The sequence below is a fragment of the Rhinopithecus roxellana genome, chromosome 13, assembly GCF_007565055.1.
Source record: "Rhinopithecus roxellana isolate Shanxi Qingling chromosome 13, ASM756505v1, whole genome shotgun sequence".
NCBI lineage: Eukaryota > Metazoa > Chordata > Mammalia > Primates > Cercopithecidae > Rhinopithecus > Rhinopithecus roxellana.
The window spans coordinates 93,215,366-93,359,544 of NC_044561.1; the positions used below are offsets into that span (position 1 = coordinate 93,215,366).

The 144,179-nt window shown below is 40.7% G+C and overlaps 2 protein-coding genes across 2 annotated transcripts; both read right to left on the reverse strand.

Moving 5' to 3' along the window:
- Positions 1–286: 286 nt before the first annotated feature.
- SNAP25 (synaptosome associated protein 25) lies at positions 287–88,381 on the reverse strand. Its single transcript, XM_010355270.2, has 8 exons — positions 88,202–88,381; positions 31,956–32,090; positions 29,790–29,831; positions 22,337–22,385; positions 15,168–15,285; positions 11,121–11,246; positions 8,755–8,899; positions 287–1,574 (listed from the first exon to the last, which is right to left on the reverse strand). The coding sequence occupies exons 2-8, from the start codon at positions 32,025–32,027 to the stop codon at positions 1,506–1,508; spliced, it is 621 nt and encodes a 206-aa protein (XP_010353572.1). The 5' UTR covers positions 32,028–32,090; positions 88,202–88,381; the 3' UTR covers positions 287–1,505.
- On the reverse strand, positions 87,402–87,852 carry LOC104655784. The gene has a single exon (XM_010355291.2). The coding sequence runs from the start codon at positions 87,777–87,779 to the stop codon at positions 87,402–87,404; it is 378 nt and encodes a 125-aa protein (XP_010353593.1). The 5' UTR covers positions 87,780–87,852.
- Positions 88,382–144,179: the final 55,798 nt, after the last annotated feature.

Genomic DNA, 144,179 nt, shown 5'->3' on the forward strand with positions numbered 1-144,179 from the left:
TGGGTTCCATAGATATTTTTCCTATAATTTTTTTTTCTATGTCTTCTGGATAACTACATTTTCTTCCTTAGTCAACACTGAATTCACAAGGTAATTCTAGAGCAGGTTATGAGAACCAAGCCAAGTTGTCTGTTGCCACTGGAATCATGCTTAAATCTTATCTTTTCCCCCCCACTGTCCTCGGCACACAGAACTGATTTTTAGTAGCTGGGACAGGGTAGCCAGGCTTTCTCTTCTCATGTGAGTGCAAAATCAGGCGAGTCCATGAAGAAATTAAAGCAGATCATCTGGAGTCTATAATTTTTAATAATTTTAAACTAGCTACAAAATGTCAATCACTTCACAAACTGACAGAGGAGACAGGAGGAATTTAATATTACATGCTATAATGATATTTATCTCACAGTTTATATTTCATTCATTTATATTATTTTTTAAAAGGTTTCTTTATCAGCTACTAAACATCTCAGCAATTTGGTGTGCATAGCTCTAGATTAAGCAACAAAGAATTGTACTGATAACAAACCACAGGGGAAATGGTGGTTAGTAAGAGTCAGCCTTACAAAATTTACATCCACACTGTTTCACAGCAAGATTGCTTTCTCCAAAACGTAGCCATCAAAAGCAGCAAACAAACCCTATATTACATCCATTTGACATAATTTCAGCCAAACATAGATTTTGCTGGAAATGATTAAATGGTGAGTGTGTCAAATCCATCTTTTTTAAAATTCTTTTTTTTAAAAAAAGGATGATATGATTTAGAAGTCTCTATATATTGACAGGAAAAAAGTGACACTACTGCACTTTTGCTGGTATAACTTAATCTTGACAGTGTCTCAATACTGAGCATGCTTTGTTGTTCTGTTGTTGTTGCTGTTGTTTTATGTGTGTGTGTGTTGTCTCATCAGTATGCTACTGTCATGGAAAGTTTTTGTTTAAGTAGGAATCTAAAAATCTATTTAGTTCTCATGCATAAATGCATAAATCACATCACTTTTAGTGCAATGCCTGTTATGTAATTCCACATTGTCTAATCATGAAATCATAAAGACAGATAACAGCCATGAGGAACCGAAGATGGCACATTTTGAGAAATTCAGAGCCTGACACTCAAAGGACTGTGGCAGTAGCTCTGTGGAATGTCACAGTTTTACAAGAACAATACTGTGGATTGAAAGAATCAACAGCACATTGAGCATTCCTAAATTGTTGTTATTCAGCAAATGCCACTGAGGAGAGAAAAGGAAAAATGAAACTCAAGACATCAAGGAGTTAGAGCCACCAAATGACCACTATATACAACCTTTGGAAAGAAAGAGACCCAGAGAGAACAAAAGACACAAAGTATTGTTGGGAAGCTGACAGATGACACAGGACAACATTCACAATGGGGGTGGACTGATGTGTGTTATGTGTGCAGACCTACTAGATAATACCATGAGAAAAGCATGAAGGAGCTATCTTGCCCGATAGCATTCAGAGGAGAACACAGGTGGGCACATTTAACCACTTCCCAGCATCTTTGTTGCACGTTGGTTGGCCTCATCAATTCTGGTTTTGTTGGAATCAGCCTAGAAAAGGGGGGAAAGAAACAGAACTCAGGTTACCCCTTAAAAATCCATTCACCCTTCTGGGTCCAGGTCCAATACTTCCTCTTGGAGGAAACCACTAAAACCTCCTTGGTCAGCATGGGCCATCCTTTCTTTTGTCTTCCCAGAATGACAGCTATGGCTCTACTTGAACGTGATAGTAGAAGCTTATTTTTCATTTTCAATAATTTTCCCTACCAGAGAGCAGAGGCTTATATATGATTTATCTTTCTATCCTGGAAAGATACTCAATGACTTCTATGGTAGGCATTCACATCTGTTGGACCAAGTTGAATTACATTTCTTATACAGTAGGATTGAAACCATGGCTAATTTATTAGCAGCGTCCCTTTGAACAAATCACATCTTGGGGCTCAGCTTTCTCGTCTCCAACCTGGGTGATAAAAAATATTGCTAATGAGCATGAGCATGTACAGTGGACCCTTGGACCTCATGGGTTTGAACGGTGTGGATCCACTTTTACATGGATTTCTCTTTCTTTCTTTCTTTCTTTCTTTCTTTCTTTCTTTCTTTCTTTCTTTCTTTCTTTCTTTCTTTCTTTCTTTCTTTCTTTCTTTCTCTCTCTCTCTCTCTCTTTCTTTTTCTTTCTTTTTTTCTTTCTTTCTTTCTCTCTCTCTCTCTCTCTCTCTCTCTCTTTCCTTCTTTCTTTCTTTCTTTGACACAGGGTCTCGCTCTGATGCCCAGGCTGGAGAGCAGTGGTGTGATCATGGCTCACTGCACCCTCAACTGCCTGGGCTCAAGTGATCCTCCCATCTCAGCCTCCTAAATAGCTAACACCACAGGTGCATGCCACTATGTCTGGCTAATTTTTCTATTTTTTGTATAGATGAAGTCTCATTATGCTGCCCAGGCTGGTCTCAAACTCCTGGGCTCAACCAGTCCTCTCTCTTCAGCCTCCCAAAATGCTGAGGTTACAGGCATGTGCCATTGTGCCTGGCCAGAATTTTTTTCAATAAATATATTGGAAAATCCTTTGGAGATTTGCAACAATTAAGGCAAACTTGGAGATGAATGTGTTACTTAGAAATATTAGGAAAATTAAGAAAATATTAGCCACGTCATGAATGCATAAAATATATGTAGATACTAGTCTAGTCTATTATTTACTACCATAACATACACACAAATCTACTATGAAAAGTTAAAATTTATGAGACTTAAACAAACATAGACTACACATGGGACTATTTGCAGTTGAGAGAAATGTAAAGATGCAGTATTAAATCATAATTGTATAAAATTAACTGTAGTCCATACTGTACTACTCTAATAATGTCATAGCCACCTCCTGCTATTGTGGTGAACTCAAATGTTGTGAACATCCATTTAAAATGCTCTGTGATGCTAATCATCCTCACCATCTCTCCAGTAAATTGCATAGTGCAGTAAAAAGTGATCTCTTGCAGTTTCACATTTTTAAAAAAATCATGTTTAGCCCAATACGGTAAACCTTGAATAACATCATGGCATCCATACAGAGTGCCACCAGTGATGCTAGCAGTGCTACCAAAAAGCAAAAAAAGTCACAACATTTCAAGAAAAAGTTGAATTGCTTAATATGTTCTGAAGATTTCAGACCGATGATTCATCTTGTAAACAAATTGTATAAACTGATGGTATGAATAAATACAGTGTAGTATTATAAATGTATTTTATCTTCCTTATGATTTTCTTAATAACATTTTCTTTTATCCAGCTTACTTTATCATAAGAATACAGTAAATAATACATAAAACATAGATGTCAGTGGACTTTTTATGTCATTAAGGCTTCCGGTCAACAGTAGGCTATTAGTAGTTAAATTTTGGGGAGTCAAAAATTTTCAGCTGCATGGGGGTTGACATCCTAAATCCCCATGTTGTTCAAGGGTCAACTGTACTTTGTTCCACTCGTTAAACTTTGACAACATCAAGATTAACAACATCAACTATAAAGTGTGTACTATTATTAGCTCCCTTTTCCAAATGAGAAAAGCAGGCAGAAAGGATCTGGAAAATTTGTCTGAAGTCTTAGTACTAATAAATGGAGAAACCAGAGTCTGAATGCTAGCAACCTGGAGTCAGAATCTACACTATTCATCACTTACTATTCAATTTGTCAAGATCAAATGAGTTTATATACATAATGTGCTTGGAATAATGTTTTGCAAAATGAAGGGCTCATTAGTTTATCTTGCAATTATTGTTACTGTGTGAAAACTTGGGCTTGCTTCTGAGATGCTTAATAGTTTTTAAGTGCATTTCTGAAGACTCATTTCTATGAGCTTCATAACTGTCTTGTCTTTAACAGGTGCACATTTACCATGATTTTGTAACTGGCTGGCTTTAATCTCTTGGTTGATCTCTTTACTGCTTGGGTTACGTTTGTAGTATATGCAGCATGTAACCAAGGGCTGCTACCAGCATAAATCTTTAAACTCCAGAAAACGAATGATTCCCATCACCCCCGAGAAAAATGCATCAGCAAGCAGAGGTGAAGACAACGATTCTGTTGAGGCTGTTCTTTTGTCCTTCCCTGACTAATGCTGTCTATCCTTCTACAGCCTGGGAAGAAGAGGAGGAGGCTGCCAGGCAGTGTGGGGAATCTGAACTGATTTTCTCTCAACCAGTATCACTCAATGATTACCAACTTTGTACCTATTGCAGTGCTGTACTTCCCTATTTCTACTGAGCTGAGTCTTCTGTATTCAGTTCATATTGTGAATTCTCAGGACATTAGAATTATCCACGTTCAAATAGAAATTTGCAAAGTTAAAATAAACATGTTTCTACATTAATCATAACTTTGAATTACCTGGCAATGGTTCTCTGTCATCTGTTTGGATAATTGAGATTTGTCTTTTAAAATCGGCATTTACATAGTAAGATAGGGCACTGATTTTGATTGTTTTGAACTGCAGACTCATATTTTTGGCCTTAGGTTTCTCAACTGGAAAATGGATAATCTCTCCAATTTTACTTGGTTCTTAAGCCCTCCCTTTCCAGCTACAAATGGTATCAGAAATAATGACACTTCAGTGCAAAGGAAAATTACAGGATCAGAGCAATGTGAAATGTTCCTGTAGATTGAATTATTATGTTGCCAAGACTAAACACTTTGAAAAGCTCAAATGAGAAAAACAATTCATTTAAAAATGATGGCATTTCTGAGCACAAACATTCTAGGATCTCCTGTACAAGAATGCACTGAGGAGCCTTCACTTGGGGATATTTGAGGTTACTCTGGATATCATCAAAGGATGTGGGAGGAGCTTTGTATTTCTGTGTACCACGATGAGGGAGGAGCTGAAAAAGACTTATGTTCGATGAGCTTCTGTGATTTCCACCTAACTTACTTCTGAAGCATATGAAAATTCCACCCCATGCAGTATTTGACACAGAAAGTACTGCCCCTTTATTATATAAAAGAATTAGCTCCTTTTAGAAAAAAAAAGTCTGGAATCTCCTTGCAGATGTTTTCCTGGTATTTGGAGAATGCTCCTATGATCACCCTACTTATATGCTGTAGGACTTTATTTATGATGGCTGTCCCATTCCAGTTCTTATGTTTCAATTTAGAAAATTCTAAATTTGCTGGAGTGCAACATATGTTACATGTTTGTCCTTGTGAGAAGGCCAGGATGACCACCAGAGAGCCAGTAAAAGGTTAGAAGGAGCTGTTCAGCCCATCTTCTGAATACTCTGGGAATCTCAACTTCAGACCATGCCAGGTAACTTTTAGGACCCAGCTCAGACTTCCAGCCTGTTCTGATCCTAGGTCTGAATGGTTCTCTTACTATCCTTCAGGTGAGGCAACCAGGTCACAGAGCTGGTGAATGGCAAAACCCTATTAGAACTCAAAGTCTTAGCTCTCAAATGCTGTGTTTTCTCACTGACAGAAGAACGTGAGGACTGCTAAAGCATCAGCCTCACTGTATTCCAACGTGTGCCTGTCATCTACCACTGACAACTTTATTTTTATTTATATATTTGCTTATTAGAGATGGGATCTTGCTCTGTTGCCCAGGCTGGGGTGTGAGTGCAGTGGCACGATCATAGCTCACTGCAGCCTGGAATTCCTGGGCTCAAGGAATTCTCCCGCCTCAGCCTCTGGAGTAGCTGGGACTGCATGCCTAACTTACCACTGATAACTTTTAATCAAAGTTTGAACATTGCTAAGGTATTTCCTTAGCAACAGTTCCCATAAACCTTCTGATGTGGGTTTGCTTCCAATTCAGTAAGTTTTCTGAAAAAATTATGTTTTAGCCTTAGAAGGTATATCTATATATGGTTGTTTATTTATATATATGGTTATTTATATATAGTTATTTATTTATATATAAGATTAGTTATTATATATTTATATATTTATAAATATATTTACATATAAATATATATATTCATAAATATATACATAATATATATATTTATATATAAATACCCTTAAGTGGAAAATGAGATTTTTAAATAAAGTAATTTCTTGACAATTCATGAGGATGTATTGAAAATCTCATTGTTAAGGACTCCCAAAACTTCACTATTGATCCAAGTGATGAGAAAAGATCATGATTGATAGAGCTGGGTAAAGGTTGCTGTTGGAGTCAGGAGAGACTATGATAGAAACATCACAAGACTCTCCTTACCCCTACAGTGTGACTGTAATTACATCTTAGATATGCAGGACACTTCTGCATACTGTTTCCTGTTAGCAGAAATGAGAACTTCAATGAAAAGGTGGAAATCTATTAATAATTGTGCAGTTCATGCGACATGATCATTTGGGGCAATGCTGGGTTGAAGCGGGCTCTATTTAAATCATGTGTGGATTTTGATTCTGAAAAAAGGGGGCTATTTAAAGTGTTGACTGGAAACTAATGATTCAAAGGCAATTAGACCCTTCACCCACTTCAATGATTCCACACTCAAGGAATGATACAAATTGAAAGAGTCATCACCCATCCCACCTGCCTGGCTTCTGATTAAACCTTGTAACTGTATATGCCTCTGTCTTTATAGTACACTGGGCCTAGAAGAAAACCTTCTCCTTAAAGATGAGAACTAGAAATGCAAAGTGGCAGAATCAAGATGCCACTTGCCTTTCCAGGAACACATTTTCTTGCTTAAAGTTCAACTCTGTCAATAAGAGTTTGGCCCTTCTATTAGTAAAGACTCTCCTTCTGGAACCCTAATTGGCTTTGATGCATTATCTAGCTGCATCTGCAAGTAAAGTGGGTCCATTAATAGAAAACGAATACTTCCTGTTTTTTTTTCAAATCGTTTTTCTGTTGGAGGGCAGCTCAGCAATGATTTCTTAGTTCATTATTCTGGGCCGTAATGGGTTAGGTCAGCTTGTGTTGGCTCTAGTGAGTTTTGAAACTCTCAATATTATTCTAATATCTATTGATTTACACAGCATTAAAAGCTTTATCATGTGAAAGCCTTCTTAACAATGATAAGCATGCCATTACTTGCAAAAGTAAGCAAAGCACAAGTATTTTGCCAATCAGCACTAAAGTTTGCATAGCTCATATTGATCAGGTAAAATATGCAATCAGATATTTTTAACATGGAGTATGTACAACACAACAGGACAAAGTGTTCCCTTTATGCCTATTTATTCCTTTTTCAAGTCATTGGAGGCTACTTGCATACCAAGAAACTACTATTTAGATTTATGATTCTAAAAGTCTTAAAAGTATCCTTCTCTGCTCACCAAAATGAAATGAATTATGTTAAGAAAATTCAGGATATCAGACAAAGAACTTCAACATCTCCCAGGGAATAAACACACAACATAAGTTATCCACATGGAGTAGATTTTTTTTTTTTTTTTTTTTTTTTTAATTGAGACGGAGTCTTTGCTCTGTCGCCCAGGCTGGAGTGCAGTGGTGCGATCTCGGCTCACTGCAAGCTCCGCCTCCTGGGTTTACGCCATTCTCCTGCCTCAGCCTCCCGAGTAGCTGGGACTACAGACGCCCGCCACATCGCCCGGCTAATTTTTTGTATATTTAGTAGAGACGGGGTTTCACCGTGTTGGCCAGGATGGTCTCGATCTCCTGACCTCGTGATCCGCCCGTCTCGGCCTCCCAAAGTGCTGGGATTACAGGCTTGAGCCACCGCGCCCGGCCTCACATGGAGTAGATTATAGATGAACAATTATCATTAAATCTATAATGCCTCTATTTCTCCTTTTTAGCATTTGGACATAAGAGTTTGTAATCAATATTTAAGACCCTACTGATTGAGGAAAGGGCATGAAACATGGAAATATAAATTATGTTGGAGTTCTGTGTTGTAGAATATCAGGTTTTGGTGCCCTAGGTCTCTTTATAGGAACTTTCCAGTGTTTCTTTCTAATCTCTTCTAATTTTAAGCCCCCCCACACACCCCTTCCCAGTCTACTCCCTCCAGTCTTTCTTATGGCCCACGTTGACATGGTGGATCTTAGAGCCAAGTCTGATGTCCTTTGTAAACTCAATTTCATCATATAAAATTCCCTATTTTTAGTTCTGGGTATGTGAACTGTTAAACTGGAAATGGAACCTGGATATTTTTGAATCATCATTAAAGCTTTGGCATTTATAAAAACAAAGCTCATAATCATGTCCTGGCTAAACTGACCATTCTTCCCCCATTTTCTGATTCTATCCCTTCACCACCTCCACTTGACAAACTATTAATACTAACCATCCTTCAAGATTCAATTCAAAGTCAACTTACTCTGAGATTTTCCCGAACTTTGCCTCTTGAGATCTTTCCTTATCTAACCTTGTTTAGCATTTTATCTGTGGATCTCTTACTGAATTATATTTTGAGTGATAGAAAATTCGTCTGGAGGCTCGTTGCCTCCCATAGGCTGTGAATTTCTTTGCAGTAGGGGTGGTGTCTTTCTCATGTGTATGTGGCCCACAGTGCCTAGCATAATGCCTGGCTGACAGGAGCCTTTGAGAATATTTGCTGAATTAAATTTGACCCTCTTATTTTCACTCCAATTCTGTTGCTGAGTCCTATATTTTTCTCTTGGAAAATGAAAAACATTTCCAGCTATCAGTGAGCCTGAATCCAAGGTTGTGTTTTGAGGATCTTGTTATGCCCTTCACACTTCCTGATGGTCATTTCAGAAGTAACTCGCAGTAGCGACTTGCTGACTGCCATGTGCTCACCTTCTCCATGATCCTGTCGATCTGGCGATTCTGTGTATCGATCTCATTGCCCATATCCAGGGCCATGTGACGGAGGTTCCCGATGATGCCGCTCACCTGCTCCAGGTTTTCATCCATTTCATTTTCTCGGGCATCATTTGTTACCCTGGGATCCAAAGAGCAAGTTTTAAAAGACAGAGGGTGGAAAACATATTGAATACCAAGGACCCAAAGCATACTGGAAACCTGTAGTCCTCTGCATGTCAACTTTATCTACCTTTAATCTCCATCCAGTACAAAAACACATTTTAGCTTTCATACATTAAAAATAAAAAAAAAGTTTAAAATTGCATTTTGAACCCTTGAATTTCTATTCTTAAAGAAGGTATATTAAATAGATTAATTTATCTACTTTCTCACTCCTTCCATTATGTCGTTTCCCCTTCATGTGTTTATTTCAATTTTTATTATTTAAGAACGAAAACATTTTGTTTGAAAAGACTTTAGGTCAGAGCACGAAGATGGAATTAGACAGAAATGGTATTCTTATTTCTAGGAATATTCTTAATATTTCTAAACTCAAATTAAGTCTCAAAATTTCTAAGACTCAAATTAAGAATACAATAAAAAGCTTATTGTGCTAAGTCACAGTCTCTGTGCTCATCTCTTTTCACACTTGAGATTGACACCAATGGTAAGAGTAATGATAATTACAGTCTGCCCCTTAACCCTGCTTGCTCCCAGGAACTCCAAGGAGAGATACTTGTTCAAGATGATTTTTATTTGCTCATATGTTAATACCATAGGTTTCTTAGTGGCATGGTGCATAGGTGATTTCAGAGTCAAAAACTGTGACAAAAGAGTATTGTTTCAGGTTGAGTGAAGTAGGAATGGGAGGAAGGAGCTGACTCACAACACCCATTACATTTTTTCACAGTCCAACTTGAAAGTTAAGGAGGTACTTATTTCAGAATTTCCCTAGTATATATGGTATTGAGTTAAAATATATTCAGAAGGGTTAAAATCCTTCCCCCATGGTGACTCCCAATGTAGACTGGCTCATTACGGTTTCAAAGGCAGCCCAGGCCAGAGAAAATTAAAAAATTAAAGGAGAACTTTCTAGCTCTTTCCTGTAGGGAAGAAGTTTATTTAAATGATCATCAACAGCTAAGAGATACTTCTAGTTCGATGGTGCTTGGCCCTGAGTGCATATCAGAATCACCTGAGGAGATTTAATGGGCCACAGGTGCTTGTGTCTCACTTCAAGAGATTCTGGTTCCATTGGTGTGGATTGGGCCCAAATATTGCTATGAAAAGAAAAAAGTCTCCCCTGGTGATTCTAATGTACAGCCAGGCTTAAGAACCCTTGGTCTACTTTCCCCGGAAGCAAAGGGAGAGATGAGTTCTGAATTGGCTGATGTGTGTAACTTGAGTTGTTTTTTTTTTTTTTTTTTTTTTTAAGGAAATGCCCTGAGTCATAATTCGAACTTTTTAAAATAGATATTTAAGTTGTCTTTTGATTCTAGGTTTCAAAATAAATCATTAATAAGAAGCTAATTATTCTCTATTTTCACTCGAAATCCATTCTTGGACCTTCTTTGCTCTGTGCTCTCAGGAGCTGACCTCATGACTGTATCACCCAGTTTCTCTTACCCTCTGGCTTTCAGTAGGCTTTGGCTAATGGCCAATGAAACTGCAGGGCAAGAGGAGTGAGAGGTTAAGCATTTCTTTCCCTCTTTCACTCCCTGTTAGCTTTGGTAGTGGCTGTATTTCTCTACTGATAGTTCCTTGCCCACAGTCGTAACTATTGCTGGGTTCTGAAAATCATTCCTTTTCCTGTCCCCCAGGACTATGGTGGTAACAGCTTCCTGCTATTGCTAGCTCAGAAGTGTCTCACCATTCCTTGTTATTAGTCCTGCCCACCCCTCTGTAAGTAGTCTCTTTTATAAGCTCTATTCAATTAAACTCATGGAATGTGACTTGTGCCTACTGCCACATTGAGTCTGGATGTGGTCATGTGACTTGCTTTGTCTAATGAAACTGGCAAACACAAGTTAAGCAAGCAAAGGTTTGATAAGTGCACTGAGGCTTGCCCCCTTGGAACGCTGCTACCACCATGTAAGGAACCTGGGCTCTCTTGCTGAAGAGGCCACATGGAGAACAGACGTGCCCCACCAACAGCCCCAGCCAACCACCAGACAAGTGAATGGGGCCATCTTGGATCACCCCACCCGGGCAAGGTCCAGGGAAGGTTTAGAAAAGAACACTCAACTGGTATGTAGATTAATGAGCAATAAAATGGTTGTTTTTTAGAAAACCATTCAGTTTTGGGGTTGTTTGTACTTGACAATAGAGAACCGCTATAGCGCATGCTGCATGAGGCTCACCTGCGGATGAAGCCACCACTGATGGCCATCTGCTCCCGTTCGTCCACTACACGAGCAGGCTGGCTGGCCACCACTCCGTCCTGATTATTGCCCCAGGCTTTTTTGTAAGCATCACTTGATTTAAGCCTATGCAAAAGAGAGGGTGAGTGACAAGGCACAGGGGTAGAGGAGCAAGCTCTCAACAACTGTCACTTCTTCAAGTGAAGAATCGAACCAAGCGAATGAGTTTTAAGTCGAGGCATTAGAGAATACCGATATATCATAATCCAGACCCAAACAGTTGGCCACCACCATGCCTCAGCTACTCAACCTTTCACTTCCAATCGAGTCCATTGCAATGGACTGCAATCTTTGCCCACAAGGTTGTTCTTGTTTTGGTTTGTTTTGTGGTTTAGTTTGGATTTCGGACAAGGACTAAGGTAGCTGGAGGACATTTAGTTCTATTTTAGTGATGTGGTTATATCTGAAGACACAAAACACACAGAAAAACATACTGGCAGACAGACATAAAACAAGACTGCCAAGTAGAGTGTGCACATCACACCACAGCAACACATTGTCATCAAGAAAACATCCTCAACCAAGTTTTTACAAACCATCATGCAAAGATCCCTGTGAAATATATATATATTTTCCCAACACATGTGGAACTAACATTTCCAAATCTCCATGAAGGACATAAAGGATTGGTGGTTGGCCAAGAGTGATGGTCTTTGCGTTGCCTCTAGAGTGATTTGAATTAGATAATATATCGGTACTTCCAAACAGTCACCATACATCCAGAGTTGATGTACAAACCTTTGTCCACAGAGACAAAAAGTAAAAGAAGCATAGTGAAATGAATGCAGGAAAATAGAAGAGAGAACAAGCCATCTAGCACCGAAAAGGGAAACCCTTCTATGTCTTCTTCATGCACCAGCTACAGGCATGAGTAAAAAGTGAAGCATTCTCATTTAAGCCAAACTACTCCAGAAGTTGACCATTCTCGAAAAAGGCACTAGCAGGACAGTAATAGCCTTCATGAGGATTTGAAACGCAGGTTCGGTAGCTTCTTTGTTGGGCTGAGGGGCAGGGTGGAGAGTGCTTACAAACTCCTACTTTAAACTATCCTGGCGTTGTAATGGAGGAGAGTGGTTTAATGCTGGTATGGTCTCCATGGGCTATATTGCACTGAACTGCCTTGGAGAAAAACTTAAAATCCAGGCATACCTATTGTGCCCAATAGAAACATGTGCAGCATATTTTGGTGGGTGTTGTAATTAAAGGCAATCAAAGATGTTTTTAGGTTCTTTACATAGTAGAAACCACATGCTTTTTAGTCCAAAAACAAGAGACATTCTTTGGTCCCATTTTCACATTTTCTTGTGTAAGACACTAGAATTTAACATTTTATTTTCTTCTTTCACCAGAGGACCACAGCCATCTATTAAAACTGGCTCTAATACTTGCGGACTGGGGACCAAGCAACCCTAGAGACAACCTGGAAAATTGTACCAGTGGAATTTCAGCAACTCCCACAATCAAGCCGCAGGCCTTAGTGCAGTCAAAATTTATTACACCAGAGGGCCATGGACCCATTCAATGAAACAAGATCCCCAAACTAAATTTAATAGGGCTTAGAGTCTGGCTTTTTTAATTGTTATTTTTCCAACTCCCCATCTCCTCCCTCCTCAGATTAAAAGAAGTTATATGGACTTCGTGATGTTTTCTGCTATGTCAAATGTCTGCTATACCATCTTTGGCAAAGTCAAATGAGTGGGAAGTATGCGTTTCTGAAAGAAGGCAAACCACTGCACCCACAATGCTGCACATAGACTCACATCACTGCCGTACATCTACCATAGTCCCTTGAAACATGCCGAGACAGGGCGAAGCCCTCAGAGAGTCCAGGGCACCACCAGCCACTGCGTTGTGACACATGGTTTTTAAAGCATTATTTACACACAATAGGGAACACCTCAGTCAAGCTTTGAAGCTTAGTTTAGGGTCTCTTGTGCATTAAGGAAATTAGTGATCACTCAAATATGGAATTCGTAGGAGCCATCATTTCATTAGAACATTAGAATCCATCCCAGGGGAACCTGCCTCCACCCTTTCTTCACACACAGTTGATGAAGGGGGGAAAATGTATCTGTTGGAATTTATCACGAAATGGATGGAAATCTCACCTGGGGGCAAGTTGCCACGGAAAGGAATATACAGTCAAATCTTGACTAACTGGAATGCTTGGTAATGAAGTTTTTTTTTTTGATGAATTATATGACTTTCTTAATGAACAGTGGGGCCAAGGAGGAAAGTTTTGTTTCATGGGGGATGAGTGAATATCTTTGCTAGACTCCTGAGCCACTTTCCTGCCTGAAAGTCTTAAGGTAAAAGACCTGATTGAATCTTTCCTTGGTTATCATTTATATTGATTGCTTGATGGCCTTTTCTGTGAAGATCAACTCTTATTGTTTGGTCCTCATAGATGTGGAAGTTGCAGGAGGATGCAGACTAAGCAAGACAATTCAAACTACCCTGGAAGTAAAACCATTTTACATTTCTGATGTGAGGTTTTCTCTTTGTTTCTTTTTTGCTAAAAATGGAAGGGGGCAAGAGCATGCAGCTGAGGTTTCCAGTTAGCTAGATTCCAGTTAATCAGGCTTTACTGTAGATCATTCTTTAAAAAGCAAATTATTTTTATTTTTTTTTTTGCAATTTGAGCCCCTCCCCCTCCTAAATAGGAAGTGGGATATTTTAAATCAGCCTCAAAGTTTAAAGGATGTGAATGGTCATATAATCTGCTAAAAATGACGTCAATTTCTATTCTAAAAGCTAGGATCAGGAGAGCTTTTAGGAAAAAGTCTTCTTTTAAAAGGGGGATGTGGGAGGGGTGAGGGAGATTGGATAAGGAGTCTAATTTTCCAAATGCATGTTGGACAATCCACTCATGCATTTCTTTTTCCACCACTAGTCAAATGACATAATCTTCCAGAACCTCAGTATTAGGTTCCTTCCGTTGCAAACCTTTATAACCACATGTCACATTTCTGCTACATTCCAAAAAAGCGTTGCAGAAACTTGAGAACAGTTGAATGTTTTGTGATGTTGTGCATGCAAAGTCTACACATTTCAACATTTCAGCCAGTGTACGGGTAGATCTTCCAAGGAGAAAAATTTGGGAGGGATGGGTCCAATTTGAGTAAGGCTTGAACACTTCTTGCTGAAGAGCTCACTGCCTCTGTGTTGGGTACAGCAGCAGCATCTCTTGACCAAATTTGGCAACTGGTGGGCAGTAGAAAGGGAGAATCTCTGTCATATTCTCTAATTTATAGAATGCTTCCCTGGGCCAAATTACCTGTCTCTTTTATTTTGGAAAAAATCAAACCTTCACACACGCGTTTCTCATCTTCCAAACTTACCCACAGCCTTTTCTAAACCTGCAATTTTGACTCTTGGGGTTGGGGAAAAGGAAGTTCCCTGGGGGCCTCTTTCTTGAGGCTAGCCTCTGTCTCAAGGTACACTTTCTGGAAAATGTTGAAACGTTCATCAATAAAAGTTGCTGACAGTGAAGCTTTCACTGTAGTATGCCTGATTTTTAATGCATCAACAGTAACTCCTGCTAATATCATCTATGCTATGAGATGAATGCATTGGAGACGGTATTGATCTGTTCTGCATGCCACATGCTCATCCTGCCTATGAGCTTGGCAGGAATGAGCTTGTCAAGGCTTGGAGATGGGCCTTGGGAAACCAAAGCTTCAGGCAGGCAGGCAGCACCTACTTGTTACAGGGACACACACAAAGCCCGCAGAATTTTCCTAGGTCCGTCAAATTCTTTTCTGCTTCTTTCATGTCCTTATTGATTTGGTCCATCCCTTCCTCAATGCGTTCCAGTTGTTCTGATTAAACACAAGTATTTTATCCCCACAGAATGAAGCAGATGGAAAAGGACAAAGAAAAAAAAGACAAAACTTCAGACATTCACTTTGACATTAAAAAAGAAAAAAAAAAAAAGAAAGAAAGAAAACTGGACGCCACAGATTAGAGCTGGTACCCAGTACCTACTTGTTACAAGGACATATGAAAAGGCCACAGCATTTCCCTAAATCTTTTAAATTTTTCTCAGCCTCCTTCATGTCTTGGTTGATATGGTTCATGCCTTCTTCGACACGATCGAGTTGTTCTGGTTAGGACAAAGGGATGACAGTGTGGAATGAATTTTTTGGGGGTCTCCAACAGAACATGAGAAATGACTATGTGAAACAGAATTTGAAAGAGAGATATTACAATGCATTGTCCAAGAGGATGCATTGTTGAAGACTGCCACCGCTGCCCTACACAGGTATGGGTGGAAGGAAACAAACAAGATGCTCAAAATAGTTTGTAATTCAAACATGATGGGATGGGGTTGAAGGCCTGTTTGATTCCGAGTGTCCAGGAAAACAGCACAGCATATTCACTTACTCACGCACCAGTGAAACCCAGGAGGAAAAAACAAGATGTTAGTTTATGTTTTACGCATTCCAATTCAATGCTACTAGAGAAAGTATCTGCTTCAACTTTAAAATATCTCCATCTTTTGGTTTTTAAGCATCCTCAACCAGATAAGGGTAGAAAATAGAATCCATTTTCTTCTTTGGAGACAATAGCAGCAGCAGCAATCATAAGCAATGTATATGGCTCTCTTTTCTTCCCCTAGCAGTGGTTGTCTAGCCAGAGGGAGCCATGGTCTGCACTTGATTGTGCATATGTAATTCATAAAAGCTGTTAAAAAAAAAAAAAAAAAAGTAACATCCACACAGCAACATTGTAAGTCCTGGAACATTGCAATTCCTCTCTCATCCTATGACTTAATTTGTTATGAAGGTTTTGGAAGGCATTTCACTTCTCTGCCCCCTGATTTCCAAGTCTATAATGGGGGGCATGCTCCAAGCCCAGGCAGAGAGCAGGGAGAATGAATGTCTCTTTGGAAATAGGATGATGAATTGGAACATAGGACAGTATGATATCCCTGCTGCCAGCATAGCTGACCGTAGTATATCTCAGATATAGATCAATAGTCATCAGAATGAATCATACTTCTAGGTTGCCAGGGTTACATACACCAACTTATTAATTTTTTTGAATTGTGTCACCAAATTGAGATAACTACAAGTTCAATGAAAGGATTTTTAAAACAGCTTTTAAAAGACCATTAAAGGAAGGCAGCAATGGATGTCTCAGCTGTCTAATTACAAAACCTAATTACATTTCCATTCCTCTTTTCATCTGTATTTTCATTCATGCATGCATGCCTATGCCTCCTGGAATAAAGGCATGCCTAGAATACAACTGATAAGTACATTTCCAGCCTAAGGGCATATATCATCACTTAAACACAATTTCACATTAAGTTATACAGTGGAAATTGTGCGTCCAAAAAAACCAAGATACATTCACTAGTGACCCAAACTGCCAGATTGTGAATTTGGAAAATAAAAGCCTATTGTGTTTTCTTTTGTGAGGCTAAAGAACAGAATTCAGTTCATGAGGAATCTGCTATTTCTCCTACGCTTTTGAAATGACAGGTGAAAACAAAACTTCATTGTTTATCTAGCATTGAATACTTGGAGGAGATAATAAGGTAGTGCAGGAGAACTTTTGCTGAATAAATACAGGCACAGCAATGGCATTAAAAAAAAAAATCCTTAAAAGAGCTAAATATGGCCAGGCATGGTGGCTCACGCCTGTGATCCCAGCACTTTGGGAGGCCAAGGTGGGCAGATCACCAGAGGTCAGGAGTTTGAGACCAGCCTGGCTAACATGATAAAACCCTGTTTCTACTAAAAATACAAAAAAATTGCTGGGCGTGGTGGCGTGCGCCTGTAATCCCAGCTACTTGGGAGGCTGAGACAGGAGAATTGCTTGAACCTGGGAGATGGAGGTTGCACTGAGCTGAGATTGTGCCATTGCACCCCAGCTTGGGCAACAAGAGTGAAACTCCATCCCAAAAGTAAAAATTACAATTAAAAAATTTTTTTAAAAGGGTGAAATATATATATATATATATATATATATATATATATCTAAATCAAGATGTTTTTCTTTTCTAAGGATTTCACTCCAGTTTTCTTTTAAGAGTGCAATAAATTAGTCTGTAGATCAAGGTAAACTCAAGTGGAGGGACTGGGGCGGGGAGGGAAAGGAACTCCTCATCAGATGAAGAACCATTATATGTACAGACAATAGGGATGCCAAATTCCAATCAAGTAATTGCTAAGGGCCTCTGGGAGTGCAGGCTTGAGATGGATTGGAGGAGGCATCTGAGCTCAGAAGGAGAGATGCTGCCCCCAGCTAATGACAGCTGAAATAAGCATAGATTATGGCGTGGGGACACATATGTAGTTATCTGTCCTACTTGAGGAGTTTCTCCTAAGTTACAAAGCAAGTTGATAATTTTTTTTTTTTTTTTGGTCAAAATATTTACTCTCTGACAAGATAGCAGGGACCCATCCACTGTGCTTCCAGAGATTAGGAGGTAACATATATATGTGAATTGATGCACAGGTATTGAACCTATGAATTAGATAATTGATATCAAAAGGGAAAAACAAACAGGCAAGTCTAAATCCATATTTCAGAAAGCTGGGCTCTGCCATCAGTCACCAGCTTAATTTGGCAAAGGTTTGAATAAAAGAGAAAACTGAAGCTGAATTTGATTCAGAAAACTATTCAGAAAATAGTTGATTTAGGACACTATTTTATAACTACCAATATCAGTTGAATATATATTTACATATGAATTCTAAGTCAAACCTTTAATTTAAAAAATATTGTGGAATCATTTTGTTGCAGAAATTCTAGCAATAATATTAATTTTTAGAGTGTACTGAGTTATGTTTGTGGAGATGTTTGGCATATTGGGACTTCACAGCACTTCAGTGATTTCTGTGAAGATGCTTTTCAGGAAATGCTTAACAGCATCTCATTCTGGGATAGACAGCAGCATCTCTGAGGCTGATGCAACACATCATCCAGTGTTGACTGCTTTTGATCTCCCTAAGCTTGTTTTCTGACTGGTTTCTGTTTATTCTTGGGGGCTGGGAAGAAAATAACATTTTGAGTAGGGAGGGCATCTTCTAGGAGGTGACACTATATATTGGGGCCAGAGCTTGGGCTTTCTTTTGCCATGATGTTGGATCACCAGTTATTTGTGATAGATTCACCAATGACAGGATGCTCAATGATCAGTATTAATGTTTTCCATTAATATTTTTCTAATGACTGGTGAAAACAAAATTTCTACTAATCTCTCCTAAGTAAGCCAACTTGGGGCCCTTAGAATTCTCAATTTGGTAAAAATCAGTAGAAGAATAGAAAGCATTAATACTATTAATCTAGTGTGCAGCCTTCATGAGTATGTTCAGTTACAAGATGCTGCCTCTATGAATTTCATTTTTCTTAGCATTTATGAACATATAGAAATGTATTTAAATTTAAACAGCTATATGCGGCTATCATGACTAAGTCATTCATAACAGATATTGGTGAGCGAACTTTAGCTACAGAGATGGTTTTTAAAATGCCACCTTGTAGTGTCATGAACCTTTTAAGATAGGTAACTCTCTGGACAGGGATTTACATTGTCTTTCTTCTGTCAGACAGTAGTCAAATATTTCACTGTTGAGTTTGGAGTTGGTCCCAGGAGATTTTCCCAAAAGTCACATCTTCAGCATCAAAACAGACATACAACTCAGCAAAGACCAGCAAAAGGAACAAAAGATATGGAGGTAAAAGCCCACATTAGGGCCAAGGTCATTTGAGGACTTCTCTTGGTGACAGATTTTCTAGAGGAATAAAAGTTCCGGGGCTCAGTACATTTCCAGGGTTGGTTGTCATGCTCAGTGCTCCTTGGTGTCTCCTGATACCTGGGCATAAAGCAAGAATCCCATAGGAAATTTCCTAGTCAATCATTTAATGGGACAACCTGGAATGGCCTGGCCTGATCCAACAATGGTTGGGATGGTTCTTTAGAAGGATGGCTGTTTCTTGAGGCTCCCGTGCTGCTGTGAGGTAGAAATAGTCAACATTTTTGGTGCTCACGCATAAACAAAATTAGTAGAAGATAACTGAAGAGAAATTTCAAAGCAGTTACTGATCTAAACAAGTAAAGGCAAAATTAAAATGCACTTATAATGGCAATGAAGATAGCTGTTGACATGCTCATCTGTCAATCAGAAAGGTCTTTCTGGGTCCCTACTGCCTAATTAAAAAAAAAAAAAAAAGGTCCTAAGCTCCTATTATATTATACTATAAATGAAATGTGTACCATTTAAGACTGGCCAGAAACCACCCACTTTCGGGGGTGTTACAGTTGCATGTTTCTTATCAGTATCTATCTACTCACCACACATCTGGTTAAACCCAATCTATCCTTGTTTAACTGAGGAATTCAGCATTTACTGTGGTATGGCCATAATTGAAATGTCTTAGCCGAGAACATTAAGTGCCTCATGGGGAAATCTGTCAAACAGACATTCTATTCTGCTTTGTTTCTCAGAGAATAATACAAAGCTGATTCTGGAGATTATTTTTGCTAAAGAATGTATATTTTTGCATTTTTATGAAGATTTCAGCAAATTATCTCTAGATTTTCTTCAGCAAAGTACAATGCAATTTATCACTCTTGTAAGCCTGTTATTCGTGTTTTCTCTTTTTGATTCCAGGTTTGTATATATTATTTTCCATGTCTTTATGTCAGTGCTTTATTGTTCAGGAGAAAAAGGCTCTATCCTAAATCTTTCCTAAGTGTACCCTCCATTGCAATGTCTCTTTTTCCACCCCCATCAAGTTACAAATTATTAACTTAAAAAATAAATAAGGTGAAACTGCTAATTATTTGAGTGTATATGTTTAAATTTTGCACTGGAAATCAGGGACCACTCTTCTTTTGGGCACACGTTGTTTAGTTATTTTTTTTAAAAGCAAAGATTTGCTGCATCCTGAGTTTCAAAGCCTGGGACATTGTTACACAGATCCAGCCAACAAGTCACATAATAATAAAAAACCCATCTGGGGAGTTCTGAAGACTTCCATTACCATTGCAATACCTTCAACATGGAACTCTAGTAGACTTTGTTATTTGTGTACAACTTTTGACAATTTGTATCGTGAAAATCGAAGGAAAAACGTTGGGGTTTATATTCAACTTTTTTCAAACTTTTTCTCCATTTTTTTGAATCAATTGGTATATATTTATTGAAAAAGTTTAATACAAATAAATAATGTAAGACTAAAAGTCTTTATATGGCAGCCAGATGCCTCCAGCTGCACACCTAAGCAATCTGCCACAGTGTTTACATTGAGGCCAGGCTCTTCCTGGGATGCTTCAAGCCAATGGCTGAGCACAATGGGGCTACTGGCTACTGGTGCTAGAACATTTCTGCCCAACACAAGGCTCCTCTAATCAGCAGTCTTTGCTCTTGGGCTCCCCATCGACCTGGCTGAGGGCTTCTCAGAGCAGCACTGCAGTATGAAGGTCTTCCCACCCAGTTCTCCTTCCTTTGCCATCTACTTTTATAGGCGTCAGACTTGCTTCATAGTCTGAAGGCTGTCTCTGCCTGCTCCCGCCCCCTCTCCCCTTGACCTATCACAAACATTTCCCCAGTAAATCTCTTTTGCTTCTAATTGCTTCCTGGTATTTGCTCCCCAGGGGACTCCAAATGATGCATCTTCCTCCAGTTCCTTCCTGCTCCCACCCCAACTCCACAGAAGTCAGTAAATAAAGATTTACCTCATGTATTATATTGCTGGCAGAACAATTCTTTTATGGCTGTACCATAATTAATTGGGTTGATCTCCCCACCGACAGATATTTAAGTTGTTTCTAGTCTTACATTATTATGAGTAAGCCACATGCATTCTTATTCTTATAACTGTAAATGTATATCTGCACTGTAATATTCTAGGAATGGAGTGTCTTGGTCAAAGACAGATGCACTTTAAAATGTGAAGACAGTATCAAATTATTCTTCAAGACATTTGTATCAGGCTACAGTGCCCAGCTGTGGAATAAAAGTTTCTGTTTCCCAACATATTCACAACACTGGTTATTATCAAGTTTTAAAATTTATGCGTCTGCTCTAAAAAGTGGTATCTTGTCCTTATTGGTGATTAGAGCATGGTTTCATACATCTGTGATGACGTCTTATTGTACATCCATTTTTCCTTTAGGTTGCTGCCCTTTTCTTTGATATGCAAGGGCTCTCTGAATTTTAGGAGAAGTACCTTCTATCTGTTATCTGTTAGGCATACTCCTCCCCACAGCTTGAGATTTATGCTTAGAGTTTATTTATGGTTTCCTATGTTGTGAATACATTGTACATTTTTATCTCTGCCATTAAAAAAAAAAGTCAAAACATTTTCTAATGCTTTTGCAAAATATGAATAAAAAGAAAAAACTTGGCAGAAATCTGTTTATTATGATAAGAATTCAGAATGGAATCAGGTAACTGACTTGTGGCCAGAATTATGTACAATCTCACCATAGGGCTAGATACATTGAGACAAAGAAAAATGATGGTATTACCCTTTTTAGTTTCCACGTTAGGTATAGAGACGCTATATTAAAAGGCCGGCTCTCTGATTTTCCTTGCTTCTGGCATTTCTGTAATAATCTTTAAAACAGGCCAAATATTTCAATTGGTTCAATGTTCTACTTTCCAGATAATTCCCCTCAGGTTATATTCTGTGAAAAACAGCTCCCAGGTATTTAAGAAATACCCATAGTGATTTGGAAATCAAAACTACTAGATACTGAGTTGGGATGGTCAAAAGAAGTAGACAACATGATATGGCATACGCTCATTCTATCTATGTATTACTAGAAGAAAACCAAATTTATTGGGAAAGTTTAGGGGCAAGGATAATAAGAAAATTCTTACACTGTCCAAAATACCATCATTTAAAAAAAAAAAAAGAAAACATGGCTTTTGCCTTCAAAATTCTGTTACCCCAATGTATATAACAGAGATAGTAGTATCATTGATTCACTCATGAAGAAGGTCTCAATATTTCCATACATTTACCAATCTTTTCAACAGAGAAAGTAAAAAGCAAGATGAAAAATTTAGAACCCTCACATTCATGTACGTGTGTAACACATGTCAAAATGACCACCTGTGTATGCACAAATAATTTTAAAATGCACATTATTCAGAAGAGGAATTGTTCTTACTGAAGAAATCTGAACTTACCTCCTTGTTCATCCAACATAACCAAAGTCCTGATACCAGCATCTTTACTCTACATTCCAATAATGGTAGCAAAGTTGAAAAGGAGTTAGAGAGAGAAAAGAGAGAAAGAGAAATCAGTAAGGGGACAATGAGCCCTAGAAATGGAAAATGAAGAAGGACCAAAAGAAAAAAGGGAGGAAGTACGACAAGAGCCCTGAGGGGTTATGGAGGGGTAGAAGAATGGGCCACCTGTGGACTTGATCTACCAGTGATGCTTTAGGTAGAATGAGGAAATGGAGCACCATCTCCATGGGGTAGGCTACTGGGGTGAGGCCTGCATGAAATCGGAATACGCATACTTCATATTATACTGTAATTTTATGTTTGGAAATAAACATGTCTACAGTTTTTATAACACCAATCACAGAAAGCAAACCTTTGGAAATCTTCTAGTCTAAATTTTCTTCTTTGGCACCATCTATCAGAAAGTCTTCATCAGTGAAATTGGGGAGGGACCCCCTATGGGAAGATGTGCAAGAATCTTGGTGGTGGTGGTTGAGGTTTTTAGGTTTATCAGAAGAGAATATGGCTTCGCAAAGGTTGGGAAACACAGCTCAAAAGGAAACTCACTCTCCTATTTTCTCTCTCTATAGAGAGGGTCTGCAGTATTTAGAATGAGTTTGAGATGAGAAATAAGGGCTCTTAATTCTGAAATCTAACATTCTGCATAATAATCTAGCGTGAGAAAATAATTCCTTTACAAGCTTTACAGAAGATCTTTTGTGCAGGAGAAGTCTTTCAAAGGCACCCCTCATCTCCTTACTGTTCAAATAAACCAAATGCCACCTGAACCATGCGCAGGAAGGGAGTGGGAGTTGGTGGGCAGGAGAGAAGGAACAAAGATATCTGTATCACTAATACTTAAGAATCCTCATTTCTAGAAAGCCTAATCAGTTAATGCCTTCCATTGTACAGGGCGACTGTTAATGGGTATAAAATGGTATTGCTTACAGTTTGGATGAATTGGTTTTTCAAGTAAAGCTCATGGTACCTCCAGAAGAAATTCTAAGCTAGGACCTCTCTCATGGCGCTTATTTTCCACTGATGTACTTTGAACTAAGAAAGAAAGAGAGAGATGCTAGTGGAGGCCAACAAAGGGCTTTTAAAAAAATAGTATTTTAACAATTAAATTTCAATAGTGCTTCTGAAAAATAAAGTACTGAAAATGATTTCTGTGAGCTTTTAGAAACTAACCATTTTAGAGAATGTGTGCAGTTAAATCTCCAGGACACAAAAGCCTACCTTGCCTTTGAGCACACTTTGATAGGCTTTAGTGGCAAAGTCAGGATGTAGTGTGGACAGGGCTGGCCCAGGATGGCCTCAGGAGTCTTTGACAGCACAGACTCTGAAGCCAGACTCTGGGCTGGAAGGCTGGTGATTTCATTCCCTAACTGTGGGGCCTCAGGCAAGCGTCCTGATTGTTCTGTGCCTCCGAGGTTCTCTCCTTTGTAAGACAGCAATGACAATAGTTAATATCTCATTGAGGTGGTATGTGCATTAAACAAATTAATATGTGGAATGTGCCAGAGTGGAGTGTTTCTAAAATAAGTGTTTCTAAAATAAATATATTCAGAAAATGCATCTATAGCAGGCTATCTAGGCAAACTAAAAATATCATCATTATCAAGTGTCTGAAGCTTCTAGACCACTACTTTTCAAACTGGAATGTGCATATGAATCCTCTGCACATGAATCATCTTGTAAAATGTAGATTCTGATTCAGTAGGGCTAGGGTAGAGCCTGGGCTTTTCATTTCTAACAAGCTCCCTGACACTTGGAGCTGGTTCATGGACATACATTGAGTAGCAAGGTTCTAGACCACAAAAGACATTTCAAAATATTTTCTTTACATGGGTTGTAAATAGGTTTTTGTCTGTACTAGCCTGTGTTTTAATGATTTCTTTGCTCTTTTCTGCATTCTTTATCCATTTTTTGTGAGATGAAATTATAAAAGGCAGATGGCTATTCAGGCATAGGGATGTGACAATGCAGGTTCTGCTGAGGGCAGAGACATCACGGAGAGCACTTTCTCCTCGAGAGCCCAATCAAGCCACACATGAAATCTTTGCTCCATTCTACTGGGGACAGTGGATGGGGAAAAGGTGAGTAATTTTAGTTTGGTCAGTCCAGCTCTCATCTGCTTACACTTTCTTGGTATTCTATTATACCCATTTATTTTTATGTGGAGCCCTGGAAGTATAATTTCACATTTGTCCAATTTGGTGCTGAATGTTTTAACACTAGAATGATTCACAGAATTAATTTGAGGGAGCAAGAGTTTTTTAGGTTGCCCCAATTTGGGAGAACAGAAGCAGAGAGCACTGATGTGGGAGTCAGGAACACTGGGTGGTCCTCTTAGCTCAGCCAGCAACCAGTCATGAGACCATGGAAGAGACATCTGACCTTCCAGAATGTTTCTTCATGTTTAAGATAAGGATAGGGATGCCAAGTAAGATTGAGAAGATTGAGTGGTCCATAGGTTGGTTAATCACTCATAGGCTCCTTTTCTCCTTTCCCCCTTCCTTCCTTCCTTCCTTCCTTCCTTCCTTCCTTCCTTCCTTCCTTCCTTCCTTCCTTCCTTCCCTCCTTCCTTCCCTCCTTCCCTCCTTCCCTCCTTCCTTCCTTCTTTCCTTCCCTCCTTCCTTCCTTCTTTCCTTCCCTCCTTCCTTCCTTCTTTCCTTCCCTCCTTCCTTCCTTCTTTCCTTCCCTCCTTCCTTCCTTCTTTCCTTCCCTCCTTCCTTCCTTCTTTCCTTCCCTCCCTCCCTCCTTCCTTCCTTCCCTCCTTCTTTCCCTCCTTCCCTCCCTCCCTCCCTCCCTCCCTCCCTCCCTCCCTCCTTCCTTCCCTCCCTCCCTCCCTCCCTCCCTCCTTCCTTCGTTCCTTCCTTCCTTCCCTCCTTCCTTTCTTCCTTTCTTCCTTCCCTCCCTCCCTCCCTCCCTTCCCCCTCCCTCCCTTCCTCCCTCCTTCTTTCCTTCCTTCCTTCCTTCCTTCCTTCCTTCCTTCCTTCCTTCCTTCCTTCCTTCCTTCCTTCCTTCCTTTCTTCTTAGTGTTTATTGAGCCTTTACTCTGCCCTAGGCACTAAGGATAATGGGTAGATGAATAAATGACTTCTCAAATGTGTTCCTTTGTGTGTGAGACAATTTGGTCAGGTGGGCAGAACCAGGATCTGGGAGTCATTAGTTCTGAATTCTAGACTTATCTTCATAACGCTAGTGCTCTAAAGTGAGCTGTTCTGTGTCTCAGCTGTCAAATGGGGACAGTAACTCTTTCCTCATAATTTCTCACAGTAGTTATGAGGGTAAGATGAGCCTCAGAGGGTCCAGCCTCTCAAGGTTCACCTCTATGGGAAGCTGACATCTCCATGAGTTCAGGAAGCAAGACATTGAGTAGAATCTCAATCCAGTTAGAATGAGCTGCTTTGTTTCCTTAGATCCTTTTGTTTTTTTTGTGGAATTCTCAAAGAAAAATAATGATTGTAAGAGATGCTGGTGGTAGAGAAGTTAAGTGTGATGTGTAAGAATTTATACTCTGAAATCAGGTAAACATGGGTTTTAACTTCATCTCTGCCATTTATACCTGGGTGTCTCAAGCAAGCTACTTAACCACTGTGTACCTGAAGTTCCTCTACAGTAAAACAGAGATTAAAGTAGTAGTAGAAGGAAGCTAACAAGGATTAAATTAGATAATGCACATTTGATGATGATGACAATGATAGCTCCAAGCACAGTACCTGGCATATGTCACCTTGGTACATGTTAGAACTTGCGTTTGGCTCCGCTGTTTTGCTGACAACTTCTATCAAAATAACTAGGTTGCTTTTAGGGGGAGCTAGAAGCTTAAGGAGATGGGCAGGGATAGAGACATGATTTCAGGGAGGCAGAATATTACTTTCTCTTATTCCTTAAATAGTATTATGTTTTAGTAGCTAGGAGTGTGAGGAGGTGGTTCCATTTTTATCTTAGCTCAATTCTTAGTTTCTGTTTGAGATTGCTGGGAAAATCGCCTACCTAAAAACAGGGGAGTTGGAGATATGAAGGATTACTTTTTCTTTTCCATTTCTTTCTTTTCTCTTTTATTTATCTATTTTAATTTTTAAAAGAAATTTTCCAGATGAACTAAGACAATCTTTATAGAATGTTTCGAATCTTTCTTTTGCCATTCTGAGATGCTTTCCCCTAAGTCCAAAACATTTGAACTAAAACTAGAACACTCCAGGCACTCTCTCCAAAAGACCTTATATCTGCATGTCTGAAAAGGACCCCCCAACCTGAATTTTTTCATTTTTAGTGGGAAGTCTGGCATACACCGCTTTAGAATGCTTATTCTCTTCACATGGCCAAAGTGCCTTGAAAGATAAGTTGGCATAAAAAGAAGGATGCTAAAACATTCATGAAATATTAGTTGTGCAATAACCACTCCATGAAAGCTATGTGGTGCCTCTAAATTGGCCTGCCCTAAGGCTGTGGGGCTTTTCCTGGGCTTAGTTTACATAGCCCAAGGCATTGATGTGCAGACTCCATTTCCTGCATTTAGCATTAGCTGAGTTAACTTTTTTCCTGGAATTAAATATTCCCTCCTTGAGGATACCTTAATGAGCCTCTTACCAGAATCAGTTGTTCCCTCCCCTATGCACCTAAGGCAAATATGGCCTTGAATTTGCAGAGCTACTTACATATGTTTCCCAGCAAGATGGCAATTTACATCTTCCTTCCTTATTCTCAGAGTTAGGCATTCTGTGAATATTTGTTGAAATGCATTCACCAAAAGAGAGTTCCTAACTCCAGGCTGAGAACAAAGTGCTACATGATTTCTAACCTTTTCAACTATCTATGGCATTCATTTTTTCTGAACTTTCTCCACTCACCTCTGTGTAGTTTTACATTACCCTTGGAATGCTGATAATGATGACTATTGAAAAGCAAGGCCCCACTCCTAACCACAGCTACACCCTGGAGTCTATTAAGGATAGTGTAAAGTTGTATATTCCACTGAAAGTGAGATTGTTTGCCTTAGGGAGACTTCACAAGTTTAGTAACCTTTCCTGTCTTTGAGACTGAATTTCAATAAGGATTCAGCTCAATTCAAATTATATGGCACTGTCAAACCTTGGGATCATGAGTAAGATCCTGGTACTTCAATCCTCAGGTTTTCCAAATGATTTCTGCCCTTGATGAATATTTAATACAGATTCTCTTTAGAGAACACCCTTTTTGATTGAAAAGCAGAATATCATCTAAATAACCAATGTCCTAGACATCAGGATGTTTGACCACAAATATAAAATAACTCAGGAGGAAGTAAGAGCAAATCAATCTACTCTAATAACACTTCGCTCACAATTTCCTAAGCATGGAAAGTCTAATAACCTCCTCTCATTTATTAGAGGCAGGAGATAGCTTCCATTTCTTTTGCTCCTTGTTCTAAGATGTAGCTTCATGCTTGACTGAAAACTGCTTTAGGAGAAACAAAAATAAACGATTCAAGAATCCTACTTCAACCAATAAGCTTTTGAAAGATTTTCCCCTAGAATAAATTAGAGCAGATACTCATTTTTGAAGACTGGCCAACATGGTTTGCAGTTTAAGAAGATACATGAAAAAGTGGCCATGTCTCAGACTCTTGATGTATAAGGGATCAGTTCAAGGTGTGCGTTCTGATTCATTTGTTCTGCTCCTTTCCACGGTCTAGGCAGCATTTCAACGTTGCACAGGCAGGCAAATTAGTGATATTTCTGATATTTCAGAAACTTACATCAGATGTACACACACGTAAGCAAAAAAAGAAAAATGAGATCGGAGGCTATGGTTGAAAGTCATAAGGATGTATTACGATAATGTAATAATACACAATCAAATAAATATCTCAGTTGACTTCTGGGCTCCCTTCAGGTTAACATCAGAGCTCATGTAGGCATATCACTAAGATGTGCTTCTTTCATTTTTTTCCACCTGAAAACTTGAGAGAGAGTAAGTCCATGCAAAGAGCCTTGCCTGCACTCCTAGATTTAGAATATCTACCTCCTTCTTTGTCAAGTATTTCTGCATGAGCGGAAGCGTTCCCAGGACAGTGCAGATAAAACATTGCTGTTCGCTTAGACAGAACGCTGCTTCCCTGTGCTGAGGGCTTGCTTTGCTAGGGCTGCCTTCCCGTGTGGCCCATTTGTGCCACATTGCAGGCTCGAATTATCATTTTGCGGGATAACAGATTTTGTTATGTATGCCCTACTCTCCCACCCCCTGCCCCGCCCACTTCCGCAGCTTCCTAGGGAGTGCATGCTTGCCACCTCCTTCCCACTCCTCCAGTGGCAATTCACATTTAGCCATATCTCATTCCTAGGTGAGAAGCTAAAGTCACAGAAATAAGAGAAGTAAGACATTGCCTCCTAGAGTGTGAGAGGCGGCTGCCTTTCCTTTCACCCTTTGTAAAATTTATCTTTTCTTCCCTTTCATGTTGTTGCATGAGGGGAGTTGGCTCATTTAATCATTCTGCCAGAGAAAGCCCAAGATCTCTAAAAATGATAATCACACATGAATCTATACACTGATAAGTAGTTTCAAAGCACAGCTAAAACAGCATCTCACTGAATAAAAACTATTAGGCTTGTTTTATTAGGTTAAGATAAATATAGTCCAACCCATTCTTTTTCCACTTCATCTCTCCCTTCGGGCAAGTTCAATTAATCCATTTATTCTGCTGGCCGACTGCTGCACTACCAAATTGGAATGAGTGAGGTTTATGATTCCAAGTGCTCTTTTGATTCCATTATTACTGTCTGCCCCATTTTACCCATTTAAAAATAGTTTGGGATTCATTAATCCTGCCTCACAAATGGATGCTTAATCCAGACAGAAATATAAAAAAGCTTCTGTATTTATATTATTGGACTTGATATTTCCCTTTCTTAAAGGCCTTTCCTATGTTTTTCATAAATTTTAGTGCTTAACCTTAAATAGAACAATTTCTTAAAATGATATACCTATATGCATTATATATTTTTAAAAGTCATATATGTGGCTAAAGTTAGAACAGAATCTCAAGATTAGATGTAATTTATAGGCACCAAAATAATTACAAATAATATTTTATGTAGAGAATTCCTTTGTATATTAAAAATTGCTCTGATTTGCTTAAAGTGATACAATCTTTTGTGATTTCTTGAGAGCACTGACTTGGAAATTCTATTCTTCTCTGCTTCCCAGACTACAGAGGTGGCTTGGGCTGGGAAGGAGGGTGAAGGTGCCTTCATGGCTATCTGGCAACTTAAATACAGCATCTCCCTCATTCTGAGCCTTTCTGATAGGCTACATTCACACTGGAATCTACGGGATCATGGCCTAAGGAAACAATAGCAAGTAGGAAAGGATATATCAGCATAAGGGATTTGTTTCTTTATCTTAAAATACTGTCACTTCTTACCTCTTCAACCAGTTGCAGCATACGACGGGTGCTTTCCAGCGACTAAGATGAAACAAACAAACAAACATAAGCTTTATGAGTGCAGGATCCAGAGGTCTTGGAAAGTCAGAAATACTGTATTTACTTGAGAAACACAAAGGGTCTCTATCACATATTCTTTTCAGTTGGCAAGTGAAACACAAAATGTCATTACGTTTTCAAACTCTTTCCTATCAGGCTTTTTACATGATCAAATTCCCTAAAGCAATTACATTAAAGCTTATCTTCATAAAATCAAAACCATATGAAGCTGATCTTGATATCAAAGACAAAGTAATCTGGAGAAGATAAGTTTGCATGCTCAGAATGCATGAAAAATTATCTCAAATACTCAGAGGATTAATTTGGCCTCCCCGGGCCAGGAATATTAAATTTTAAACACGAACATAATTTTTCATGAATCGAGATGAATATAACATCAAGTTTCTTACAAAGCTCCTAGAAACACAATGGGAAGTTCTTATCAATACAAATTAAGTTGTCGCCATAGGGTGAAAAAAATCAAGCATGTTTGAAATGACTAGCCTATAGGAGACAGCTATACAAATTATCTTCATCCTTAGATAAGAAAAAAATGAGACAGAAAGTCTGAGCTCTGCAACGGTCCCCCGGGCACGGCATTGTCATTTTTTTTCTCAGTTCTTTTCAAACGACTAGAATCCAACAACCAGTATGATTTCTCAAAGCTTTGCTTTTAAGTGACAAACTTATTTTGAACAAGATTCTGCAGGAACCTGAAGGATGTTAACTTCCCTGGAAGACCTGTCAGCTGGCTGCTTTTTGAAACAGAATGGCTGCAAGCAGCAGTCTGCTGGTAAAGGTTTAACTACTGGCTCTCTGGGAAAAATATACGAACACATACATGTATTCAAGGTTATTATTTTACTGATATAAGGGATGAATAGCACAACATTTATAAATAATAATAAAACATACAATACTCTCTTTATTGTAAATTCCGCACAGCCAATTGATTCTCACAGAAAGCTTTTACTGATTTTTGCTGAACTCTTGTATCTGTAGCTAACCATGTGACGAACCAGAGTAGTTCTGACATGAATGTTGGTTGGATATTTTCATTTATGTTAATGAGTAAGAAGAAAATGAAATGATGAAGACATGTGTTGGAAATTTCTTCATTTGTGAATGACAAAAGGGATTTCTTTGCCTTAGAGAATCATAACTTTCAAACACTGGAAGATTTCCTCTTTTTGTGTTATTCATAGTATAATGGCTGCAGACATACATACTTCTAACTTTAATCTGCATTATTAATATTTTCTCCACTTTTTAAAGTCGAGGCAATCAGCAAAACAATAAGTCAAGTCCTGATCTGCAGTATTTGCAGATTCTTGGGTTATAATTACTTTTACTCTGTCTGATTTTTAAATTTTCAAATATTTTTAGAGATGGGAGTCTCTCTATGTTGCTCAGGCTGGTCATGAACTCTTGGCCTATGCGATCCTCCTGCCTCAGCCTCCCAAGTAGCTGAGATCACAAGTGGGAGCCACTGTGCTCAGCTCTGCCTGATTTTAAGCTACAACTTCATATTACTGATCATGAAGTTGGAAAGATACATGGTGACACATTATTATACCTTATTTCCACCCTACAGATACAATGGATGGATCTCAAGATCCTGGATAATAGTAAAATGTGGCAAAATAATTAGGAAGTGATGAGGTTTGAGTGTTTATTACTTTTGATTTTAATATAATCTATCTAATTGTCAGTTTATATGATTCAATTTTAATAATGGCTGCATTTGGCAACCAGCTTGCAAAGTTCCTGAAAATGTTAACAATCAGTTCTTAGAACTGAACCTTCTCCAGCATAGCACTGAATGTAAGGCACCCAAAGACATTGCTTTCTTTTCTTAGAGAACCTTGACTTCTCAAGAGTTCTAGAAATTGAGAGTTACGGCTAACACACTAATTTGTATACAGGTTTTGTAATCAACTCATTCTGGGCCACAGAAGGCTTAGGTGTATAGAAAATCAAAGTCATACTACTTTTTCTAAAAGAAATTGAGACATTGAAAGAAAGCCTTTCCTTACCTGAACCTGAAAAAGACAAACCACTCAGGCCTTCATCTTTTGCCTCCCTTCCTAGGTCTCCATTCCTTACCTCATCAGCCAACTGGTCAGCCCTTCGCTGCATCTCCTCCAGCTCGTTGCGCATGTCTGCGTCTTCGGCCATGGTAGCGGTGGGGAGTCGCTGGGCGTCTGGGCTGGGGGGTCAGTGACGGGTTTGGCTCTGGAACTGGAAAGAAGCAGATTTGTTCATGTAGGTGTGTGCAAAGACCAGAAAATCTAAGTGGCCCATATTCAGTCCACATGACTCAGTTTTCTGATCTGAAAGCCATGCTCAGACAGGGGTCAAGAGAATTGTGCTATTTCTCCGAAAGGTGCCACAAATACATACTTGCCAATTCTACCATGGAGATAGACACCTATCTACCTATGAAATATTTCTAAAGAGACAAACTACCCAAGGGTTGGGAATGATGAGGTTGGAGGGGTGTGGTTTGGGGTTAGTGCACTTTTATCGTCACATTTATTTATTTATTTAAATAGCTCTATTAAGGTATAACGATATACAGGCCACCCCACATATTTGAAGTGTACAACTTGAGAAGTTTTGACATATGTATACACCCAGGAAACCATGACTGCAATCAAAACAATAAATGTAGCCATTATTCCCCCAAATTTCCTACCCACCCAGTGGTCCCTGCCCTATCCCACATGTCTATGGCCAGAAAACTGCTGATCTACTTTCTTTTCTTTCTTTTTCTTTTCTTTCTTTCTTTCTTTCTTTTTTTTTTTTTTTTTTTTTTTTGTTTGTTTGTTTTTGAGACGGAGTCTCGCTCTGTCGCCCAGGCTGGAGTGCAGTGTCGCGATCTCAGTTCACTGCAAGCTCCGCCTCCCGGGTTCACGTCATTCTCCTGCCTCAGCCTCCCGAGTAGCCGGGTCTACAGGCGCCTGCCACCATGCCTGGCTGATTTTTTGTATTTTTAGTAGAGACGGGGTTTCACGTGTTAGCCAGTATGGTCTCGATCTCCTGACTTCGTGATCCACCCGCCTTGGCCTCCCAAAGTACTGGGATTACAGGCATGAGCCACCGCGCCCAGCCTGATCTACTTTCTGTCACAATACATTAGTTTGCATTTCCTACAATTTTATATAAATAAAAATCACTTAGTAGGTACTGCTTTTTGTCTGCCTTCTTTCACTTAGCATAATTATTTTGAGATTTATCTATTTGGCAGCATGTATTAATAGTTCATTCCATTTTTGTTGTTGAATACTGTTCCATTGTATTTAGAAGCATGTGGAAGCCAAAGGCAGAAAATCTTTCCTCTATTTCAGTTGTCATCAGAGGTTGCCAAAAGGGCTTGTGTGAGGGTGAGCTGCTATCATTCCAAAGAGGATGGGTCCTTGGCCCTGAAAGTCCATTTCTTGGCTACTCTCTTGAAATCCCACATGGTGCAAATGACGGGTACCAGGACTGAGTCCATTCCAGAGAGAGCCCTCCTTCCTCCTTCCTCCTCCAATATTTATTGAGCACCTGTAATATGCCAGGCAGTGTCAGGTACTAGAGATACAGTGATAGACAAGATAGCCAAATTCCCTGCCTTTACAGAATTCAGTCTAATTGGGAAGATGCAAGCAAAAGAGGGAATTAGATGATTCAGGGTGACTATAATTATATTAGGGGTCATGTCTGGTGTCATGGGTGCCCATGGGTTTGCAACAGGCCTCTCTGAGGAAGTCGTGTCCCCAGGCCATTGAAGGGAATGGGGTAAAGGGCCCAATGGGGTAGGTATCTGATAGGATGAAAAATTCTCTGCCAGTAGCACATTTGAAGAAGGCATGGGCTCTTGTCTTGTAGCTGAGATGGTCAACTGTGCACTTTATCCTCACTGTTGCATGGTAGAGCGTGATCTCTGGGAAACAGCTGTGCAGCCAGGAATTACATTTCTAGTTCCCATTGCAAGAAAGTGGTGTTTTGTGGCTAGAGACAGTCCACGAGTGGTAGTAGAACAATGTGTGTCCCTGTCAGTCTAAGGTAGTTCAGAAGCAGGTATTCTCCTCCCTCTCTTTCTCTTTCTGCCAGAAAAACAGAGTCTTAAAGAATGGCTAAGCCATGAGACCATGAGACAGAAAGAACTTGGGTCCTTCATATCCCTGCATGGAGGAAAGTGACTCCTGGCCTGTAACACCTGAACTCTCATGTGAGCAAACAATGTATTTCTATTATGCTATGGAAAATGTGAGGGTTGTTTTGTTATAGCAGCCTGTGTTACACTAACTAGTAAATGTCTGACAAAACTTAAAATGGAACAGAAACATTGCATATGAGCATGATTTCCTAACCAAAAAACATATTTGTGTTTGTCCTTCTATTGAAAACCGAAGCTGGGAAAGGAAATTAGATTTAGGGCCTTGGGACACTACCATGTTTATTATTAGTATTATTTGCGTGAGAATGACAATCACTTTTTGGAAAAATAAAAATGAAAATTCTGTATGAAAAAAATTCAGGAACATACTCAATGGGAGGCAAGGGAACAAAAGTTCCCAGAGGCAGGTCCTGGATCTGATCCTGGGGGAGCAGTCTCTGCCATCTCACCTCCCAGGTCCACGATTCTACTGCTTTCTCAACAAAGATGGAATTGTCTAGGCTTTTAATTTAGTACATATTAATATCACTTTCCCAATTTATTGCTCTTGTGAAAAAAAAATCATACTACTTAGGGCTCTTAGATAGGAGGAATCCTAAAATGAAACTTCTTTGGAGATAACAGGTTTCACAGGTCTCTACACAGTGACTGCTGGGCAAAGCATCAAATATGAAATCAGAGTAAAACAAGAAATAACAAAGCTTCAGGGTTGCCTCAGTCTACCACTGGCATTAAACAAATAATGCAGTAAGTTTATGTGAGGTTAGTTTTATGGGCAGTCATTTAATGACTGACAGAACATCTTACTATGAGCCTGCTAATTTTCAAATGTGTGTTCTGGCCACTAGAACATGTGCTCGTGAGATGATGTAGAGATGTGAACACTGTGTTTTACTTAAATACATGAGACTTTATTTGCATGTCTCCATTTTAGAAATTAGGATCTAGACAACAGACACTGGAAGGAATTTACGCCAAGTCACTCCTGAATCTTAAGATGCACAGAAATGAAACTCCACTATTCCCAAGTGACGGGGGATCTATCCTCCAGAGTAAAGCAGTGGACCTGTGGGGAAGTTGAGTAGACTGTGGACCATAGTTTAGTGGAGTGGGTGGATAAAGGCATTGGCGTCAGACAGATCTAGCTGAACTGTTGGCCCTGGTGTTCAGAAGCTGGGTGAGTCTGGGTAAGTTTATCGCCATCTCTGAGCTTTAGTTTTCTCAACAGGACAAACAATACCAATCTCATGGGGTTGTTGAGGGGAATAAATTACAGAAAAGTTCTGGCCAACCCTGTTTGTAAAAAAGGATGTAGAGTTTAATATTCAGAAAGCCTCGCCCACTCAGGACAGCCCCACACCCTTGGCGAAGAGTGGAACAAACCCGGTATTTGTTAACCAGCTTTCCTCTACTAACGGCTGGGCACGAGGCACGTTACTGTGGTGCTGAGCACCCGTGGAAGCTTGAAACCAGGGAAACCAGCAGAGTGCCTGAGCCTCCAGTCTCCAAGCAGCACCTCTCACAGGAGTACCACGAGGAGACAAACAAGAGTGCCTTCTGGCCCCGTGCTCCGTCTTTACATTTTGCTGCTGGGTTCTGTGTGTGTGTGTGTTGGGGGGGGGGGGGGGGGGGATGTCTAAATGTCTATCTTCAGCCAAAGCAAGCCATTGACATTTCCTTTTAACAGGCCAGTTTATTAGAAGGCAGGGGTCCACATGCTTTTAGACCTATAGTGCCATTGCTCTGTCCCAACTCCTTCAGGTCTATTTGCTGATGAATGTTTCTGTGCATGCTCTCTCTCTTCTCTCTCTCTCTCTCTCCCTCTCTCTCGCTCTTTCTTGCTGTCTCTCACACACATACTCAAGTTTCCTGTGTTTCCTTGGCAATCTCCTCTCAAAGTTATTATTCTCAGCATGTGAAGAACAGCTGTAGGGTGCCCTGGCTCCAAGCTGACAGCAGCCTATCTAGGTCTGGCTGATGGGCAGCTGGTGCCATGGCGGAGAAGCCATGTGGCAGATACCCTTGGTTTCATCACTTTCACGGTTCCCCCAGGACCTCCCACACCTTTGTCCTGCTCTAAAACCCGGAGATAATGTCTGCGATTTGGGAGGAGGGCTGATGAATCCAATGGATCTCAAACACACAGCATTTCAAAGCTGAAAAAGCAATTCCCCCTCTTCTAATAAGAACGGCTGGAGAGTGGGCGCTGAGTGCACCTCCAGATCTTCTGTTGGTATGTTTATTGCTAGTGTTTAATAAATTGTTCCTATAAACCCCAAGCTCATGCATGTTAGCATTCTAAAAGACAGCAGCTGAAGAGGCATAAGGATGTTTATTAATAGCAATTTCAGTAGCTGAAAGGATGTCAGTAGTGAAGTGGCATTTATGATCAAGGCAGCCTGTAATACATCCCTCATATTAGCACATTAAACTGCCATCTTGTGTGTTGCAGAGCAGGTAGAAAGAGGAAACTAGGAAGCAGAGGAAATTAGGAAGAAAAGCCACTCAAAACTATTCCCTGAGGCTCTAATGTAAGACAACCTCCCAGTCTATTAATAGCCTAACAGTATCTAATTAATTATCTCAAACCACCAGTGCTTATTAGCAAAGGGTCTGGCCCCTAGTAAGGGTTCAATTCATGCTAACTGACATGGATGAACTATTCTGACACCCCCAGGTAGCATTCAGTGTTCCCAAATCAGCACTTTTCAAGGTGTGGTCCAAGATAGAGCTTCTGAAACCTCCCCCAGAGTCAGAATAAACAGAAATCTTGTTAAAATGGATTGCTGGGCCCCACCCTCAGGGATTCTAATTCAGTTGGTCTGAAATGGGGTCACTGATTCTGCATTTCTTTCTTTCTTTCTTTTTTTTTTTTGAGACAGAGTTTTGCTTTGTCACCTTGGCTGGAGTGCAGTGGCGCGATCTCAGCTCATGCAACCGCCTCCCGTGTTCAAGCGTTTCTGCTACCTCAGACTCCCAAGTAGCTGGGGTTACAGGTGCATGCCACCACGCCCAGCTAATATTTTGTATTTTTAGTAGAGCTGGGGTTTCACCATGTTGGCCAGGCTGGTCTCAAACTCCTGACCTCGAGTGATTTGCTCACCTCGGCCTCCCAAAGTGCTGGGATTACAGGCGTGAGCCACTGCGCCCAGCTGGAGTCCTATAGTTATATAGAGTGGGAAACAAGGGGCAGGCTACATTAACCAGGGGCTTTGGAGAAGTTAGGGCCCACGGGCCAAATCCAGCTGTTTTTGTATTGGCCTTGAGCTGAGGATGGTTTTTACATTTTTAAAATGATTTCAAAGACTCAGAGAAGAAATTTTGTGACATGTGAAAATTACATGAAATTCAAATTTTAGGGTCCATAAATAACGTTTTACTGGAGCACACACATATCCATTTGTTTATCTGTTGTCAATGGCTCCTTTCACACTACAACAACAGAGTTGAGTGGAAAGACCATATGCCCCCAAAAGCTGAAAACAGTTACTACCCGGCTTTATGCAGAAAATATTTACAGATTCTTAGCCTAAAAAGAATTAAGCAAAAAATCTGAAACTTTTCAAAATTAATCTTAATATCCTCAGAGCATTATACATTTCCCATAGACACACACGGTATATTTTTTCTGTTCATATGTGTCTGTAAAATCCCCTTTTCATGGAGCTTCTAAGGTGGGTTTGGTGTTTTCTGGAACATATTTCATTTTTAATTTTTTAATTTTAAATTTTTAAGATGGAGTCTTGCTCTGTCGCCCAGGTGGGAGTGCGGTGGCACAATCTTGGCTCACTGCACCCTCCACCTCCCGGGTTCAAGTGCAACCTCAGCCTCCCAAGTAACTGGGAGTACAGGCATGCACACCATGGCTGGCTAATTTTGTATTTTTAGTAGAGACAGGGTTTCACCATGTTGGCCAGGCTGGTGTCGAACTCCTGATCTCAAGTGATCCACCTGCCTTGACCTCCCAAAATGCTGGGATTACAGGCGTGAGCCACTGCACCGAACTTCTGGAACATATTTTAAAACAATGCATGAAGTAAAATACAAGATATAGAAACAAATTTGCCTTTGATCGACTATTCCTACAGGGTTTTAGGATTGCAAATCAGATTTAATCTATATGATTGATTGCAACGTTATAGGGTGCCCTTGCGGCCCTCAGAACAATTTCTCACTTCTGCAACCAGCTGCGGACAAATGTTCCCAGTCCCAGTAGCAGTGGTGGAAGACAGAAACATCTGAGACAGATGGTTAACATCAGAAACGGAAACATCTGAGAGTCTGTCACCGTCAAGATACTTGCTTCAAGGTGGACAGGCTGCAGTTATTCTTTAGTGTCAAGGGTAATTTGAAAAGCTCTTTATTCTTTAATGCTACACATAAGTCTATCTGAAACCTTCATGACATGGCGGGCAAATGGACTCCACAGAAAACTGTTCTTCCCTGACAAGGGGCTTACTTAGTTAGGTGCCTGAGGGTAAAAATGCTTTCCTGCTGAAGACTCTGAACTGAAATATGAGTTTAGGGCCCAGGAGGAGAGGTGAGTGTGGATAGGGCAGTGTGTGCTTTTTGATATACAAGGTGAATAGAGACATGGCTATTATGCTGGGGACATGGGTCATTAGTCCAAGTGCCAAAGGACAGGAATGTCTCAGGAAAGGTGTAAGGAAAGTGTACCCTGAGTTAATATCTATTTATTTCGGTTCCTCTTTTAATAAATAAACCAAACTAACAAATATGTATAAATCAACACCCATCAGCTGAATTATCACAGAGAGCCGAAAACTACATCTTGATGTCTCACCACACTGTTCATCATTTGTATGAAGCTTCTGCAGGATAGATCCTTCTCTTCCTGCATACCCTGCCTATTTTCTGGTGGAGTTACACCTTCAAATTCAACAAAAGTTTATGAAAACTCACTATATTCAACAAAGCCTAAAGAAGAACAAAAGGATTTTATAAACCGAGCGGGACAACTCTCCTTATCTATTAATAATAATCATATTAACTAACAGTTACGGAGGGCTTGCTCTCTGTTGGGCATTATTTGAAGTGCTTTTCATATAATATATACATTTACACAAACTCTCAGTGACACACAGTGTGCATACTATTACTATCCCCACTTTGAGATTATGAAGCAGGCTTAGCGGTAACTATTAAGATTAGGCTAAATGTTAGATCAAGAGTTTGAGTCATTTAAAAAATATATTTTCAAGCATATTTATTCCCAAAGCAAAGTGTGTGGATATTTCATGTTTTAATTAAAAACTGGAGACTACTGGCCGGGCACGGTAGCTCACGCCTGTAATCCCAGCACTTTGGAAGGCTGAGGCGGGTGGATCACAAGGTTAAGAGATAGAGACCATTCTGGCCAACATGGTGAAACCCCGTTTCTACTAAAAATACAAAAATTAGCAGGGTGTGGTGGCGTGCACCTGTAGTCCCAGGTACTTGGGAGGCTAAGGCAGGAGAATCACTCAAACATGGGAGGCGGAGTTTGCAGTGAGCCGAGATTGCGCCACTGCACTCCAGCCTGGTGACAGAAGGAGACTCTGTCTCAAAAAAACAAAAAAACAAACAAAACACCTGGAGACTATTTTTAGTTTCATTTACATATTGGAAAACAACACAGAGTGATTTGACAGGTACACCTCAGTAAATTCCAGTTCTTACTATTGTTTATCATCTTTACCTATATTTTAAATCACTGATTCTTCCACACCCCCTACCCCCACCTTTATTCTTATTTATTTTCTCTTCCTAAGATGTGTTATTGTGTTGTTCCTTTTACATCTTCTTGAATTGACAAATGACCATTTGCTTGGCATTTTTCTTGTTTTGGGTGTAGTATACTTACTGCTATAAATTGTCCTTTATGTGTAACTGTCGCTGTATCTTACAGGTTTTGGCATATAGTATGTTCTCTGCTATTTATTTCTATATAGTTTTAAATTTCAGTTTTATTTTCCTCTCTAATGTAAGAATTATTTGAAAATGTGATGTTAAGATTTAAATATTAGAGGGTTTTTTTGTAATTTCAAATTTTATTTTCAGTATGTTGAAAGTGGTCTATACGATTTTTACTTTTGGGAATTTTTTGAGATTTCCTTTGTACCCTAACACATGGCCAATGGCTCTGAATGTTTAATTTGTGTCTGAAAAGAAAGTCCATTCTGTCTTTGACTCTTAACTACCCATCTATTGACATCAAATCAAGCAGAAAAAGAAGGTTTATGTTTTCAAGCTCTCGAAATTCCCTAAGTCAATTTGACCTATTGATTTTTGAAAGGGGTGTGTTCAGGTCTTCAACAGTGAGTTACCTCCATCAATTTCTTCTGTTTCAGTCCATTTTTACTCTTTACATTTGGCAGCTGTGTTGTCATCTGTTTATATGTCCATGGTTGCTACCTTTTCATAGTGCATTATTGCTTTTATCAGTATTGAAGATAAGTATTGCTACCATAACCCTGTTCCACTATGCTATTCATGTGGCACAACCTGGATCAAACTCAATCCAATCAAATATTCATTTCTCTTAGCCTTACGTCTCTCATCTTCATCAAACAAACCAAAACAACAGCAACAACATCAAACTAGTGCATCGAAGCATCTAAGTCACGGGTTAATGTGCTCTCATTTGGTTCACAGTAGTCACTCTTTTTTCTCCGGGTTTCTATTCTTGCCCTCCAGAAAGAGCCAGTACTTGGGTTTGTTTGGAGACTAATAATATCTTTTCCTGGCTGTAATGGCATGGAAATATGATTAAAAATGGGTTTAGCGCTATTATTTTCACTGGATGAAATTTCTTAAAGAGAATGAAACTGTAAGATGGAAAGTACTTATTCTAAAGGAATAGTTAAGCACAGTGACTGCTGCTGAGACAACTCCCTAAGTCCCCTCATTGAAGGGGTGAGTGAAACTGGTGGAGAGGTGATTCCTTCCATTTTCTGAATCATCAGAATTTGCCCCAGGTTTGAAGCAGCCTTTCCCTGTTAGACAAAATCAGCTGCATCTATTCTAACATTCTATGCCACATAACTATTAGTTGTCAAAACACTCTTCATAATAATAGTTATTTGTCAAGAACTTGCAATGTGATAGCAATCAAACTAAGAACTTTATATAAAACTAGGGGGATTATATAGAAATCCCCAAAACTTGGGTACTCTAAATCTGTTCCCCAGACCAGCATCAGCCTCACCTGGGAGCTTGTTAGAAGTTCCACCCCAGTCTTACCGGATTGGATAACTTACTGAACAACATATCAAGCACTAAGTTTGAGAAGTGCTGCCCCAAATCACATTTTCTCCATATTAGGCTGATAGGTGTGAGAGGCGGAGTTCCCACCTTGGGGGTGACTCTGTGCCTGTGCTCCACTCTTCACCACGCAATGTTATTTTAACCTTGCCAATTGGCATGTCCTACAGACTTCCAACATCATTTACTTCCCAAGCTGACTGAAAGCTCCGTGGGGCCATTGGTTCTGAGTCTCCTAATGGTGCCCTGCACTGGAGGGTGGACAAAATGACCGACTTCCATGAGATAAAGTCTTGTATTCAGAAAACAAAGAGAAGATAGTTATTAGAAAAAGCACACTGATGACGTTTGTCTCTCCCAAATAACAGGGTTTGTGAAGGCTTGTTGTATAAGACAGGAAGAAGAAACTGAGGATTTTGCGTACTGGAGACTCTGTGGATGGTACTGATAAATTATTCTTTTTCCCTTGCAAATAATTAAAGCTCATGTCTTAAGGCAAACTAAGGACCAGAGCAAAAAGCACTTTCAGCAGATAACATGTTGTAAGTTTCTGTTTACATTTCTATCACTAAGAATGGATACTTCTTAAATCTGCCGTGTTCATAGATGTAAATTTTCTAAAGTATCGAATGGACTTGGCGCCTTGTTACTATATTTTTGAATATTCCTGTGCATGAAATTCAATCTCCTCTTTTCATAGCAGGAAATACTGGTTTTAAACTATTTCTTAGTTAAATCAAAAGATTGTATTTCAAATATGATGAACACACGTCTTGTGAATGAATTGATATACCATCTTGCATCTATTTTACACCCATTTTCTGAATAACAGATGAGTCGCAATGGCTCACAATAGGGCCTCTTAGAAGCATGGTCCGAGATCTTGCATCAAAACCTTTTTTAGTTGCTTGCTAACATGCAGATTTCCAGTTACATTACCTGTGGAAAGCAATCTGTGGAGGTCGGGCTAGTATCTGCATTTTCAACAACCACCACAGGTCCTTCTTATGCCCCCCAGAATGGAAGGATCCATGGGTAGCGTGACTTAGGGATGAAGGTCTTTGCAACGATCCAGTGGGAAACTCTGGTAACCTCATGATAAACCATCCAAAGACACAAGAACACGGTTCCCCAGCACTGAGGAGGCCATCTTGATCTGAGGTGGGGGTCTCTTTCCCTTCCCACCATGCTCTTTTCAATATTTGATGCCATAGTATGTGTTAAACACCATTAATATGCTTCTTATAGGAGAATTTGGCTGAAGAACAATCTCAAGTCACAAGTACTTTAACCAGCCCACAGAACTGTCACCCTCTCCCACAGTGTCTCTGGGGAGAGGCACTAGCATTAAAGCCCAATTCCTTTCAAGCTTGGTTAATCTATTTCCCAGAACATTCCACCCCACACCATTCCTAAACGGGATTCTATATCTGTATGTCTGGATATAAATAGACACAGTCTTGATCTGGTTTCTTCTGAGAAGGGAAGTCTGGCTTCCCTGATATGCCCCTTCCCTGGGCTAGTCCAGGATGAATGACAGCATCGTGAAAAGCGGCCTCTGCTTGGGTTTTGTATTTTAGGGTGCTGGGTCTGGGGAGGCCTGGCATTTAAATGCAGCCAGCATTGGCATTTCTTAATTGTAACAGGGCATCCAGCCACAACCAACACTGATTATGCCTAAATCTCTCTTTTTCGAAAATGCCAATGTTTCTTTTGTCTGTTTTGCAAATGTGGCTAAATGGGTGTTTAGCCCTGTGGTTTGTATTATGCAACAGTTCCTGATTGTTTACTTAGGAGCCAAAGCACAGCGGCCTCACTGACCAGGAGAGAGAGAAGAGGGGCCCCAATCTTGTCTCATTGATTCTGTTCATAGTTAAACAAACCACAGTAACTGGTTCATTCATTTAACCAGTATTTACCGAGTGCTACTGTTAGTGCAGCCGCATCCAGCCCGAAGCTGGAGTGGGAGAACCGCCCCGAAGGGATGGTTCTAGGAGCTCTCGCAAGAAACCTTTGCATTTGGGTCTCTTCCTTCCCCTTCCTAGGACAGAACTGATGAAAATGTTTGTATTCCGAGGTACATAGCTTGGTTCTTGGGAGATAAGTAATCTTCTGTGGGGTTAACACTTGGCCACAATAAAAGAAAGCCTTGTTATACCCTAAACAAAATGATTCCTCTCAGGAGTGCGTGAACAGACAGAATCTAAGACCAAACAGAAAGACCCCACTACCACCATTCTCATGAAAACCAAACTATTTCTGTGCTGCTATGATCACACCAACACCTGGAAGGAAACTGGTGTGTATTGAGGCTTAGTAACAGTTTTGCTTTCAGCAGTTGATGTTATTGGGGACCTACTCAGTTCCCTTAGGGGTTCTTTGTGGTCATCTCTGTGCTTCTGTGCCTGTGATCCTCTTTGTAAGAGCACCCCAGGGTTGCTTTGCCTGATCCACTGAGAGTGGCAGCAAGTACCTGAGAGCTTTTGACCCACTGCTCCCCTCACACCCCACCCCCAGGGCAGGCCCCTAGTTAATAACTGACTGGCAGAGAAGTACAAAAAACTAGCTACTGTACTGCTTCCGTGCCTTAAGGTGAGACAAATCACAAGGTGTAATGTACACTCCAAAGATTCTCTCAGGATCATGCCAAAGCTGGGACCCTGCCGGCAAGGGCTCCATGGCTTGGCTTCCTTCTGTCCTCACTATCCTTCTCCAAACTCCCTTGCTGGTTTCTCCTGCCAGCACTGCCTTAATAAATCACTACCACATAAATCCCTAAGGATCTGCTTCTGCAGAATCCAACCGAAGACAACTTCCACTTGTTTATGAGCTATTTTTTTTTTTTTTATCACATATGGATAACTGGATGCCATGTACTTAGAGGAATCAACAAACCACTGAATCAGGAAAAGAGGGGAAAAGAACAGCAATTCTCTGTATTCTCAGCCTGACTGAACTTACTTGGATTTCAAGACTCCACATTCAAAATATCACAGAATGGCTAGAACTTGAGGATTACTGGGTGTCATTTGTCATAGGAGGAAAGGAAGCTCAGAAAGGTGGAGTAATTTGAAACTACAGAGTCATGCAGAGCCTGAATCTTTAAGTCCCAATCCAGGGCTCACCTTAAGGTATCCTTGAAATAGCAAACATCAAAATAGTGGAGAGGAAGGGACTTGTTGGTGCTAGTTGAGAATGTTTTTAGAATATATAAAAATAACAGGACTAAGGCCAATGTGCCTTTTTCCTACTGTTAATTTCAGACAATTGCTATTTTTATATTTCATGATATCATCCTTCCACAGCAAAACTAAAACTCTACTTTTTTCTGACTTAGATCTTCTCTGGTGGGTGCTAGTCTTGGTATAGAATGCTTTCTCTCCTGAATTAAAAGCAGGCATATGAGCTGTATGGTATTTATCAAAGAATCAGTGGTGTTTGTGTTGCTAAGCTCATTGTGTTTTGGCACTTTGTGTTCTTTTTTACTGCCTTCTGGAGAAAATATGAACAGTTTGGCAGGTAAATAATGCTGATCGACAGAATTTCTGTTTTCCTAGAAAAAGTACTTATGGTGAAGACAACTCTGGCCAGGGCCCCCATATCCTGAACTCTTTATCTTTGTGAATAGTTTTTCCAAAACCCTGGGCTTCTTATGTTTTCTTCACAATTTAGGCATAAATGCATACTACATGGTTAATTCACTAAGTCTTTTTAAAATAATTGATTTTAATGCACCTTTCAAACTTAGCCTCATTCTAAGTAATAATACCTATAAAATCAGAAATGTTATGGCTAATTATGCTTGTTTAATATACATTAAAGTAGATACACAATTACTAAAATGTATAATGCAAACTTCATCTATCATCCTCCTAAGCTAATTTCACCAGCCACTGAAGGTATATGTGCTATACTGGGGAATTCATTGCTATCGATAAGGGGATGGATCATACACCCACATTCTTGCCTATGTTTCTATATGTCTCACCCATGCAGAGGGTGCAAACATAGGCAAGGGAAGCTTGGCAAAGAGAAGTTCTGAATTTGAGCAAGGTCTAGGGTGTGGTGACTCAGGGAATAGAAGTGGAACATTTAGGGTGTGTGTAAGTACCTTTATCCTGGGGTCTGGAAGTCCACAGAACAAGTGATTTCCTGAATCACATGTTCATACTCATTCATTTGTAGTTACCTTAAAGCTGAGAGGAGAATAGTGTGGTCAAGGGCTTTGAAATCCCATTATACTAAAAATGATTGAGGGTATGAGGGTATTTATCTTGGAAAAAAGAAGACAGAGCATGACTCAGTAGCTACTGCAAGGAATAGATACTAGACTTGTTCAATGTTAGCCATTAAACTGTAATTTAACTTAAAATTCATTGACATGAATGTGTATTAGTTGTAATCTGTACCCAAGAGGTGGTTAGTTAACACTGACGGTACCCTAAGCAGGGATACAGACTTCTTGGATAGGCAGTTAGCATTTGAAAGAGTTATATCAGGAGCTCACATTCCTGAGATAGCTACTATTAGTGCTTCAACTCCCTTTGCCTGTGATCTACAGAAAGGTTTACTGTAGTGGTGGAATGAGTGTTCAAAATATAAAAATTGGCTAAAAATACTGTAAATGTACTAACATCCCACATAATATAAGCCAGGTGTGTGTGTGTGTGTGTGTGCGCGCACGCGCGTGTGCGTGTGTAGTGAGTCTGAGTATGCCATTAACCTAAGGCTTACATTTGCTCCTTGATTCTGTCATGGTTAGGGGAGTTTCTTGACCGGTTCTCACCGGTAGGGCTTGTTAAAACTCCGATTGCTGATGTAGTGATTCTGGGGTAAGGCCTAGCAATTTGCATTTCTAAGATTCTCATTTTCTGATGCTGCTGCTGGTGGTGGTTCATGGAATGCACTTTAAGAACTACTTTGTTTGTTTGTTTGTTTTAATCTGATCTGACTGCAAGGTCACCTGAATCCTGCCACTAGAATATTATGCAAGATGCTGACTGAAACGCCCAAGTGAACAGAAAATGGGTACTTCATTGTGTTGATAGAACAAGTTTTCCAACTATTGTGTCTGCTTCTTAAGAAATGTTTCAGTGAGGGAAGAATCCATTCTGAGGCCTTTTTCCTTAAATATAATATCTAGTTTCAATGTCATGAGGAAGGAGACCTACGAACTTCACCTACTTTAACTATGTCTACTAAAATAATTACAGAGAATTGCCAAATTGGCAGAGGAAAATTTGCAACAGACTCTAAGGAATAAAACCGTCAGCACTGGGAGGAAGTGACAGAATAACTTTCTAAGAGATTTGTTCAAAGGCTGGGTTAGGCTGACCAACCAGCTGATAGCCTTTGATGGACATGATTCATTTATAAGATGGGACACTGGATCAGGTGATGTGCAAATTATCTTCCAAACCTGAGGTCTCTGGCTCTATGAAGAAAGCCAAGGTGTATGTATAGTGTTGATGACACAAACCCAGGTCCCGTCATAACAATGGGTTCTGGCTGGGCACAGTGGCTCATGCCTATAATCCTAGCATTTTGGGAGGTCAAGGCAGAAGGATTGCTTGAGACCTGGGCAACATGGCAAGACCCATCTCTACAAAAAAACTTAGAAGTTAGCCAGCATGGAGGTGTGCACCTGCAGTCCCAGACACTTGGGGGGCTGAAGTGGGAGGATGGCTTGAGCCCAGGAGTTAGAGGCGGCAGTGAGCTATGATCATATCATAGCACACCAGCCTGGGCAAGAGAATGAGACTCTGTCTCAAAAAAAAAAAAAAAAAAAGTCCTGATTAGCTGGTACTTTAAAATGGTTCCTCAGAATCTAATTTCACCCACAAGACTGTCATAGAGATTAGAACGCTGATGGACCTAATTCTTTCTATCCTCCCATCCTTTTTGGAAAAGGTTTACCATGCTGGAAGAAACACCATCTGCTCCTCTGTATCACAGGATCCACTGTGGAAACAAGAAAGACATTTCCTAAGCCAGCAAACTCCCAGGAAGGAGCTGACTCACTTGTAAATTCTGCTTCCACGGAGGTGACAGAAACAAAAATGCCAACCTAATTGTTATTCCTCAGATTAATCTGATAATCTCATATCAAAAAATATGGGCATTCACCCTGGACTTCATCATTATTATCACCTCTGCGCATATATATATATACATATACATATATATATATATATATATATATATATATATATATATATATATTCTGCCATGCTCTGCCATTTATATCTGTATATCTATATCTTTCTGTATACATAGCCTTAGATAACAGTTCTGGTATGTCCCTCCTTGAAGAAACCAGGACGTATGAACACAATCCCACTCTGAAAAGACATTTTCTACTATACACCAACCTACTAAGTAGTTAAACTCCCTGGAAAAGTATTTGCTCTGGAAGTGAATTCACTGCAGGGTTTCTTTAAATAGCAAAGCTACTAGCTTATATTCTAGAATTTTATAGATCATTAAGTACTTGACACAGAGAGGGGTAACAAAAAATAGAAAAAAATCCCTGGCCGAAGTGTCAGGAGTCCCAGCTGATGGCAGAAGAGTTCCACGTGATGATAAAGTGTCCTTGAAGTGATTGTGGAAGTCAATGATGGCAGAAGACTGATTGGTAACATTGGATTTACCCAAATATCTAATTACTTAAGATAAGTAACTACTGTGACTGTAACTACCCTAGTGTGTAAATTTGACTTCTCCAGTTACTCAGTTTGGCATTCCCTGTCATTATTATGGAGTGGATTTAAAAGGCACTTCGATTAGACCTTGTGGGCAAAGGGCCTGGAGATTTTTGTAAGCCACACAGAGCGCATGTTCTGAGAACATTGGGGGAAGGAAGCATTTTGTGGTCAAAATGCTAAGATGTTGTTGCTGGATCAGTCTCCACTCAGGATGAGTTTTCTAGGTTCACTTCTATCACTAAGTCTGTGTTTGATCATGGATAGTTTTCAAGGTACCCTTTCAAAAAGTTAAAAACATGAGTCTCATAACAATATAGAAGGAGTATGTGATGAAGATTTATTAACTCATTAATGAGAGATTCAAAAAGATGGTAAAGCCGGTTCAAAGAGAACTCATACATAATACTGGAATAAGATTACTAACTGAAATACAAAGCTGGTTAGTATCTTACAGAGCAATAAAAGCGTCACCTTTGCAGTTGTTTTTTCTACCACACAGGAATCATTTAAATTTCCATGACACAAGAATCTCTGAGTTAACAAACATGTAACTTCACAGAGTCTGGACCCTGATCAAAAGTTAATAGTAAGTCAAAGAAAGAGAATGGGATAATCCTTGAGTGGGTCCATTAGATGACCAGTATGTCAAATGAAAGATGTGCATCCATCATTTTGCTTTATTTCCAAGTTATGGATAATTTTTCTTAATAATACAAACAGGTAAGGTTTTCCTTGGGCACTATGCTACGAAATTTGGTGGCAGCTAGCAGGTGAAATTTTTTTTTTTTTTTTTTTTTTTGAGACAGAGTCTCATTCTGTTGCCCAGGTTGGAGTACAGTGGCATGATCTTGGCTCACTGCAACCTCTGCCTCCTGGGTTTATGCAATTCTCCTGCCTCAGCCTCCTGAGTAGCTTGGGACTACAAGTGCATGCCACCAAGCTGGCTAATTTGTTTTGTTTTGTTTTGTTTTTGAGATAGAGTTTCGCTCTTGTTGCCCAGGCTGGAGTGCAATGGCGCAATCTCGGCTCACCACAACCTCTGCCCCCTGGGTTCACGCGATTCTCCTGCCTCAGCCTCCTGAGTAGCTGGAATTACAGATATGCACCACCACACCAGGCTAATTTTGCATTTTTAGTAGAGACGGGGTTTCTCCATGTTGGTTGGGCTGGTCTCGAACTCCCGACCTCAGGTGATCCGCCCGCCTCAGCCTCCCAAAGTGCTGGGATTACAGGCATGAGCCATTGCGTCTGGTCCATGTTGGCTAATCTTTGTACTTTTAGTAGAGACAGGGTTTCACCATGTTGGCCCGAATTGTCTCAAACTCCTGACCTCAAGGGATCCACCTGCCTCAACTTCCCAAAGTGTTGGTATTACAGGCATGAGCCACCGCACCTGGCCAGGTGAACATCTTTTTGCTTCAGAAGGCTAAATGAATATTTATTCTTTCTCCAAGTCTTCTCGGTGAAGAATTTTTTTTTTTCCTTTTTTAAATCATATGCCCATTGTTCTCAAATCTGGAGGGGCCCATTTAAATCTCCTGGGGAGCTTTAAAAAAATCTTGATGTCCCGATGACACTCCAGACCAATTCAATCAGAATCTGAGAAAGAATCCCAGGATGCAATATATTTAAAGCTCCCTAGTGACTTTAATGTGCAGCCAAGATTGGGAGCCAATGTACTATTTAGAATCAATATACATGTGTATGCAGGCATATACATACATTTATTTTTAAAGAATCAGATATACACATATTATCCTGTTTTTAATAGTTAATTACATTATGAAAATTTTCATATATGAGACATTGCTCAAATGACATTTTTAATGACTGCATGATGTTCCCTCACGTAACACATTAAGATTTATTTGGCTAATTTCCTATTACTAGATGTTTAGGGTTGTGTTGTTTCCTTTCTCCTCTTCCTTCCCCGTCCTTTCCCTTCCTTTCCATTCCCTTTCTTTTTGCCATTAGAAGTTAGGCTATGAACATATTTACACATGTTACAAATACACATATTACAAATCATGAACATACTTACACAAACATTGCATTTACATCTTGGATTATTTCCTTATAATAGATTCCCAGGAGTGGATTTACAGGTCAAAGAAAATAAATGTTTTAATGACAGCTGAGGTATATTACCAAAATGCTTTCTACAAAGACTCATCAGTGTATACTTTTAACTCGTGATTTCCTCAATATTTTATCAGTAAAGTATTTGCATATTCCAAAATCAGGTAAAAAGTCATTTTTTTTCTAGTTTTCTCTGTGGTCATACTTCATTCAACGTTTTAATCCAGCTAAAATCTGTTTTAGTGTACATACGGAGAGAATTAAAGCCCTAATTCTGTATTTTTCCAAACAGCTCATTTTTTAACATCATTTATTGAATAATTCATTCTTTCTCCATTAGTTTATGACTCAAAGAAGCTTAAAATAAAATATGTAGGTTAATTAATGGTACTCCATCATAGCGGATGGACTCGAAAGATGCACATGAAGAAGGTTTCAACTACTAACAAACTAGCTCCAGTACATTCTTGCCTAGATCTTAGTTATTATTATTTCTTAGAGATACCTAACTCTGATTTTAACTCTTACTCATTTATAGAACACTTAGGTGTTGAAAAACAACCCAAAGCTCATCCTCTCTAAGATGGCTTTAATCTGTCTGCAAGCAGCTTGTAGCTTTGCCAGTAACAGGTCTGCCTAAATCCATCTGTTCTACTTCACATGTTCTCCCTCTGAAACATTGTTTATACTCTTGCATTATCTATGAATAAAGGTTTTTTTTTTTACATAAGTTTGATTTATTACCAGTTCTGAATGTGATAGAATCGATTTTTGTAAGTTTTGTATTATGCATTTATTTCTAATTTTTTTGGTTTTGTTTTGTTTTTGTTTTTTTGAGATGGCGTCTCGCTCCAGGCTGGAGTGCAGTGGCGCGATCTTGGCTCACTGCAAGCTCAGCCTCTCAGGTTCACACCATTCTCCTGCCTCAGCCTCCCGAGTAGTTGGGATTACAGGTCCCCGCCAACAGGCTCAGCTAATTTTTGTATTTTTAGTAGAGACAGGGTTTCACCGTGTTAGCCAGGATGGTCTCGATCTCCTGACCTCGTGATCCGCCCGCCTTGGCCTCCCAAAGTACTGGGATTACAGGCGTGAGCCACCGCGCCCGGCTATTTCTATTCTTGTAATCATCATAGTCTCACTGTTCTGTGCTTAACAGCCCCATGTAAAATCAGTAAAAGAAGCCCAAAGTTATCACAGCCACATTAACAAAGGGAAAGGAGGCTAGAATTTTTAATTGTGTCCAAGAAAACAGAAAAATATTCAATAAATGGAGGACACAAATCTTCTAACTCACATGATTCCTGTGTTAAGTCACAGGAAAGGTAGATTTGCCTACCAATCGTTTTAATGAGTGGTACTTCATTAGTAACTGTAGTACTCACGTTGTACTCTTTATTAGCTTTCTTGGGCCCCAAACCCTACATTTTGCATCTCCTATTGCCAGGTAGTGTACAGACCACAGTGAATTCCCACCCCAGAACCCTTAGTTGGCAGAAGAAATAATGTGTGTGTGTATGTGTGTGTGTGTGTGTGTGTGTGTGTGTGTGTGACTATTCCAGAAACTTGGAGGCACTTACCCCGACCCATTCCCCCTCTCCCACCTAGTCTCTATATAGCTCAAAGAGTTATTTGCCCATTGGAAGGACACATACAAGAAGGTGGACAACACTCAAGGGTGTCACTTGTGGCCAGGGGAGCAGGCATCGTTTGATGGCCGTTTAAGCAAAGCTTGAAGTGCTTTGCCACACCAGTGGATCTATGTAGTACCATCCAGTCTTTTGGAAACGTGGTAGATTGACGGTCACAAGCATTATTCGCAACCGTGGGCCCACTTGGACCCTGGGATTTGGGAAACTCAAAAAGGCAAATTTTCAGATATTTTTCTTACCCAAAGTCTAGGCTACGGGCTGCCCTGATGGCTTGGGGAGAAGGGATTCCTGTATATCATTTCAAGTACCTTAGCCACAAATGGCTGGGCTCAGGAGTCCCACTGTGTCCCATCAATCTTTTTACTTCAGATGAAGAAACAGTCTGAAGGCACAGACCCTTTTCTATGGTGGCTGAGCTGAAGAGGGAAGCTAGGGAGATTTTCCCTGAGGTCAATGAGACACAGATAGACACAGATAGACACACATATCTATTTTGGAAGAAGTTCATGAGGCTCCAAGACTGCCCAGTGCATTAAAAAATAATTTTCCAGACTGAGGCAGGTCTGCGTCTCCAGCACTTTGCCTTGGGGGAACTGTTTTTTCCTTGGAGGATTTGAATTGCTTTTTTCTCCATTTACTGCAAGGCCTGTGTCTTCCCATCTGGTTTCTCCTCCTGCTCCCAAAGTGTTTACAAAGCAGGTAGCTCAGGATGGGGCAAACTGCTCAAAGTACTGTGTTTCTAAGAACTTCAGAGCAGGACCATCCTCCTTTGGGATTCCATAAGCTACCTGCAGAGAGGTACTTCTCTACTGGAGGTGGGAGTACAGGGAAAATGAGCTCCTCCTGGGTTTGCTGCTTCTAAGATCCAACCCTGAGCTAAGAGTCTATGTGCAGGGAATTTGTTGAGAGAATGCTCCGGGGTGGGGAAGATCAGGAAGGGAGTGGAGGAGATAGGTCAAGAAAGGGGAAGAAGTCAAGCAAGGGGGGTGTGCCAGCATCAGCATCATCCTCCATGGAGCTCTGGAGTCTTAAATGCACCTCAGAGCATGCTTCACCTCCAGGAGAGAGAGCTGGGCTTTGCACACTTCTATATCAGTCAGTCATTGGCTAAAGCCACTTGTGAGGTACAAAAACTCCCAGCCACTTCTGGTCTCTGTATGGATGAAGCAACTCTCTGTAGGAGTAAAATTATAGATTGCCTTTAGCAGCAAAACATGCAGAAGCTATGCAATGGGCTGGTAAAAGGGAACAAAGGGATCTCATAGGAGACCCACAGTGCCTGCTAAAGGAACCCTCCAGGGATAAATCTTGTAGCTCAGGCTGAGCAATGCCCTAGAACTAGGGAGGAGCCATCTTCCCCAAAGCAGGTGGTAAGCCATCTGTGGGCTCTGTGGGAGGAGGAGGGCACATCCTGCGTAGGGAACCCTGCCAGTCAGCAGGGTGGAAGGTCTGGCTAGGTCACCCTGAGAACTTCCTGGTCAGCCCCTTTGTGGGTGTTAACACCTTTTTTCCAGCCCCAGGGTGTGTGTGACATGTAGATCACAAAATGTTTAAATGTCATTAAACTACATCTATAACTGCCAGACAACTTGTATTAGTACCCTAAATATACCTTTTGAGTTATTGCTGAGTGACACCGCAAGGGGGAATTGTCCTGCATATAAAAATTACATTTCCAAGTCTCATCATTCTGAGAAGTCCACCAGCACTCCTCAGTCTTGCTGAATGGGACTGTTGGCTGCTCGACTGCTCATTCACAGGGCTCATAGTAACAGGGATGATCCCTGAGCATGTAGAGTCCACCCAGCACTGTATAGATCCTGGTATGTGATAACTCAGTATCATAGTCCCACCAGCTCTATGTGAGGTGGGTGCCTTCATCATCCCCATTTTATAGATAGGAAACCACAACACAGAGGGGTTCAGTAAGTAGCCTAGAGTCCCACAGCTAGTAGGTGGCAGAGCCAGGATTCGAATCCAGCGTCCTCATCACTGAGATACAATATCGTGGACAGACAGCCCCTAAGAGCTTATGAGATTCTGGATGTGAAGAAGCCAGGATTCCACCAGGATTCAGCCCAAGGCCTGGCGAATCCTACTCTAAAAATTAGGACCTGCTTTAGCTCTCATCTACTCCTCACGGTTTGTAGCTGAGGAATCAGAAATAAGGTAAAGACAAGTGACCTGGCCAAGAACACAGTTCTGAGTGTCCTTAGGGTCTCATCCCTGATCTATGATATTTTTTATCTCATTGTCTCTCATTCACATAGCTCCTCAGCTACACTGCTCCTTGGAAATGATAATTAACAACAGTTAACCTTTACTAGGTCCTCAATATGTACCAGGTGCTGTGCTAAGCACCCAAATGCATATTTTTATTTAACCCTAGTAATACACCTACGAAACAGAGATCTATTATTATCTCCTTTTCTTTTTTTTCAGATGGAGAATCTGAGCCTCAGGAAGGTTTAAATATTTTGCCTAAAGTTACACATTTAGTAAGTGGCCAAAACTTAAATCTCTTTGAGTAAAGAACAATTACTTTAATTAAAGTCAAGAAAAATTATCTAAAGCTTGAAAGCTAAAAAAAAGGATGAGAAAATTCTTTTACATCATATTGGAAAATTTTCTAATAGGATTGCCTGGGGATTATCTACTTTTTTAGGGGGATGTAACTTGTTTGGGCTATTTTTTCTAACAGCTTTACTGAAGTATAAAGAACATACAACTAATGCACAGGTTTATTTCACAATCTGTTAAATTTTAACATATGTATACTGCCATGAAATCATCACTACAATAAAGGTGATAAACATGTCAATCACCCTCAAAAGTTTTTGTTATTTACTCTTGATTAGAGACCAGACTGACAAGTTAGACACTACTTTATAGAAGACTGAGTACATGACTTTCATCCAGTGAAGAAGCAAATGATATCTGCCTGGTAGAAAAGATAATCCCAAGCACTGTAGTTGTATTGCCTGGGGGGCATTAATCAGTTTTGAACCCAATTAAACAATTTTTTCTAACCTCCCTTTCCTGACTGACCATATAAATCTTTGTTCCTCAAATATTCTGTGAACTGAGTTGATCTGCCTACTGGTTTTCTCACGGATGAAGTAAATAAATCTCTGACATATAGTCATGATACATTCATATGATAGTCAAGTACTAACTCTGGAAATTATGCATTGCCTCTGCCGAGTATGCACGTGTGTGTCTCCGTATGTGCAGATGTATAAAACGTTCCCAAGAGCAAACTAGGGCACATAGGGCCTGTTAACTGGAGGGTGGTAGAGTTCTAGATGGTTCTAGAAGGTAGTGGAGGCCATATAAGAAAGCAAGCTTATGAACTTTGCTCATCCTGATTTGGCATGTGCTGCTGGGGTGACCTGTCAAACACAAATGTACAGAGAATGTGTGCCTCAAGTCTCTGTATGTTCCTTTTCTTTCCATCTCCCCAGATTTGAGATTTCCTTTTCTGTAGCTCCACAAATATCCAAAATTTCCATAAATTCACTTTCTAGGAGGAACATATGATAGGCAAACAGGCTTTTCTGGGCCTGTAGTTCATTTACCTAGAACCTTGAGGGGATATACGATGAAAACAGAAGATCTCATGAATAACAAAAAGGAAAGACAAAAGCCACCCAGGAAAGGTTAGCCTGCTTTAATCACAAGTGCAAACATGGCTCCCTTCAAATAGATTTATGTGTTCCTTTTTGGAGGTAGGACAGGTTTGTTTAACATTTTCCAAGGGATCAGATCTCATGCTTATTAATCATTGCTCCCTCAGGAGCATGCCTGATGAAAACGCTTCCCTACTTACTTTTACTGTAATCCTTCCAATGTCTGCTCTTTCTTTTGCCATAATATCATCCCTCAACCCTTTTCCAGCCTTCCATCCAGCCTTCAAAATTCTGAACAAATGGCATCTCCTGGAGTAGGCTGGCAGCCTGGGCCAAGGCTCCCTTTGGACTCCTGTGTGGTTCTTAGGTATCCTTCCCAGTATTTCTTGCTTCATGCTACATTGCCCTCTTTATGTCATCTCTATCCCCCAGGAAACTGTGATAGGTCCTCAAATTCTCCTAGAAGCACAAATCCTCCTGGAGACAAAAATACTGTGTACATTCATGTTTGACAAGTCACTCCACCAGCAACCTTTTAGTCTGAGTGCCTACCATGCAGAGCAGCAAGTAAATAATTGTGAGGGCAAGGATCATGTCTCACACTTCTTTATAACAATTTTTGTTTGACATGGTGCTGGGATCTTAAATTGGAGTATACAGTCATGCGTCACTTAACGATGGGGATACCTTCTAGGAAATGCGTCACTGGGCGATTTCATCATTGTGTAAACATCATAGTGTGTCCTTAGGCAAACCTAAATGAGATAGCCTGCTATACACCTAGGCTATATGGTATAGCCTATTGCTCCCAGGCTATAAATCTGTTTAGCATGTTACTGTACTGAATACTATGAGTAACCATAACACAATGGTAAGTATTTGCATATCTAAAGATACCTCAACTTGGAAAAGGTACAGTAATAATCTGGTATTCTTATCTTATGGGACCATCCATCTGTCCATCATTGACCAAAATGCACAGTGCATGACTGTGTATGATTTTTAATTGTTTCACGAAGCTTTTTGGCACCAATCTTCCTTGGACTATTTAAGGCAATACATTTCAAATTAATTTGAGCATGTTAATACTTATTGGAGAGTCCAATGAGTAATTTAAAAAAATTCTATACATACTTTGCCCATTAAGGGTTAGTATCCTAGAGACTGTGGGTTAAGATACTGAGGGTTTAAGACTAGAGGTAAATGTTGGGGCAACACTTTAAGGTTTCTTCTTCAGGGGACCTTGAGACCACTTGTGGTCATTTGGGTGTCATTTTTGCAGGGCTTGACTAATGTGCTCAGAAAATTTAGTACCCCACACTGTGTATCATGAGGGCTCTGGTTAAGCAGATGGAAGGTGATTAAAGTTTCCTGAACAGGAAATCATGAAGTCATTCCACTTACTTACACTCAACAAGTTCTTTCAGAAATGCCCTGGACAACCAGAACCAGTCCTATTTTAAAATAGTTTGTGGACTTTGATTGAAAAATAGGTTTAAAAAGTAAGCAATTTTCTGAAGAAACTGAGTTCCCTAAATAAGAAAATAACCCTAGACCTAAAGGGTTTTAACTTTCCAGAGGGTTACCTGTTCTCCTTGGGAAGCAAAATAATTAGCTTTGCAGGGTTCTTGTTAGACTAGGGCTTCTAAAAATCACCTGGAGAGCTTATTAAAACACAGATTCGTGGGCTCTAAATCTAGAGATTCTAGTCCAGTCAGCCTGTGGTGGGGTTTATGAGTCAGCATTTCTATCAGGTTGCACAGTGATGCTGTTGTCTGTGGCCCACACTGAGCAGGAAGGATGGATACCCAGAGAGCTCCAAGCTAGTCCTACATGGCTACAAAAGCTACACTCCATCTAGGCAGACATCACAGAGGCTCTGTCATTACAGAAGGGTTATTTTTTTCTTGTAAGGAACCCGCCAAAATAATACCAGTCTCTTTGCTGTTAGAAAATAGCACAGAGGTCTTTGGATCAGGTTCCAGTCAATAGCTTCAAAAAGTAACATCTCTGTGCCATTTTTTTCTTCTGTTCATACATCACTTGATGAGACTGTCATTCCTTCAGTCAGGAACAGTCACTTCAGTATCAGTATGTGGAAGCTGCTGGGGGCAGGAATTCTACCACCAACCATCATGGATGGGGCTTCCCAGCTGGGACTCCTTGCCAAGGAATTGAATGAATGAGTGAATATATGAGTGGCTGCAATCCACATACCTCCCAGTAAAACCTGGCTCTCAGAGAGGCTGCATTTAACTTCTGAACTATCTCCTTAGCACTATAGCCTCACCAGAAGAAAGGCACGAGCTATCAAATGAAGTAAACGTTGGCTCTTACTGTTTTCCATAAGAGTAAACTGGAAAACAGATATAACCTGTTATATAAACAGATATAACAGATATAACCTGATAAAATGCAGCATGCTTGGAAGACTTGACAAGCTGTGTGTCCATGGCCTATTTATTGAACCTTTCTGAACTTCTGTTTTTTCATCTGTGAAGCAGAATTAGCAGTACATACCTTGACACTGCTGTGACCAGAGTTATTCGCAGAGTGGCTGATGAACCTGCAATATCAGCATCACCTAGGAGTCTGTTAGAAATGCACATTCTTAAACCCCAGACCAGATGAATCATAATATCTGGAAATGATGCTTAGCAAATTGCTTTAACAAGCCCTTCAGGGGATTCTAGTGCACACTGACGTTTGAGTAGCATTGGATGTGAGGATCAATAGCACAGATTTTAAGGGCCAAAAATGCTCTGAAGAGTGGGGCTGCACTACTTTGATGCTGGCTCTACTGCTTACTTGCTGTGTGATCCCAGACAAGATGTCTAGCCTCTCTGTGCCTCATTTTTCCTCATCTCAAAAATGATTGTTGTTGTGGATTAAATGAATTAATACATATAAAGCAGTTAGCAGACGTTCTGACACATAGCACATAGCAAATGGTATTACTGGATATTTAAATATAGATAGAAACAAGGTCATGTTATGCCATATGTATAATAAAATAATTATTCATAATTATTGCCTCTGCACATGAGATTATGGTTAATTACATTTTCCTTGTTATATTCCTCTTTGCCTATTTTTCTGCAATTAACATGAATTACTTTTATAATCAGAAAAATATGCTATAAAATAATTTGCATTGAAGGGGGAAATGTTAACAGCTAAATTACATGAGGTGTTGGGGTTGTCTATGAACTATTTTATGGGTTCTCCTGGGTCTCCCTGCACCCTGTACCCTTATCCTTAAAGCCAAGTATACTTTTTGTTGGCTTCTGTGCACACATGTGTGTTTGATAATTCCCATGCAATTCAATTAGGGAGAACAACTTTTTAGGTCTCATTATCTCATGAGCATGGGCTCAACATGATTAGATTGGAGTGTTCTCCATCCCTCTTTGTATCCATGCAACCACTAGGTGAACAAACCCAGGCTAGTCTAATGGATCATGAGATATACCCTGTGGAATAGAGAGAAATCATCTTAGCTAAGGTACTCTAAACCAACGAGCACCCCAGCTGATCCAGCAACAGACTACAAAGGGAGTCCAGCTGAACTCAGCCCAAACTGCTGACTTATGGAATCATGAGCTAAATAAATGAATGTTGTTTGAAGCCTCTAAGTTTTAAGTTGAGGGTCATCTGTTACAAAGCAAAAGCTAACTGACCTACTGAGTATGTCTCAAAAGTTTGCTTTCGTGTCATCATCCTCTCTCCCAGTTCTGCCCTCCATACCCTGCAGTCAGATTTCTTTTCACTCTTTCATGTTAGGAGTTTTAGAGACAGTTGGACTATCAGGATGAGTAAGCAGCAGGCAGCAAGTAGAGCAGAAATGCAGCATGCTTGGAAGGCACATCAGTCATGGAAGGTGATCTCTTCACATCCTTTACTAAAAGAAAATAGGCCAAGAGGAAAAACGGAAGCCTGACTTAATCTAAATTTTTCATATGGCATCTCAGGAACAACCAATGATTCTATTCTTAGCCTTTTCCTCTATCAAAGCTGAAATGTATTTTCAGTTTAATGCCTATGTTGGTCTAAAAGGGAATAATGAAGTTGTGGACTAGGACAGAAAGAATGTCACTGGTGAAATAAAATCTTGTCATCTCATTTCATTTCAGGAGCCAAAAAAAAAAAAAAAAAAAAAAACAACAAAGTTTGCTATAGGGCTGGCCCTAAATGCCATCACCGATCAGAACAAGTGGTTGTTGGTGGCACCTCTTGACCACTCTGTTGTTGGTCATCGATTTATGAGAGCTCAGGGGGACCCTTCTGGGAAGAACTAGGGTGTTCTCTGCAGCTTCCCAAACTCTTTAAGAAGTAAAAAAGATGTTTGCATTTTCCATTGAGGAATTGTCGGTTCTTTTCTAACTTTTGGGTCACATGGATCTTAAATGGATGCATGAGGCCATCTTAAGCACTTAGAAACACCATAGTTGACATCTGTGAATCATTCATATCAGGCCAAGCAGTGTCTGACTTCTTTATGTGTGTTAGTGCTCATAACAATGTTATTACCAGCACCCTTTTCCTACACATGAAGAATGGAGGAACAGGAAAGTTAAACAACCTTCCCCTAGGTCTCAGGCTGTTAACCTTTACGCCAAATTGCCACTACACGCAGGACAGTGCCTGGACATAATAAATGCTCAATAAATATTGTGCCCGACGATGTGAGCTCTAACAGGAATATTGTACCCAGCGGTTGGTGAATACGTCTTTAGGATGAATATTAGTGACAGGGCATTTATTTATTCTCCTCTTCTGTCCGTATCTTTCCACTTAAAGGGCTACGCTTAGCACATCTATTCTTCCTGGATTTCAAGGGGACAGTGAAATTAAAAGGTGGAAATTTGGTGCGAAGTTTAGGAGACTTGTCTGGAAAGTGAGTTTTTTTTTAGCAAGCATGTAGTTTTCACTGAGGCTGTGTGTGCATTGTGGCTGAGGACTGGGGTACTGATGGAGCCCCTGGGGATGCTAGGTAGCAATAGGATCCATTCCCCTGCCACTGTCAGGGTGGCTTGCCTCTTTTCTTTCTTCTCCATAAGATGTTTTAGATAAACGTCAAAACTTCCTGGCTCAGTCAATCATTCTGTCTTTATTGATAAAGAGAACCTTGCAAGTAAATTCCCCTCCCTCTCAATAAACAGGACAACCCCCTTTGATCTCTCTCTCCACCTTCTCTCCCCACCCCACGTATATGCACAGATGTGCACAGGATGCGCTCACACACGAATGCACACACACACACACACACACACATATCATTTTCTCTTTTACTCTAAACCAGGAAAATTCAATGTGAGACCCTGTCTTTGAAACATAATGGCTGAAAAATAGCTCAGACTCAGCTTAGAATCAATACGCTCTCAGTGAAGCCACTGGAATTCCAAGTTTTCCCAGCAGGCTTTAGACAGAAGTGGAGTCAACATATTCAGGCATAAAATGAATTTCAATGAGCTCCATTAAATAACGTCAATGCTTGAGGACACTCGTTAGTTACCTGGGCTGAAGGGCACACAGCTTTGAAGTCTCAGACTTCGGTAAAGGTATGTTTAAAATTTCAGTCATGAAGTGAATTAAGATGCTTTTCTTCCCTGCCAATTTTGGAAGTAGAAAGGTAATTTTGTACGGGGACAAGATGAGACAAGGGAAAGGACAAAGCTTATGATTTACATGTGCTCTTGGGATTTCAAATATAGATGCAGTGACAAATAAGCAAGTCATGGCACCTTATCATGAGTCTATTTCATTATTGATTCATTTAAGACACATATTGAGCACCTATTGTGTGGGAATTGTCTGTGTGTGTGTGTGTGTGTGTATGTGTGTGTGTGGCGGTGTGTGTGTGTGTGTGTGAGATGAAGATAGCATTTCTGTCACCCAGGAGTTTGTAATTGAATTCTGATGCAAGACTTTGGATCTGGGCACAGGCCCAGGGTGAAACTGTAAATGCAATACTTTGAAACCCACACTGCCCCAGAAACAAAACTTTTTTTAGACCCCCAAGTTTTAAATGAACCTTCACTTTCCCCAAATATAATTTGATAGCGAATCTAAATTCTCGCAATCAGAAACTTCCTTTGCCTTACGAAACTCCTGACCTAAAAGCAAAGGAAGGTGGATTGATTTTAACTGTGGAAAACACAGCATGAGGATGTGCTTTGAGTGGTCCAGGTTCTTTCATGCTAGCGATCAGTTTCAGTTATTTAAAGAGACGCCCTGCCAGCTGCAACCTCCCTAAAACCCAAGACGGACTGAATTCCCAAGGGCACATTCAGAAATTGAGAGAGCAAGATATAGACAATGAGAGAGAGAAGGAGATATTTCTCAGAAAGAAAATTTAATATTAGTTGGCTTTGGGGGAGAATGCTTAATATCAGCTGGCTTTTGTAAAGGATGCCACACTAGACTGGGAGTTTCCTTAGCAATCTTTCCAAACACCTCAGCTCTCTTTTCCTGACCCTGGCCCCTCTCTCCCATCTGGCATATGCTTGCTTAAGATTTAACAGATGATGGCCGGGCATGGTGGCTCACACCCTAATCTCAGCACTTGGGGAGGCCGAGGTGGGTGGATCACCTGAGGTCAGGAGTTCAAGATCAGCCTGACCAAGACGGTGAAACCCCGTCTCTATTAAAAATACAAAAATTAACTGGGCTTGGTGGCGCATGCCTGTAATCCTAGCTACTCATGAGGCTGAGGCAGGAGAATCGCTTCAACCTGGGAGGTGGAGGTTGCAGTGAGCCGAGACCACACCATTGTACTCCAGCCTGGGTGACAGAGCAAGACTCCATTTCAAAAAAAAAAAAAAAAAAAAAAGATTTAGCAGATGTTATTTCTCACCGTGTTCCTTCTCCTGATGAGACCCAGCCACCTTTCACACAGTCTCACACAGTTTAAACTTCTTTTTTTTTTTTTTTTTTTTGAGACGGAGTCTCGCTCTGTCCACCAGGCTGGAGTGCGGTGGCGCTATCTCGGCTCATTGCAAGCTCCGCCTCCCGGGTTCCCGCCATTCTCCTGCCTCAGCCTCCCAAGTAGCTGGGACTACAGGCGCCCGCCACGGCGCCCGGCTTTTTTTTTTTTTTTTTTTTGTATTTTTAGTAGAGACGGGGTTTCACCGTGGTCTCGATCTCCTGACCTTGTGATCCGCCCGCCTCGGCCTCCCGAAGTGCTGGGATTACAGGCGTGAGCCACCGCACCCGGCCTAAACTTCTTGTTTATACCACATAGCATCGTGTAGTGGTTACAAGTGTGGACTCTGAAGTCGAACTGCCTACATTCAAATCTTGGCTTTGCCACTCACTGGTTGTGTGCCTTTAGGTAAGCTGCCTCACCTCACTGTGCCTCAGTTTCCTAATGGGTAAAATAGTGATAATAGTTCCTACCTTGAATTCTTTTTATGAAGATGGAATGGGTTAATATTTATAAAAATGATTTGAACAATACTGGGCATTGAGTAAGTGCCAAGTGTTTCTTTATAATAAATAAACCTGGTGGATTTAGTTTTATAATACGTCTCTCTTTCCCAAATGTAAGTTCTAACTTACTGTTTTATGTCACTGAGGTGCATTATTGTGACCCTAGATACCAGATACACAAGGTCTGAGTAATGAAGGCGATTATTACTACGACTATTAACACGATTGATAGTGAACATTTGTTGAATGTTTGCACCATAGTCAAAATCTTATAGGCATGATCTAATTTAATCATGGCAATGACTCCTAGAAATAGATATTTGACCAATACCTATTTTGCAGAAGAGGAAATTGAGGCTCAGACAAAACTAAATAACTTACCCAAGATAACAGTCAGGAAGTGCTGTCTCAATCCCAGGGGAACTAAGGGTATGCAGAGTCCTAGATCATTAGAGAAAGTTTGCAAACAGTGATTGGGAACTAAGTCAAAGAGATGAGGATAGTGTGGTGGCCATAAAAATGTGTCTCAGAGATTTCTGACTGATTTCCACCCACCTCTACACATGCCATACTTCGAGGGTGAGCTAGACTCAGTCAAAGATTAGAATAGGGAAAGGGAAAAATACTAACTTTACAGTGGAAAGACCTGGCAAATATGACATTCACCAAATAACAAAGTGTAGTATTACCAGTAATGTCATATGGATCTACTGTATCCCCTGACATGAAATGACGAGTAGGCCACTTTACCTTAGCTGTACTCTTTCCAAAAACCCATAACCCGAGTCTAACAATCCTAGTCTTGTTCCATTACAAAAACAACAATAGACAAACCCAGATTGGATGACATTCCACAGGACCCCTGTCAATGCTCCTCAACACTGTTAAGGCTATGAACAACAAAGAAAGACTGAGAAACTGTCACACACTAAAGAAGACAGGGGAGACATGATGATTAAATGCAATGTGGTACCCCAGATTGGTCCTGGAACAAAAAAGAAACACTAATTGAAAAGCTGATGGAATCCAAGTAAAGTCTGGAGGTTGATTAATAGTAATGTACTCATATCGGTTTCTTGGTTGTAACTAATGCATCATTGATAATGTTAGGTTTCAACAACGGGGGAAATTGAGTGAGAGGTATACCACCCTTGCAACTTTTCTGTAACTCTAAAAATATTCCAAAATAAAAAGTTTATTTAAAAAGTACTCCCAGACATTGTAATTCAATTGGTTCAGGATACAGCCTAGACTTCTGGATTCTTAGAAGATCCCAGGGAGTTGTGATGTGCAGGCAAGGTCTGGAAACCACTGATTTACATTCCAAAGAGCTACAAAGTTGAATGGTAAAGCCAGTGCCTCTAAGCAAAGCTGTGGCCATCACAGAACCAGCTGTTAGGCGGCCCTAATTCTTAGCTACTGGTTTCTTCTCCACAATCACAGAGCAGGGGACAGGAAGAGCCACTCCTTGCTAATAGGCCGTGTTTATTCTCCATTTATTCTGAGAAACAGGATCAGATACCTTTGATAGAAGATTCTAATGTACTCATTAAGTGCACCTAATCCTAATCTCCTTTTATGCTGGCTAAATGGATATTTAGATATAACCTTCCAGAATGCAATGAATTTATTCCCGGGAAGTTGGATGAATGGAATGCCCATAAATTGATTCCTATTTTAAGTGCATACTGGGAGCTGATTATTTGGAGAGCATCTGTAGGCAATGAGAGGTTCCTCCTGTAACAGGCCTCCTGTGTTAGCTCATTTACTTTTAGAAATGTGGGTCCTATGCTTACTTGGAGCAGGACACTTTCTTAGTCTAGGCATCCTCCCTCTCCTCTCGCAGTAAAATCATGGCTACTGTAACAGACGCTGGAGGTGCTCTGCCCAGATTCCTGTTACTTTCCACTGGCAGGTGCGCCTGTTCCCCAAATGCCGGGCTTGACATGGCTCAGAGTTTACACCTGTGACTTCTCCTAAGCCCTGCCCTTGACAGACAGGAGCCCCCTCCCCTACTGGGAGTTTTTAACCCCTCGCCTCTGTGCTAGCCAATGACTGACGGTTCACAGCTACCAAAGCCTGGCACTCCAAATCTCAAGATAGGAGTAACTATGATGCAATCCACACTCCAGGGCTCCTCTGGGATCAGCTGACGCTAGTCTCAGCTGCAACCACATCCTTGCTTGGTTCTTTCTCTTGCCCCATTCTTTTCCCCTCACTTTCTTGTACGGGTTTCACTTGAGAATCCTCCCTCACTGAGTCACTTGCATACACATTCTACTGCATTTAGGTAACAGACTTAGAATCAGCTTCTCTTCTGCTCCAGGAGGAGACTGTGGAGACAGCAGTTAGGGTTCTCCAGCAGCCCCCCATGGTGCTCACCCACTGGCCATTCCTGTTCAGTAGGGATCCCCTAGTAAGGAATGCTGCCTCCCTGGCTTAAGTTGCTTCACCCATAGTCATACTCTGGAGCTACAGCTGTCTCCTCGCTCCAATCCAATCCAGAGTATCTTGTAGAAAGATAAATCAGATAGTATCAATCTCCTTGTTACAATTCCAAGGGCTAGCCAGTGCTCTTTGAACAAAAGCCAGTCTCCTCCACCTGCTGACAGGCCCTGGCTGATCTGGCTCCCTCCTAACACTTCACTTTCCTCTGCGCTTCCCTCCTACAGCATCAGCCTATTGCTGTGTCTTGAAAGCACCCACCTTGCCCCTGCCTCAGGCTTGGCACGAACTGTGTGCAATACCCGTTCACATCATCTCATGACTGGCCGTTCTTGTCATCAGGCCTCAGCTTAAACATGTCCTCCTTAGAAACACCTTCCCTGACCCGTCTCTCATGACCACCTCACCCAATTTCAATCTCTTACTTAGCCACCATCCCCATCTGATATTTTTCTTGTCCATCTGTCTGACTGATGTCTGCCCCTTCCCATTAAAACGTAATCACCCCAAGAGGAAATATTGTCTGATATGTTCACCCCTGTTTTCTCAGTGCCCGGAGCAGCACTAGGTATAAAATAGATGCTCAGTAAATACATGGGGAGTGGCAGAAAGAAAGAGGAGGGGGTACTGATGGACCCGTGGGCTGCAACTGTGCATGACGAAGATGATGAGGATGATGAGGGTGACGAGGAGCTGCGGTGCGGAGCCCACCCCATGCACTCTGAGGCTCAGGGGACACTGCTAGGTTGCCTGTGAATCACAGATCACAGATGCTGCCCCCACTCCCCCCAGCACACCCACCCTGCCCTCCCATACTGATCCCTGCCTTCCCAGCTAAGGCCTCTGCTGTTCTCTTCAGCATAAGAACAGCTTTGTCAGGAAAGCCCATGTCGGCCCTGCAGTTCACACTGGGACTGTCTTGAGCAGGGCACGCAGCCCTAGACTCTTGCTGGCTCTGTGAAAGCTCAGCGAGGCCGCAGGACATTTCCATTACCCTGGCAGCTGTGCCTGGCAGCTGCTTCACAGAGGCTTTTCTCCAGCTCATGTCAGGGACCCCCAAAGCCTGCTGTGATTGCTGGCTCCACGGAGCAATTGAAGTCATTCGCATCACTCCCCAGGTCGCTAATGGCAAACACTGAAAGACTGAATGCTCTAGAGCCCCCTGCCTGCTCTTCCAGGGCTCTGCAAGCCTAGCCTCCTCTGGAGGGATGATTGTAGATTGAGGCAATCAAGATCAGAACAATGCATGTAGGCCCCAACTCAGGCAGGTGGATGAATCTGCAAACATACAATTACCCAGTTCAGAAAGAGGCCTGGCCACGAAGAAATGTTTGGGAGGCCTCTGGCTGTGTGATGTGGACCAAGGCTCTCTGTAGGGCAGGAACACTTGCAGCCTTGGAGAGAGGCATGGAGAATGGCGGAAGGAAGCAGGATCACGCTTTCCTGGCACGCAGGGTGCTGTGCTGAAATGACCCCCAGCATTTCTGTGTCCTGGTGCCCAAGTTCTTTATAATCTCCTTCTCTTGAGCATGGGGGACACCTGCGAGCATGACAGAATGCCATTCTATGATTAGCGATGATATCTGGAAAACGTAAATGGATCCTGCATGCATAATTACAGCTCCCAATCACTTGATTTTGAGATAAGTAAAAAAGGAGATTACCTGGGTTAGGCCTGACTTAATCAGATGAAGGCCCTTAAAAGAAGGACTGGCCCTTACTGAAGAGAGAGATTCTCCTGCTGGACTTGAAGTCAGCTGTCATGTTGTGAGTGGCCCCAAGAGGGTCACGTGGTAAGGGACTGAGCATGATTCCTGGATGACAGCCAGCCAGGAAACAGGGCCCTCAGGGTGATGCAAGGAACTGAATTCTGGCAACAACCTGAATGAGCTTGGAAGAGGAGAAAGCTGCAGATAAAAATGTGCCCAGCAGCCTTGTGAGACCCTAAGAAGCGAGCCGTGCTGTGCTGGGCCCAGGCTTATGATCCCCAGAAACTGCGAGATAAGAAATGTGTGTTGCTTTACGTCACTAGGGTTATGGTAATAGTGTTACACAGCAATAACTAATGAATACAACGGGTTCCAAAAAGGCCCCTGTGGGTTTTTGCTGCTGCCTCCCCAAAATCAGGGGGCTTCTACCCTGTCTTGTCCTCCTCTGCTTCTCTACTTAGGGAGGGCTCATGGGACATTGTGGAGTAGCACAGAAGCTTTGGCCCAAGGTCATGCAGGTTCCAGGGATGGCCACCCCACTGACTAGCATGGTCATATTCCATATTCTGGGCATATTCCTTGTAACTTCTTAGAACCTCAGTTTCCCCATCTGTAAGTGGAAATGTTGAGATTACCTGCAGCATTTGGCAGAGTGAATAGCAAATGACTTCATATGCATAGAGCGCTCAGTTAGTGCGTGGGAACATGTGAAATTTTTAATGACTTTTTGAAATAATTCTCCCCTGCTTGTACACCTGCCTGCAGCCACCAAATTAAGTCTACTTTGTACTTTAAAAAGACCTGCAGGCTTGGGCCTAGAAAGAATTCAATTGTGTTCCAAAGCCAAAATTCTTAGATGAATGCCCACTCTGTCCAAATATATCTCTTTTGTTCTCTATGTTCCTCCTACTTTGTCTTCAGAGAACTTACATTACCTGAAATATCACCTATGTGAATTTCATGTATGTGTGCATGAAATTTGACTATTGTCTAAAGCCACAGAGGTGGCACGGCATGTTCAGTGGTTCAAAAGAATCTGGAGTTGGAATCTAAGATGGGATTTAAAATGAGGTTTGAATGACTCGAGGCCCCCTACTCTTCCTTCTCTATAAAACACTTGAGATTTTGTCATTTAAATGGTCCATTTGGAACAATCATATAAAATTTATGCTCCCTAATCTATACCAGGGCATTTTCCATCAATAACCTCTGTCACATTCTTTATTTTTTTAGGTCTAACTTTATTTTTTGTTTTTGGCCTGTGATGGGTGGAGAGAATCTGCTACTCACTGAAAGTGGCTTCAGAGCCCCCACTAGAGATGGTGTCAGCATTGACGCTTTATTGATATTATTATTATTATTATTATTATTATTATTTGAAGCAGAGTCTTGCTCTGTTGCCCAGGCTGGAGTGCAGTGGTGTGATCTCGGCTCACTGCAACCTCCACCTCCTGGGTTCAAGCAATTCTCCTGCCTCAGCCTCCTGAGTAGCTGAGATTATAGGTGCCCACCACCATGCCTAATTTTTTATTTTTAGTAGAGACAGGGTTTCACCTTGTTGGCCCGGCTGGTCTTGAACTCCTGACCTCATGTGATCCGCCTGCCTCGGCCTCTCAAAGTGCTGGGATTATAGGCGTGAGCCACCACACCCAACCTATTGATACTATTTTTGAAATAAAAGTATGATCCTCATGAAGTTGGATATGTTGACTCTAAAACAGAGTTGCACAGTATCCTTCTGCACCCACCCATTCCCCTTATATTTTTTGCCACTTGGAAGCTACAGTTTTTATTACTGTGGAGACCTCCTGAGACTGCAGGACCTGCTACCTCCCTCCTACTCCCTCGCTGCCAAGCTAGAATTAATTACTCCTTCTCTTAGTCCTTGCTGTATGCTATCTTAGTTTTAAAATATTAACCACAGTAAATCAGGGACTACAATGTGGCCTGATGCTTATGCACAAATCAAGCAGTTCAATTTGCTTGGGACCCACAGGTGAGACAAGTCCTAAACCTGCAAGATGCTACAAAGAAATGGGTCCCTGATTCCTTCCCCACTAGGATGCTGAAGCAGTAGGATCCACCAAAACACCTGTCATATGTGGGTGAAACAAGACCAGATCATGGGTGGCTGGGTGGGTATGAGTTGGAGGGAGTTTAAGGACTCAGAGATTCAAAGATGTCTGGAGCGTGTAGACAGTGATCCCACTCCCCAGGGTAAGGAGGCCTGGAGAATGAGAGGGATAGCCCACTTCCCCAAGAAAGGATCTGGAAAACTGAAGGGACATCAGTTAATTCCATGGAGCCAACCTGAAAACAAGAGATAAAGGAACAGGAGAGACCAGAAAGGAAGAGAAGAAGGATTCAGGAGAGAAATGGTGGTATGGGGGCTGGACATGGCTGGGCCTTTTCTCAGCAGGAGAAAAGACTTCTCACCTAATTGGGGTGAAGCTTGCTGTGGCATGGAGCTTGGGCTTAAAAGTGGATCTGGATGGGAATCTCAGCTTTGTTATTTTTAAGCTGAGGGACTTAAGGTAATTTATTTAACCTCATTGTACCTCGGTTTTCTCAGCTATAAAATGAAGCTAATAATACCCTGCATGTTGTCCTGAGAATCGGATGTGATGATGTATGAAAAAACTTTATCTCAGTACCTGTCACATAGATATTAAATGAATGGCACCCACTAGAGACCCAGTGAATAAATGAAGGGCTGAGTTATCAATGTGCCAAAGCTGGAGACAGTTGTTGTGATACTTGCGGTGTCTGGTGATAACAGTTTGCAAAATTGTAGCAGTCGGCTGGTGCCCACCATATACCCTTGGCACTCGCCTTTTCTGTATATTCTGAGGGCCTCTTCTGTTAGGGCCTCTACTGTGAGTGAGGCAACACTCATTGCCTTAGGACTTTCTCCAATCTGAGGTGTAGAGTTGCTCTCCTGCTGGGCTGAGTGCAAGTTTACAGTCTGGGAACAGCCCTTAGTCACTGAAGGATGGGAGTTGGTGCATAATACTCCGGCTTCCTTGCCTTTCAGGTCAGGCAATCCATGCATGTTGTACACTCTCTCTGAGAGAGGTCCCTGGCTGGGCTGAGCCCCAGCAACTGGCAAACTGCTCATAAGTGTCCTCTGTATTGGCTTTCTTTGAATCCCTGTCTAGATTCTGCACACCCCCATCAGCGCTTCCTGGGATCACCACCCAAATAAAATATGTGCACCCTCGTCCTTCACTAAGGATCTGCTTTTGGGAGGGCTCAACGTAGGACGGCATTCCAATTAAAGAATTTAGAAGTGTTTATTTATTTATTTATTTTCCTGTGGAGGCTCAGTAAACTGAAGCTGGTGCAGGAACTGACACAGACAGTTCTGCCCAGGGCCTCATCTTTAGGGGTCTTCTATTTGATATCTGAAGTGAATTGAGCAAATGTATAGCCAGGTATCAGAATGCCCTTTGGAAGTGCCTGGCTAGGCAGCTGGGTGAGTCAGCCGTGCCCTGCTGATCCCTGGAATAGCTAAGAAGAAGGCTCTGGTGGGACCTGCTGCGAGGCTTCCATGCAGTTGCTTGGCTTGTTTTCCATGACACAGCAACACAGCTGAAAGGCCTTCAGAGTTTTTTTCCATTGCTTCCTCCCTTGGGTTCCCATTACCAAAGTGCTCACTGGGCAGAGGGCTGGCTGAGAATTGTTTCTAACATTATGGGTAGCTCTTGTAATTAGAGGAGAAAGTAGAATTTGCTTAAACAGCGGGGACTTCTGGAGAGACAAGGAAAAATCTTAAAATGCAATTGTCTTTACCAAGACAGGCTCAAGTGAAATTACAGATAAAGCAACATTATCATAAAACAATAAGATGCTGATCCCCTCCCACCCCACCCTGCCAGTTTGAATCCAGAAAAGTTTACTTATCCTTAATGTTCAAAGGAGAAAACTTCCCCTTTGACTTCCCTTCTGAATTGATCAGACACCGGGGGCTATGGTTCTTTAGCTACCTTGGAGAGATGCAACTAGATGTTCAGGTGCCCTGTTGAACCAAGGATATCCAAAGTTAAACTTGAGGGCTCCAAGGCCTATGGGGACAGGGTACTAATAAGTCAGGTCTAAGTTTCCTGGTTTGTGGAACTTAGTGGAAGATGTATAGCCCCAGGATGGATGGGCAGAGCCCATCTATCTATGGCAGAGGTGGGGCTTTCTCTGACTTATGCTCCCAAGATTGGTGGGAACTATGGTTGATTTTTTTGGAAATATAGTTGGCATAATTCCCCTCCCAAGATCCACAATCCCTCTTCCACACTGATTCTGTGCTTGGCCATGTGACTTACTTTGGTTAATGAGATAATAGCAAATGTAGCCTCAACAAAGACTTACAAAGGGCTTGCACATTGGGTCTTGTTCTCTCTTGCAGTTTTGAGAAACTCTGTAACTCCCACCATGTCTGTATGCCAACACTAGGGCTAGCCTGTTGGATGAGAGACATGTGGTCCAGCTCCTGATACCCTAGCCAAGAGCCGGCAATAACCATTAGACATGGGAGTGAACACACCAAGCAGGTGCCAGCCAGTCTACCAGTTGACTGAAGAACTAACTCATTAGCCCATAGACCCATACACAATAAGAAATGGTTGCTGCTTTAAACAACTGAGTTTTGGGGTGGTTTGTTATACAACAAAAATAACTTCTTCAGGCTCAGTCAGTTTCACTGGACCTGGATGACATGTGGATCCACTCCTCCCTCTACTTGACTGGCTTTCTTCCATCCCACCACCCACAGGGGTGCAGGAGAGCTCGACACTGATGTCCTCATATCATTTTACAGTTGTTGCAGATATCTCAAAATAGCATATATTCTCATTACCACTTTGATAGTTATTAGACTTACCACTAAATATTGTTATTTAATGCTTTAATTAAAAAACACGTTATACAACAAATGTGGTTTTTCTAAAAATATTTTAATAGCTGTATTTTAATAAAATTGGTTTCCTATATAGTCCCCACATATTTATTTTTATTTTTTAGTGTCTATGTTTTAGAGATGAGGTCTTGCTCTGTTGCCCAGGCTGGACTGCAATGACATGATCATAGCTCACCGCAACCTCAAACTCGTGGGCTCAACTCTCCTACCTGTGTGGCTGGGACTGCTGGTGCATGCCACCATGGCCAACGAATTTACTTTATTTCTGTAGAGACAGGGTCTCACTATGTTGCCCAGGCTGGAATGCAGTGGCATGGTCCAGTTCAAGGCCACTGAACTCTTGAACTCTTGGGCTCAAGTGATCCTTCTGCCTTGGCCTCTCAAAGAGCTGGGATACAGCTGCACATCACCATGCCCAGCTAATCTCTATTTAAAAATAGGGATTAATTTTTAAATAATTAAAATTGTTAGTGATACATTAAAAAGTATCACTCTGGAAGTGGCTTCAGCATATCTTCACCATACTGCCAGTGGGATCCATGGGAAAAACAAAAAGCTAAGACTGCTTGAATTCAACTCAGATCAAAAGCCATAGTCTATTTAGTGCAATTTATATGTTTAATTGTGTTTCCCCAAATACTGACATAACTCATAAGATATTCATAGGAAAGAGCTGTAGTAAAAGAACCCAAGAAACTTCTAGTCATTTCTGATTCTGGTGGATCATAAAAACCATGACAAATTCCATAACTTTTGTAAGCAATGGAAGCAAACTCAAATGCCTATAGGACTGGGAGGATAATAAAATTTATGCCTTGGGCCAGTCACATAAAGATAAGTAATGGTAGGCTTTGTGGCAAATTGGAGAGGAAGTACCCTGCCTTAAGGCATTTCAGATTAATGATTTTGTAAATCCAGTACTGGGCAAATAAAATAAATGTGTGGGTAGTATTAAGCCTATAGAGCACTAGTGTTCCATTTATGGATTAAGAGCAAGATTGGGGAAGTGGACATCTGGCCAACCTTCATCCCTGAACTGGCTCTGTCATCAAATAAGTAGGTGATCTTCTCCAGGGCATTCAAATTTCTATGTCCCAGTTTTCATATCTGCAAAATGGCTGTGGTTTCTGTATCGTCTTTCTTTCCAGAACTGTCATGAAGTTCAAAAAAAAAAAAAAAAATTATATCATAGTGAGTAAACAATTTGAAAAAAAGAAATGAGGATCATTAAACAGATGTGGAATAAATCAATGCAGTTGTTTGGTAAGTGACCTGATAAAACTTAAGTCTATCTATATAGGACATGGTTCTTTTAAGTCACCAGCCTGTCAGATCCAAAAGAGGAACTTCAAAAATGATTAAGGAGACCTCTCGCCTGCTTCACTGAGAAGCTAAGTGTGACCCATTGGGCCAAAGCTGTTAATAGAGTTGGGAGGAAAAAGCACATAAAAGAGCCACCCATATGAGTCTCAAGCCCTGAGGTGGAGGACTAATTTCCAATTCAATAATACACAAAAAGCTACACGCAGGCAAACAAAGTTGAAAACAAGCTCAAGTAAATAAAAAGGAAAGAAAAGCAGACTCCTGGGATACTAGGACAAGAAGGGAATAGAGCAAGTTGAGGGAGAACATGACCTTGAAACTAAATTTGCCAGTCCAGAGGCACAATCTTGCAGCCTAACAGCATCTTTAGGCCCAGTTTTCCCACCTTGAGAAAGAACTAGAAGAGGGTCTAGTTCTAGGGTCTGTATGCCTTCCTGCATCCCATTATCCAGTTAGATGCCATCTCTTAATGCTTATCTTCTCAATGGACCAGAGATAACTCAGCTTTACACTGCACCTTTTTGGTGATTGATGGAAAGATGGATTTTGGTTAGTAAACGCAGAGGAAGGAGATTCTCCCTTTCCCTTCCTTCACTGTGTCCAAGAAAATTCGTGACAGAGTTAAATATTATGGTTGGCTGGATCAAGGAATCACATTCATATCTTTTTCCTCTGGTTTGCATACATTTTCATAAAGCTTACATGGCATGTGACCTAAGTAGGTCTGGAAGGAATCTTAGGCTTCATGGGAATTCACTACCCAGTTTAATATCCTGTGACAGAATCTTGGTTTGGCTCTAATCTTTGAGCCCTTTAGCCTACACAGGCCATAGGTGCCCCAGCTCATCCCTATATCTGTGCACATAATATGGTCATGATAGGAGGCAAAATGAGCCAGAGGAGGAAAGACGTGAATCAGAGGACCAGTTATCTCTCATTTTCCGCCACTGTGGACTGTCTGGATTTTATGAAGTTCTTTTCTCTCACTGTATCCTTGAGCTGTAAGTGTGCCTGGTCATGAAATCCGGGAGATAAATGAGAAAATGATGGGAAAGCAGATCTATATGATTCAGATCAAGGTTAAGTTTCTTTTTGTTGTTAGTAAATAGAAGGATCAAGTGCTAGAGTTCTGCTGATGTTATAGTGGGAAGGGGACATAAAAATCATTGAGCCCACAGGTGATTTGGTCTCTGATTAAATGCTGACTCTCAGAGATGCATTCTCTCATAGCTCTTTCTAAATCATCTTTTTACCTCCTTGGGGTAACACTCTATGTCTCTGTCCTACATTATTTAACTCATAGCATTGTCTTTCTCTACTAGAAGGTAAGCTCTATGAGAACAGGACTTCATCTACTTTGTTCTCTGCTTATTACCATTGCTTAGAACTGTGCCTCGTCTGTGGTGGGGACACAATCTATAATTGGCAAATGAAGTGTAACATGGAGGGAACATCCTGCAGAACGAGGTTAGTGTGAGCACAGAAAGGTGAAAGAAACATCCTTCCTCACTTCTCTGAAGTCTCCTTAATGTTCTCAGAGGTGAGTAGTTTATTCTTCCAAAGCAGCAGAGATTTTACCTGCGGTGTGCTATCCAACCCAACCTTTTGGAGAAAAGAAGGAAAGATGGCTTACTGTGTCTGCTTTGAAACTGGTTCTTCCCAACTGAATTGTGTGGTTCCAGCATGGAAATCATATTCCTCCATGCCACTCCACACCCACAATTGATTGGGCACTTGGTCCAAGCTGTGCCAATCAGAGATCTTCCTTGGTAGTTTTGAACCGAGGATACAGACAAAAATTGGCAGTTCCTTTTCCATAGTGGAAGCCCACAGAGTACAAATCGCATGTGCATGTTTCTGGTATGGGGAGGGAGGAAGTGTTTTTCAACAAGAGAAAGTGGAATCAATGTACAAAAAGAATCAGGGACAGGAGGTTGTGTGAGAGAGAGAGCTTTGGTAATGCTTGCACACTGGGCTTGAGTTGTTCCTGAATTCCAGCTACCTCTCTGCTTTTCCCATGGCTTGACTGCTCAAATTTACTTAGATTGTTTAAGCCAATAAATCTCAATTGTTGCCAAAATCACTTATAGCTGGGCTTCTATAATATGAAAAACCCAAATAGATGTAAGCAGTATAGGTTGAGTATCCCTTATCCAAAATGCTGGGGAGCAGAAGTGTTTTCCATTTCAGATATTTTTAGATTTTGTAATATTTGCATTGTGTTTTCCAGTTGAGCATCTCAAATCTGAAAATCTGAAATCTGAAATGCTCTAATAGGCATTTCCTTTGAGGGTCATATTGGTGCTCAAAAAGTTTCAGATTTTGAAACATTTTGGACTTGGGTACAATCTGTACATCCAAATTTTTGAGGAAGTTCTGTCTGATAGCTCAGGGTTATGAGAATGTTCCTATCCTGTTTTGTACAGTTTGGGCCACCATTTGAGGCCAAGACCTCTGAGTGTGACAACAGATGAGAGATTGCCTGATTGGGGGTCTGGAAACTCTGGGAGATTGGACCTGCACCAGAGAGAAAATTGGGAAGAGATGGAGGCAGATGTGGTAAGGCAGTAAAGGGCAGTGGAAGGACAGCTGAAGCTTGAGTCAGGAGCCTTGGCTGCAGTGCTCACCCTGTGACCTTGGTGTGAAATTTATCTCTGGGCCTGGTCATCTGCAATTTTTTTGAAAATACAATTTAAAAATCTCTGCAGGTGCTCCAAACCCATAATTCTAAGCAAGAGGAGGACAGGAAAAAAAGGGCAATGTAAGACATCAGGATCCTTTTCCCAAGGGCAATTGGTATTATGATCCAGGGCAGAAACAAGACATTGCAGGGCATGAGTAGAAAAGAACAGGATGACTCTCTGCATCTGTGGTAGCTCATTGCTGAGGGATAGGGGCAGGAAGTGTGGGAGGTGGCACAGAGGAGGAGTGATAGAAACTCCTTTATCCTTTGCACTGGGGACACCTTTTTCTCTTTGGTATCCTTCAGAGGCTACGGGCTAGGACTGCAGAAGGAGGGAAGGAGCTGTCCTATTATTTGATGAGATTTTAAGCTTTGGAGAGAAGATTCTAGGGGCTGGGATTGAGCCATTGTTGAAGAAAACAAAGCACAATAAAGGAGTCTGTTGGCCCCCACTCCACATACTTGTCCTCACTCTGTGAATGCTCACCTTCCTCATCCTTCAAACTCACTTGGATGAACACTAGCATCTTCATTACTAAATCAGAGGGTAAGTGGAGACTTCTATCCAATGGTCCAGGACAGCTCTTCTCTTGCTAAGTACCCAGTCACAGCTTTTGAAAAGTTGAGAACAGTGAAAACACCTCAGCCGCAACAGGCTCAGTTTGAGATAGATGTGAAAGTTTGAAGGAACAACTAAGATCTCTAGGGCAGTGGTTCTCAAACTTGAGCATGCATCAGAATCACCTGGAGATGATTAAAACAGAGGTTACTGGGTCTCACCCTAGAGTTTCAGATTCGGTAGGTCTAGGTGGGGCCTGGGAATTGCATTTCAAACAAAATCCTCGGTGATGCTGATGCTGCTAAACACCATAGTTGGAGAACAAGTGTCCTAGAGATTCATTGATTGCAGAAGGTCATTGCACTTGAGATCTTAAATTCAAACTCAAGTTCTCTCTCTTATTAACTGTGTAGAAGAAGGAACCATTTTCTCCCTCTCAAAGACTCATCAATTCCTACTTTGTCCCATAAAATGGGACTCTCCATTCTTTGGGAAGATGAGTGTTGGGATGATATTCCCTCCACCCCTTCCTTTACTTTCCCTTCCCACCCCTAACTAAAGTATTCTGTGAGATGGGAAATAAGCAGTGAGCAAGTATAACTCAGTTCTCCTCCTTGGCTTTTTCTCTGGGATCTGCCTACCTATAGCAAGCTTGCATTTTTTGCTCCCCTAGTTTGCAAGTTTCCGGAAGCAGGTTCTGTCACTTGGGGGAATGGGTGGGAAAAAGAGAGAAGGGCCTATGGTTCTCCAGCTATCCTGCCTGGCTGCACACATTTCTGTAGCCCCTTCTCCTTTAGCAGGTCCCAATGTCTAACCTTGAAGTAGAACTAGAAAGGAGTAAGGAAGTCCGACAATCTGACTCTGGCTGCTGGTTGTAATCTTTTCTTTTCTTCTTCTTTTTTCCCCCCAATTCTGCTTAACAAAATGCCTAGAATTTTAATCACTAACTCCTGTTTATGCATGAACTGGTTTGTTGGGGGAAGAGTTGTGATCAGCACCTTAGAATCCATTGAAGGACCTTGATTAAACAGTATTCTGAGTCAAGTGTGAAGTATAACACCTGCCACTCAAAAGGTTGCTGTAGAAATTAAATACAAAACAAGCAACAATAGCCTAACATAATATCTACCACATAGTAGATGCTCAAAAAAATAGTGTGAGTTTCAAAATCTTCCCCCAGCAAGCTCTCTTGTCCTGTAGAGTTTCTCCCCAAAGCAGAATTTGAAGTCATTGCTTTATATAGGGTTGTTTTGGAAGCCTTTTCCAACTTCAAAGAAAAATCATTCTGTGAATGTAGCCTAGGAGCATAGAATCTGCTATTCTTGTAACTTGCTTGTGCAGGTTTTATATTTATTGGTTTATGAATAAAACTAAAGGTTTTGACAATGAGACGATGCATGTAGGAATTTTGTATTCAAGGCTGGCTCCAAGAAAGAGTCTGGGTTTGCATCTCTCTGCTTGTGTATTGTGTGCACGTACAAAAACACATGTGCACACACAATATTTAATAAGAAACCTATCCCCACCCCTAACAAAAATCCTTAACACAAAGCTGAATATAAAATGAAGCCAACAGATGTAGCTTCAGTAATGGTTCACTAAATAGCTTATAGAAAATTTCTTTTTCAAAAGCTAAAGAATAGCGGGACATATTGCATATCATCTCTTTTAACTCCTCAAGCATCTTTAAAATCCAAGATGTTAAGGAAGAGGGGACCAGTGTTTAAATAACAACTGGGCCTCTTTGGGTATCTAAGCATTACTCTGAGAAACATGAGGTCATTCCTAAAGCAGAGATGCTAATCAAAGGCATTTAAAAATCTTCCCCCAAATAGAAAAATCAAAGGCTGTTGACATATTTCCCCATTTTATTATGCATGCTGATCAAGCTAAAAAATAATGTGATACCAAGACTTGTTTATTTAAGCAAACAACATAATAAGGAGGAAAAGAAGCATATGGCCTTCATGTAACCCATGATAAAGAACCCTGGAAATCTGGTATGGCAAATAGCAGGTAACTGAACATAACAACAGTTCCTTCCTCTTTCTCAGAGTGGTGGTGGTTAACTGCTTCACAAGCATTAGCTCCTTTAGGTCTCATGAAAACCACTTGATATATATGCATGGCAGCAATTGCTTTCCTTTTACAGATGTAAATGACAGTGAGGCTCAGTTCAGATTAGCTAAATTGTTCAGGGTTATACAATTGAAGTGGCAGAGCTGGCATGCAGCCAGCTGACTCTCCACGTATTGCTCAGTGAACTTGTTTGAACGCATAGTTTCTCCGGTCACTTATACCACCATATCTCACCTGGCTATTTAGCTCAGAGGACTCAGCTTTTTAGATTTGGCTGGCTCATGTTCTATGTATCAGCAGTGTGTTTTCTGTTAGAGGCTCTCAATGGATTTTGTGCAACTTGTGGGATAATTTATGGGGTGGTGGGGACAACCACAGACTTTGCAGTCAGAGACAAGTGTTCCGAATTCTTTTAAGGCTGCCATAGAAATTAAATGAAATAACATACATCAAGTGCCTAGTGCAGCACACAGTAGGCATTTAGGAAGTTAGTTACTTTTTTCCTTGTGTTCATTAAGTGGTAGTATCTTCAGTCTTCTCTGGAGAAAGTTGGATGAAGAGTAACTAACCCGTGTTTTCAAGAGAAGGAATGGGGAAAAAAGAAATGCAAAATTCAATGCTCAGTTGGTGAAGGATTTTCCTAAGGACAAATGGGACTGATTTAGCAAATCATGCCCAGGCTTATGATTCTCTCCCAGGCAAGAAGACACTGACTATTTGACAGGAAAGGCCAGAGATTGGTGTCTCTGAAGGACCCTTTTAAGGAAGCGGAATGGACATGAAAAACTTGTGTCCACCATGCCAATTCTAACAGCGCAGCAGCAAATATATGACCCTGAAGACAAGAGTTGGCCAAAGCCATAAATCTACCCCACTGGTGAGTGTAATATATGTCTCAAATGGATGTGTGAAATATCCTTTTCATCCTAGTGAACAGTAAAACATTTTAACTATCTATTTCATATATGCTAAATTGCTTGGCTTTAAATATGAAACTGACTTAAATTGTTCTTAGTGAATGGCTTTTAATCTCTGATATAAACCTGATTTTAGCAATGCCTTTATTAAGAATCCTCTGATCCTTTGTTAGCATTTTAACTCCTGACTCATAAGTGATAAAATAACAGATAAAATTATTACACCATTTGCCATAGTTTGGCAGCTAGTTAGGGTAAACCAAAGTAATTCCTTGGGATATAATTTTATTCTAATATTTAGAATGAATCTATGTGCAAGGGTACACAACAATTCTTGAGTTATTCTGATCATAACATTTGATCAATAAAAAGCAGAATTACTTACAGTGGTAGAATTCTTTTCTCTGCAAAGGGGTAGCTGGTATCCCCATTCGCTCACTTATTTCCTGCATACATGGGTGTGACAGGCACTGTTATAGGTACTGAAGATTCAAAGAAAGCTAAAATATTACCCTTGCTCTCAAAGACTTCCAAAGTCTATTAAGGAAGAGAAATACATAAGTAGGTAATTACAAAGCAGTGCGATCAATCTTACAAGGGAAATAAGAGCATTGCTCACTGGTAAGAGGTGAATTTCTGGAAGTAGGAGTTTGGGGAATTAAGACATAATTCCACTTGATCCTGAATCACTGAACCTTGTTTAATGATAGAAAGTTTTCAGAGGAGGAAAGTGGATTGGATTGGGAAGTACTCTCATCCAAAGGACCCATTCTTAGTCAACCTATTCTTGTATTGCTCCGTGAGTTTTAGAGTTGGGAATAGGATTTCTGGTGCAGGAGGTACCATGTTTCTTAAAGCTTGACCCTTTCCTCCCATGAGTGGCAGAAAGTGGTCTGTACAGGGAGAGATCCCAACAGACTGGGATACTGGAAGATAGTCATGTATTTAAGGGACATTTTAGTGACATCCTAGTTGATTGCCATGTAAATAGAGACAAGTTCACACAAAGACATACCTTAGATATTTACTGAGTTCTGTGATGGTTGAAGCTGGTTCTTAATATGTATTTGTTTATGATACAACAATCTCTCTATAGATACTGACAGCTCAGTAGAAACCTTCAATAGATTGTATATTTTGATTAGAGAGTCATAGCTCTTTTCTACACTGAGTTAATGTCTTAGATTCTAAAAGGCATCCCATTGAAACATGCCTTCTAAAATAATGACACCTCAAGAGGGGACACCTAGCATAACACATGGAGGGCAGAAACGTGACGATTTTATTTACAGCACTGACTTCAGGAACCAGTATATGTTTTCCTGGTACATGGCAGGTGTTCAACAGATATTTGTTCAATGGATTAATTAATGAAGAATGCCGTAATAGCAGCTGATTTATGATGAAGGAATACATGGGTAGTCATCGTGGAATTGGAAAAAGTAGATACATTCAGCAATTTCTCTGGTATAAATTAGGAATGGACTTTCCCATTAAAATAAAAAATTCACTCAACAAGGCTAATGCATATTGAAATAGTTTGCCAGTGTTCTTCCCAGCAGGCTTTCTGGCATTTATTTCTGTGCATTTTCTGTTTATTGATAGAGAAGTCACAGTGTGATTTACCTATACCTAGCTCCCAGACCGACTTCGGAATAACTGCAGGGAAATTTAAGACATCCACTGTTTTGGAATTTGCCAGTCATTATTCTTTGAAACTGTACCAAAAATGAGCATAAATAAAGGAGATCAACAACGTGGTCAGAGACTCTTCATGGAAAGGAAACTCTATCCAACTTGCAGGATTTTCAGAGCTCAATTGAGAGAATTCTCTGAAAGAGGAATGAGGCAGGAGTGTAGGGCTGAACTCTGGCCTCAGGGGGGCACCTAAGAGACTTTCATTTTTTCACTTGCTGTTATCAGTAAAGGACAGAAACCACTGATTCAAGGTTCCAGGCATAGAAAGTAATCTCTCAAGTTCCAGATCTGCGACTAGTGTCATCTGAATAAAGGAAGTGATGGGGAAGCTGGGACCAGATGGTCATTTTGTAGAACCTGCCACTTTGGAGGAAAATAACCTTTTTCTTTAAGTAAAAATGGACCACCTTGGAAGATTAAGACATGGCGAGTCAGCAGAAAGTGCCAACAGTCCCAATTTTAGACATGAGAATTAGACATCTTTGAGTAATATGAACCATATCAACAACAGCAAAGAAGAGGATGAAATATATTTTTCCACAACCAAAGAAAGCAAGCCATAAACCCAGTACAGATGTTATTCAGCGTCATTCGGGGGCAGGCATCATTTGACTGAATTTCTCTAGAATCATTGTTAAGCATTTAAAAGGAAATGCTAACCCTTAAATAGGATTTCCCCCTGTCTCTTTTTGGGGATACAGATTTGTTCTTACCAGTAAGTCAGTCACTGCTGAAGTTAACCTCTGTAGTCAACAATAAGAAAATCAGTTAGGATTTCCTCTTGTGATACCGTGTTTTGCCTTGGTGGAAAGATGCCAAAATCTGCAATAGGTTGTGACAAGGTGAATGTGGGGTTTTTTTTCCCCTCTGGGACATGTGAATTTATTTGATGTGTGACTATGAATTTAATTAATCAATGTTTTACCACCAGCTGCTGACCTCTGACTTCATAGGCTTTAAAGCTTCCTTCTCTCCTTGTCCCATGTGTTTAAAGCTTTCCTGTAATGTCATTTTACCCCACATCCTCCCAATGTGATTAGTTTTTGAGCTGGCTATCAGTATCATGAGATTCAGGTCACATAGGAATGTAACTTTAAAGTACTTTACAGCTCACAGATTCTATAAAATCTTCTGTTTCCTCTTTGCTAAGCGGCAGAGGAAGTAAGAGGATGAGTGAAGGAACTGCAGCTAATATATTGCTAAGTCAGACATAGGAGATGATCAAAAAGAGGTCTAGAAAGAAATTTTTAAAAAGTTAATTCAGTTGAAAACAGAATTATACAAAGTTTAGGCAGATTGTAGGAGACGGTATGTGCCAGATAGCTACAAATCTGATTGAGAAGGACAGGAAAAACCCAAAGCAGTGATGACTCAGAATAGGGCTTTGAGGAAGAAGACAGGATTTCTTAACTCTGGGAAGGCTTCAGAAAGATGAAGGCAAGCAATTTTGAGGGGGAAAAAAACTAAGGATTGGGCTAAGGGAGGCGATGAATGTAATTAATCTTCCAATTGGGTCCAGATCAGTTACTGAAGCATTATTAAGATGACGCCAGCTGAGGTCATCAGTCACTAGGTCAGGACCCATTGCCTGGGGTTTTCAGCACTGATTTCATTGATTTTTGAATAGTAGGGATATTGGACATCGTTAGTCTACTTCTATCATTCTGCCAATAAAGAAACCAAGTTCAACAGTGGTTTGCTGACTAATTTAAAGACTGTGTGATTCCAAACAGGAAATTACAAGCAGTTGTTTCAGGGCTAGAGCTGGGTCTCCTGACTCTGACCAGCATCCTTACCTTCAGACCTTGCTACCCAAGTGAGGAAGAAACGACTGCAGAAAAAGACATGTACATTCTCTATGCCTTATTTGGTCAATATGAAAAATGTGGATGATGCAAGAGGTAGGAGTAGCATAAAATATACTTCATAGCTTAATCTCTGGAGTCAGACTGAATACATGTAAGTCCTGGTTCTGCTCTGTGACAAGTTACTTACCCTTGCTGTGCCTCAGTTATCTCATCTGTGAAATGGAAATAATAATAGTAATCTGACCACAAGGTTGTTAGGAGGAAACAGTGAGCCAGTACGGGTAAACTCTTTTAGAATGAGGGTCACATTCTTCTTCTCTATAAGCCCATTCTGATTAATCACTGCTTTGGGTATCTCTGTCATTCTAAATCAATTTATGTCTTACTAAATGTGATATAATACTATATCTGAACATATGTGTCTGTGGGTTGCACTATTTATTTAGAAATCAGAAATTTCTTGGACTTCTATATTGGGTGAAGTGCTTGAGATCCTTGTGAAGAAAATTACGTAGAAAGAGTAGGTATTATTGTTAAGGCAATAATAGCAATTCTGAGGAGTTCAGAGTGCAGCTGGGATTCTCTAGAAATTTCTATGAAGTTTTTTTCCTCTTGTAAAACTTTTTTTTTTTTTTTTTAAGTTTTTGTCCACTCATCATGTCCTACTTCCTCAGTACTACGTCATGTCTCCTCCCTTTGCCTTACTTGATGTGTGTGTGGTCCCTGGACTCAGTTTAATAACCACCAACCTGACCTCCTAAAGCATCAAATGTCATTACCTCTAACTTTCCCCTAGGTAGTCGGCTTGGATATAAAAATGTTATCCTGTGGTGTCTCTGCTGCCAGCGTTTTAGTGAAGAATAGATAAGGATAGTCTCTTGATACTTTATAGCCAGAAATGAAATGGCAGTAAAATCTATATCTACCATTGCCATTTCTTCCTCTACATGAACCCACTGACTATTTTGGCTTAGCAATTCTGTCAGCATTTGGAATTTTGAAGCTCTGCTGTGAGAGGAGTAACCACAAGGTTAGAAAGGAAATGGGTGTAATCCAGACCTCGAGGGAGCCCTGAAGCAAGGGTAACTAGCAAGAGTCAGCAAAATAGGCAGGGAAAGAAATTTGATATACTGCCCACCACAGTTTTTCAAAATTCTACCATTCCATCTTTTTCCTCCCATTTTTAGCCACTTGGGGCTGGTTCTATTTGTCATGCTGCTCAAAACACGCTCAGAAGAACTGACAACTTTTTTCATTCCTCCAGTCAGTGCACTTGACAATGCTGAATATTCACAGAGGGCAAGAGAGTGTTCAGCACCATGTTTATTATTCAAGTGCACCTTCTGGGACCTTCTGGGGCATCTCATCACCAGATTCTTGACCTTCTTTTCAATCTGCCTGGCAAGTGCTCAACTTGCATAATTTCTTTTAGTCAATAATGGAAAATTGAAACTTGCGATTAACTTCCAAGCAGGAATTATATGTCTATGTAGGTACATGTATCCTGGAAAGTGATCTTAAAAGATGCTTCAGTAAGGACTGATTTTTTTTCATTGACCATCTCTTATGATACCAATTTGTGCCCCTCTACTTCTGGAAGAATGCAAATTAAATCCACTCTGTCAATAGTAATTTCTGGATAGTAAAAGGACCTGGTTACTTTGTTATATCAGCTTCTGCTCAGAAATCAACTTTAGAGGATAAAGTACCAAATTCTCAGCTTGACATTCAAAGCCTTCCACAGAAGGCTCCAACTCTGCATCCTAGCCTATTCTCTCCAAGCTTCCCACTCCACCCAAATGAATGGGCATTTTCAGGGTTTGCTAACTGTAGAGTGGGCTTGCCTAACGTGATATTCTGCATATGCTGTGACTTCAACTTAGCAGAACTCTCCCATCTCTCTGAAACTTCCAAAAGCTATCTCAAGGCCTGCCTCTTCTCTCAGATTGTTCCAGTCCACTGTGATGTTACCCTCCCGAATTTACATTACTTACTGTTGGTCACATTCACTTGGAAATTAATCACATATGTCCTCATAATTTGTCTTCTAATGTTTTATTGCATTTGGTTCTGGTTTTATTTATTAACTTATTGTTTATTGCTTTTAATAAGATTGCTAGATGCTAAACTTATTGAGGTCAAGACAAAAACCATGAGATTTTATATCTCCCATGGGATTCATTGCTGTATCTGGTGAATACCGATTGATCAATATCTTCCTATCAGGTTGGTCCTTACTGACAAGGGATGACATTGCAGAAAGTATCCAGTGCTGAGGCTTAAAACATGGATTTTCCTTCCTTTATAGAATTGTAAAGCAGTCCCATAATGTGAGAAACATTGTTTATTCATAGTGAATTATCTAAAAAGCATATTTTCTATCTTTCTCCTTCATGTCTCCTCTCTCAACCTCTTTCTCAGATTATTTTTCTCATTTGTACTAATCATCAAACCTCCGTGTTATGCTGATGGCCGACTGCTTACGCAGCTTCTAAGTGTCACTAGCAGAAACATGTCTCTCAGCTGATAACCCTCCCTCAAGGGTTAACATTTAGAGCCTAGGAATATCTTTAGACAAGCTAATTAAGGGGTAATTTGCATTGTGTTTGTGCATATGTGGTTGTGTGTGTTTAATAAAATAAAAATAAAATTGTGAATTCTTGGGAGATTTTGCCATGAAGAGGTTAAGAGGATTGTAAATTATTCTGTAATTTGAACACTGAGGTGGTAATGCAGTAAATATCGATGAACAAACAGGCATCAGAGGGTCTGTGTGAATGACTCCTGGCTCATCCTATGTCCATCTGCTCCTGCCTCTTCTCACCGCATTGCCCTGGATTTTAAAAATTCAAACTTAAAATAGGAAATTTCTCAATTTTTTCCCCAGAAGCTTGTCAATGATATAAATATTAAATTCATGGTTCAATGATATATTTTTTAAATTTCTCAGTAAGTTATTCTAAAATTAGCTTTCTAATTGTGCACATTGCTTCTTTCTCTCAGCTCTGCGCCCTTTGACATCTTCACTGCAGTCCTCTACTTCCCCCGCTCCTCCCCAGTCTTCCACTAGCAAACAAACCCAGCAGTAATTACTAATGTCCAAGCACGTAATTCCGGCAGCATTAGGCTTTTCATTTGACGCAACTACGCAGACAGCTGTCTGGACATGCAGCATGAAGTTAAAGCATTTTTTAAAATTCCTGCCCATATTTTCTCTCCTCTACCACTAAAACACAGTTGTTTATTTTTGTCTGCAGATTGTAAAGTTATAAACTTCTCTTATACATTTACATACTCTTATATAAATGTCCACCCAAATAATTTTACATCCATGCACAATAACAGATCAATATATACATACATGGAAACACATAGTCATCTATAAAAAGAAAAACACTAGGAAATAATTAAATAGCTGGGAATGAAATCACCTTCTGTATATGGACAGGAAATTTTAGTATCTGTAGCATACAGATGATAGGAAGTATGACTATTTAAACACAATCCAAGGTCTCATTTGGGGTCTTTTAAGGGGATCATGATAGCTTTTCTTTAATGTGTTGTATAGATTATTACAATGACGCTGTTACTCTTTTTTGCTAACTACTCAAATGGCATAATTTTGACACTGGTCATTTTTATGCCAGTTTTATCTATATCAAACAGAGAGAAATATCCTTGATGACTTTTGCTCTCTCAGATGCTCTAAACCTCAGAGTAGAAAATGGTTAAAGTAAAATCCCGCAGTGCCATAAGAGAAATTGCAGTAGATCTTTAGGTCAGAGTTCAGTTCTAGTTTAATACCGTGGTTCTTTACCTGCGTTTCCCTGAAGGACACACTTCGATTCTCCCGAGGAAGACCAGTCTTAATGTTGTCAAAATCTAAAGCTATCAGCCCGTGATAACCAGTGCTGATAGGAAATACTTCCAGTAATTCAGAAACCATGGCCAAAGAGATTAAGTCTATTCAGTACAGGACCAGCAAAATTTCTCAGATATATGTTTTTGTGGATGAATACTTGTGTTCATGCCTGATTGCAAGGATGGGGGAAGAAGGAAAAGGAACAGTGATTCATTCTTAAAGTTGATTTTGCTTAGTTCAGCTAATCTCACATTTTTATCAAATGGAAACATAGCGATGTATCATCCCTATAAACAGATAGCATTGGCTTCTTCGTATATACAGTACTCACACTTACCCAAGATCTGTAGACAGATCTACTCTGTGTTAAAAAACAAAACCAAACAAAAACCTTGGTACCCTGCTGAAGGATAAATGCATATTTTTTAAAAAATGTATTTATTTTCTACCTAAAATAAGGGTCAGAGGGCAACACAGATTTCCACAAGTAGACTATTATTTTGTTGAAGCTACGCAGGAGGTAAGGAGGGGAACAGGAAATTGTCTGCAAAGGAGTCTCTGTGAGCAAGATTTATTTCTTTCTTGTTTTCTTTAACCCTACCATGACTCCTCTATTAAGGGTCTCCGTAAGACCGGGGTCTCAGAGAGACAAATTTGATCTCCAGCCCTCGCACGTCCAGCCCTGGCCAGGCATTTCTGCCGCAGGCAGATGCGGCGCTGCGGCCGGACCGCTGTCCCCGGTGCTGAAAGGTCGAGGGCGCTCGCGCGAGCCCGCGGTATTGCTATCCAGGGTGCTGAGCGCGGGCCGCCGCAGTCCCCGAAGCCAGCCCACCCGCGCCAGCCCTCCGCAGAGCCCTCCCACCCGGCACGACCCGCCCGCCTCCCGCCAGCCTGCAGTTGACGTGGAGCAGGCGGCATAAATCAAGTCCGCGGGGCATGGAGGCTGCTGTCGCTGCAGCAGCTCAGCTTGCCCGGGGCGGGAACTCCCCCTTTCTCCTTTCGCTTCCCCAGCACCCATACCCTGCTTCCCCCTTAATTCTTCCCTGGATAATAGTACCCTAACAACAACAGTCAAAATAATAGGGTTAGAACGACGGGGGAGAAACCTAACAGCCTAAATATCTCTGAAAACTGCATCGCAAAATGGAAGAAAGAGGGGGTCCCACTACTGTTTCAAAAGAGTAAGTTATTATTCGGTACGTACCCTCGCTCTTTCTCCCCGTCGCTCCATTTGCAGGGCTCCCGTTTCCCCTTCCCCCAGCAGCTCACCTCGAAAACACTTTATAAAGCCCCCACCAGACGTGCACACACGGAATACCGCACCCTAAGTGCACCAATACTTGTATTTACCCAAGCCCGCTCGGAATGCCCAGCTGCTGTCCCTTCTGGGTATGCAGCCATCCCCAGCCAGAACCACGACCTGGGGAGGGGGCTCCTTACCTGGGCTTCTCGGGAGGGTTGTGTTCTCCGGGCCTCTGCAGGTTGCAAGTGTGGAAGAGCCGCCGAGCAGGGAGGGAAGGAAAGACAGCGCCTGACCTCCCCGAGGTTTCGTCTTCAATGCAACGTGAGCTCTGCCCTCATCAAAGATGGCCGTCCGTTTTGACGTCAGCAGCTTTTAATAGCCGCCCGGCGAGGGGCGGGAGGAAATGGGGGCGGGGCTCCGGCGGGGGCGGAGGTGGGGCCCGGGCTGCGGCGCGCTTGACTCGGCTCCCCGGCGCTGCCCTGCAAACCTCCGTGTTTTCACCTCTTATAAGCACCCAAAAGGGGCGACTCTTATGACTCCATTTTAACACTCGGTCTCGGGCAAAAGCGTTCATCCCGCAACTGCATTCCTGATGTTCTTTGGTGTGTGTGTGTACATATGTGCGTATGTATATATGTATGTGTGTATATATTTTATAATACATGTATAATATATGTATAATTTGTGTGTGTGTGTGTGTGTGTATATATTTCCCCCCACCCCCATCCCCACCCCCGTTCAGTGGAATCGGTGATTGAGTCATCTAAGGAGAGGGGAAGGCAGAGGGGGATAAAAGGTAGTGATGGGAGGGGTGGGGGAAATTTCTGCGGCGATTTGTTTTCTCCAAAGAGGGTCCGGAGGGGCATCCCCGTCCACCCTCGCCAGTTCCATATATGGCCAGACTACGTGGGTTGCTATTTTTATGAGTGATTGCTTCATGTTATCGAAGCAGCGTCGAGGTCTTGCAGCTCTCGTTGCTGTGGTCAGCCGGGGAGCGAGGCTGGCGCACGTTATTTTGAAGTACGTCAGAGCCAGGCTCTCTGAGCTGTTGCAGGAGTCGGGGGAAGGAGAAGGGAAGCGGAGTTAGCCCAGCCAGCGTGGGTTTGCGAGGACTCGAGGCTTGAAGTTGAGTTGTTTGCCGAGGACAAAAACGGATGACGCTGCTTTGGGTGGAATTTGCAGTCGGCGCTGGGGTTTTGTGCTGGGTGTCTTAGGGGTACCCCCACAGAGGCACGGACGCCCCGAGGGAACCTTCCAAACGGCCAGGAGGAGGTGGGGGCTTCAGAGCAAGGACGGCTGGGACGCTGCCGAATCTGGTGGTTCACTCAATGTGCAAACCCCGGGGACCCGTACAGGCTGCCTCGGGGGGCCCTAGGATGCTCAAATCAGGGCGGGGAGACAAAGGCTACTTGTGCTGGTCATATTAGAGATTAAAAGTGATAATTATAAAGCAACAATCCTAACTGTCCTCCCTGGCCGTGCACGGGTCTGGGGAGGAGGTGGTGCGCGGATCGCTCGGCGGTGGCAGCGTCCCGGATGATTCACAGGTGTTGGGGAGGCTGTCGCGGGGCTCTCCGCGGGGAGGGCGGGCTGGGGAGCGCGTGGGAGGTGGGGGACCTCGTCTGAGGAACTGTTTGTACTTTTCCGGGAAGGATGCGATTAGAAGTCGTGCCTCGCAATGTTAAAACTTGATGGCCTCTTTTAGGCGATGGAAAATCCTTATCTCGCTTAGGAGAAACCATTTAGAGCTGGGTGCGGAAAAGCGGCGTACAACCTCTCCCCCTGCACCCTCCTCCTCCCCTGCCCCACCACGCGCGCGCGCGCGCGCTCACACACACACACACACACAAACACATACCCCTACATCGTTGGCCTGAGAGCCAAGCCAATAATACGGCCTCCATTGCGGAGGGAGGGAAGCGGCGTGGGGGTAAGGGAAGAAGAGTTGCGAAGGCGTTGCGTTTAGAAAGAGACGGGCTGTTAAGAATTTAATAAATGATACCTTTAGTCGCAATCAGTAGACATAGTTGTTTCTTAAAGATTCCCTGACCTGAAGGCTTTTTTGACGTATTAATGTTTATGCCATAATAATTAACAGTGTTTGGATGTTTATTAAAGCCAAATTCCTAAAAAAGGCATGTTGCTGAAATTTGTTTACTTATTCATTAAACATTTAAGATTTCCATACGATAAAGAAGAAAATCTGCAAAGTCCTTAGAGACTTAATTGCCAACAAAAGTATCTTGATTATGGCTCTTACTTTCATTATAAAGCAAGTTGGAATAGAGGGAAAGGGGTTTGAATGCAATGTACTGCAAAATCCTTTATAGTCATTTTGTCCAAAGTGTGACACTTTTAAAAAAAAGCAGCATGCGGAAGTTTGAAGAGAAAAAAGAAAAAAAAAACCTGCAGAGGGAGAAACAAAATATGTGTATAGCCTTCAGACTAGAAATCATTCAGGCAGAAAGTATTGTGAAGGAATGGAGGAGGCGGGGGATTTTCCAACTTAAACAACAACAACAAAAGTTAAAAAGCAACTACGTCAGTGATGGAGGCTTATCCTGCAGGCAAAAGCTATGTAGCAGTCACAGGGAAGGACTGGCTTGGTATTCTGAGTTTTCAACTACTAATACCCCACACTGACATCTTTAAAAATGCCAGATAAGAAGAGGGAGGCAGACAATTTCAAGGTATTACAGAAAATACCATGACCCTACAGGATTAGCTGGTGGTGGTGACAGTGTTTTCCATTGCTAGTGCTTGCTTTGAAAATGATGCTGTTTGAGAGATTCTTCATCTTGCTCTGAGAAAGGTAAAAGAGTCTAATTTGAGAAACATAAATATTGGGTACATAAAAATCTGCTAAGGATGACCAGATAACCCTAAATATATTTTAAATATGATAATGAGATTTTTTTTTTTTTTTTTTTTTGCCTTAGGATTTTCTCATGGCATGATTAAAACAAAACAAAAACAAACAGGAAAACATCATCATCTTTGCCAGCAGGGAGCCAGCAGATTCATGTTACTCACGGTTTGCAAAGGCCTGAACCACCCAGGGAAGGAAGGTGATGGAAAATTTGCTCCAAAATGGTTCAGCTGCTGTGGGTTATTTCTAATGCTTAGGATGAGTGATGAGAAAATTACCTGCTCTGCTAGATGGATATTTACACTATGATAATTCAAGCCTCTGGAAGCTTTTTTGGTACATTATGCCCCAAAGTAGTCTGGTTTGCAGTAGCTCTAACTCCAAGGTATTTAGCTTGTATCTCCAAGGTAGGTGCAAAATTCATAGTTGATTCAATAATTATAATTTTATAAGGAATCATAATAATAACTTTTCTAAAATCCCGTGTAAGCTTTCCAAAGTCAACTTGGAAGTAGTTTAAAGATAGCCCAGCTCAGAAGCCATCTCTCCAGGGTCCTCCTTTGGAACATGCCTGGCACTCTATGACACTGTTTCAAAACACGGTGAGGGCAAAGAATATTCAGTTCTGCGCAAAAATATTCAGTTTGATAAAGCAACTGTTTTGATTCCTTGGTTTGCTTTCCACGTGGTTTGCTTGCCACCTTCTCTTCATATATTCTTCTAGCCCTTAACACAGTCCCCCACCCCATTTATGTATAGTGAAGTAGTACCTTAAAATGCCTCAAGTAGTTTAGCTCTAGGTTTAAACTACCCAGGCTGTTCTTGTTCACTGAAGCCTCTAAGGTAGATATATATCTTGTGAAAGGTAAAAAGAGAACCAGGAATATTAGTTGCTGTTTCTGGCTTGCCATGTTAAGAAAAAATAGGACTGTACACTCAGAATATTAAATAACACTTTATTCTTTACTACAGACAGTATCATGGGAAGGAAGAAGGGGAGTGTCCAGCAGCCAGAGGCTGGATGTTTCCACACTTTTGTTCCTTGATGCACCAAAATTACAGACTTTCTTTTACACTGCATCCTAGGACCCTTCCCAATGCTGAGACATGCCTGTGGTCAAATAGGGAGGAAGAACCTGTGACAATTAGAAACAGAGAGGCAGAGAAAATGGTAGTCCAAATTAGTACATTTCAAAAAGGCTATTTGATAGGGGTCACAGTATTCCTTGAGTAAATCTTTTAGCAATCATATTAGTTCTGTAATCTCTTTGTATCTCAATTATCTCATAGGTAAAATGGAGACAATAATTATACCAAATTCACAAGGAAATTATGAAGCACTGAGTGTCATATCTAGCACTATGAAGTATTGGCTAAATAAAATCTATCATTTTGATGAGACTTTAACTTTATTTCTCTAAGAAATGGCATGTAGCTTGGCTTTAATATGGAGGATTGCCATTTTTTCATTAGCTGTTAATTAGATATGTATCAATCATACTGGGTCTTGTTTTTTTCATCTGTATGAACTTATTCATTTACTCAATATCGAACACCTGCCATATGCATGGCACTGGGGTCTAGGAAAAATTGAGTAGAGAGTTGAGGATTAGAGGGGTTAAATAACCTGGCCAAGGACACAGCTAAGAAATGGGATAGCTAGGGTTTGAACCCCAGGGCCCAAGCTTATAGTCATGATGTTTTACTACAGCCTCCTCCAGCTCCATCAGACTCCTTCAATATCCAATAAACAGCTTAAATAAGAATCGGGGCAGAAAATGCTCTCAAAATATACCAGTCAGAGGTCAGAACAGAATGGCAATGTGGATCAGTGGTTTTGAGGCAGATAATATGAGGTCTTCAACAAGAATTGATTCCAAGGGTAAAGACCTCTGAAGGTGAGGATTGGGTTAAGCTGGGTTGAAATGAATGACTCAGGATATATCTGGGAATGGAGCAAGAATATCTTGTGCCATTTTATTGATACTAGCAGAGAAGGGCATCACACTTCTGTCAGCTAACAGGCACCAGCCTAGGTAAGGCACATTCTAATACATCAGCAGATTGCATCAATAATCTCTTGGTCATGTCCAGTGGACTTTTCATCTGTATTGACTTTTGGGTTCACCTGACGGCATGTACTTACCTTTCCCTTTCTTAACGCTCTCATTATCAGGTGCCTTCACCTCTGTTTCTCCCTTTTTTGTTGGCTCCTCATTTTCCATAGCAGATGGGTTGAAGCAGCAAAATCGTTGTGCCCAGCAGGTTAAGCTGGACATTTCCTTGAGTCCTGCACAAGCCCCCTGGGAGCTCCATATGTCCATGGAACCTGTCCTGACTCTCCACCCTGAAAGCTTCTGTGCTCTAAGCCAAAGATAAAAAAATTAAATAACTCTCATTTGTATAGCTATGTGCTAAAGAAATAGAAAATGTTGTGAAGAACTGTCGCACACATGATCTCATTTTATTCTTGCAACAACTCTCTGAGGTATGCATAGTAGTAATTATGATTTTAATTCCCTATTAATACATGATTATCTTACACCATGCAGCCAGTTGGTAATGGAGTTAGAATAGGTACTGAAAACTTCCTACTCTAAATTCTACATCAGGAAATCCAGAATTCTGATTGGTCTTTCAGGCTTCTCTACTGACCATGGTACATCAAGAGACTCAGTGTTCTATTTCTTCCTTCACATGTTGTCTCCATAATATCTGATTTCATACCCTTGAGTTTAACCATCATTTTCTATATTTGACTTTTAATTTCCTATTGCCAGTCTCACGCACTCTTGTGAGCTTCAAAGTCATATTCCTAGCTTCTTAATGAACATTCTTATCTGGCTGAGTGAAAGGCACCTCAAACTGAACATATATATGAATAAGTTGATTCCATACTTTGCAAGAATGTACTTCTCCTCTTACATTCTTAATTAACATTTTCTCATGATGTCCCATCTTCCAAACTAGCATACTCACAAGCCTCTTATTTTCACTCTCCTTTGCTGGCTTTGCTTTCGTTTTCTCAACTCCAAGTGTTCAAGACTTGGAACTTTTCTCCTCTCTACGTAATCATTCCCTGGTAATTGTATCCATTTCCAGGGCCTTGGGTAGTATCTGTGTGTTGATGTTTTTATATTACATATTCAGCCCTAATTTTTCTCCTGAACTGCATCGTGTATGTACAACTTTCTACTCAATATCTGTGCTGAAACATAAGGGAAATATGGACATCTAACTTAGCATATCCAAAGCAGATTTCAGATTTTTTAACTTCAAGAGGCTCCCTTCATCTTAGTTCTCCATATTAGTGAATGGCATTGACATTCCTAGTCCCTGAGGATGAAAATCTTATATTATTTCATGGATACTTTTTACATTCACACGTAATAAATAACACTTATTGTTCTACTGTCAAAATACTTTTCAAATCCAACTACTTCTCAGCACCTCCGCAGATACCACCTTAGTTTAAGTCACCACCATCTCTCTCTGGATATTACGGTAGCCTCTTAATTTGTCTCCTAGCACCTGTATCTCCTCTACATAGCTGCTGCAATGATACTTATAAAAGACAAATCTGATCATATTTCCTTTCTCAAAAACTTTCAGTGGCTCCCATCACACTTAGAAGTCCTTCCTTTACCCTACAAGATCATGCTCCTGGCCACCTCTCCGGACTCATTTCCCAACACCTCTCCATTCCAATCACATTGACCTTCTTGCTGTCCATTGAACAACCAAGTGCACTCCTGCCTCAAGACTTTTGCACTAGTTATTATTTCTACCTGAAATAGCCTCCCCCAGATCATCTCATATCTCATCTCCTCAAATGCCACGTTTACAAAGGAGCCTTCTCTGACAATCTAGCTAAAGTTGCTAACCTCTATTTTTAAAAATTATTTTACCCTGCACTATTTTTCTTCATAGCAGTTTTCTCCTGTTGACATTATATGTATGCTTATAGCTGCATCTGTATTATATTTCCCAGAGGCAATGGTTTTCAATGGCATTTGCATTTTCTTTGGTTGAATTCTTTTTTGTTTCCAAATAATATGCAGACATTGTTAATTCTTGATTTATAAAATAGACATCAGTTGACTTCCTAATAATAAAACTCTCTTACATCTCACCCTTGTCTCTTCTCCCCATCCTGTCAATAACAAAACTGTTAGTCACTCAGCCATGAATATGTCTAGGTGAATATTGTTCACTGTAAGTAGTACCACATAATGAGTATGCTTCTTTTTTTGCATATTTTCCCACTTTCCCTAGAGAAGGTCTTAGAAGCTTCATAGAGAAGAAAAAGGTGGTTACATACAAAAGAGGAAGAATTACAACAAAATTGGACTTCTCAAAGCAAATCCAGATGGTAGGAGTCAATGGAACAGGTCTTCAAATACTGCAAGAAAAATAAATCTCCATCTATAAATCTATATTAAGCCAGAATATTAATAAAGAATGAAGGGCAAAATGAAAACATTTCTAGATGTGGACAGACTCAGGTCGATTACCTCCCATGAACATTTTTTGCAAATAAAAATATTTTCTAAGGATTGTACCTTAACAATACAACTCACAAAGGAATCTATGCAAAAGAGGAAGACCAGGAACTTAGGAAATATTAGAACTAAGACAGCATTTTTTTTCCTAGAACCAAAGCTAGGAAACAGGTATGGTAATAAATCAATGTAAAATTAGTTTATTTGACAAACGGTGTAGTTTAAAAGCTAATTATAGTATTAACCAGACAATGGCATAGATATCTCCTATCAGTAATGACAAGAAAATGCCCCTATAATGACAGGAAAAGCAAACACTTTATCATATATTTTTGGTTCAAATATGAAGTCAATTATAGGACACAATTTTGAGCATTTTTTGATGGAGTTTAAAGAAAGATTTATAATTTGTCCTTTATCTTCAACTTTTTTTTCTTTTTTGGTGTGAAAACTTAGTGCCACAGAAATATTTTTTCTTTAAAGGTTTACCACCCTACCTGGTTCTGCAATAAATACTATTTATATAATAATAAGCTGTAAATGCTCTTTTTTGATCTTTGAAGTTTAAATTAAACTGTAGACCAAGAATGAATGACTTAATATTTACCAAATAGAATATGAATATTATGGGGCCTAACATATGAAAGTAGTGAGAGAGCTGTCAGATGTGGGAAGTAAAGGAGAGGGCTTAGGAGGGGCAATGTAAAGAGATTTTATAATGCAGACACCCCAATTTACTCATTTTATATGGTAAAGGATTAAAAGAATCAGTATAAAGCTCATAGAAGGAAAAATAAAATTTACTCATGGTATAATTATATATAAAGTTAGATGTATAATTTTAAAGTTAGTCAACAGAAACCCAAAAAGTAATAGAAGTACCAAAGTTCAGTGGTTGTAATAAAGGAGAAAGAGCCAATAAGATAATGTTCTCAGTTTTTTCATGAAGGACATTTATATATTATTTAAAATTGGTAAATCAAGAAATAAAAAGATATTATTTAAAATTAAGGTTTGAAACACCAAAGATAACTTGAAGCAGAACTATTTAAAGATGGTTACTTCTGGGAAGGATAATGAACAAAATGCAAAAAGATTTTATTTTATTTAAACAATCTTCATTATTGTTTTCCTGTGAATGTGTTACTCCTCTTTAAAATAAAGGCATTAACAAACTTATTTCAAAAAGCTTTTATGCAAGCTCTCCTGGTTTGGGTGGGCTGCAAAGTTCTGTCTTCAATGTCCTATCCTATAATGCTTTGGCAACTCCACAACCTTTCTTATTCAGTTTACCAAAACAGCATTGATTTTTAAAGTGGAGAAAAAAAGATTCCTTGAAATGTATTTTAACCCATTTGTTTTCCTAGGCAATGCTAAGGAAAGATACTGAGGTTAAACTTGAAATACGAGATATGAGAGCTGACATCTGGTCAGGAGGTCTGTCGGAGCCAATATTGTAATAATAAAATTATGATTATGAAATAGCCACTGTGGGGATGGTTGAATAAAGATTTCTGAAAATCTGTTCCCTCATAAAAGCAACAAGAACACTAGCAAAAATTGTTAAAATAATTTTTTTTAGAAATCTAGAAATTAACCAAAGGCTTGCAACAATCTGAGGAGCATTTATTCAAGAAAAATGTCAGCATTTTGGTAAGAATAAGAAACTTTGTGGCATTTCACTTGCCCTATTGCCATTCCCCTTTCTGCGGCTTTCTAGCAACCTTGAAAACCAGGAACCTACATGCCATTGGGAGGGGAGCAGAATCTATTTGGAGCTCCCCAGAGTCCCATCCAGAGAGAATTGTCACTATTTAACTTGTCTGAAAGTTTCCTGAAGGTGTGGATCAAAAAATTACCTATTAGGTACAATGCTCATTACCTTGGTGACAAAATAATCCATACCTCAAACCCCCATGACATACAATTTACTCATGCAACAAACCTACACAGGTACCCCTGAACCTAAAATAAAAGTTGGAAAGAAAAAAAGTAAAAATAAAAAATAAAAAGTTTCCTAAAAACTACCACTCTTGAGGCTTATCTTTATTTGATGTAACTTAGAGCTCACATAGTGTAAACAGTATCTCCCCAAAGCATTTGTCAAAAACAATCAGCATCAAATGTTTCACACAGCAGCTGCCTGAGGCAGTGATAACGGCTGGGACAAACAAGAAGTTGACCAAAAATCGTAACAGGAAATGCTGGAAAATTGGATGTTCATAGGGTGTTTTGAAAAGTTCTGACATATTCCTGGGAAACTAGAAAGCCATGCACATGCACAAAGCTGGGTGCATGCCCCAAATCTGAGAAGGCCCTATTCTCTCACCTCTCCATAACCTGAGACTGCATCATCAGGAAGCAAAGGCTAAGGCAAATTTATAACCTGTCTGGTGGAGCATTGAAAGATTATTCCAAAAAACACATACACAGAACTTCTCAGCAAAGACTGTGAGCCTTTTTTGTGCAAGGTATTTAAGGAAATCTCTGTCCAAACATAAGCTGAACATTAAATTAGCTGAGTAGAGATTTCAGGGCCACACACAATAAAGAAGACTTACCAAAGTAGTTCAGCAAAATCACTAAACAATCAAACAAAACTCCCCCAAATAGATTGGAAAAAAAACATGACAAATATATACCATGCAAATAATCAAAAGAAAATTAAATAAAGTGGATATCAGGCAAAATAGAATTTAAGACAAAAAGTGTTACTAGGGATAGTAACAATAGTAGTAACAAATAGCAACAATAACAAATGCTGTGGGATGAAAGTAGAAATCTGATTTCTGGAATTGCCACATTATATTATTTAAAATGTCTAGTTCTTAACTAAATATTAGGACATACAAACAAATGTGGCCCATACACAGGAGAAAAACAGTCAAGAGAACCTGTCCCTGAGGATACCTAGACATTGGAATTTCTGGACAAGGACTTAAAATCAGCCCTTATAAATGTGCTAAAGAACTAACGAACTAGCCCATGTCCAGTGAACTAAAGGGAAATATGGGAAAGATGTCTCACAAAATAGAGCATATCAATAAATGAATAGGCATTATAAATAATCAAATAAAAATTTTGAAGTTGAAAAATATCATAACTGAAATAAAAAATTCATTAGAGAAGCACCATAACATATTGGAGGTGGCAGAATAAAGAACAAGCAATTTCAAAGATAAATCAATTGAGATGATTCAGTCTGAGGAACATGGAAAAAGAATGAACAAAAACTAATGGAGCCTCAGAGACCAGTGAGACATCATCAAGCATACCAAGTAAGCATAAAGGAAAACCAAAAGGAGATGAGAGAAATGGGTAAATAGAACATGTGAAGATGTAATGGCCAAAACTAACACAATTTTGAGGAATAACATTAATCTAGACACCCAAGAAGTTCGATAAACTCCAGTAGGATAAACTTAAGGAGAGCAACATCTGCGTGCATTACAATCAAAACTAAAAGGCATGGAGGGAGAATACTGAAGACAGAAAGAGAAAAATGGCTCATTATGTACAAGGGATCCTTAATAAGATTAAGATTCTCATGAGAAACCACGGAGGCAGTGGGATGACTTGCTCATTTTTAAAATACTGAAAGAAAAAGACATTCAACCAAGAAGTCTATATTCAACAAATTATCCTTCAAAAGGAAGGAAAACAGCAATAACTAAAATAATTTGTTGCTAGCAGACCTTCCCTGTAAGTACTAAAGGAAGTGCCTCAGCTGAAATGGAGGAACTAGACGGTGACTCAAATCCACATTTGAAAAAAAAAAAAAAAAGAGTATCAGTAAAGGCAGGTACCAAGAAAAATATAAAAGCCAGCTTTATTGTGTTATTTTGGTTTGTATTTTTTTCTTCTCCTACCTGATTGAAATTACATAAAGCAATAATTGTAAAACTACGTTGGTGAGTTTATAATGTATAAACGTGTAATTTGTATGAAAATAAAAGCACAGGCCGGGCGCGGTGGCTCAAGCCTGTAATCCCAGCACTTTGGGAGGCCGAGACGGGCAGATCACGAGGTCAGGAGATTGAGACCATCCTGGCTAACACAGTGAAACCCCATCTCTACTAAAAAAGACAAAAAACTAGCTGGGCGAGGTGGCGGGCGCCTGTAGTCCCAGCTACTTGGGAGGCTGAGGCAGGAGAATGGCATAAACCCGGGAGGTGGAGCTTGCAGTGAGCTGAGATCCGACCACTGCACTCCAGCCTGGGTGACAGAGCGAGACTCCGTCTCAAAAAAAAAAAAAAAAGAAAATAAAAGCACCAAGGAGGGAGGAGAGAATAGAGCTATGTCAAAGCAAAGTTTTGGTGTACTATCAAAATCAAGTTGGTATTAATTTGAACTAGATTTTTAAAACTTATCACATTAATTGTAATTCCCAGCTATGCACAATGGCTCACCTTTGTAATCTCAGCTACTCAAGAGGCTGAGGTGGGAGGATCCCTTGAGTTCTGGAGTTCAAGTCCAGCCTGGGCAACATAGTGAGACATCATCTCCAAACGAGCAAACAAAACAAAAACTTTACTGAAAAACCCACAAATGTCTTTGGGAAAATAAACAGTACGGTTCTAAAATGTATATAGAAATGCAAGAAACCCAGAATAGCCAAAAAATCTTGAAAAAGAAGAACAAAGTTGCAAAACTCACACTTCTGCATTTCCATACTTCTAACCATCAGGCAGTTACTTTCCCCCATATTATATGTGTGAGTAGTGAGCTTCTAGACCAAACCCAGCACTTCAGGCCCATTGTATGCTATTTAAGAATTGTGTCTATCCCAAGTCTCTGGGGTCAATTCCCACTTGTGATTATGACAGCAAATATAAGATATAAAAATTTTGTAATTTGGAAACTGGAAAATGACTGTCACAGGTGACTGGAAACAGAAGAGAGACAGGAAGTTGGGGCAAAAACTTGTGTGGGGTCATTAAGCTTACAATATAGGGTGGCTTTGCAGACCAGGGCCATTTTGCTTGCAAATTATAGAAACCAGACCACCATAACTTAGGCATAAAAGGAAATGTATTGGCTTATGCAGTTCAACAGTCTGGGATCAGATCTATGGTTTCAAGCAAGGCTAGATTTAGGTGCTCAAACAATGTCATCAGGAACTTATCTCTCATCGTCTCTGCGTTGACTTCATTCTCAGATAGACTCAGCCAATTACCATCAGCAGCAGAAAAGAACATGCCACTTTTCCAAACTTTCCAGTAAAATCCCTATTTTTTTTTTATTGGTCAGACCTGGGTCATATATTCATTCCCAGAAGCCATGATAAGTCCAACCTGATACACATTGACTAGGAGTGGGGAAGGAAACTCCTTCCAAGGAAAAATCAGAATGAGGCAAAAAAGAAGGAAATGCATGCTGAGCAAGCAAAAATACCAGCCACTCATCCCAGAGAGCAGAGCCAACTGACAATGGAAGGTATTGAGTGCTTGAGTGGGAGGTCAGAAACTCAGTAAGGTGCTCGGCCTCGAAGGGTCAATTCATCTAATACAGTAAATCAGGCTACAGATGCTTTTCCAGTGGTATAATCGTGTTGCAATTCTTGCTGAAGCTGTGCTTCTCAGATTCTGATTTGGTGGGTCTGGAATGAAGTTCAAAAGTCAACATTGCTAACAAACTCCCACGTGATGCTGACGTTGTTGGTTAGTGGACCACATTGTGGCATGCTGCTATGCTAAAGCATTAATGTAAATCATCTCTAGCTGTGGTGAGTTCTGCATCTTAATTGCCCTGCCCTTGAATTGGTGAGAGGTTGGACGATTCTGTATGCCCTGTCTGTGTGCCCTTGGCAGGCTCCATCCTCCTATCATTCAACTGTCTCAGGGGGATTTGGGAATGAGAGGCAGCCTTTGTGCCAGAATTATGGGCTTCCTCATTTCTCTACCCCAGGACTGCATGGGTTTAAGGCACTGGACCAAAGGAAAGCCTTGGCATGGGGTTCTGGAAGGTTAGTTAGCTGGTCCAAGATCAGCATTTTATTTCATAAAGGAGTCGGAGATTACTCAGTTTCTTGCTGCTCACTTATTACTCTTTGGCTATAGACTAAAGAGATTTGCCAAAGCCCAGATGACTACAGTTGCAGGAGTGGGCCCTACTGAGGCCAGCTTCAACCAGCAGAACTGCCAAGTTGACCCACAGGTTGATGAGTCACACAAAATGGTTGTTGTGAGCCGCTGAATTTGGGGGAAATTTCAATACTATATTATTATGGCAATAGATTACTAAAAGACTATCTGTGTGGATTTGGGAAATTTTTTTAACCTTTATAAACCTCTGTTTTCTCTGTAAAATGAAGATAAACTCACATAGGGTTATTGTGAAGATTAAATAGAATAAGAAAGGGGAAAACCTTGACCCAGTATTCCAATAAATGGCAGAATTAGAACTACAGTTTTCCTGTATACGGCTAGTCTTCAAGAAGCCCCATAGAGAAAGAAACTTTCTGGTAGAATTAAAAAGAGATGGTGTAAAAAAGAAGAGAGAAGTGGGATTTGTTATTCCCTATTGGTGTCAGGTGGTTTCACAGATCATCCAATATATTTTATAGAATTCTATCTTCCCTACCAACTTATATAGTAAGTTTTACTATTTGCTTTTCATAGATGAGGAAACCAAGACACAAAAGCGAGCTGATTTTGTTAAAGTCAGATAGTCAATGGTAGAGGGCCTGGGATTAAAAAAGCAAAAACACTAAAAAATGAAAAATAAATACAAAAGTTAGATCTTTCACTCTAAATACCTTGCTCTTTCCACTATTAAAACCCAACTCAAACCTTAATCACATTGCAGTTTTTATTAAAATATTTTTATTCAGAGCTCCCACTACAGAGTAAGAAAATAGATATCTTAACCAAACCTTTCAAAGATTACTTTTGCTTTTTCTATTTAACTTAATTTATCTTTTCTTTCCAGAATCAGTCTTTCTCACCATCTCTTTGAATTTCTCCCTGACTCTCCAGTTATGTCTCTCTCCCTCTCTTCTCCCTGACTTGTTCTCTCTCTCTTTCTTTCTCTGCCTAACACAGGCTGTCTTCAGATCCCTGCAGTTAAAATTCAAGTGGAAAACAAGTGACTCAGCAAGCTGGATGTTGATTTCTTTGGTTTATTTGCTCTTAAAGAAAAAAAAATTCTCTTGGCAGCATATCTAGAAAGAAAGAAAGAAGTGAAAATTGTAAGGCTCTTGTAGGAAAAGCGTCATAGGTGTACACAGTGTATATGGTATTTTAAAATTCAACCAGGCGGGAAAGGAGACCCAAGCTCACAGCAGAGTTTAAATAAACCTCTTTACTGTTTGTGCTCACATGAATAAGCCATTTCTTCTTTCTATGTTTATTGTCTGTAGGAAATCAGACCTAGGATTGCTTTTTTTTTCTTTGAGAGGGAATCTCGCTCTGTCACCCAGGTTGGAGTGCAGTGGCACAATCTCAGCTCAATGCAACCTCCGCTTCCCAGGTTCAAGTGATTCTCCTGCCTCAGCCTCCCGAATAACTGGGATTACAGGCGCCCACCACCACGCCTGGCTAATTTTTATATTTTTAGTAGAGACAGGGTTTCACTATGTTGTCCAGGCTGGTGTTGAACTCCTGACCTCATGCAATCCACCTACCTTGGCCTCCCAAAGTGCTGGGATTACCAGTGTGAGCCACCATGCCTGGCCCCTAGGATTGCTTTTGTCAAGTGTGATTCTATACCTTTATCTGATTCTTGATCTGTACACATATAGCTTTTTTACTTTGTATTCATAGAAACAAAAGACTCAGAACCATGTTGTCATTTGGTACCATATGACCTAGATTTGGATGATGTGTTGGTCAGCAAAGGCCATGTTATACTGCAGTAAGAAACATCCTCATGCTCATAATGGCTTAATATAAGAAAAGTTTATTCTTTCACTTGCTATGTGCCCAATGTAGATTAACAGAGCCATTCTTCATCATACTCACTACTGGATATCTGCTGATGGAGGTTCCAACTTGGAATTCCATGATTGTCAATGTAGAGAGAAAGGGGGAATGAGTCAAGCACAGGTACTTAAATGCTTCTTCTGGAAGAGACATTCACTACTCTTACTCATGCTTAATTGTGCAAGTCAAGTCATGTGGCCTTTTTTTACTTTAGGGAGTGGGGAAGTGAGTCCTCCCACACCCCTAGAGAAGGAGAGCCAGGGTTTTATAAACAGCTCTAATAACTAGCCCAGATGGTCTCCCTGAAGTCCGGTAGGGTCCTTGCTTCTCCTGGACCAACAATAAAGTAGGATCCTAGCTGATTCATTTTTCTCTTAGGTGAACTAACTTCTTGGAAAGAAATGATGTCATATCTTATTATACAGCTTAGAAGGTTAACATGTACAAGAAATGTCTGTGCTTTGAAAAAGGTAATGTAAAATTTTATTCTTTAAAATGATATGTACCTGGAGATAATACCCTTAAAAATAAGCAACATCCTTTTTCAGTTATTTCTTGCTTCTAATGTTACCTGGAAAAAATTCTTACATTGCTCATGCTCTTGTTAGGAGTTACTGACTTTATTTTTAACCTATAATCCATAATTATCACTGAGCTCCAGGAAGCTAAAATTTTGTTCATATTGTCGATGTGAAATTTGGCTGTCCAAGGTGCGCTGACCCTTCAAATATGTAGAATATATTTTTAAGAAATGGCATGCATATGTTTAAATTCCAGCCAAATGAAGGTCTTCTTGTGATTTTTTAAAACATTTATCATATTTTCTACCAAACAAGATCGACAGAACTTGACTTAGAAAGCTGGCACACAGCTTCATGGAAACAGTTTCTAGAGCATGGAACTATTACGTCAGTTGGTTTGGTGGCCTGATACCCTCTCCTGGTGAGACCTACGGGCTCCAGAAGGTCACCTGAAGTGGTCAAGGAGAAGGTCCTGCCAGTTCATGCTGCAGAAGAACTGAGGTTCACAAACATACAATCATCCCATAACTTACTCCTACTGCCATCATCCCCCATCACTGCCATCATCCCCCATCATCCCCCATCACAAGGTTGACAGTTTTACATCTCCTTCTATTATTTGTCTCCCACCTCAGTATGACCTCTCCATCATTCTGTAAAATTACATTTGCTGTTTTATCCAATTTTTCTAGAGTATAAAACAAACATAATTTCATCCCTCCCCCAAGTATACACTCAAAAGACAAGTGCTCACCTACAAACCAGCTCTCCCAAATATAAATATTTGGGAGTGGACATTGACCATCACCATCATCATCACCAGTAGAAAACAGTTGACAACACTTCTTTTCTGATTTGTCCAGAGCCACCAATCCTTCTTAGGTCTAATAGGTGCCTCTGTGCTAAGCCCTCAGGGTACAAAGATGAATTACAAAGGTTTCCTCTTTCGGTGAGCTCCCAGCCAACAGCTGGAGATAAAAACATAAACAGTTGACTTGTGATTACACATAATAGTAGTGTGAGGTGCTTGAAAACAAAGGATAGGGAGTGACATAATAAAATATTTAGAATGAGATTAATATTCCCCCTAGTTACTTTGAATTTAGAGAAAGAAATATTTCCAAAAATGTTTATGGTAGAGATGGTATTAATATTCACCAATCCTGATGCTTCTTTCTGGTCTCACAGGCTACGTTACTCAGTCTCATTTTTTGTTTTTTCTTTGAGATAGGGTCTCACTTTGTCACTCAGGCTGGAGTGCAGTAGCATGATCTCGGCTCACTGCAGCATCAACCTCCTGGCTCAAGCCATCTTCCCACTTCAGCCTCCCAAGTAGCTGAGACTACAGGCATGTGCCACTATGTCCAGCTTATTTTTAATTTTTTTTTTTTTTTGTAGGGACACGGTCCCCCTATGTTGCCCAGGCTGATCTTGAACTCATAGGCTCAAGTGATCCTCCTGGCTCAGTCTCCCAAAGTGCTGAGATTATAGTCATGAGCCACCACACCCAGTCACTAGCCTCATTTACATTTAGGCAGGGGCCATGTGACAAGGTTCTGGGCAAGGTATCTGGTCAAATTGATGTGCCTCCCATAAAAACCTCCTGTTCTGTTCTTCATGTTCTCTTCTCTTACAGGAGCCATGGAAGCCAAATGCTGAGGATGGTAGCATCATAGGATGAATGGAGCTGGGTTCTTGAAGCACTGCTTGGAGGAAAGACAGCAAAAATGCCTCATCAATCCAACTGGACTGTTATGTGAGAAATAAACTTTCATTGTGTTAAACCACTATAATCTGGGGGCTGTTTGTTGTAACTGCTAGAATCAATCACCCTTGCTAATATAGGGTTCAAATGGTTTCAACTGGGTTATCAGATATAATCTTTATAATCTTCACATTTTACCAAAGAAGAAATGAAGTAACTTGCCTAAATTCATACAGTTAACTTTTGGAAGTTCTAGGACTAGAACCCAGTCTCCCAACTTCCAGTCAAAGCTCAGCTCTACAAGGTCAAAGTTGTCTCTATTCATCTATAAATAGTTTTCAACAACTCTTGTATGACTTCTGGTAAAACAGAAATATGTATATTGAATTTTATGGAAAATAAAAGTTGTCTTTATGGGGAAGAGAACAAGATAACACTGAAGTTTACCAAAAGTGATTTATTTTGATATTAGCATATTTAGGTTGCTTATAAAGTGCTGAATTTGAAACATGGCTGGATTTATCTATCAGGACAATTTTAGTTTTATCATTAGGCAATGCCTTGTTATATTGTGTGGTTTTGTTATTCTATGCCAGGTATATAAATTTATCCATTGCTGGGAGGTTGAAACTATTTGGATACAACATGTGGGTTCATCAATTACTGAGAAGAGTAGACTAGCTTTTTCAAGACTCAGTGTCATCAGATTGAGCTCTAAGTTTCTTAGGCCATGGACTTAATCCATAACATCCATATTTTCTATAATAAAGTGGGACAAAAAGAACCTAAAGTAATTCAATTGCTATAACAGATGCTGTTGCCAGTATGATCAATAGCCATTCTTCCCTTCCATCATAGATATCAGAATCTTGATACATTCGAGTGGAACCAGCCTAGCCCAGGTGATGATGAATGGTGATGAACATAAATCAGAAGTGACAATCTTGGTCTCCCTTCCAAATGATAGTAGTTGGAATGGAAGCAAATTCTGGTCAATGAAATGTAACTAGATATCCACTGAAGGCTTCAGGAAACTATTTTCCTCTTTTCTAAGTGGAAAGTATGAGGAACGGTCATTATTGTCTATCCCATCCTTCCTGCATCTGGATTTAATTAGGTGAGGATGTGACTCTTGGAGTGGCAGCAGGAGTTCAAGGAGGGGGAAACACCTGTCTGGGTTGGAGCATTCTGTTCTTCACATCCCTCTGCAACACTCCCTCCCACAAGAGCACAGTTGCTTGTTTTTCAAGTTATGGGAATTGAGCGATTAAGGATTGGGCTCTGTATAGGAACTATAGGGTTCATGTCCCCACTCTACTTCTCTGACAAATTGGCCTGGTTACCATACTGTCTCTCTACTCTGAGTATGAGTAATACAAATAATGCCTGCCTTCAAATTTTTTATTTGTAAATCCAGGATGATAAAAATCTACTTGATAGTGTTATTGGAAGACTTAGATTAGTTTATTAAACTAATGTTTACTGAGTGCCTACCATGGGCCAAAATTGTGGAAAGCACTTATGATGCTATGTGAACAAAGTAGACATGGTATCCTGCCCCTATGGGATTTCGAATCTAGTGGAAAAGACAGGCAAGAAAACACATATTGTTAAGTAAATACAACAAGAATCAGCAATCGTAACATTTTCAATGAACTGAACAGGATGGGACAATGGAGAAAAATGGTGGGGCAGGAAGACCACTTTAGACAGGGTGGCCAGAAAAGACCTTCAAAAGGTGGTGAGACTTAATCTGGAATAGGAAAGAGGTAAAGGAAGCCACCAGGCAAAGAGCAAGAAGCAAGGAAAAAGATTTTTGAAGCAGATTAAAGAGCAAGAGCAGAAGCCTTCAAATGAGGAAAAGCTTGGCTATTTCAGGAGAAGCAAGAGAGCAAACATGGGCTGGGTACAGTGGCTCACATCTGAACTCTTAGCACTTTAGGAGGCTGAGGAGAGTGGATCACCTGAGGTCAAGAATTTGAGACCAGCCTGGTCAAAATGGTGAAACCCCCTCTCTACACAAAATTACAAATATTAACTGGGCATGGTGGCATGCTCCTGGTGTCCCAGCTACTCAGGAGGGTGGCTGAGGCAGGAGAATTGCTGGAACCCGTGCGGCAGAGGTTGCAGTGAGCCGAGACTGCACCACTGCACTCCAGCCTGGGTGACAGGGTGAAACTGTCTCAAAAAAAAAAAAAAAAAAAAAAAAAGGCAAGTGTGGCTGGAATGTAGTGAGTCAAAGAGTAAGAGTGGCAGGAAGAAAGATGGAGAGAAGGAAAGGAAATAGGTCATGGGCCATGATACCCAATTTGGATTTGATTCTAAGCATGATGAGAAGTTCCTGAATGGTTTAAGCAGGTAACTGACATGATCTTCTAGGATTTTTAAACCAAAACTAGCTTTTGTGAAAAAAAGGTTTGGAGAGGTTCAGAAGGAATCAGACAGCAGGCCACTATAGTGCTGTTGGCATAAGACATGAGCAGCTTAGACTGGCAGAAGTGATGTGAGTGGAGTGAACAGAACTAAATGGATTCAAGAAAAATGTAGAAATTAGAATCAACAGGATTTTCTGATGGATTGAATGTGGAAGGTGAAGGAAAGGAAGAATTAAATGGTATTGTCTAGAGTTTTGGCTTGAAGAACTGGACAGATAAGGGGGCCGCTTTTTGAAAGGAAAACATTGAAGAGGTTTTTAGATGGGGTAAACATCAAATTTGGTATCGTTTTTTTAAATGGCTATGAGATATCTATATGGAGGTGTAGATTGGTATTGAATACATGTCTACACATATGTCTAAGCTGTTATATCAGTTAGCTATTGCTGTGTAACAAACCACACCAAAAGTCAGCAGTTTAAAACAATAGCTATTTTGTTATCCTGTGATGTTGCAGGTTGTTTATTTAGCTGGATTAAGCTGGAGGGACTCATTTGGTCTTGCCTGAGTTACCTCATGCATCAGTAGTCAGCTGCAAGTTGGTTAGATGGCTTTGCTTCTGGGGGTTGTTTGATGGTCAGTTAGTGTAATGTTCTGTGTGGTTTTTCATTCTTTAGTGGGCTGCCTTGGGTTTGATCATATGATAGAGGGAGGGCTCCAAGAGTAAGCACAGGCTTAAAGTTGGTAATGCAATTGGTATTCCCCAACCTTCTATTGGCCAAAGAAAATTATAGAGCCAGTCCAGACTCACTGGGTAAGGAAATAGATTCCACCTCTTGATATGAGTTGTTGCAATGTGACTTTGCAACAGCTCACATCAAGATATGAAAGGGATATAAAAAGGCCATTAATTAGGGCCATAAATGCAATTAATTGGCTGTAGTACAGGTTATAACTCAAGAATCTTTAGCTTATAGGTGTTATTTAAAGCCATGGGACCAATTGAACTTAGCCAGAGAGAGGTTTAGGTGAAGAAGAGTTGAGTTCTAGGAAACTTAAGCATTTTGTCAATAATTGATTAAATAATTTGTCAATGAGGTTGGTGACAGCAAAAAGACTTAGAAGGAAAGGTTAGTGATGTAGAAGAGAAAACAGGAAGCAAAAGCATGTAGAGCAGAGATTTGTGTGTATTAATGTTTAATAGACTGAGTCTGATATAGTTCATATTCATCTACTGAGGGTATCCTCATTTCAGGGCACTTAGCTACCTCTATGTTAGAAAAAATATGTGGTATAAACCACAGTCCTACTATCTGGTCATGTAGAATATATTACTGAGTTGGAGGGACAGCCTTATGCTTACATAAAGTCAGTAACAAAGCAGGACAACTACATAGGTGTTTCTCAAGAGCCCATCAGTGAGACTTTTAAAATAAGATAAAAACTTAACCCTTTTGCTGGTTATATGAGTGTTTTAAGTTTGTGAAAATTCATCAGATCACACAGTTATTACTTATGTGTTCTTCTATGTCAATGTTATACTGCAATAAAAATTTTAAAACCCACACACACACCTTATTCCTCTGGATTGTTGAGGCCTCAAAGTGGCTTAGTTTGATTAAGGTGCTAAATGACGTACCATAAGAACTTACTTTTATTACATTCATTTGCGTATATGTGTGATGTAGTCATATATATTTCAGAGCCAAAATTTAGGAAAAGAGGCTTGTAAATAAACAAAATTCCTTCTCTTTGTGAGCAATCAAATCAACCAAATCATGATTGATTTTTAAAACTTTTAATCATTTTGAAAAATATTTATTACTTTTGTCTTCTACCCCAGCTTAAATGAATCTCCAGTATGTAAAAGGAATTTAGTTATCTGCCTTAGCATGCATTGTCCTTTTAACATAGAGCAAAAGAGAATTCAAACAAGAGAAATTGCTTTTTGTTATAAATTTATGATAACAAAAGGTATAGAAGCCTCTTTTGAATAAGAAGACTCAAGAACAAACTTGGAACAGTTAGAAAGAAAAGAAGACTTTGCAGAAATGTTTTAGAAGGCCAAACCAGATAGGGGCTTGCTGGGAAAACTGGCATAGAGACAAATTGGCTGGGTCAGAAAGGAAAGCAACTTTTAGAAAATTGTCTATGGAAAGAATCAAAGCATTAAAAGTCGGTAAGAATAATTTAGAGATGCTGGGGAGGAGGGAGGGCAAGACAGCTCAGATCCTCAGGAGGTTTGCATCATGTTCTACGAAAAGTTGAAATAGAAGCAAGCCTCTTATAACTAATGCAACTAAAAAATTATTATTGTTATTATTATTATTATTATTATTATTATTGAGATGGAGTCTTACTCATCGCCCAGGCTGGAGTGCAGTGGCGCAATCTCGGCTCACCGCAAGCTCCGCCTCCCGGGTTCACGCCATTCTCCCGCCTCAGCCTCCAGAGTAGCTGGGACTACAGGCGCCCACCACCACGCCCAGCTAATTTTTTTTTTTTTTTTTTTTTTTTTGTATTTTTACTAGAGACGGGGTTTCACTGTGTTAGCCAGGATGGTCTCCATCTCCTGACCTCGTGATCCGCCCGCTTCGGCCTCCCAAAGTGCTGGGATTACAGGCGTGAGCCACTGCGCTCGTCCTAAAAAATTATTATTGACTGTGTGTCCATGGCCTGTGAGCATAGTCAATGGCTGAACTCTCATAGAGCTGGCTGACTTGCAAGGTACTTAGAAATGATGAGATACAAGTATATTTAATTCAGATGAGAAAACTGAGGCGCAGGGAGACTAAATCATTTGCCAAAGACCATCTGACTAATAAGTGGTTGAAACACAACCAGAGCTAACAATAAAGACATATAGAACTGGACTGAGTTAAATACCTCAAGGTTTCAACAGAGGCCTACCCTGTTTCTGTGGGTAAACCATGCAAAATATTGGCTTTGTAAAGGATGAAGTTGGTGTGGATTTTTTTTTTTTTTTCCATATTGGTCAAGGCCAGTGACCAGAAGCAGTGAGAGTGCCAGAAGTACTCTACAATGGGTAGGATGGAGACTGATTTCTGTAAGTTTAGAATAAAATGGCCACAAATTCTCGGATACTCCTTTCACTGGGAGCTTGGGGGTCTATATCTCTTCCCCTGGATCTGGGTGGACTTGTGACTGCCATCTGAATAATGGATTGGGGGTTGGAGGTCAAGGAGAGAAGCCCAGTCACCAGTTTGCCACACGGGATGATGACAACTTGGACCCTAACCCTAACCTGAACCCTAACCCTAACCTTAACCTCTTTTCTGGAGGTTAGGTGAAGACAAAGTTTCTAAACATATTTTGGAGGCAGAATGAATGGGACTTGGTGATAAAATGGATGTGGGATGGTATGGCTTGAGGAACTAAGTAGTGTCAATTCTCCCAGATAGGAAAAGCTAGGCAGAGAACCTCAAAGTTCTATTTTAGCCATGTTTCATTTGGGGTGACTATGAAATATCCTAATTTCTATTTGGGGTTGGAAGTCAAGTGGGAAATTGGATTTACAAACCTAGGGTCCAAGAAAGAGTTCTGAGGTAGATATATAATTTTTCTTATTAAACAAAAATTAGTTTTTAAAACTTGAATTCTTTTGACACAGCTACTTTGGGTGTGGTCTTAAATCCTGTAAATTTCAATGTCCCTTTGGGCTTCCCAATCACTTCAGCTCCAGGCTTCTTCCTGTAATGCCAGGGTCATCTTTCTCCATCTTTGCTTTTGTGTCTATGAATATTTCTTTCAGTCCTCTTCTCTCCTTATGAAGTAAAGCAAAGGCTGACCAAATTTCTGGACTCTTAGCAGCAGCATCAGAAAAAAAAAAATCAAGATCTGGAGCTTAAATGGCTCCATACCATATATGTGTAACTTCACAGCAGTCCCCAGGGTTAAAGAAAAATGCTGGAGGTCTCCTAAGTCTGAGAAAAAATTGGTGCTCCATCATCAGTTCGCCTATGAAATTCTGTAACTCAATATGGCTGATTACATCCAACTTTTTTTTTTTTTTTTTTTTTTTTTGGTCTATAGAAGCATGAAGCAATGGCTACCTTTCCAGATCTAATAACTTCCCATGGGACTGTCATGATGGTTAGTCCCTTACACCCAAATCCCCACTATTCCTCTTTCAGAATTGCTGTTGTTTTCCCATTAGGTCATTTCTATTCCTGGAGCTTGTTATTCTGACCCCAATAAGTCATAGCTTTGGAAAGATACACTTATTTAATTCCTGTCCTCAGAAATCATTCCCATTATTTCTTTATTTCATTGATTCTCTGCAATATTTGTAATTGGTCCTTGTCATAGGAAGTCAAAAGACTGAAAAGAGTAGAAAGGATGCTTTTCTCCAAGATGTGACATATGTCTACCTGTATAGAACTGTTGTTTTGGATTTCTGCTCTTAGGAATCTAACTGGGAAATGCCCAACCAATACCCTGCTGAAGTATGTTCTACATAATGGGGTAGGGGTAGGGCAGTTCATTAGTGTCAACAATTTTGTCAGAGTGAAAATTAGCATCTCTCACAAATGGATATGACCACAGACTTAGAGACAGATCAGTCTGGGTATATAACACTAGTCTGACTTAGCAGCTAGCTAACTGACCTTGAGCACAACCACTTAATATTTCTGTAAAATGTTCTCCTCATCTAAATGTTTGCACTTCTAGCTCATCTTTACCCTTCAAATCTGAACTCAAATGTCCTTGCTCTGAGAGGCCTTCTCTGCCTGCCCTCCCATGTAAAGAAACCAGCTCCATTTATGGATAATTATTCTCTCATTTATTACTTTATTTCCTTCCTTCTACTTATGGTAATTATCTGAAATTGTCTTATTTACAATGTTTGCTTATGTGCTTATTTCTGATTCAGCTTCCACTTTATACCCAGCTCAGAATAGGTGCTCAGTTAATTAACGAAATGTCTGTGCAAGGCCAAAATCACTAGCCAGTTTGATGAGAAGACTCAACCTAAATGATTATTCTCTATCCTTGCTTAACACTGTCCACTGGAAATATAATGCAAACCACTTATGTAACTTTAAATGTTCTAATAATCACATCAGAAAAGTCAAAAGAAACAGAAAAAATGAGTTTTATATTGTATTCTACTTTACCCAATATATTCAACATATTTCAACATGAAAGTTATTAACATAAAAATTATCAATGAGTTCATTTACATTCTCTTTTTTATAGTATATATTTTTTGAAATCTTGTATGTGTTTGTTACATATAGCACATTTTAATTTGAATGTTAAATTTTAATTTGGAATACTCGATCTGTGTTTAGATTTTGTAAGATTTATAGTTGAAAAAGGAAATTCACATACGCAAATTGTTCCAAATATGTTTAAACATTTTTCAATACTCTAATCAAGCATCAGGTCTTAAATTTAAGTTTAAATGAATTAAGATGAAATATAATAAAAAGTTCAGTTCCTAGTTACAACAGACACATTTGGAGTGCTTAATAGCCACATGTGGCCAGTGGCTACCATATTGCAATTCTAAACATCTTGCCAAACATTTCTCATCATGTTATCTTGTGGAAACATGTTCTTACAATCAGGTTATGTTATTACAAAAGGAAGAAGAGAAAGGAACTTGTTTGCATTAAGTGGAGGTGTATGGCAGGCACTTTGGTAAACGTTTTTTAAACAACCCTTGTAATGAATCTATGAGGCAAGTTTCATCATCCCCATTTTATACATTGGGAAACTGAAGGCTGAGAGAGTTTTCTGCAGGCCCATAATGTCCCTCTTCCTCTCCAGCAGTTTCTAGCTGAGAAGCCAGTGAGCAAAGAGAAGATCACTCTCAGACTTCTACCCGGTCCTCCTGACATCTTCCCAAGCACTACCCCGACCATCTGAGAGCATACCTGGCTTCTTCTTCTCAGGTAGAGGCAACGCAAAGTAGGCTTTCTGCTTCTCACTCATGCAGAACCTAGGGTTGACTGGCCACGGGTGAGGCCCTCTGCCTAAGGAGTAGAACTAACTCCCTTCTCCCCCTTTAAAGGGCTGAGAGAGCCCTGCCTTATCTCAGAGCTAGAGTGCAGGCAATTGAGATCTTTCCCCATGGTTCTATGGGAAAGCCTCTGGGTTGGGAAGGCCTCTGGGGATATGGAAATCAATTGGGCTGCAATCATTTAAAATCTTCTGCATTATTTAACTTAGACAATGCTCCTTCTATCCTTTGAAAAAAAATAGCATATTTATTTGTATTTTTATTTCATGGTTTAATTTTATTTTTTTTTAAGACAGTCTCACCCTGTTACCCAGGCTGGAGTGCAGTGGTACAATCTTGGCTCACTGCAACCTCTGCCTCCCAGGTTCAAATGATTCTCCTGCCTCAGCCTCTCACCTGAGTAGCTGGGATTACGGGCATGCCACCATGCCCGGCTAATTTTTGTATTTTTAGTAGAGAGGGAGTTTCGCCATATTGGCCAGGCTGGTCTCAAACCCCTGACCTCAGGTGATCCACCTTATTTTTAGCTGGGCACATACCTCTCCCCTGAGAACAAGAATAACATTTCTCAGCTTTCCTTGCAGCTTGGTGTAGCAGTCATATGACTAAATTGGGCTAATGCAGTATATGAGGAAGTGTTGTATGAGGCTGATAAGCAATTTCCTTAGAAAATGAGTCTTTACCCTTCTTTACTTCCTTCCTCTACTGTGCAGGCTGGAATGCAGGTTTGATGTCTGGAGTTTCAGTAGCCGTTTTGAGCCATAAGGTGAAGGCCATGAACAACAAAATAAAAGGAGCTCATATTCTTGGCACCATGGAGTGCTAAACCTGCCCTGCACTATTTAAATTTAAATTTTTCTTATGTGAGAGGAATATAAACTTTCATTTCTTTAAGTCACCATTTGCATTTTCTATCATAGGCATCTGCACCCAAATCAAATTCTAACTGAAACACACACACTTCTGAAGTAGAAGACAGTTATGGAAGTGAGTGTTCTGCAACTAAAATGGCCCAATTAATTAGGTTACACATGGAGATGAGAGGTATGAGGCCTCACTTAGTCTGCTCATTATTAAAATGATCTCTAGGCCCATCACCCATATTTATTCATGATGTAAGAAATTTGCATTAGATTCTTAGATTAAAATTGGGCCAGATGTAGAGACTACAACATTTTCCACATATTGTTCATTTTGCCATTTTTTATCTACTGATATATATTTATTTTTAAATTTCCTTTTGTTTCCCTCTTACCTATATTTTTTATTCAACATTTCTTTTGTATCTTTTCTTTTCTTTTCTTTTTTGAGACAGGCTGTCACTCTGTCACCCAGGCTGGAATGCAGTGGCACAATCATGGCTCACTGCTGCCTCGGCCTCCTGGTTCAAGCAATCCTCCCACCTCAGCCTCCTGAGTCGCTAGGACTACAGGCATTTGCCACCATGTCTGGTTAATTTTAATTTTTTGTAGAGACAGGAGTCTTACTATGTTATCCAGGCTGGTATTGAACTCCTGGGCTCAAGCCATCCTTCCACCTTGGTCTTTCAAAGTGCTGGGATTACAGGAATGAGCCATCATGCCCAGCCTGGTTCAGCATTTCCACATTAGACTTTCCCATGTTATTTTTCACAGACACAGAGAGAGAATCATTACCAAGTGGAGTATGTTTCTGGTTAGGGAAGAATGGCACAAGGGTTGAACAAGGAAGAGACAAGGCTGGCTTTCAGGGCTGTCAGAAAGTGATGCTGTAATGTTGACATCATTACCTAAGTCCTGGTTAATAATGTGCAAAGGACACATGCAAAAAGTACATGTGCAGGAAAAAGACAGAAAGGAAGTGCCTAAACTGAGAGCAGTTGTTATTATCTGGAGAATGGAATAGAACCCACACTATTATTTTTCATCTTATATACTTTTGGATTATTTGTTCTGTTTTTATCATTAGAATCAGCATTTCTTATTCTATAATTTAAGAAATAGAAATTAGTCAAGAGGTGCATAGTCAAGAGGTGATAGTGATTTAAAGTCACAGAAGCCATGGAAATGTTCAGTTGTGCCTCTGTCCAAAAGTCATTCACAGACCTAAGACCACATTCTGGAAAACCTTGGATCTGCGCCTTGTGTCTTCCAGGAGAGTTTCCTCTTTCTTGCTTAGTCAATACAGGAGAGTCATTTCTGGGTAAGTAGTAGGAGGGCAGTGAAATGCTGGGCCAGGCTGAGGGTTACCTGCAGACTGGGTCACCACAGACTCCAACCTAAATATTTACCCAGGTGTTGATTACAGGACTGTGCTTTCATTTTGTCATCACACTGTTTGCTGAGTTCCCTGAAATACCCCAATTCCTCTTACTCCAGACATTTTGCTGTTCTTCCTCCCAGAAATCTATTTCTCTGTCCAGCTTCATGGTCATTGGCTTGCTATTGTAGATGATTGCATTAAAGGTTACAGATTTCCATGCCTTCATTTACCCACAGCTTTTGTTAGTGACCTTACCCGCTGGTTCTGGGCTTGGCTGAGATGTGTTTAGAGACAGTAGCCAACTCATTGAAAGCAGCGACTCAAAAAAGGGCATGAACATTTTGGCTTTCTCTGTTTCTCTTGGATCCTTGCCACAATCAAGAGAACAGGCTTGAGCTGGCCTGCTGGAAGAGTGTGAGAGATACATGGAGTAGAGCCAAGTCATCCAAGCCAAGGCCACCCTGAACCAGGAACTGACAGCTAATTCAGCAGCTGAGAGTGGATGCCTGAATAAGCCCTGCCAAGATCAGCCAAGACCAATCCAGATTTGCAGAACTTCCTAGTAGAAATGTAAGCTCATGAAAAATAACAAATGGTTGTTCTTTTATGCCACTCAGTTTTGGGATGGTTTGTTACATAGTAATAGCTAACTGATTCAGTTGCACATTCCTTTCCTCATCTGCCTTCCTCCTTCCACCTTGCCAAAAGCACATCAGACCATCTCTAAACAACTGCCTTATTTCCAATTCTCATGGCTTCCTTGGTCACATCTTCAAATACTTCCAATAGCTTGCATTCCACCCATAAGCCTGCAGAAGAGAGAGACAGAGAGAAAAAAAAAGAAATACATTGAGGATCCTAGCAGTGGCTTATTTCATATGTGAGGGGCAAGGATTAAACTCTCTGTCTGCCCTGGGACACATCTGAGGCAGGCAAATGCTACGTTATACTGGGCCAATTGACTGGTTTCTAAGATGACTGACTGCTCTTTCACCTACAGAGCCCTCATTTTCTCCCTTTTCTTGCTTACTTCACCACTAACACTATAGATGTTGATCAATCTCATCAAAGCCAGAAAGCACACAATTAAAGGGCAAACCCATAACTTTCTATTCCTAGTTTAGAGAAGGAGGAAAAAAAGAAGGAAAGGAAAATATTTAAGTTAATATAGTTAGAAGCTCTGTATATTGGCTTGATGCTGGTGGACACATGGGAAACTCATGTTTTGGCCGACAGGAAAATTATGAACCATCATCCCATTGATTCAGAACTGTGTGTATGAACAGGTCTCAGAGTGAATACAAGTTCCAGTTCTGCCATTTAACACCTATGTAACTGTATCAGTTTTCTCTGTGTAACAAACCACTCCCAAATTTTGTGGCTCAAAAAAACCATTCACTCATAATTGTTCATGAATCTATGGATCAGCTAAGGGTTCTGCTGATTCGGGTTGAGCTTGCCTGATCTTGGTGGGGCTTGGTCATGCATCTGTGGTCAGCTGGAGGTTTGGCTGGTGCTGATTGATTTCATATGGTGACATGGGAATGACTGGACTCTGTCTCCACATGGTCATGCATCACTCAACAGGCTAGCCTAGGTTTATTTACTTGATGGTCACGGTGTTCCAGAGTATGCAAGAGGAGAAATTCTGATGCACAAGTACTTCCCAGGCTTCTGCTGGCATCATGCTTGCTCTGTCCTATTGGCTGAAGCAAGTCACATGGCCAAACCCAGCATCTGTGGGGAAATGTACTACCAATAGATAGATCCAGAGAGGCAGGAAAAATATTGGGGCCACTATGGCATTGATTCACCACAGTGATGTTTCATAAATCTCTTGGTTTCTCTGAGCCTCAGTTTCTACCTCCAAAAAATGAATATAGTAGTATTAGTCTGTTGTGGGTTATTATGTTCCCCAAAAGATATGTGGATGTTCTAACCCCTAGTAGTTATGAATGTGACCTTAATTTGGGAATAGTACCTTTGCAGCTGCAATCAAGTTAAGATGAGGTCATTAGTATGGGCCCTCATCTAATGTGACTGGTGTTGTTATAAGAAGAAGAAAACATCACATGAAGACAAAGACTCACAGAGAGAATGCTATGTGATGACTGAGGCAGAGATTGGCATAGCACAGCTACAAGCTTGTGAATGCCAAAAATTGATGGCCACCACTAGGAACGAGGAACAGGCAAGGATGGATTCTACCCAGAATTTCAGAAAACGTGGTCCTGTGAACACATTGATCTCAGACTACCAGCCTCCAGTACTGTGATACTACATTTATGCCACCCAGTTTGTATTACCTTGTTGTGGCAGGCCTAGTAAACTTAAACAGAGCCCAACTCATCTGGCAAATCTTTTATCAAGGTTGAGTAAGAACAGTTACTGCTGATGGATGGACTCTAGTCCTAAAAATGGTTATTCTGAGATAATGCAGATCTTATAGTTTCCTATTTGTCGGAGGCTGTTCAGGCAGGGTGGAGGTTGTATAGTTGCTGGGGCATCAGAGCAGCCTCAGATCTCTGGTGTTAGAGTCCCTGGGGTTTCCAAGGGATGAAAATGCCAGCATCGCTTGTCCTCCTGTCAGCTTCTCTCCTGGTTTGTAGTGTTACCCGGACTCCTGACAGACCTGCTTCCACCAATTCCTGAGCTTGAAATGCCTTCAGGGCTGGGATTTTCCCCTTTGCTAAAGGAGAATCCCAAAGATCTGATAGCTGGCCTTGCTCCCATGTAGCTTTAGCTCTGGGAGCATTCCAGGAAGGCAGAGCCTAATTTAATCTTCCTTATCTTGTGATTTCAATACTGTGTCCTCCATTTATACTTTCTTATTATGCAGGGAACGTGGTTCTAGGCATTGCTAGAGACAGTAGTAGTTGTTTTTGCAAGCAAACACAGGCAGGCAAAAGCTTGCCCTGTGGACTGTGGGAAGTCTCACGTCTCCCTGGGCATTGGATGAGGCTAAGTACATGAAAGGGCTCCCAGAATGCACCACTAGATTTCTCCCAGAATGCTCCCTGTTGCTTTCCCTAATTTTGCTCACCCTATTCACTTTGACTTGAGAAGGCTTTCTACCATCTCTCCATGTTGAAATGGTTCTTAAACTTGGAGAACTTTAAGACAAGTAAAAATGGAGAGAATATAGGACTTGAAAGAAAGATCTGAGTTTAAGATTCATATTTCACACTCACTGCGTGTCTTCAAGCAAGTCACTTAATATCTCTGATGCTGAATACTTACTATTATTATTATTATTATCTGGTAGACACAGTAACCTCATTCTGAGAGTCAGCTAACATAATGGGCCCGAAAGTGCTAAACTGTGTAAGACCATTCAATTTAGAAGAGGAAAATTTACTCATTCATTCATCTAACTAATAACTATTGGAAGCCTGTTCCATGCCAGGTTCTCTACTAGATGTTGGGAATATGAATGAACAGTATAGTTGAAGTCTCATAGAGCTTACATTCTAGTGCAGGAAATAGGCAATAAAATAGCAGACAAACAAATGGCATAATTGCAAATAAGTAGATAATTACAAATTATAATAATTGCTAGGAAGGAAGCCAACTGGATCTTAAGCAACATGGACTGAATTGATAATGTCTGAGTTCAAAGGCTCTAATTCTCTGTACCTGGAGGACAAATCAGGCAGGGGTGTGAAGAGTGTATATATATATATATATATATATATATATATATAGAGAGAGAGAGAGAGAGAGAGAGAGAGAGAGAGAGAGAGAGAGAGAGAGTCACTCTATTGGCTAGGCTGGAGTGCAGTGACAGAAACATGGCTCACTGCAACCTTCCTTGAAGTCCCAGGCTCAAGTGATCCTCCCATCCCAGCCTCCCAAGTAGCTAGGACTACAGGCACACACCACCATGCCTATATATATATGTGTGTGTGTATATGTATGTGTATATATATATATATATATATATATATTTTTTTTTTTTTTTTTTTTTTTAGTAGAGATAGGGTCTCGCCACCACGCCCAGCTAATTTTTTGTTGTTGTTGTTTCTCAGTAGTGACAAGGTCTCATTATGTTGTCCAGGCTGGTCTTAGTCTTGAACTCCTGGGCTCAAGAGATCCTCCTACCTCAGACACTAAAAGTACTGGGATTACAGACATGAGCCATCTAACCGAGCCCATATTTTTTTCATGTACTCTGAATTTCCTGTTGACCTGATTTTCTTACTGCCTTACCATTCTCTACTTATTAGGTCACTGGCATATGTGTATCTTCATGGGAGAGCGGGGGTCCCTAGACAATATGAGGTGTCACTGAATCACAACTTAAAAGTTGAATGAAACAAAAGTTTAGAAAGCTAACTTTTGTCAGCAGAGAAAAAAATTTAAAAAATGTTAAGTCTTTCTTTACATATTAAGAGCAATGTGCGGAGACTGAACACAGAGTTTCACTGTAAAGCAGAGTAGAAAAAACTTAGCTTACATTTAAAGGAAAGTTTCAATGAGACAGAAAGGAGTAGAAAGTTTCCCACCACTGAAAGAGAGAGGGAGAAAGAGAAACTGAGGGGCAGGAGGTCAGATATGAGTGAACTGGTTCCTTCACGTAGATAGACAAAATCTTTAGAAAGATAATTTTAGATGATCACTTAAGATGATTATTTTTGAGCAATGAGCTTCATAATTGCCTGCTCCTCATTGATAGAATGAATATTTTGGTAGCTGTGCATCTTACCTCACACAGTCCATAGTGATCAGAGAAACTGAACTCACCTTTAGTTACTGGAGTGGGGCTTAGTCTCAGCAAAAATTATGGTAATCCCAATCCCCTTGATGGCAATTGGTTCAGAAACCCAGGCTTTAGTCAATCAGCACATGATATTCCTCTGTCCATTCTTACTTGTTCTGAGATGACCCAATCAAGATGAAGGAAAAGTTTTTAAATATAAGGTTACAGAGAAGTTTTTCTTTTTTTCTTTCCCATTGGTGATGGAGGAAGTAGGCTCTCCATACAGTAGTTAGTCCCCCCATCTCCATGGTTTTATTTTGATTTCTGCATCTTGGTTACCTATGGTCAACCACAGTCTGAAACTATTCCATGGACATTTTCAGAAATAAACAATTCACAAGTTTTAAATTGTGTACCATATACCACATTGTACATGCTACCACGCATTAGTCATTTAACCCTCTCGGTTACCAGATTGACTGTTGTTGTATTATAGTGCATGTCTTCAACTAACCCATATTTTACTTATGGTTGTTAATCTTTGTGGTACCTAATTTATAAATTAAACTTTATCATAGTATACATGGATAGGAAAAAAGATAGTATATATAGCATTTGGTACTATCAGCAGTTTTAGGCATCCACTAGGGGTCTTGGAACAATTCCCTCTCAGATAAGGGGGTATTACTGTACCATTTACAGCCAACTTCTGGCTATGCAGAGAAGTCAACTTTGGAATGAAGTCAACAGTGTGGATTTCATAGTGAAGAGGTGGAAATAACCCATGTCCCAACTGCCACTGCTGAGCCCTTGAATCAACCAAACCTAATGCTAGACTTTTCATTTTGTGCTATAATGGTGTTCTTTCTTGTTTAATCCAGTTTGAGTCAGGGTTTCTGTTATTTAGAGCCAAAAGCATCCAAGATGATACAGTGGGAGAAATAACCAGTTTTGGAGGAATGCCAGAACAAGGAAAATTATTCCTCACTTTTACCAGCAGATCTTAGGAACATTTAAAGACCATAAGATGAGTCCTATGCCAATAGGGAGATGTCAAAAAAGAAAAGAAATGAACACATGATAGCGTTAAATAGCAAGAAAGCTTATTACACCTGCCTTAGCCTGAGAATGCTTTACAGAGAATTCGCTTTCTTGCATGCCCCAGGAAACTGACTTGTAACCCCACCAAGGGACTCTCAGTAAAGAATGTGGTGATTTTGTAGAAGAGGCCTGCAGCGTGGGTCACTCAGGGTCACGATTCAATGGGAATCATTGCCATGTCCCAGAGTAGGAATTTCAACACCAAGACCACAAAAGAAAGACAATTCAGCAAGGACAGACTGTAAATTACACAAGATCCATCAGCAATAGATGCAGCAAAATTAGAATTTTCCCTGATAGAGTATATCTGAACTTGAGGTCATTGGGAGCCAGCAGAGAACAATATGTAGGTAGGAACAGAAACTTCTGCCTGTTCCCAAACACTGTGTTAGAAGGAAAGATCAGCTTGTGAGATCCACTGAGAAGGAAGAGATAACAATTCTTATAGAGCATTTGAATAAGAAATGATTAATAATTTGCCTAAATGAGACTGAGTTAATCTGAAAGAGATGATGTTAAACTGGTTGTGATGGATTGCACCATTTGTCCTAATTCTTTGCCCAACCCTGTATTCATGTATCATTTTGTCAAGTGACCTCATAATTCCTCTTTCTATGAGGTAGCGTCTGGGGCAGAGTCTATTTCCACAATCCTTGGAGCTGGGGTTGGTCACATGACTTGCTTGAGTGAATGATGCAAACTGTAGTTTTATTTAGTTATCATCTGTCTCTCCCTTCCCACTTAAGGACATGTTAGCTATGGGTACAGGGTAGAGACATATAAGAGGCAGATTAAGACACTTAACCAACCCAAATGTGGCCTGCACAGTCCACATGGCACCCAAGTCCACCCCATGATAATATGGGTATGCGCCGGTGTAGACATTTTTATCTGGTGGAGATTTGGATTCTTCCCAAGACTGAAAGTTGCTGGTCTCACAGAGCATTGCTATCCAGACCACTGGGGGTAGCACTGAATTTGGCCCAAGGACCGCTTCTTTCTGGCTGAGAATATTATTGCTTCTGTCCTTGCAACAGGGATTTCACAGAGATGATCTTCTTCTAAGGTTCATATCCAATCCCACTCAAGATTTTGATGTTAAAACAAAACATTTTTTTTTTCCTGTGGAATGCTTCATTTTACTTTTCTAATGCAAGAGTAACAGCTAACTGAATGCTATGATTTCCCAGCAGTCTTAAAAGGCAAACTGGAGGACTGGGAGCCCAGGAGCTACCAAGCTGGAGGCTTCCTTGAATTATGCACTTAGCTGACCAATATATTTCAGACAAGAACTCAAACAAAGTCTAGGCTGACAACCTTGCTCCTTCTCAAAGCAAAGATGGCCTAGGAAACTAGTGAGGACAAAGACCAAAGAAGGAAGAAGGCCTGCCTTCTGGCACACAGGTGGCAAATGCTAAATGGCTTTTTTACATCATTAATAACATTAATAATATTGGTAGATAACAAGCATCATAAAAATCTCATCAAAAATGATAAAAGCTGTGTTTGGCACCACAACGCCACTTGGAAACTGGCCTCTGTTTAATAGTATTTGTCTGAATCACTAAGAATATTTGCCTGTTCCAGGCTTATCACTGGGACTTGCTCTAAAAACCATCAGCATTTATTTATTTTTTCTTTCCTTTGTGAACTAAGTCTCCCTGCATTATTAGTACACAGAGGACTTCTGAGATGAAATGAAGCTTGGTTGATTTACTGTATCTCCTGCTGCCACAGCGTGTGCTGGAAATAAGACTTTGTGCCCAGGAATAGTGGAAAGGGGCACCTGTTCCATGTCCTGCTTCTGCCTCCCAGCCAAGGATCCCTGTGGATACCTTCCAGACAGTTAACTTAACTGGTTTCCTTGGATGGGCCAACAGCACAAGCTCTGGGCTCTGGCAGTTCCCAAGATAGGACCTATTTACCACATACCTTGTTTTGCTGACTGCAAAACTCTTGTTAGAACAAGCTTATTTCTTCCCTAAACACTGAAGTCATCTTTCTAGTTGAAGCCTGCATATCCTTCGTGGAAACACAGGGATCCTACATTTAGTTTCTTTCAACTTGCTAAACTGCTCAGTGTAAGTTATTGAGACTTTATCTTTCAACACAAATGGGCAGAATGGAAATAGCAACCATAAAGCAGCCAATTGGTTAATAGGCATTGAGTTGGGGAATAATCTTTCTCTCTGCAGTAGAAACACACATGAAAAATAGTTATGTGCTATATGTAAGTAAAAAGTAATGACCAAAAAATATGAGTCACAATGGAGTACAATATATGTATAAGCAATAATAGAGGAATACAAAATTAACAAAAGAGTCCAATCTTCAAGACAGTCCAAAGATCCCACCATTAGCCACTCTACCCCTTGCATGTTTAGATAAATAATGGGAAACTGCTGTGGAACTAATGGATGCCATTGCAAAAATCTGCTACTATAAGCAATTTTAGAAGTTCCTTGAGGTTGAAGAAATTAAACAATATGCTTGATCTGGTCTTTGGATTACAGATTTTTCCTTTCAGATCTAGACCCAGCCCAACTTGTTGTTTGCTGATGCAACCCAAATATGATAGGACCCTCTTGTGGACCAGTTTTTGCCTGGACAAGATAGCAGTGTTGTTTCTGGTGCCTAGAAGATGAATGTAAATCCTTACTGTAAGTTTTCTCAAAGATGTAGTGTAGGGGCTTCTCACAGTGAGTTGCTCAGAAAACATTCACAACATCCTCTCTAGGTGTCTCTTTACAAAATTTTTCAGTGAGGACAACTGCTAGATTTTCTCTCTCTTTTTCCAAACCTTCCTTTCACCAGCACGTGGCCTCCCATTTCTTCATTCCCTACTCTGCAATATTTCTGCCCATCATGCTTATAACATTGGAACTGCCTCACCCCTTACACTTTACAGTATTGTTCTTCTGTTCTTTACGCTATTGTTCTTCTGAGAATCATCCTCCTTCCCACTCCAACTTTAAATGAAATTCCAGTAAATAAAATTCTTCACTATGGTTAAAGACAGAACTCCCCACTCCTTAAGTGTGGACTACAATTAGCATCTTGATTCCAAAGAATACAGGATGGAAAGGGAGAGAGAAGCAACTTTACAGTGAAGAAGTTGGCAAACACCACATTGGCCAGATGGTCGAGGTTAACGTCATTGGTGATAAGTCATGTTGATGATATGCACACTTGATATCACGTGTTTAAAATGCTATTTTGCCTCTGTGGTCTTTTCTCTGTGGGAAAACAATAACTCAAGTGTAACCATGAAAAGAAAAATTTAGAAAAATCGAATTGAAAGGCATTTCACCAAATGCCTGACTAGCTCTCCTCAAAGCTATTGTGGTTACCCCAAAAAACGAGAATCTGAAAAAATGCCACAGCCCAGAGGAGTTAGGGAGATATGACAAACAAATATGATGTGGTATCCCAATTAGGATGCTGAAACAGAAAAATGTCATTAGGGAAAAATCAATGAAACCGGAATAAAGTATGGAGTTGACTTTTTTCTTTTTTCTTAAGGAAAGGATAATTGATGTTTTGATTTGGACCAAGTATTTAGAGAAGGCACAAACTCTGGTTGTCCTTCCAGGGGACATAATGATTCTTAATTAAATTTGCTCCAGATAAGTACCCAGTTTGCATGTGGTTTAGGCCTGCCAAAGTGTTACATTAAAAACCAACTAAGTTAGTGGCTGATAGTAATAAAAATAAAAAATAGATCAAACTTCACTTCTGTATCTGGAAGAAAAATAAGAGATCCAATTCATAACAGTACAATATTTTAAAACACTCTTTCTTCTCTCTAGTTTTCATGTAGCCTGTAGTTTTACTAATTCTACAAATCCCTTCCTTTCTATTATGCACCCCAGCTTTTTCTGCTGCCCCATCTTATGTGGTTCTCATGTCTCATTCTCTTACTTTTTTCCTCCTGGTTCTTCTAAACTTTATCGACACATTATTCAGAGTCAACCACCACAAAAGCCTGGGACCTTACCCAGCAAAGGTAGGGGAGAACACACCAAGTTGAGTGGTCAAACAGAGCATTCTCATTCACAAGGAGAAGAGAAGGGGATGAGGGGAGACTGAGAACCTGTAGGTTAATATGGATTGCCCCATCACAAATACAAACAATTGACTTTGATAGACAAACTAGCCTTCAGGGAACCATAATAGCCACTGTGGGTAAAAAGTGCATCCAGAGGAGGAATCATACAGTCTTGGTTCAAGTCCCAGTGACACCACTTAAATGATAAACTCTATGTTCTGTACAGATAAGATCTATGCCTGCCCTGCTTTCTGTTGCGACTCCAATGCCCAGTCCTGGGAAAGAATTCCTATATATTTGATGGGTGAAGAAGAGTATCAGTTTCTTTCGTTGTTAGGTAGCAAATTTAGGCAATTTCTGCCTAACTACTTCGCAGAGATTTTGTGATAATGGACATGACCTACATCGTATGGGAAATAACTTGGAAAAAGGAGATATAGTGGACAAAGCATCAGTGTGGACAGAGTATCAGTGTGGAAGGCAGCATAATACTATATAATTTATTTAATCAGATGGGGACTTGGGTAAGCTTAGTGCCTGTAGTTTCTCATCTGTTAAATGGGGAGGATTGGGCTAAATGATCTCTGAGCTCTTACTGGTGCTCTGCAATGTGACTTTGCAGCTCCTTCCATCAAGAAGTGGGATTGTGGCCAGGCATGGTGGCTCATACCTGTAATCCCAGCACTTTGGGAGGCCGAGGCGGGTGGATAACCTGAGGTCAGGAGTTTGAGACCAGCCTGGACAACATGGTGAAACCCCGCCTCTACTAAAAATATAAAAATTAGCTGGGTGTGGTGGCACACAACTGTGGTTCCAGCTACCAAGGAGGCTGAGGCAGGCGAATTGCTTGAACCCTGGAGGTGGAGGTTGCAGTGAGCTGAGATTGCACCACTGCATTCCAGCCTGGGTGACAGAGTGAGACTCTGTCTCAAAAAAAAAAAAAAAAAAAAGAAAAGAAAAGAAAAGAAAAGAAAAAAAGAAGTGAGGTTGTAACACACTTTGACAAATAGAATGTGGCAGGATGACAGTGAGCAAGTTCTGAGCCCAAATCTCAAGAGACCTTGTGCAATTTTGCTCTCACTCTTGGAACCCTGCCTCTCCCTTGTAAATAAGCCCAGGCTAGGCTCTGAAGGATGATAGATATGTGGGCTGGTCGCTCCCATTGCCCCAGGCAATAGCCAGCCAAGTTCAGACACAGAGCCACTTAGCTGACCAGAAGTCAATTGCAGATGCATGAGTGATCCCAGGTGAGCTCAGAAAAACTATCCTAGTCTACAGAAAGACAAGCCAAACACATCATTTTTTAAGTTACCAAATTTAGGGGTAGCTTGTTACATAGCAATTGTTCACTGAAAAACTTCCAAATCTAAAATGTAGCCAGTCAATTACTTTGGCTTCACTTGCACTTTCAGACAGTGGGCACATTTTCCAAGGAATCTCCCGTGATTAAGAAAGGAATCTGAAACATCCAATGCATTGTCTTGATGGTCTGTTGTGTGCTTCTGTGTACTTCCTATACATCATTGCTATATTGGCTATTATAAAAGCTCTTATAGTTATGGTTAAAACCTAGTCCTGGAACCTCTTTACTTCTTAAGATCTTTCATATTTAGCAAAGGCTAAGCTACCAATGACTTTTGATACTAATTGAAAAAAAAAAAAAAAAACCAATGTAGTAGAACATTGCTGTCTTCAGTTTCCTCACCCTTCTCCACTGAGAGCCACTGTCCCTGAAGATGGACAGCACCCACTTGTCTTTAGATGTCTGGAATCTTTCACCAGGAATGTTGAAGCTTGCTTGTTTGCTGTCATATTAGATTAGAACTCGATTCTCTGCATTTTAAAGCAACAGATTAACTCTGCTATGATGTGGCATATCATAGAAAACTCAGTTCAAGTTTCTTGGGTGAAAAGGGGGAATTAATATCTGTTACCGTAAGTATCTGACTTCAGGAATGGTTTTAATTAGGTTTCAGTCTTTTTCGCTCCATGAATAATCTCTTTTCCTCTGTGTTGCCTTAGTTTACATGCAGACTTTCTCTATGTGGTAACAAAATGGCTCCTGGGAGCTCAAGGCTCCCATGTTTTATCCTAAATAACTGCAGCAGAAACAGATCTTTCCGTTCCCAATAGTTTCAGCCAGTCTTGAGAGACTGATTTTCGTTGGACTTCCTTGTATCACATCTTCTGCCTGAACCGATTACTTTTTTCAGGGAAATAGAAAAATGCAAAGGGGCCAAACTGGTAGCCTGCTATTCCCCCGAAAAAAAGTAAAATGGAAGGTGATGATGGGATTAGTGTAACTCAATCAACTGGATCAAGAGAGAGTGGGGTTTCCAAAGAAACCTCAGATGCTGTTAGTAGAAGGGAGAACAGATGCTGACCAGCAAACTAGCAGTTCCCACTGAAGCAGAGGTTTTTGGTCTTACTGTCGTTATAGTCACCTGGGGGAGCTTTTAGAAAACACCTCTAGAAGTATGGTCTGAGGTATGGCCTAGGGGTCAGTGTTACTTTAAATTCTCCAAGTGCTTCTAGTGAATAGCCAAACAAGAGAATTGCTGTGTTAGAGATATTAATAGGTAATTAAGCCTTACCCTAGGGATACCTTGAAGTGCTATGGTTTTGTTAGTTTAGGTTTTACGTTAGTTTGAAGGAGTGCATCTCTCAGGGTAGAGTTTCCAACTCTACAGGAGGCCAAGAGTCAGTGTGGTGCAGCAGATCTGGGAATAGTTTGGGGTGGGTAGGTGGGAAGCTCTAATTGCCCCCCAATCTGAAATACATTAGCAACCTCCTTCTGTGTACACAGCTGCCAGTCCTGATGGCAACTTTTGAAATTAAAATTTGAGAAATCTTTTGTTCCAGAAAGCCAAAGAATACACTCTGATGCCCCCAATTACAGAAGGAGAAGTACAGAAGATTAGATACCTGGTCAGAGGCCACTTCTTCCAGGGTTAAATGTATAGACCCTTGGGGGTCCCTGGTATTATTCAGCCTGTTGAGCCCAGCTCTGGCTCCCTGATATCCTATCAGTGTGGGGTGGAACAGCCATTGCTATCTCTGCTACTGCAGTGTTTTCTCCCAGCTGGCTGGAGGACTGGATTCCCCTCATCTCTCCAGTGAGGAAAAGTTCTGACCAATCATAAGAAGCCAACTGGAGACTGCAAATGTGGGGATGAGATGGCAAAATCTGTTTTTGGAGCGGCAGGAGACACACCTCTCCGTGTGCAGAGATGCCCCAGAAACTTGTCAGGCGGACGTTGGCAGCTGCTGAACGTCCAGGGGTGCGTGGGGGTTTCGGAGGCTGTCTGGGTCTCCACACTCGGAATTCCATGTCTTCCCTTACCGAGGTCGAGGCCCTGGGAAAAACACTCCGTGTTGCTTCTCTCACAATTTTAATTTCCGAGAAACCGGAAGAAGAGAATGCTCAGGGAAAGGCAGTGGATGCAGGAGGCAAAGTAATGGATTGAAAATCCCAAACCCAAAGCCTTGATTCCTGTCTGCGTTCCTGCCTGAACCTCAGTTTTCTCATCTGTAAAATGGGATATTAGATACTGTCTGAGAGTCCTCCAGGCTCTGTAGGTTCTGAGGCTATGATGAGGCGGCAGGAGCCACTAACCTGCTTTGCTTTGGGGGCAACTCGTGGTTTACAGCCGATGGATTGATTATGACCCTTCTCATTTTTAAGAGCAAAAGACACCTCCTGTCCTCCTTGTCATTTTCTTCCCTCCTGTCCACCATCACTGTCATGGCAGGAGTGTGAACTTTGGGTTAATGTCCAAAGTGTGTGAAGGGCAGGCCAGCCAAGTCTCATCTCTGTACGGTTTTACTTCCTACATCACACAGGGAGCTGTTTTGTACTTCTGCAGTTATGAAAGCTCGTTACCTTCCATTTTTGTTTGTCTCCCGTCCTCTGAATTCCTCCCCCTCTCCTCTCCAGTCCCGACCCCCCTTCCTTCGCTGCCGTTTACTGATCACCCCAGTTGTGATGACGCGCCAGGCATTGTGCCAAAGGCGAGGGCCCGAATTTTTCAGGGGGTGGATTAGAAGGCTCTGCCCTAAGCGGGTCTATCTTCTAACAGAGCAGATGTAGAAATAAACAAAGAGTGACAATGCAGTCACAGCACAGCGCCCCGAGGGCTCCCGCGGAAATGAGCACAGGCTGTTTGGAAAGCCCACGGGAGGCTCCTTGACCCAGGGGATGCCTTGCTGGCGCCCCTCGGCTCGGTGGCAGATTGCAGGGGGCGCGGGGGAGGCGTCGTCGCCAGCCCTCCCAGTGCCGCAGTGAGTCAGGAACCCCGCCTCCCAGCCTGCACCCGCGAACAAATCACAGCCACCCAACTCACTGCGGCACCGGACAGATTCCCTCCCGCCCACACCCTCACTGCGGCCCCGCCCGCTCTCCAGGGCGCCCCCCCCGCACTACCCCACCCCGCGCCTTCTGCTCTTCTCTGGGCTCTGGCGCCCCGACCTTCCGCCTGGCCCGCAGCAGCCCTAGGGGTAGGGGTAGCCGGCCCAGCTGTAGGGAGGCGATAGCCCCACTCCGGTGTTCCTTTGCATCAGGAACCTTGCTGGGGAAAGGGGAGAAACAGAAACAGTGAAATGACTCAGGATTTTTGAAGGGCTGGAACACAGTGGCGCAGAGGCCTCACTTCAGAAGAGGTGGGAGGCAAGATGCTTTGCCAATCTCTCTGTCTCAAACACAGGGCCCCTGCCCAAGCTCTGAGCTTGAATTTCTGAAGGAGAGTAAAAATGCAGATATAATTTACAGCTCTAAAAATAAACGGATGTATTTGGATGAATTCACACCAAGCAGGTGACCTAGATAAAGGAAGTAAGATCTCAGAACCTTGAGCGTCCACAAAATAATCTCTGCTGGACAGAGATCGAGTTCTCTCAGTGGGCTGCCTTTCCAGTTGACCTTTAGGGAAGAAAGGATGGAAATGAAAAGTAGTGACTAGGGTCATTTCAGTCTCAAACTACCCAAAGGTACATCGCAGGAAAGCCACTCTGAGATGTATCCCGCTGGTTTGAGACTCCCTGGCTATGGGGGTCAGCAGGTTCTGCAGGAGCTCATGCTGTAGCTGGGATTGACTTTGTACCTCCCCGGTCATTAGCCATGGGCTAATGGAGGGGAAAGGTGCTGCCTTGGCCTCTGGGATCAAAGATTTAGCTCAGGCCCAGATGGGCTTCAACCAAGATGGGCAGTGATTTATTCAGTAAAACATGACTGGGAGTCTTCCTTTCTCTGGTCCATACCAGTTTGCTATCAGATGAGGAAATGGCTGTCCGTCCTTCATACAGCAGCCAAGGTCACACTCAGGGAACCTAAGTCAGTTCATACCCTCATCTTCTGAGATTCCTCCACTGTCTTCCCATCCAAACTCATTACCAAAGCTAAAAGACCCTCCAGGATTGGGCCACTGTTATCACTCACCTCCTTGCCTTCCGTTCTCCCCGTTGCTCCCTCTGCTCCAGCCCTACTGGCCTTCTCCCTGGTCCTTGAAGATAGCAGCGGCACCCCAACCTCATGGCCTTCCTGCCGTCCCCTCCACCTGGAACTCTCTTCCCTCAGATATTTATTTTATTTCACTGCTCAAAAGACCATCCTATCCAAAATAGCATCTTTTTCACAGCACTTTTGTTGTCTATTGCTTTCATGTCCTTATTATGTATTTATTTATTGGTTTATCATATATCTTCTCTAGAAGGTAAGTTCCCTTAGAGCAAGGACTTTGCCTTGTGAACTGCTCTATTCCCAGTGTCTGATACATTGTGGGTGTTCAATAAATACCTGTAAAAAGAATGAGGTTGGAATAGGCTGCATAATTTGCTTAACTTCATGCAGTCAGTTAGCGGCACAGCCAGGAACCAAACCCTCATTTCCTCCTCCTGGTCTAGAACTTTTCAAGAACCTCACCCTCAAGCTGGTTATATGGAAATGATATTGAAATGGAATCAGATTGGACAATGGCCACTGGACAGGCTGGACACCTTTTAAGCAAGATGCAGTTTTATAGGGTTCTCTAATCTCTCTAAAAGCTCAAATGCTCCTTACTTTGGAATGTGAATATTCATAAAATTGATAAGTTCCAATAGATGTTCAGAGGTTCACAAGGCAGTACCAACCCTCTGGTCTTTCTTGACATTTCTTCTTTAGTTACCTTTGAGGACTTGGCTGGAAGTCAAAGTTTATGGAATTGAGGGCCTTTGTAATGCAGTTCATCCTACCCATTAAGGCTGAAGCTATTTTTGGAAGAGTGAATCCTGCCAACTGAACCCAAAATTATAAAATCATAAAATCTGTATCAATGTGTTGGAGTGTGGCTGATGATCATCTGGGCAAAGATGAGCATTCTAAGAGGTTCAGTCCTCTTGAGGCTGTTTTTTGAGCTAAGAAAAGTTCCTTTCCTTAGCAATGATTTATTTTCTCTTCTAAGGTTGTGTATTATAAAGAAAGTCCAAGAATTTCAGCAGTGCTAGTACTTTTTAAAATAGCATGATGCAAAGAAATAATTCACAGAGTTAGAGACAGGAAAACTGGGTTTGTGTCTTGGTTTCTGTATATACCAACTCTGCGACCTCCTTTGTACTCTGAGTCTTCACTTGAACAGTTAGGGTCATCCTATCCAACTGAGAACACCATTGTGAGGGTCAGATGAGTTAGTGTGGAATAAAGTGCCTTGTAAGCACTATAGGATTGGATACTATAGTGCTCAGCATGATGCTATTAGAAAGAATGTATATATTCTTATAATTGAGAACCAAAGTCCACCTTTCTGAGGCTACACTCGGGGCGGGGGGGGATATGTACAAAATAAAGCCCACTGGGGTATAATAAAAAATAAGTTGAGAGCCAAAATGGAAAACCTGCCGGTGTCAAGAATAAAATATGAAAGAAGCACTGTGCCAACAACTAGGGAGGAAATGTGATCAGTGAACACTCTGGGAGAGTTGCGATGGCTGAATCATAGGGCTGGAACTGGTGAGAGTTGGAGGGGCCAGAGAAATGGATCTGACCAAACTGAGATGAAACACAAAGTGGAAGGAATGGAAGGATGGGTAGGGCGGGACTAGTTACTATTTTCCTCCCTTCTTTAGTTTAGTAAATATTATTGAAATGCTTACCCTCCAAGTGTTAGGCACTGTCTTCTTTCCATCATCTTCAGGAAATCGTCCCTAGATAACTGATGAATAGTCAAGTCCTTCTTTGTGTAAGTAGGTTGGTATTGGTACACTCTTCTCCCCTCACCCCAGCTTGGAGCAATTTCTTAAAGACCTAAGCAACTTAAACCTCTGAAACACCTAGAAAAGCATATAATTTTCTATAGATGGAAACCTGCCACAGGTTTCTAGGAATGCAGGAGAATTGGGTTTTCTGGGGCTTTGGAAATTAATAATTAAACAAATCCGAAGTGGTAAAATAAGACCAAACAAAACATTTAATCTTAACCTTTTATTATCAATTTATCCAACACCTGTCTGTATTTTCTACTAGCTGCCTGCCTCCATATTGCCTGTGTTTATCAATAAACTATGAGGGGATAGACATCCTGTCTTCACAGCACATCAAGCACCAGGTCACTATGTAAAGAAGCACATAAGAAATGTTGTCTAATGGCAATGTGGTTTTTCTAACTTGTTAACCACAAAATAATCTTTAAATGTTTGAAGTTTTCAACCATTTATTAAATATTGATCTGGCATCTATGATATTCTCTTTTGTTGGTATAACTTCACCTACCTTATTTTTACTACCATCTTGCTCCCTAATAATAACTTTTTGTAAATTAATGATGATGTAGATCTTGATACTGAGACTCCTGATAATTTGGGACATCAGAAGAGGTGATGATTTGCTGCCTGGAAAGAAACAGACAGTAATAATCACAAGGGGAAGACCCCATTTGCATTGAAATGGAAGTAGGAAGATGAAAGAAATGTAGCAAGTGTATTAGTCAGCTATTGCTGTATAACAAATCAGCCCCAAGCTCAACAGCTTCAAATAACAATATATGTTTTTTCTTGTTCATGTGTCAGCAGTTGGCTGCATGCTGGATGATCTAGGCTGGGCTCAGATGTGCTTGTCTCAAAGCAGTGAGTTAGGTTTAGATCTTTGCACATGTTTCTCATTTCCTTTGGTTCAGTGAGCTACTGTGGGCAGATAATAGGAGCACAAGAGGGCAAGCACAACCAAGTAAGTCCATTTCTAGTCTTTGCTTGCATCACACTTGCTAGCATTTCATAGGATGAAGCAGATCACATTTCCATTGCCTATCATGAATGGAGAAGGAGAGTGTATTCTGTCTCTAGTGTGAAGGATTGCAAAAGGTCACATGGATACAGGAAGGAGTTAAGGACTTGCATCAATAATGGATAAATAAGAATCCAGTTTCTCTATTTGGAACATTCCCAGATTGTGGAAATATATCTTATTCTACCCTTTGATGTTCTAACTCATTGGAATCTGTTAATCTATGGATTAGGCTTTTGAAGCAGCAGTTGAACTTCCCCAGTGAAGGCCCTTTTGGCTGTAGGTTCATTGGTGAATGCCAAATCAGATGCATTACTAGACAAAATCAAAGAGTCTTAGTTTCAAGTCCCAGTGGCACATTTACCATTGGTGTATTCTTGAGTGGTTGTTTAACTTCTCCAAGACTTCATTTTCTTCTCTGTAAAAATGGGGGTAACAATTCATGCTCTATTTTTCACATGGGGTTGTTAAAGTTTTCTGTAGACTGGAAATAACTGTACCTGTAATGTACTATTATTACGGAGCAAAGAGCTTAAAGTCTTCTGAAGGGTACTGTTTGTACTAGAAGTTTGTGGAAGTTGATCTTGACTGATTGTGCTGATTCAATGACTTGCATTATTCTTATGCCTCTTAGGCTCATTCTTGGGGCAGCCAAATTAAAGCATAAGGAATTTGAGTTGGGGGTGTGATAGAGTAGAATTTTCAATAAAGGGACATAGAGAAAGGTGGCAAAGCCAAGGAAAAATCCAACCCACTCTTTGTTCTTCTGAATACTAATTCTGCCATCCATGGATGTCCTAGGGTCTTATAGCATGGAATCTTGAAGTTAACTTCCTTTGCTGCAGTTTTGAATTATTTCTTCCTGGTTCTTCTCCAGTGGTTTCTCTAGAGGTTGGAGCATGCTATGGAGGCCAATACCAACAAACATGGAATAATGCACAGTTTTCAACAGTGTTTTGTGGTTTCATTTGCTTGGCTTTCATTTTAGTTATAAAATGCTTGATTTTCATGAATCCACCTAAAAATACATACTTATTTAACAACTTAGCAGTCTACATTATACATATTCATATCTGGAATGCCATCTGTTCTATCTCTTGGAAAGAGTTGGTTCCTCGGTATGTGCCATCCAACCTCATCCAGGAGGTATCCTGGGGAGTCCATATGGCTTCTGGCATTTTCCAGGCCATACCAGTACCTGGGCTCAGGCCCGGGAAGTGGTCTGGGATTAGAAATGAGCATGAAACCAAATGGACTAAGGTTGAATCTGGAAGATAATCGAGCTTTTCAGGCTGTTTCTCAAAGGATAAGAAAAGGCCATGGGCTATTTCTTGCAATGTCTCAGTGACAAAATTCATTATGTGGGAGGACTTCTCCCCAGTGCATCTATTTAGGTGAGGCCACTAAATACAGTGGAATAATCTTAGGGTTTTCTAAGAATAAATAACACACATCACACACAAGATAGGTTATAGGGTTGAAATATGAGCTGAAGGTAAAACAAACATGCACATCAAGCAAAAAACTTAAACCAGAATTGACAAGATAGTATGAAGAGGGCATGGAATCAAGATTCCTTAGTTCTGGCCCTGACTTTGTCACTAACTAGCTGTAAAGTCTTGAACAAAGCATTTCACTGATTTGTGCCTCAGCTTCCTCATCTGTGACAGGAATAAATTAGAGCAGATATTGTTAAAGTCCTGTCCAGCCTTGTCATCGAAGACTTTTGTGCTCTCTCTCTCTCTTTTTTTTTTTTTGAGACGAACTTTCTCTCTTGTTGTTCAGTGCAAAAGTGTGATCTCAGCTCACCACAGTCTCCACCTCCCGGGATCAAGTGCTTCTCCTACCTCAGCCTCAGCTAGGATTACAGGCATGTGCCACCATGCCTGGCTAGTTTTTTGTGTTCTTAGTAGAGACAGGTTTTCTCAATGTTGGTTAGGCTGGTCTCCAACTCCCAACCTCAGGTGATCCACCCGCCTCAGCCCCCCAAAGTGCTGGGATTACAGGCATGTGCCTTCTTTATCCTTAGTGGTAAAATGAGGAAATAGGGCCATTTCATCTAGAAAGTGCTGGCTCCTCCATCCATGATTGTATTTTCTAGTAGGAGTGCAACGGGGTCAGTGCATGTCCTGTTGGCCCTGCATGTTCTTTGGTAAGGATTTTTGGTTGGAAGACAGAGAGGAAGATGAAAGAGAAGTAGACCTTTCTCCATGAGTATTGAAGTGAATGTTTTGTTTAAAATGCCCCAAATAAAAATAAAACAAAGGAATCCAGATTTTGACATTTTCATGTAAATAATAGTCAACATACCATTAGAAAGACTAGTCAGAAAGTGCATAATTTAAAAGTGCATTTTTCATTAGCCGCATACTGTTTCAAGTGAACTGTTTCTGGCAAAGCCCCATGCCTGGTGATGTTTTTCTTAGCATGGAGGGTTTAGGAACCGAGAGAGAGGCTATGCAGAGGGGGAAGTGTATTCAGAGATTCAACATGTCTGTGCTGCTCATCTTTTAGGACCACTAGATTAATAACCTCATTGACTCTGACTTTCAGTGGAGTATCCAGACAGCTCACTGCCACTTCTGGAGCCTGAGGATGAATGAGCATCCTCTACACCTTGGCTTTTTCATGCTTTTTCTTCCCTTTCTCTCCTAAAACCTTCCATCTAGTCCATCACCCTCTGCTTGGCTGGCACTGACAGGAAAGAACACTTTGGCTTACTTGGCTTTGAATTCATAGCTTCTTTCTAGGCTGAGTTTATGTCAAATGGTTTGGGTATGCATCAGTCTATTTGGGGGTGGAAAGGTGGAAATCATGTAAGCCACAACTTGTAGGGTGCATTTTTAAAAATTAATTACTTTATTTTTTAGTATACTTTAAGTTCTAGGGTACAGGTGCACAACGTGCAGGTTTGTTACATAGGTATACATGTGACATGTTGGTTTGCTGCACTCACCAACACATCATTTACATTAGGTATTTCTCCTAATGCTATTCCTCCCCCAGCCCCCAACCCCTCACAGGCCCCTGTTTGTGATGTTTCCCACCCTGGGCCTATGTATTCTCATTGTTCAACTCCCACCTATGAGTGAGAACATGCAGTGTTTGATTTTCTGTCCTTGTGATAGTTTGCTGAGAATGATGGTTTCCAGCTTCATCCGTGTCCCTCCAAAGGACATGAACTCATCCTTTTTTATGGTTGCATAGGATTCCATGGTGTATATGTGCCACATTTTCTTAATCCAATCTATCATTGATGGACATTTCGGTTGTTTCCAAGTCTTTGCTATTGAGAATAGTGCCACAGTAAACATATGTGTGCATGTCTTTATAGTAGCATGATTTATAATCCTTGGGGTATATACCCCGTAATGGGATCACTGGGTCAAATGGTATTTCTAGTTCTAGATCCTTGAGGAATCGCCACACTGTCTTCCACAATGGTTGAACTAATTTTTACTCCCACCAACAGTGTAAAAGTGTTCCTGTTTCTCCACATCCTCTCCAGCATCTGTTGTTTCCTGACTTTTTAATGATCATCGTTCTAACTGGCATGAGATGGTACTCATTATGGTTTTGATTTGCATTTCTCTGATGACCAATGATGATGAGCATTTTTTCATATGTCTGTTGGCTGCATAAATGTCTTCTTTTGAGAAGTGTCTGTTCATATCCTTTGCCCACTTTTTGATGGCGTTGTTTATTTTTTTCTGGTAAATTTGTTTAAGTTCTTTGTAGATTCTGGATATTAACCCTTTTTCAGATGGGTAGATAGCAAACATTTTCTCCCATTCTGTAGATTGTCTGTTCACTCTGATGATAGTTTCTTTTGCTGTGCAGAAGCTCTTTAGTTTAATTAGATCCCATTTGTCTATTTTGGCTTTTGTTGCCATTACTTTTGGTGTTTTAGTCATGAAGTGTTTGCCCATGCCTATGTCCTAAATGGTATTGTCTAGGTTTTCTTTAGGATTTTTATGGTGTTAGGTTTTGCATTTAAGTCTTTAATCCATCTTGAGTTACTTTTTGTATACAGTGTAAGGAAGGGATCCAGTTTCAGCTTTCTATATGTGGCTAGCCAGCTTTCCCAGCACCATCTACTAAATAGGGAATCCTTTCCCCATTGCTTGTTTTTGTCAGATTTGTCAAAGATCTGATGGTTGTACATGTTATATATATTTGTTTTGCTACCAGCACCATGCTGTTTTGGTTACTGTAGCCTTGTAGTATAGTTTGAAGTCAGGTAACTTGATGCCTCCACCTTTGTTCTTTTTGCTTAGGATTGTCTTGGTTTTGCGGGCTCTTTTTTGGTTCCATATGAACTTTAAAGTAGTTTTTTTCCAATTCTGTGAAGAAAGTCAATGGTAGCTTGATGAGGATAGCATTGAATCTATAAATTACCTTGGGTAGTATGTCCATTTTCACAATATTGATTCTTCCTATCCATGAACATGGAATGTTCTTCCATTTGTTTGTGTCCTCTTTTATTTTGTTGAGCAGTGGTTTGTAGTTCTCCTTGAAGAGGTCCTTCACATCCCCTATAAGTTGGATTCCTAGGTATTTTATTCTCTTTGTAGTAATTGTGAATGGGAGTTCACTCATGATTTGGCTCTCTGTTTGTCTGTTATTGGTGTATAGGAATGCTTGTGATTCTTGCACATTGATATTGTATCCTGAGACTTTAGTGAAGTTGCTTATCAGCTTAAGGAGATTTTGGGCTGAGACAATGGGGTTTTCTAAATATACAAACATGTCATCTGCAAACAGGGACAATTTGACTTCTTCTTTTCCTAACTGAATACTCTTTATTTCTTTCTCTTGCCTGATTGCCCTAGCCAGAACTTCCAACACTATGTTGAATAGGAGTGGTGAGAGAAGGCATCCTTGTTTTGTGCCAGTTTTCAAAGGGAATGCTTCCAGTTTTTTGCCCATTCAGTATGATATTGGCTGTGGGTTTGTTATAAATAACTCTTATTATTTTGAGACATGTTCCATCAATATCTAGTTTATTGAGAGTTTTTAGCATGAAGGGCTGTTAAATTTTGTCAAAGGCCTTTTCTGCATCTATTGAGATAATCATGTGGTTTTTGTTGTTGGTTCTGTTTATGTGATGGATTACGTTTATTGATTTGCATATGTTGAACCAGTCTTGCATCTCAGGGATGAAGCCAACTTGATAGTGGAGGATAAGTTTTTGATGTGCTGCTGGATTCAGTTTGCCAATATTTTAAGAATCCAGCCAATATTTTATTGAGGATTTTCACATCGATGTTCATCAGGGATATTGGCCTAAAATTCTCTTTTTTTATTATGTCTCTACCAGGCTTTGGTATCAGGATGATGCTAGCCTCATGAAATGAATTAGGGAGGATTCCCTCTTTTTCTATTGATTGCAATAGTTTGAGAAGGAATGGTACCATCTCTTCTTTGTACCTCTGGTAGAATTTGGCTGTGAATCTGTCTGGTCCTGGACTTTTTTTTGGCTGGTAGGCTATTAATTATTGCCTCAATTTCAGAACCTGTTATTGGTCTCTTCAGAGATTCAACTTCTTCCTGGTTTAGTCTTGGGAACGTGCATGTGTCCAGGAATTTATCCTTTTCTTCTAGATTTTCTAGTTTGTTTGCATAGAGGTGTTTATAGTATTCTCTGATGGTAGTTTGTATTTCTGTGGGATCGGTGGTGATATCCCCTTTATCATTTTTTATTGTGTCTATTTGATTCTTCTCTCTTTTCTTCTTTACTAGTCTTGCAGTGGTCTTGGTCTATCTATTTTGTTTTCAAAAAACCAACTCCTGGATTCATTGATTTTTTGAAGGGTTTTTTTGTGTCTCTATCTCCTTCAGTTCTGCTCTGATCTTAGTTATTTCTCACCTTCTGCTAGCTTTTGAATTTGTTTGCTCTTGCTTCTCTAGTTCTTTTAATTGTGATGTTAGGGTGTCAATTTTAGATCTTTCCTGCTTTCTCTTGTGGGCATTTAGTGATATACATTTCCCGTACATGCTGATTTAAATGTGTCCCAGAGATTCTGGTATGTAGTGTCTTTGTTTTCATTGGTTTCAAAGAACATCTTTATTTCTGCCTTCATTTCATTATTTACCCAGTAGTCTTTCAGGAGTAGGTTGTTCAGTTCCCATGTAGTTGTGCAGTTTTGAGTGAGTTTATTAATCCTGAGTTCTAATTTGATTGCCCTGTGGTCTGAGAGACAGTTTGTTGTGATTTCTGTTCTTTTACATCTGCTGAGGAGTGTTTTACTACCATTATGTGGTCAATTTTAGAATGAGTGTGATGTGGTGCTGAGAAGAATGTATATTCTGTCGATTTGGGGTGGAGAGTTCTGTAGATGTCTATTAGGTTCGCTTGGTCCAGAACTGAGTTCAAGTCCTGGATATCCTTGTTAACCTTCTGTCTCATTGATCTGTCTATTGACAGTGGGGTGTTAAAGTCTCCTATCATTATTGTGTGGGAGTCTAAATCTCTTTGTAGGTCTCTAAGGACTTGCTTTATGAATCTGGGTGCTCCTGTATTGGGTACATATATGTTTAGGATGGTTAACTCTTGGTGAATTGATCCCTTTACCATCATGTAGTGCCTTCTTTGTTGGTTTAAAGTCTGTTTTATCAGAGACTAGGATTGCAAACCCTGCTTTTTCCTTTTTGCTTTCCGTTTGCTTGGTAGATCTTCCTCCATCCCTTTATTTTGAGCTTATATACATCTTTGCACGTGAGATGAGTCTCCTGAATACAGCACACTGATGGGTCTTGACTCTATCTAATTTGCAGTCTGTGTCTTTTAACTGGGGCACTTAGCCCATTTACGTTTAAGGTTAATATTGTTATGTTTAAATTTGATCCTGTCATTATGATGTTAGCTGGTTATTTTGCTCATTAATTGATGCAGTTTCTTCATAGCATCGATGGTCTTTACCATTTGGCATGTTTTTGCAATGACTGGTACCGATTGTTCCATTCCATGTTTAGTCCTTCCTTCAGGAGCTCTTTTAAGTCAGGTCTGGTGTGACAAAATCTCTCAGCATTTGCTTGTCTGTACATGATTTTATTTCTCCTTCACTTATGAAGCTTAGTTTGACTGGATATGAGATTCTGGGTTGAAAATTCTTTTCTTTAAGAATGTTCAATATTGCCCCATACTCTCATCTGACTTGTAGGGTTTCTGCCGAGAGATCCGATGTTAGTCTGATGGGCTTCCCTTTGTGGGTAACCTGACGTTTCTCTCTGGCTGCCCTTAACATTTTTTCCTTCATTCCAACCTTGGTGAATCTGACAATTTGTGTCTTGAGGTTGCTCTTCTTGAGGAGTATCCTTGTGGTGTTCTCTGTATTTCCTGAATGTGAATGTTGGCTTGCCTTGCTAGGTTAGGGAAGTTCTTCTGCATAATATCCTGAAGAGTGTTTTCTAACTTGGTTTCATTCTCCCCGTCACTTTCTGGTACACCAGACAAACATGTATTTGTCCTTTTCACATAGTCCCATATTTCTTGGAGGCTTTGTTTGTTTCTTTTCACTCTTTTTCTCTAATCTTGCCTACTTGCTTTATTTCATTAATTTGGTCTTCAATCACTGATATCCTTTCTTCCACTTGATTGAATCGGCTATTGAAACTTGTGCATGTGTCATGAAGTTCTCATGCCACAGTTTTCAGCTGCATTAGGTTGTTTAAGGTCTTCTCTACACTGTTTATTTTAGTTAGTCATTTGTCTAACCCTTTTGCAAGGTTTTTAGCTTCTTTGTGATGGGTTAGACCATGCTCCTTTAGCTCAGAGAAGTTTGTTATTACCGACCTTCTGAAGCCTACTTCTGTCAACTTGTCAAACTCATTCTCCATCCAGTTTTGTTCCCTTGATGGCGAGGAGCTGCAATCCTTTGGAGGAGAAGAGGCACTCTGTTTGTTGGAATTTTCCGCTTTTCTGCTCTGGTTTCTCCCCATCTTTGTGGTTTTATCTACCTTTGGTCTTTGATGTTGGTGACCTACAGATGGGGTTTTGGTGTGGATGTCCTTTTTGTTGATGTTGATGCTATTCCTTTCTATTTGTTAGTTTTCCTTCTGACGGTAAGACCCCTCAGCTGCAGGTCTGTTGGAGTTTGCTGGAGGTCCACTCTAGACCCTGTTTACCTGGGTATCACCAGCAGATCCTGCAGAACAGCAAATATTGCTGACTGATCCTTCCTCTGGAAATTTTGTCTCAGAGAGGTACCTGCCTGTTTGAGGTGTCTGTCGACCCCTACTGGGAGGTGTTTTCCAGTCAGGCTACATGGGGGTCAGAGACCCACTTGAGGAGGCAGTCTGTCCGTTCTTGGAGCTCGAACACTGTGTTGAGAGAACCACTGCTCTCTTCAGAGCTGTCAGACAGGGACGTTTAAGTCTGAAGAAGCTGTCTGCTGTCTTTTGTTCTACTATGCCCTGCCCCCAGAGATGGAATCTGTAGAGGCAGTAGGCCTTGCTGAGCTGTGGTGGGCTCCGCTCAGTTCATGTTTCCTGGGTTCTTTGTTTACACTGTGATCTACTCAAGCCTCAGCAATAGCAGATGTCACTCCCCCCATCAAGCTGCAGCATTGCTGGTCAATCTCAGACTTCTGCACGAGCAGTGAGCAAAGCTCCATGAGCATGGGACCCACCGAGCCAGGCACAGGAGGGTATCTCCTGGTCTGCTAGTTGCTAATACTGTGAGAAAGGCACAGTATCTGGTCAGGAGTGTACCATTTCTCCCGCTACAGTCTGTCATGGCTTTCCTCAGCTAGGAAAGGGAAATTCCCCTACCCCTTGTGCTTCCTGGGTGAGGCTATGCCCCATCCTGCTTCAGCTCACCCTCCGTGGGCTGTACCCACTGTCCAACCAGTCCCATTGAGATGAACCAGGTACTTCAGTTGGAAATGCAGAAATCACCCATCTTCTGCATCGATCTCACTGGGAGCTGCAGATCGGAGCTGTTCCTATTCAGCCACCTTGGAAGCAATTCCCTGTAGGGTGCATTTTAAAAGATATAAGCAGGTGTCACTTTGTATAAATTCCTTGTGGACCCAAGTACAAATGACTCAGAAGGTGATACCAACAAACCAATAGAGAAATGGGACAGAGAAAAGAAGGTAGCCAATGAAGGGTCGTTATCAAACAAACTAGGCTCAATCCCCCTGGGGAACTCTGAGAGCTCATATAGAACATGTGTCTTAGCATTACACAAAGGGAGCAAGGAAGCTGGGATATTTACTCACCAATTGCTGCCAGTCATTTATTGAGGGCTGCCTCGGTGTGGTGTTTTATCACCTGGCACTTCTGTACTATCTTGTGCTGGAGCAAAATCACTACAGTTGGCCCTCGGGAGTGGGAATTCAGGTAGGAGAGCATTATAGTGGTAAGATCTGCAGTGATGTGGGCAGGGCTCCACCTACACTTGCTCCAAATAGACACATCCAGGAGACCACTTGTAACAAACACATCTATGTAGCTGAAAGTATTGGAATTCCCAACTCAGACTTAAATAATAAGAGAGCCATAAGGATTCAAACTGAAATGTTCAAAGATTGATTTGGCTTTAGGTAAAATTTGATCTAGGCTCTTAAATGTTTTGACCAGGTGTGGGTTTCTTTTCTCTAATTCTTTCCACCACTTGCTATATGTTGGCTCCATCATGGGTAGCGTCTACTTTCATGGTTGCAAAATAGCTAACGGTGGTTCCTTGGGGCTATATTTTCTAGGTTCAACATTCAGCCAAGAGGAAAACTTCTGTTTTTTAAACAGCTTAAATAAATCCTGAAATTAATTCTTTTGGGGCGTGACTGGCCTTATTAGGGTTCACCTTTAACCCAATTACTATAGCCAGAGGGCTTCCGTCTTTCAAAACTCACTTTGCTGGGGGAGAGGGCGGCCTGTAACTCAAAATACATGCTTCAGAAATTTGAAATCTGTAATGACAAGACTATGAAGTAACTAACACTGGGGC

Coding starts and splice junctions, on each gene's coding strand:
- SNAP25 (XM_010355270.2), bottom strand. CDS start 32,027: ATGGCCGAAGACGCAGACATGCGCAACGAGCTGGAGGAGATGCAGCGA. Junction 29,832..31,955: donor CTGACCAGTTGGCTGATGAG/GTAAGGAATGGA, acceptor GTTTCATCTTAG/TCGCTGGAAAGCACCCGTCG. Junction 11,247..15,167: donor TTCATATGTCCTTGTAACAA/GTAGGTACTGGG, acceptor TCTTTTGCATAG/GCTTAAATCAAGTGATGCTT.
- LOC104655784 (XM_010355291.2), bottom strand. CDS start 87,779: ATGGGTGCTGGGGAAGCGAAAGGAGAAAGGGGGAGTTCCCGCCCCGGG.